Raw genomic sequence first — 132,183 nt, forward strand, 5'->3', positions numbered from 1 at the left:
CTCCCGCCCCCTGCATGACACACACACTTAGTTAGATGTTGATCAAATGGCCAGGAGATGTGAAAATCTGCAGTATATGAACCCTCGGGGAAGGTTCGAGACCTTTCATGAATAATAAAGACACACCCACAGAGTTTTATTGGTGAAGATTAAAAGTTACACTCAAAATCGAAGAAGAAATATGGGATTGGTTGAAAATTAATTACAGAAATTCTTGATTGGCTAAATTCAAAACTGGTGGAAAGAAAAGATAAATATTGCCAACCTAAAGATGAATGAACGAAATTTAGTAAAGATAAAACTTATGAATACAAAGTTTCTTCAAAAAGGTTCCTTCACTTCGCACCAGGGTGCATGATCAAAGTTTGTTAGTAGTGACATCTATGAGAGAATGTTCAAACTTCTTGATGAAAAGAAAACAAAAACAAGTAGAAATTCACACTGTTCACAATAACAAATTTTAGTGGTGCCATCTTCAGAGAAAATTTGTAAGTTGGTCCAGTTTCAAGTTCACGGTTTCTCCTGTAGTGGAGTTCTTTAAGGTGCACGATTTAAATGTGCGGCGTAGAGGTGTACCTTCCGGTACAATATTAATAAATAATAATAATAATAATAATAATAATAATAATAATAATAATAATAATAATAATAATAATAATAATAATAATAATAATAATAATAATAATCTGTCTGCACATTTAGTGTAATAAAACTAATTCAGTATATAACAAGTGCTGATTTGGTGGAACATCTTTTTAAGCTAATTTTGAAGCAAGTTAACATCAACATGGAAGGGAGAGTTGGCATGGAAAGTGTCATAAGTACTGTAGATGAATAAGCTTGAGCGGAGCTTCCACAAGTAGGAAAGATCATAATATAAAGATAAAATTGGAATTCTCTGGGACAGACTGGGGCAAATTTCATTTATAGGATGAGGAATAAGGGATTTGAATAAATTATCAAGGGAAATGTCGATAACTTTCCAAGTTCTTTGAAAAAGTTTAAGAAAAAGCTACGTAAACAACTGGTAGGGAGTCTGCCACCTGGGTGACTGCCCTAAGTGCAGATGTCTCATTGATTGAAATACAGATTTTAGAAACATGGCTCCAGTTAATATAACTTGAGGATGAGAGACCAACAGGAGGGACCAGATTGAGGTATAGAGACATGGTGAGGTCTGACATCAAGATGAGAGGTGGAAACTGATACACCATGGAAACTGAAGAGAGATCGATCGATCGATCAATCAATCAATCAATCAATCAATCAATCAATCAATCAATCAATCAATCAATCAATCAATCAATCAATCAATCAAACTATCAATCAATCAATCAATAAATCAATCATTCAATCAATCAATCAATATTCTAAAGGCTAATGCCTTGTCGATGCAACCACTCTTTTCTTTCATTGGCTGTTTGCTTCATTTCCATGTAATTGTCACAACTGGCAGAGGGGCTTCACATGCTGACCCATCAAAGATGGAATGATGCTGAATATGATATGGTCCTATTGAAAAATTAAATGTACTGTCCTATTTATTTACCAATACCATCATTCTTAAAGTGGATAGAACTCCTCTGTCTCCTTTTCCAGTTGATATTGTGATAATTTTATTATTTTGCCCTTAAACCAATCTCAGATACCTACCTTAACACACAAGTATACAGCCTCAATCTGTAGTTGGCACCTTTGTGATGATAGACTGTGTCAACTGTTATTTGCGCACATGTGGTAACTCACAAACATATCATCATCACAGTATATTTATTACCCCTATAATACACGACCTTCTCAAGGTATTTCATAATTATCTCCCAATTAGTGGATTCCATCAGAGAGATGCATCATAAAAGTTAGTCCTTAAAAGCATTTTATATCCTTTTTTTGTGATCTGAAGAGCAGTTAATTTTGTTCAAGAGAGTGAAGTGTTAATTAGTGGAGTAATCAATCAATAGCAGTATAAAAGACTTTACCTGGTTTCTTGTTGGAATGGTCAGAATACTGACCTTTAATTCAGAGGGTTCCTGGTTTGATTCCAGTCAGGGCCAGGGATTTTAATTGTGAATGGTCAATTCCTTTGGCTCGCGGACAGGAATTTTTTTTTTTTTTTGCTATTTGCTTTACGTCGCACCGACACAGATAGGTCTTATGGCGACGATGGGTCAGGAAAGGCCTAGGAATGGGAAGGAAGCAGCCGTGGCCTTAACTAAGGTACAGCCCCGGCATTTGCCTGGTGTGAAAATGGGAAACCATGGAAAACCATCATCAGGGCTGCCGATAGTGGGGTTCAAATCCACCATCTCCCGAATGCGAGCTCACAGCTGCACACTTCTAACCGCACGGCCAACTCACCCGGTGAGGAAGTTTGTATTAGTCTTAATACACTTCTCTTCATCTACGTACAATACACCATTCTACCAACTGCCACAGAAACACAATAACACTCAAGCAGGTTGAGTGGAGAGAAAAGAAGACTTCATTGAGATAAGTTCCAGATATCAAGTTTCTAAAAATTTAAACATAAATGTTTATACATTTCTAAAAATTTGAGTGTGATTTGATAGAACCTGATGATGTTCTTTCAAGAACGAAACATCTTCAGAGGGGAAAATATTGCAAATGAATCCCAACTACCATGTGCAACTTGGTCCAGACTGAACAGGATCAGGACAGGTCATGGAAGGTGCAGGGATTCTCTCTACAAGTGGAACTTTGTACCATCTGCAGAATGTGACTGTGGAGCCCCTCGCCAGACTATTCCCCACATTGTAAGCGAGTGTCAGCTGTGGGCTTATCCAGGTAGTTTGGAAGACTTCCTATCTCCAACAGCGGAAGCACTACAGTGGATTGAAAAGTTGGACATTCAGATATAAGAAATAACACTAATGCCTGAAGTGAATCAATGCTTGTTTCCTTTTCAAGAATAATACTGTCACCATGTCCGGTTCCATGGTTAAATGGTTAGCATGCTGGCATTTGGTCACAGGGGTCCTGGGAATTTTAACAATGTTAGGTTAATTGTGCTGGCATGGTGGCTGGTGTATGTGTCGTCTTCATCGTCATTTCATCCTCATTATGGCGTGCAGGTCACCTACAAGCGTCAAATTAAAAGACCTGCATCTGGTGAGCTAAACTTGTTCTCAGACACTCCCGGCACTAAAAGTCATAAGCCATTTCAATCCGCTGTTATCATATGTTTTCTTTTTCAGGTAGGTTATTCATTTATTTCTCAAAATTAGATTTGGCAGACTGAAGAACCTAAGAGTACATATATATTTTTTAAAAAACCAGGAAAAACAATCAGTGTAAAAGATTTCAAACATACAGCAATCCAGAGAATTTCCTAGTTTCTTAAGCAAAGATCCCAAGAAGGGCATTTTCTTAAACAATAAAGATTTGAGAGACCGAACGAGTTGGCCAAGCTGTTAGGGCCACGTATCTATGAGCTTGCATTCGGGAGATGGCAGATTTGAATCCCACTGTCGGCAGCCCTGAAGATGGTTTTTCATCATTTCCCATTTTGATAGCAAGCAAATTCTGGGACTGTACCTTAATTAAGGCCACAGCCACTATATTCTTAATCCTAGCCCTTTCCCATCATTGCATCACCAAAAACTTTGAAATGTTAGTGCGATGTGCAAAAAAAGAAGAGAGAGAGGGAATGTAATGATCAGCAGGTTTTAATATGACATTCTGTTAATACAAACCATTTGACAGTGCTACGTTTAAAAGTACCTAATTTGAAGGAATATACATAAACCAAAAATATACCTTCTGACTGAGATAGCTAAATAAAATTTAGGAAACTGAATTGTCAAAAATATTACCAGTGTTTCGCCCCAGTGCAGCATGGGCTCATCAGTTGGATACCGCACCTTTCCAAGACACTGGCCAGCTAGCACGCCGGTAGTGACATGACTACTACTGTTACTAAACGTTTTCATTCATCCCCTGAAGGGGGAGGCGGGCCTCTTAGACAGTGACGCCGTCTCTCAGGCCGGGAGATTTATTACGATGAAGACGATTTGCGGAGAAGGTGAGTGGGTAGGCAGCCATGGCCTATACTAGGAACTGTCCCGGCATTCGCCTTAGTGCAGGAGAATGGAAAACCACGGAAAATAATATTGAACATTAGTGTAGGGTTTTCCATTTGCATGTAGATTTATAAACAACTAACATTTATAAACATTTTAAGCTAATCTCCCCACTGATAAGTTAAAAATTGAGGCTTCTACAATTTTTTTACATACGAAAAAACTCAGCACTGAGGTATCAAACAGTCAACTGGTAACTCAGCACTTAAAAGGTTAATAAACCTAACATATATTCTAAAATATGGTAAAATCAATCATCTGTGGCCATTCCATGTACTGATGCTTTGCTATGGACCAATAAACGCTGCTGGCTTCAAATCAAACTCAGAGGGTTCGCTTTCCTGCAGCAACTCCCAAGTGGTAAGCCTAAGCCTATACGTAGTATCAGGTAGCACACTCGGTAGCATTGGTCCTTGGGTGTAGCGCAGGACCAGCAAACTCCCTATCACGTAACAACTCCAAAAGTCCTCATTAGATTGCAACACTCTGCAGAGATGACTTCATGACTGCTTTCTCTCCTCTCGCAACTGTAATTTCTTTTCCACGCTTCTAGGGTACCCATACTGGTCCACCCACAATATTACCAAAATTTTGCATCAATGAAAAACAGGAAGGCAAGAGAGGTAAGAATAATTGTAGTTATATTGTATAATTAGCCTCTTATTTCCTATGTTTTAATTGCTGGATGTATTTCAGTTTTAATAGAAAAGTATTTCATTACTTTAACAATTACAGAGTTTGTTATTTCTGTAAGCTTCTCATATAAAAATATGAGATTGAAAAATTTGGTGCAACACCCGGCTTAAGACACCACCAGCCGCTACTGGTCTCCCAAGAATTTCACTTGTGAATTGGTGTTGGTCAGAGTTTTTTGATGATGGAATGAGTCTTGTTATCCTCGCCCATCTCTTTGAGGATATCCAGAAGACTGACTTGACCGACTGAGTCATATTCCTTCTTGACATCAACAAAAGTTAAGTAGAATTTTGTAAACAATATAAATTTATTAAGGATGAGCTGTGTGTTTAATAGGGGCTGCCTGGCTGAGGCGGTAAAGGCGTGCTCGGTTCGCCCGGAAGGAGGTGGGTTCGAATCCCCGTTAGGAAGTCGTAAAATTTAAGAAATGAGATTTCCACTTCCGGAGGTGCATATGGCCCTGAGGTTCACTCAGCCTACACCGAAAATGAGTACCAGGTTAATTCCTGGGGGCAAAGGCAGCCGGGCGTAGAGCTAACCACTCCACCCCATCAGTGCCGAGGTTAACAATGGTGGAAGCCTTTACCTTCCACTCCTTCAAGGGCCTTCATGGCCTGTACGGAGGTGACTGCTTTTTTTGTGTGTTTAATAGAAAAAATTGTTAGTGTAAATTGTATAATATTGTATTCTAGGAAAATTTTCTTCTTCTCTTGTTAATTTAAAATTTAGTGCTTGACAATAATGTATTTTAGTGTACCATTTGCCACCGAGGTAGACACCTCATTTGCAAATAAAGAGATTTTGGTTTTTGATTTGATTTGAAAGTTAATACAAGTTGTTTGGTGCAAAGATAGCCGATTTTTATGATACTCTTTAGTAAGAAAGTTCTGTTTGTCTTACAGAAGCTGGCTTGATATTCACCAGTCTGTGGATCAACCATAGGTTCAGTGTGACTTTGAAGTATTTTTATTGGATTTTACAGGCAACAGCATAAAGGATATGCTTCTATAGATATTCACATGTATTTTATTGCCTTTTTTTATCAGCTCCTATACATTCTCTCCATCCACTTCTTAGGAACAGTTTCTGATTCCTATATATTATGAAAGAGTTCTTCTATTTTGGCAATAAAATTGGGACAGCCAGTTTTAGAAGTTTGGCAACTTTGGAATCCTTGCCTGATGTCTTGTAGTTTGGAAGGGATGCAATGATTTGGGTGATTTTTTCTCAATCAGGAGGAAGAGAATCAGGTGAAATGAAGGATGAACCAGAAATAATCTTTGATGGGAGGAGTGCAGTTGAATACGATTCTAACTATTGAGCTAATCGTTCAAAATTGTCATGACTATTCAGAATAAGATTGCTGTTCTAGTCCTGAAAACATAGCGAAGGAAGTTGGTAGCCAGCAAGTTCAAATTTGAAAGTGTGGTAAAAATTACGAGTGTTGTTCCTCCTGAAAGTTCCTTCAATGGTCTCATGCTGAGCACTTTCATAAGCACATTTTACTTTATGGATCACTTTAGCAGTCAATTTATATTGGATGAGGAATTATTTAATTTTTCCTATCTCATTCCCGCAATTGGCTTGAGACCATTATTTTAAGAGCTTCAACACACTGTTCAGTCCACCGTGGGTGTTTCTTTTTCCCCTCTAAATTGATTATTAGAGAAGCAGCATCATGAACCTCCTTGTGCATTTGGGTACATACTGCACTCTAAACTTGGTTAGATAATGGTCTTAATCAATATTAGCTTTATCTGATGTTCACCAATCATTTCATTTAAGTGGTCATAATTTCAAGGTTCATGTGCTTGCAGGTGTCATTGAAGCATTCCCTTGCTGGGCTGAATGGCTCAGACGCTTGAGGCGCTGGCCTTTTGACCCCAACTAGGCAGGTTCAATCCTGGCTCAGTCCATTGGTATTTGAAGGTGCTCAAATACGCCAGCCTTGTGTTGGTAAATTTACTGGCACGTAAAAGAACTGCTGTGGGACTAAATTCCGGCACCTTGGTGTCTCCAAAAACTGTAAGAGTAGTTAGTGGGATGTAAAACCAATAACGTTATTATTATTAAACATTCCCATTACGGTTGATTCAGGCGTGAACTAAATGTTCACCTATCGTGTATCTAAATTTTTGCTCCTTATCTAACTGAAAGTTGAAATCACCTAAAAGAATGATTGGAGTCTTACTTCCAGACAGTATATTATGAAGTTGAGTCCAGAAGGTGTCAACTTTCCCAAGATTGTTGGAGTTTTATTGATTGATAGGAGCATGAGCATTGATTAAGGTTTAAGCCTTGTTTGTGCACTTCATAGTAAGTTGATAGGCAGGAAGAAATCGATTTTGTTATTATTTAAACTGGCAGAAAAAAATATTCAAATACCATGAAATAAGGAATGTAGAATATGGAAATTTTGGCAATATATTTATTGAGGTAACATATTTAATTGATTTTTTTTTTTTAAATTTTGTGTGGCTATTTCTAGCCGAGTGCAGCTCTTGTAAGGCAGACCCTCCGATGAGGGTGGGCAGCATCTGCCATGTATAGGTAACTGCGTGATGTTGAGGTGGAGGAAAGTGTTATGTGTGGTGTATGAGTTGCAGGGATGTTGGGAACAGCAAAAACACCCAGCCCCCGGCCCATTGGAATTAACCAATGAAGGTTAAAATCCCCGACTTGGTTGGGAATCGATCCCGGGACCCTCTGAACTGAAGGCCAGTACGCTGACCATTCAGCCAATGAGTCGGATATTTAATTGATTAAAGGTACAAGACTACAGGTTAATATCCACATGAGAAAAGCCATCGCAAATGTGCCATGCTGGTCCGTTAATAACCAGTGTAATCGTCTGACTGTTGAATGCAGGCATGCAAATGTGCATGTATTGTGTCGTGCAGATGCCGGATGTCAGCTTGTGGGATGGAGTTCCATGCCTGTTGAACTTGGTCGGTCAATACAGAGACGGTTAATGCCGCTTGTGGATGGCACTGGAGTTGTCGTCCAATGATGTCCAGCTCGATTGGGGACAGATCAGGGATCGAGAAGGCCAAGGCAACATGTCGACATTCTGTAGAGCATCTTGGGTTACAAGAGAGGCATGGGGGCATGGATTATCCTGTTGGAAAACAGCCCAGGGAATGCTGTACATGAATGGCAACACAACAGGTCGAATCACCAAACGGACGTACACATCTGCAGTCAGGCTGCGTGGCATAACCACGAGAGTGCTCCTGCTGTCATAGAAAATTGCTCCCCAGACCAGAACTCCCAGTGTAGGTCCAGTGTGTTGACACCACAGACAGCTGGAATGCAGGTGCTTGCCTGGCCTCCTTCTAACCAACACACGGCCATCACTGGCCCTAAGGCAGAACCGGCTTTCATCAGAAAACACAATGGACCTCTACTCCACCCTTCAATGAGCTCTCAATTGACACCACTCAAGTCGCAGACGGTGGTGGTTTGGGGTAAGTGGAATGCATGCCGCAGGAAGCCTGGCTCATGGCTGTCCTTCAAGTAACCAATTTTGAACAGTTCATTGCGTCACTGTAGTGCCAACTGCTGCTTGAATTGCTGATGCAGACAGTCCGCTGCACCACAGCCATACGCCGAATATGGCGGTCCTCCCTCTCGGTGGTGCCACGTGGATGTCCGGAGCCCAGTCTTCTTGCGAGAGTACCTCCTCGTGACCACTGCTGCCAGCACGCATGCACAGTGGAGACATTCCTGTCAAGTCGTTCTGCAATAGCGCGGAAGGAAAATCCACCTTCACGTAGCCCTATTACGCAGCCTCGTTCAACCACACTGAGCTGTTGATACCGGCCTCTTCGTCATCGTAAAAGCATTCTTGACCCACTCACAGTTATTCCATCCAATCTCACAGGTAACTAACACTCTCACACAGTACAGCCCGTATTTAAAACTAACCTGATGTGAAATGTCATGGGGCCGCTACTAGCACCACGCTAATGTGATTTGCAGGAAATTTGAATCAACATCATCTTTCAGATGTATAAACAGCCTACCAATGTTAGTTAAACCTAACACAACCCCTTCGTGGTGTTTGGATATTTTTTTCCGCCAGTGTACTTTACTTTTTTGCTAGTGGTCTAACGATGCACTTATAGAGGAAATGTTTTCAGCAATGCAGGGATGAGAAAGGGCTAGAACTGAGAAGGTAGCAGCTGCGGTCTTAAGTAAGGTACAGTCCCAGCATTTACATGGTGTGAAAAACGGGAAAACCAACTTGAAACTGCCAGTGGTGTGATTTAAACCCATCATCTCATAAATGCAAACTCACAGTTAGCTTGCTTGGTATATTATTAAAATTATAAATATAACTCTACTAAATCAGTTTGCGTGTTCCCAGAGTCCGAGTATGAATGGACTATGTTTCATTATTAATACAGAAGGCATCACAGTTATTAAATGCAAGATGTTCTTGTGCAATAAAGAGCTGTAGTATGTTGTACATATGGACTCATTTGGCATAAGGATTATTGCCCTATTTGCAAATAATCCAATTTGATTTGAACTCTTCACATAACAGTCAATTAGTCAAGTAGTATTCTGATAAAACCAAATTCGCACTCCACTAATGATGTTCTGAAGTTCATTTTCGTTATTGAGGGCTACATGGTACATTATCATGTCATTCTTTGATAAAGTAGGCATCAGCGTAAAGGTTGCAGCTCAGATAGCTCTTAAAGGTTATTACAAAGGTTTGATAACCATGTTATTGCTTTCTATAACACTTAAAAGGCAACCATCAAAATATTAATGAGCATGTTATTGACCATTAATTTCTTGTATATGGTCACCCATCCTTGTCCAATGAATCAAACTTTGCTCATAAAATATGTCAATCAACGACTGTTATTAAAGTGGTGCCATTGAATCTGAACTCATTGAAGGACAAACAGCAACCTGTCCCTTAATAAGAAATATTTCCTTGGGTCACATAATTTAGATAAAACTGATGATGATGATGATGATTATGATGCTTGTTTTTAAAGGAGCCTAACATCTACGTCATTGGCCCCTAATGGAACGAAATATAATGACAATTTACAAGTTCAATGTAATTATTATTATGATGAATGAATGGATGGATATGAATTTAAAACAGTCAGTGGATCCAACCCAGAAACTATCATAAACAATAGTATTACTGACCAAGGGACTGCTTCTAAAGCACAATCCTGAATCGAGGATGCTTATTGTGTATAGGGATCCAAAATCCAGGTCAATGGCCCCCTCATAATGGTACTTATCGCTAGTAAAGTAGAACCATGGTGTTTGTCATGTTGCGGTACCTACTAATCAAAAGTAGTGTAGACTCACAGTGTTCCACACATTATGGTACTACTCATAAGTATTGTACGTCGCACAGGTAACGCAGACCTATGGTGTTTCATACATAATGGCGTCACTCATAGGCAAGCAAACCCATGGTGTTCCTCACCTAGTTCAATCAATCAATCAATCAATCAATCAATCAATCAATCAATCAATACTGATCTGCATTCAGGGCAGTCGCCCAGGTGGTAGATTCCCTATCTGTTGTTTTCCTAGCCTTTTCTTAAATGATTTAAAAGAAATTGGAAATTTATTGAACATCTCCCTTGGTAAGTTATTCCAATCCCTAACTCCCCTTCCTATAAATTAATATTTGCCCCAATCTGTCCTCTTGAATTCCAACTTTATCTTCATATTGTGATCTTTCCTATTTATTAAAGACGCCCTTTTTTAATTTTTTTATGATGGTCAGGTCTTGTTCTATGTTGGTAAATTTATGACCTGTGGCAGTCATGTGTGATCCCATTGCTGAGAATCTTCTATGTTTTTCAGCAGCTTAATGAACACATATGAAGACTTGTACATTCATCTAGACCAACTTGTACAGAAAAATGATAACCTTAATGAGGCTGTAGAATATAAGAATCCATTATATTATCAAATTCTAGTATATTTGAAAATGCTTGAGAAGGATCAAGAAAAAAGAATTGGAATTTCTCCACCTACAGATAGCCCTACAACTTATTCCTCCTCAGTTGAAGCTATAGGTAACAGCAAGGAAGTTCTTGACACACCTATATCCCCCGCTCCTCCACCTCCTCAGGTGCAAGAGCAAGGAAGAATGCATCATCAATATTACACCCAGCACAAAACTGTGAAAGAATGACAGGAGTTACTGTTCCAAAGGAAAGCAAGCTTAATAAGATTTGACAACTAGGAATTAGTTATATTTTCATCTACATTAATAATAAGAGCCACACTGTGATATCAGGATTTCTTCATTTCGATAATTACTTATAAATTGTATAATTTTTAATTTATAAATTGATCTTTTTTCATGAATTATTAAGAAAAGAATATTTATTAGGACAATTTCTCTATGGAATATTGTACAAGTGTTTCCTTGACGACTGCTTTCTATTGTAGAAATAATTTATATATTTTCTCTTGAGTTATTGTTTATTTTAATCTTGTCAATCTTATGTTAATTTTAAGGACACTTCCTCTAAAGCATTACTTTGTCAATTTTATATATTTTTCATCTAAACAGTGTTATGTGGCTGAAGATGTTGATAATATACGAAACATGTACCACTTTTGACCATTAAAAATTGCCTTAAGCAATCATTGTATCGACTAGGTGGAAAATAAATAAATACTTAATTGTGAATCTATTGAAGTGCGATACGGACCATGAAGCTGATTTTATGTAATAGTTGTACTACTCGCAAGTAAAGGTGACTCATGGTGATCCCTGCATGGTGGTACTAATCATAAGTAGTTTCATGGTTCTAATACAATCATCACTTGATCACCCCTGTTAGTCGCCTCTTATGACAGGCAGGGGATACCGTGGGTGTATTCTTCATCTGTGTTTCCCACCCACAGGGGATATTTTGTCGTTTTAGAGTTATATTTTTGTGTTTAATTAAGAGTTTTAGTTTCAGATTATTTTGTTTGCTTCACGTGGAAGTTTGTCCTTGTTGAAGCTCATACTGTCTGGGAAGTAGCCAGTTCTTTCATACAATTAATAAAAACTTAATAAAAATAAGTGATAATTGTATGTATTTACACATTTTGCTATAGATATGATTTGCACTATTCCAACTGTCACTGGGACTGTCGCCAATTAACCTAGTGCACCCTACGGGTCAGGGTGACCACAGTATTTTCCCAACTAGTCAGTTACATGTCTCAGGGTATTCATGCCTCCAGAAAAATGGTTAATTTTTCTATGTTTTGGTTTAACGTGTGTTCAAAGAGAAAGTAACGGTATCATACGCGGTTCAGAATTACGTAATTCAACGCTCAGTAGTGGATTTTGCGAACATAAACATCAGTCAACCTTTCGAAAAACACATCCGCATAGCGAGAACCTTACTCACTAAGTACAACTACTGACTAACATTATAAATGAAAACTCATTCCATTCTATAAAAATTAATCAAGAAACATATTTATTAAACTATCACGATTCGTGAAAGAAATGGTTAATGTCAAATATTGCTCATAATCTTCCAATTATCAACCTAATAAATAAATATTTTAATTACTGAATCAAATATTCTAGGTCAGCGCTGCCTTACTCCTAAACTAAGTTTACATAGGCTATCTTAACATTCTGGGTCGCGTATTCCTGAAATGAATTGTTGCTTTGTTTCATCTTCCTATTAAAATTTACATCTGGTCACTTAAGTATATTTTACATCAAAGTCTTCAGAGCACGGTCAAAATTCGGTATACCAATAAGTTATTCCATCACTCACGGTGTTAATTATACACCCTCATTAAAAATACAACCATAACATTGTTCAAGTTATCGCGGAAATGAACTGAATTTGAATAAAGTGTCCTGAATACAAATATCAGTGACCTAAGTTACATTGAAAATTATCTGAGTTCGTTGGTGCAGACTACAGTGAAGAAAATGAAATATTGAATGACGCACTAAGTTTCTCGGTCCGATTGCCACTTAAATTACGGCTCCTAACTAAATATTCGCTCTAATAATATTTCAGATTAACAAAACATCGATGATATCCTACGTAAATCTCAAAATAATTTCCCTACTCTAGCTAGATAATTTCTTATGTAACGTATTCCAGTTCAATATACATATAGCCAATAAGCATTTTTCATATATATATATGTGCAAATGCCTACACAAAGATATTTCAACACTACATTATCATACTAGTTGCATACAAGTTTGATCTTCCACGCAATTACCATACATTCAGAATATGATACAATCATGTATTCATTTACCCATCACCGGTTGTTATTATTGTCAAACCACTTTCACACTTCATTAAAATATGCGTAATTTTATTGTCCATACCTTGCTATAGTTCCTTCCTGGGGCATACTTATATTCCGTAGTCGCTTTACATGTGCTCCTACATCGCACATTATATATATCATATACGTTTTACTCCCTGTTAATCTGCGCAATATATCATTTAAAATACCTTATATACTTCCATTATTTCATTATTAACCTTCAATTCAACCCATATTTAATTCATTTAACATCTATAATTACCGCGTTTAACCTCCAATATTAATTAAATACAACGATACGTATCACTCCAATAGCGCAGAATTCGTTCTTCAAAACGCATTTTGTCATACAATTCAACATATAACCCCAAATTCAGTATCTATTCTTTCAATATATTCACACAGCAAAGAGTATGGTAATTTAACTTAACCAATTCAAACATGCATCCCTCTGTGACGTAACTGGGTTTGACTGGTATTACATCACTCATGGATCTTTCTAACTAACCGGGATTCTTTGAAAACTGCTGTTACACTATGTCGCATTTTAAAATCGTATTCCTTCATCCTTGGATAAAATAATGTAGTAAACACGTTACCATTCTGTCACGAGATATCGTCTTAAATATTTCACACTGCACTTTCTTATATTCACTGCACACTTAATTATCTCACGCTTAGGCTATTCAGATCTATTGCATATACTGGTAATACTCTACATAAGAAATTATACTACTTAATACTATTACTTAGCTCGCCATTCAATATCTCGGGCCTTAGTTGCTCTTCGGTCTGGTCGCAGGCCTTGGATTGGGAACTGGGCAGGATCTCCACCACTGGTATCTCAGGTAGAGTGACCTCCTCCACACGGGTCGGGTGGTTTTAACAGCCAGGATGACATCTCCCTCCAGGTTGGTCTATGCCGATTTAGCAAGCCGTCATCTGTTCAGGAACACAGTAGACAATATGCGTCGATTCTGGAAAATATGAATTCATCGTGGTTCTGCGTAGTATATATATTTTTTATAGTGATTGCTTCTTTATTTAGGCTGTCCTTGCTATTATTTCCACTAAATATAGCTCAATCTCGAGCTCTCACGTCTCAATCAACTTCTTGTTTCCAAACGACTTTGCGTCTAAGTATTTGGACGGACTTTTCAAAACTTCTGGATTTTATTCCCTCTTTACGGTATTTCAACGTTTATCTCTTCGTTTCGTTCAATATTTCCGTCCTCTCGGCTTAAAATTTCACGTTAGGTATTGCAAATCTTGCTTATTTTTGAGAGCGATGTTCGGGATATCTTGTCCTTACCACGTCAATTTTTTAAGTCAGTTTTTATAATAATCTGTTTGATCCTTCTTATTTTTTAAAAAACCATTCTATCGATTCTACACCATTGTACACCGCCTTCATAGTGGTAGGTTTAAGTTAGTCATGGCCTTCTAGCATACATCAATATCGATACCCTATTACACATTTCTTTGCCTTGGCTGGCCTCTACCTTCCGTAGGCGCCATTTTTAATACGTCCAGTAAATGCATCGGGTACATTTTATTCCCCCAGTACAGATTAAATATATTGCTTGCGATATATTTATTCTCTTGAACTATGATCGACAAATGTGACGATGCATTTCTGCTATTACTCCATGGTTCTTTGATCGATTAATGGATTTTATTTCTCTATGGAATCGTATCGATTATTCTGTTATTATAACTGATGTTGTTTAGCTTCTACAAGCCTATCTCTTTGCATATCAGCTGATTCACGAATATATTTATTCTGAACTTGATTCGTACTTCTGTGGGACTTATATCATCGTTTCTCCAGCTTTGTTTTCTGGGAAATATAGCTTCATGTTACATGCATTGTGAACGTTTTTGTATTTTCCGTCCATGCTTATAATAAGATAAGCGTTATTTCCATAAGCTTGCTCAATTCTGTACGGTCCTTCATATAAATGATTGAACTTAGCGCATATTTTGGCTGGTGCGTTCGTTACTGGTGCCTTTTTAATCAAAACGAGATTGTTTTTCTTAAATGGTGCGCGAAATCTTGTCTTTCGTAATCTTCTTAGTCTCTTCTCAGACTGTTGTTTTAGCCTCTCTTGGACCATTTTATTGATCTGCTGGATGTCTGGTTTCTCTTCAAGTGACATGTTTATTATATTGTCCCATGTTCTTCGTGATTCTCTATTGTGATGTACCAGGTTTGGGACCTGAGCAATTGATTCATTTATGGTGTTATTTAGGCATTCCTCTATTATCTCTATTACATCAATCCATTTCCAGTGACAATGATTGCAGTATATCCTACAGAATTTTGCTATTTCCTTCATGTATCGCTCCATTGGATTTGCCGACGGATGCCGAACTGAACATAATGTGTGTTTTATGCCCATACTTTTCATCTTTTCTCGGAACAGCATAGATGTGAATTGTGTTCCCCTGTCCGACAATATTCTTTCGGGCTTGCCCATTTTAGGAAATACCTTCTCCACTAGTCTGTGTAGAACTTGCTTTGTATTTGCCCGTTGTATTGGCTGTAGCGATATATACTTTGAAAAGATGTCAATTACTACCAATATGTATTTGTTTCCCTTTTTGGCTGTCGGTAACTTTCCAAAAATATCAATTGCATATATTTCTCTTACTTTAGAAGGCAATATGGCGATAGGTTGGTTACTAGTGATAAAATTGTTATGTTTAACCCGCTGACAAATATCACAGGTTTTAATTGTGCTTCTGACTGATTTCCTCAGCCCTGTCCATGTGAATTTTTCTGATAGCGTTCCAATGACTTTATCGATTCCTGCATGTCCTGTTACTTTATGTACGTGCCAAATTAATTCACATTGCAGTGCTCGTGGTACTATTATTCTTTTCTTGTGCGTGGTCTTATCCACGACCTTCGTTAATAAGCCGCTCAACATCTCATATTTATTTTCTATCAATGGTTCCCTATCATCAGCCATTAACTTGTCAATGATGATCTTTAACTTTTCATCCGTTTTCTGATATTCAGCAAGGTCTTCCAGTTTTGATAGCAACTCCTCGTCTTGACTATCCAACGTTAACTGTAAAATATTCTCTTCATGGTCTGCTGGATTCCTGCTTAATGCATCGGCTAATACATTTTCTTTCCCGCTGCAGTGTTCAATTTTGAAGTTAAATTGCTGTGTGTAAAGCATCCACCTAACTACTCTTTCGCTGGTCATCATTGCTTTTAACCCAAAGGTTAATGCCTTATGATCCGTTCTGATGATCACGGGGTATCCATAAATAATTCGTCTCCATTGCTTCGCTTTAGAAGGACGTGGGAAATCACAAATTGCTTTGATCTTTACCGGGTTTGGCTTCACTCCTTCGCCGTCTATTATATTATATATGATTTTGGCAGAATTTTGATTTCGCTAGGTTAATTTTAAATCCGGTTTTCTGCAGGTTATGGCAAGGAGTTCGAGCTCCGTCCTTGTATAATGTAGCTCGTGTTTTCGCAGTTTTCTGCTCGTAAAGGCTAAGTACGTTCGTTTCTTATTCTCCTCTGCCTCTTGGTATAAACATGCTCCAACACCAATATTTGACGCGTCTGCCTGGACAATAAAATCTTTTTCGAAATCAGGGTACCCTAGTTTGATGCTTTGCCTAAGCAATTCTTTCATTCTTATGAATGCGTTTTCGGCTTCCTTGTTCCATTTCCAGCGGTTATTTGCCTTTAAGAGTTCCTGGAGCGGTGCAGCTATCTCTGTATAACCTCTACAGTGGTCTGAAAAGAATCCAGTCATACCTAGGAATTGTCTTATGTGCTTCGCTTTAGAAGGACGTGGGAAATCACAAATTGCTTTGATCTTTACCGGGTTTGGCTTAACTCCTTCGCCGTCTATTATATTATATATGATTTTGGCAGAATTTTGATTTCGCTAGGTTAATTTTAAATCCGGTTTTCTGCAGGTTACTCAACAATTTTTCTAATTTTTCACAGTGTTCTTCGAAAGTTGTACTGCCAAATACTAGATCATCGACATAACAGTTGACAAATCCTTTTACTTCATCTGTTAGGTTCTTATCTAAGGCCCTTATCAAAACAGCAGAACTATTCTTCAAACCAAAGGGTAATCTGCAGTAGGCGTACGTTTGGTTATCAAACATAAACCCTGTTAGTATCCTTGACTTTTCTTCCAGTACGATGTGATAGAAGGACGATGTACAATCTAAGCTTGAGAAGTACTGCAGACCTCTAAATTTTTTTATTATATCCTTAATCCTTGGGACCTTATTGTACTCTGGGATAAGGCTTTCATTGAGGACCCTGGCGTCCACACACGGCCTGAGTTTTCCGTTGTTTTTCTTAACTATTACCAGCGGATTTAAGTAAGGTGTGGTTGTCTTTACTATTATTCCGTCAGCCATCATTTCCTGAATAATTTTTCTTACTTCTGTTAAATACCTTTCTGGTACATCGTATACCTTTTCCCTATATGGCGTCCAGTCGTTGACTAATATTTTGTATTTAAAGTTGGGTATTTGACCCGGTTTATTGTCGAAAACTTCGATATGTCTTTTCAAAATTTCATAGATCTTCCACTTTTCTGTGGATGATATTGTTGTTTCGGCCATAGTTTTCCAAATTTCAGTTTTCTCTTCCTCCTCCTCTTCGATAGCCATTATCTCTTCGAGCTTTTCAATTAGTTCTAAATCTATCTCTTGTTCATATACGTCTTTATTTTGACCTTGGCCTTCCATGATTTCAGGATCAATTTTCTCCACCATAATCTTCAAGTGTTCCCTTTCGTCCGTAAGGTTATTAAGTTGTATGGTTTCTATAGATTGCGTTCCACCACTTTCTGTTACTGGGAACCGGACTTCTCGTCTTTCCATATCAATGGTCATTCGTGTCGTTAACATGAAATCTATACCAAACATGATATTATATTTTATCCTCTTCATAATCATGAATGGATGTTCAAATCTGTGCCTTCCTATCATGACTGTAACATATGCTTGCAGCTTGCAGTCAACAGATTTATCTGGGATTATTCCTCTTATTTTAATTCCTGATACAGGGATTGTCGGTATGTAGATTCTTTTAGTAAGCTCTTGGAAAAATGCTAATGCCATTACACTAATACTTGCTCCAGAGTCCACCGAGCAATGCAACTTTATGTCGGCCACTGTTACTACAATTACGGGTAAACTAAATTTTGTTCTTTCTTTGCCACGATCATTTTCGTCAAGCAGGTCATCAGGTCGAATATCCCAGTGTTCTACTCGCGCAATTATCCAACTACGAATTTTGTCGAATTTACCACTTCTTTCGCTACTTGATATCTCCTCACTTCTCAGTTGGAAATCGGAGTTTTTTTTCTCAGGTGGCTCCGAATTTCCTACGAATTCAGGAGTATTTGGATTGAGTCTCCCCTCTTCTGCTTTCCTTCGTTTATATGATTGCAATTCGAGGCTCTCCGCTCCCTCGATGTCTCCATTTATATCTTTATCTTTTATTGCTTTTTCCCATCTGTTTTTATTTCGTCTTTCCTCTCGTAGTTGTTGTATATACCTTCGGTTTTCTTCGTTCCTACGATAATTATTCTGTCCTTTTCGATTATTAAACCATGTTCTGTTTCTAAAATGCTGTTGGTTCCTACTGCCTCGAAACCTTGGATTATTTGTATAATATGGGTTATGTCTACTATTACTCTGTCCATATTCCCCATTAGAATTTCCATTGCATTGGCAACAACATCTCTTTCTGCCCTTCTCTCTTTGTTCGTCATGGTCCTCTGGCCTATTTTTTGACTTGTGATTTTCCCTATGGTTTGTTTCCTCGGGACTAATGGTATTTATTATTTCTTCTTGGGCCGTACTCCGTATATTTCTATTCAGTGGATATGAGGATGTCATATCGATCTGCCTTAGCTTCCTCTTCATATCGACTGCGGTTTCAACATCTGAGGCTGCTAATAACCTCTGCACCTCCGGTGGGAATTGTCTTTGAATAGTTTTTATGGCCTCTAGCTCGCTTGGAGCTGAGTCTAAGTCCTGAAATCGGTGAAACTGAAAAGAGAAGTAGTCGCTATATCGGGTTTGACCCGTTGACGAAAACTTTCTTGCGTAAAGTTCGATTCTTAGTTGTTGTTGAATTTCTGGACTCCAAAACTTTCTTAGGAACGCTGCCTTAAATTCCTCATAGCTGTGGAAAGTATATTTAAAAGCTTGGAACCAGATGTTCGGGTTTCCGTCTAGATGTTTTTCTATCACGCGCAGCTTCTTATCCTCTTGAATTCTACCTTCGCGAAAATGTTCCTCAATATCTCTGAGAAATTGCTTAGGTGAGATTTTTGATGTGTTGTCAAAATGCTTTGGGCGATCGTCGTAAGTTTTTATGACGATTATTATGGTTGGACTTTCATTTTGACTGCTTCCATTTACCAAATCTATGCTCTGCCTACTTGGATCCAGTGTTCTTGACGGTGTAGTCTCCCTCTCATTAATCTGAATCTCTATCGCTTTTTGCCGTTCACTATAATTTGAAATAACGGATTTCGTTGTCTGGTTTTCTATCTTAATTTCTTGCATCTCCTTCCTAATATGCCTTAACTCCTCTTCCGTCTTCTCCATCTTCTGGTCCGCCTCATTCTTATCGCTCTCGATCTTCTCTTTTAACTCATTAATTTTACCGGCCACCGTGCCAGCAGCCTGGTCGAATTTCTCCTCCAATTCTTGATGTCTGACCTTCAATCCTTCCATGCCGCTTGTTATTTCACTCAATTCGTCCCATTTCTTCTCATTACTGAATTTTAGTTCTCGGAGATCGCTGGTCAGTTCGCTAATCTCCTCATCCTTCAACTTCTTGATGATTTCCTGGCTTTCTGTAACCTGTCCTTTAATTCTGTCCATTTCTTCGTGTATCTGCTTGTTTCTATTCTCCATACTCTGAGTCATTTCGGCTAGCCTATTCTGTATTTCCAATCGAGTTCTTGTGTTGTCTTCCTTTATTTCCTCCTGTTTCTTTCTGATTTCTTCTGTTAACTCTCTCTGTTTATCCTCTTGCTTTCTATTCAGCTCTTGCAACAATCCTTGCTGTTCCTTTCTTCTTTCTTCACGTTGTTTTTGTTGCCACTCCTCCAGTTTCTCTTCTTGTTCTCTCCGGAACTCCTTTAAGAGTTCTTGTTGTTCCTTTTTCCTCTCTTCACGTTGTTTTTGTTGCCATTCTTCCTGTTCTTTCCTCCTTTCTTCACGTTGCTTTTGTTCTTTCTCTGCCCGTCTCCTATCCTTCTCTTCTTCCTGTTTCTTTTCTTTCTCATCACGTTCTTGTTTTTCTTTCCTCTTTTCGTCCTCTCGTTCTTGTTTTTCTTTCCTCTTTTCGTCCTCTCGTTCTTGTTTTTCTTTCCTCTTTTCGTCCTCTCGTTCTTGTTTTTCTTTCTGTCCCTCTTCTTCTTGTTTCTTTATATATTCTAGGAACCACCACGGCATTCCTTCATGCTTTTCCTGTGCTCTTTTCATTTCTTCTTCTTGTTCCCTTCTGGTTTGCACTCTTCCCTGAGTAGCCATTATCTCGTCAATTTCAGTAATATTTCGAATAATTCGCTAATTTCCTAACCAACTCTAATTTTCCAAGTTCTCTAATATCACACTGTGTCAATAAATATATGAAATATTTTTCAATTTCTAAATCTAAAATACCCTTAAAGCTAGCAATCAAGTCTTATATACTAAATATTCACTTAGTTTCTCAAATTATTTAAAATATAGACCTTCCTGAAGATCAATATCATCCTACCAGTTAAAGTATGAGCAACTTCCCTACGAAATCAGATCATTTTCCTTTGAATTCATTTCAGAAATAGTTTCCCAAAAAGAGAAAAATAATTACCCACCATGTGGTATTCGTCATTTGCTTACATACTAACTATTAATCCAAATATCAAGAATAAACTCAATCATATTTTAAAATAAAAAATGAAATGTGAAGACCTACAATTATTTCAATAAAAAGGATAAAATATCCTCCTATCACTCCATCTAACAATCTACTTCTGGAAAATATTCATACTTACACATCATTTTCTCAATACTTAATTATCAGTTTCTCATCCGAGCCTATTTTCTTGACAAATCTCCAAGTATCTCCTTCACCAACCGCATGTTGGGCTCTTTTGCTTCCCACAACGTTCCGCAATATCATTCTCTTTTGACCTCAGCTCAGAGTGTCAAAAATAACTGGCTTATTTTTGGATGCCCATTACATTGCAGTCTTCGGTGCCTTTCTCCATCTATCTCTTTATCAACTACTACCTTTCTCTTCAGACCCCCATGTTGGTTCAGCAGTAAGTTATCGGGCTATTTTCTCGGGTCTAACTCTCAATTAAATAATCGTTCCCGCGGTGTCTTTCTCTTCAATTGCCTCACTGTTGGGCGACAATTTATTACTGCACCCTACGGGTCAGGGTGACCACAGTATTTTCCCAACTAGTCAGTTACATATCTCAGGGTATTCATGCCTCCAGAAAAATGGTTAATTTTTCTGTTTTGGTTTAACGTGTGTTCAAAGAGAAAGTAACGGTATCATACGCGGTTCAGAATTACGTAATTCAACGCTCAGTAGTGGATTTTGCGAACATAAACATCAGTCAACCTTTCGAAAAACACATCCGCATAGCGAGAACCTTACTCACTAAGTACAACTACTGACTACCATTATAAATGAAAACTCATTCCATTCTATAAAAATTAATCAAGAAACATATTTATTAAACTATCAAGATTCGTGAAAGAAATGGTTAATGTCAAATATTGCTCATAATCTTCCAATTATCAACCTAATAAATAAATATTTTAATTACTGAATCAAATATTCTAGGTCAGCGCTGCCTTACTCCTAAACTAAGTTTACATAGGCTATCTTAACATTCTGGGTCGCGTATTCCTGAAATGAATTGTTGCTTTGTTTCATCTTCCTATTAAAATTTACATCTGGTCACTTAAGTATATTTTACATCAAAGTCTTCAGAGCACGGTCAAAATTCGGTATACCAATAAGTTATTCCATCACTCACGGTGTTAATTATACACCCTCATTAAAAATACAACCATAACATTGTTCAAGTTATCGCGGAAATGAACTGAATTTGAATAAAGTGTCCTGAATACAAATATCAGTGACCTAAGTTACATTGAAAATTATCTGAGTTCGTTGGTGCAGACTACAGTGAAGAAAATGAAATATTGAATGACGCACTAAGTTTCTCGGTCCGATTGCCACTTAAATTACGGCTCCTAACTAAATATTCGCTCTAATAATATTTCAGATTAACAAAACATCGATGATATCCTACGTAAATCTCAAAATAATTTCCCTACTCTAGCTAGATAATTTCTTATGTAACGTATTCCAGCTCAATATACATATAGCCAATAAGCATTTTTCATATATATACGTGCAAATGCCTACACAAAGATATTTCTACACTACATTATCATACTAGTTGCATACAAGTTTGATCTTCCACGCAATTACCATTCATTCAGAATATGATACAATCATGTATTCATTTACCCATCACCGGTTGTTATTATTGTCAAACCACTTTCACACTTCATTAAAATATGCGTAATTTTATTGTCCATATTTTGCTATAGTTCCTTCCTGGGGCATACTTATATTCCGTAGTCGCTTTACATGTGCTCCTACATCGCACATTATATATATCATATACGTTTTACTCCCTGTTAATCTGCGCAATATATCATTTAAAATACCGTATATACTTCCATTATTTCATTATTAACCTTCAATTCAACCCATATTTAATTCATTTAACATCTATAATTACCGCGTTTAACCTCCAATATTAATTAAATACAACGATACGTATCACTCCAATAGCGCAGAATTCGTTCCTCAAAACGCATTTTGTCATACAATTCAACATATAACCCCAAATTCAGTATCTATTCTTTCAATATATTCACACAGCAAAGAGTATGGTAATTTAACTTAACCAATTCAAACATGCATCCCTCTGTGACGTAACTGGGTTTGACTGGTATTACATCACTCATGGATCTTTCTAACTAACCGGGATTCTTTGAAAACTGCTGTTACACTATGTCGCATTTTAAAATCGTATTCCTTCATCCTTGGATAAAATAATGTAGTAAACACGTTACCATTCTGTCACGAGATCTCGTCTTAAATATTTCACACTGCACTTTCTTATATTCACTGCACACTTAATTATCTCACGCTTAGGCTATTCAGATCTATTGCATATACTGATAATACTCTACATAAGAAATTATACTACTTAATACTATTACTTAGCTCGCCATTCAATATCTCGGGCCTTAGTTGCTCTTCGGTCTGGTCGCAGGCCTTGGATTGGGAACTGGGCAGGATCTCCACCACTGGTATCTCAGGTAGAGTGACCTCCTCCACACGGGTCGGGTGGTTTTAACAGCCAGGATGACATCTCCCTCCAGGTTGGTCTATGCCGATTTAGCAAGCCGTCATCTGTTCAGGAACACAGTAGACAATATGCGTCGATTCTGGAAAATATGAATTCATCGTGGTTCTGCGTAGTATATATATTTTTTATAGTGATTGCTTCTTTATTTAGGCTGTCCTTGCTATTATTTCCACTAAATATAGCTCAATCTCGAGCTCTCACGTCTCAATCAACTTCTTGTTTCCAAACGACTTTGCGTCTAAGTATTTGGACGGACTTTTCAAAACTTCTGGATTTTATTCCCTCTTTACGGTATTTCAACGTTTATCTCTTCGTTTCGTTCAATATTTCCGTCCTCTCGGCTTAAAATTTCACGTTAGGTATTGCAAATCTTGCTTATTTTTGAGAGCGATGTTCGGGATATCTTGTCCTTACCACGTCAATTTTTTAAGTCAGTTTTTATAATAATCTGTTTGATCCTTCTTATTTTTTTAAAAACCATTCTATCGATTCTACACCATTGTACACCGCCTTCATAGTGGTAGGTTTAAGTTAGTCATGGCCTTCTAGCATACATCAATATCGATACCCTATTACACATTTCTTTGCCTTGGCTGGCCTCTACCTTCCGTAGGCGCCATTTTTAATACGTCCAGTAAATGCATCGGGTACACTAGCGAACCCGTGAACTGCGGACTCAACACAAATCTTGGTCATTTTGGATATTTTATTTTTCAACCCTTCCGACTCCCATGCTAACAAGGCTGAACATGAATTTAAATGGCATCCAGTGTATCACAATTCATCTCAGCAATCCCAAAAAGTATGGATTAGACACTAATATTTTTCAATGATTTTTACATGTCACTCCTTCCCAACCCCAAACCGTAGGGATGCTGGGGGTGTTTTACCCCCACAGAATTTTTCCCTGGGTAATAAGTTATATGTGCACCAAGTTTGGTTAAGAGCTATGCTGGAAAAATCTATATATAAAAACCACACTCTCTCTCTCTCTCTCATTTTGGACATTTTCTTCTTCACCCCTTTTTACCCCCAATGCCGATGGAGACTTAAACAGCATCCAGAGTGTCACTGTTCATCTTAGCTGTCCCAAAAAGTATGGATTTGACACTTTTTTTTTTGCTAGGGGCTTTACGTCGCACTGACACAGATAGGTCTTATGGCGACGATGGGATAGGAAAGGCCTAGGAGTTGGAAGGAAGCGGCCGTGGCCTTAATTAAGGTACAGCCCCAGCATTTGCCTGGTGTGAAAATGGGAAACCACAGAAAACCATCTTCAGGATTTGACACTACTATTGGCCATTTTTTAATGATTATTTCCATGTCACTCTTTCCCACGCTCCAACTGTATGGGTGCTAAGGGTGTCTTACCCCCACAGTATTTTTCTCCAGGTAGTAAGTCATGTGTATCAAATTTGGTTGAAATTGCACATTTGCCTACAGATGCCTGTCATTTCCTCCCAGCCTGTTATACTTCACATGACAGAATTTGTTACCTTCAACTGATGAAGCTGTTCACCCCTATACCTTCCTTCTCATTCATTTGGAACTGCCCTGTGTGGAATTCGTCATCACGGCTTATCAGCTGCGGCAGGAAAGGGACATTTCAGACCATTGTCTGAGCCCATAAACTTCTTCCGCGCGTGACTAATAAGCATGGTTCTATATTTTCTGCATCATCATCATCATCATCATCATCATGATCGGTTTGCCCTTCCAGCGAGCCGGGTTGGGTATTTGAAAACAAGCATCTTCCAAAGTTGCCTATTCAAAAAGATTTTGTTGTCCATGACAGATTCCCAATTCTATCCTCTTCTCTCCACGTCTTCCCTCAGCACATGGTAACATTGTGCTATTCATTTGTTTAACATGCCCAAACTATTTAAGTCTAGATAATCTACATCTTTCCTCCATCGGTTCATTTAGACCGGGGTAGATCAGATCCCATCATTTTTCACGTGATCCAAGTCGTGTCTTTTGGAGGGCAATTCTCAGAAATTTCATTTCACAGGCTGAATCCTAATACAATCCTTTGATGTTAGTGCGCAGGTTTCCAGAGAGTATGTAAGGATGGGAAATAAATATTTTTATTTATTTATTTATTTATTCATTCATTCATTAGTGCTTTTTTTTCTCTTTTACAGTGGCGAAGTTAGGGCTCAAGGCCGTCTCTTACACTTAACCACATTCTACTCAAAATTTTAAATAAAGTACTAAGATACTTAATGTAGGCCTAGTTTTAAAACTACAAAAATTAATAGAATGAAAACGAATTAAATTAATATTAAAAACTCTTCAAAATGACTAATCCTCAGGCATACACACATTCATACTTCAGCCATTCAGTCAGCTGTCCTCAGCAGGTAGTCTCGGCAGGTGACCTTAAATGTTGACAAAAAGCTAGTTTGTCTGACCTGAGCTGGCAGGGAATTCCATAGTCTGGCACCAGTCAACACAAATGATCTATTAATTTTATTTGTGCGGTGCACTGGAATAGAAAGAAAGGATCTCGAACGTGTATTTAAGTTGTGAAATGATGACAGATAGGTGAATTTAGAAGAGATATACAGTGGCTGATTTTCAGCTAATACTCTAAACACCATTGTTAACATGTGTAGCTGCTGACATTTATCAGACTTCAGCATTGAGAGAGCCTGATAGAATGGGGTGATATGAACACTGTACCCAATATTGTAAATAAATCACAGGCACGAATTCAGTGCTCGTTGAAGTTTAAGCGCTTCTTCTCTCGTTATGTCAACTGTCAACTAATACGTCACAATAATCAAGAATAGGGAGAACCAGTGTCTGTATTAGTTTGGCTTTAGCTCAAATGGAAATACATCCCTCTGCCGTTTAAAAGGGTGAAGCACTCCAAAAATCTTTTTACGTATTTCTTTCATGCGATCAGACCAATCAAGTGTTTCATTCATAATTATTCCAAGATTTTTAACCATTTTACTGTAGGGAATAATGTTACCATTCAGTAGGATAGGCGGGATTGCGCATTGTTTGAGCAGCTCAGTAATTTTTGTGATCCAATTATGATTCCCTGAGATTTTGTGGAGTTTAGTATAAGAGAATTTCGTTGTGCATTTCTACTGAGTCGTTGGAGGTCACTGTTGATATCTTGTATTGTTTCATCTAAGTCTGAAGTCTTGCAGTGTCGATAAATTTGTAGATCGTCAGCATAGAGGTGGTGTGTGTTATTTCCTATCACTGATGGTATGTCATCGATATAAATACAGAAAAGTAAAGGCCCTAGAATACTGGCTGGAGGAGAGGGTGGTGAGTCTGTACAGTTAATTTGGGTAGGTTGAATATTTATTCTACTGAAGTAATCATTCAGTTTGTCAAGTGGAATGTCAGGATTTGTCTGTCTCAGTTGATGTTTTCCTATCCCCAGAGCTCTAAGTTGGTCCCATTCACGATTAGAATTTAAGTTGTTAGCTAAATTTCGGAAATATATTTATTTTTCATTTCTGATCAACTGCTTTGTGCGATTTCTTAACATGTGGTAAGATTCGAAGTCTGTGTCATTTAGGGTTTGTTTATGATGTCAAAATAACGAGTCATGATGGGCCATCATTCTCTTGGTTTCATCATCTAGCCATGGACAAGAAGGGCGAGAGACCCTTATTCAACGTTCAGTTACTTGTCTCTCATATAAGTTCTTTACCATCGTATTAAACAAGTTAACTTTAGCATCAGTGTCATTTAGACTCAGTGTATCGTCCCACGGTAGTTGATAAGCGTCATAATTCAAGTAACCCATGTTTATGTCCTTCATATTTCTGACAGTTATGTACTTAGGTTTGTATTTAGGTATTTTGGGGGAATAGGATAAATATATAAGGTCGTGGGTCGAAATGGATGGTACAAGGACTTGCCCATGGGTTATTACTTTACCTGGGTTGTTCGTTACAATGAGATTGATGAGTGTGTGTGATGAACCGGTTAGCTGCATACATGTGATTCGTGGGTTGTAGCGGGAGAATAGTCATGTTACAAGTAGTAAACAAATCCACTAATTAATTATTGTCATGGGTCGTATTAAGTAGGTTAGAATTAAAATCCCCTATAATGATTATGTGTTCATAAATAGCCTGGAGGTCTAGTAAATACGTTTCGAATTCGGTCATATCTGTTACACCAGGCGGTTTGTATATGACAGAAATCATCACCTTTTGTCTGTTAATATTTACTTCAACGAACATGAATTCCGACCTTGTTCGTACACCCTGGGAAGATGTACAGATCACTCGGCTCATTAGGTCATCTCTACAGTAAATCTTCAAATTGTGATCTTTCCTACTTTTAAAAACTCCACTCAAACTTATTTGTCTACTAATGTCATTCCACACCATCTCTCTACATATTGATTGGGTGGGCCAACACCTAACATTGTTTCTAAGTTTTAACTGTATCAATATGGATCAATATGGTTCGTAAATTGTACATACCACTTAGTCGAGCAGCTCGTCTTTCTCCTAATTTCTTCATCCTAGAGATTCTCTACCCTTACTTCATATGCAGACAGATTTGACTTTCTCTATCCTAGGCCTAAAGGTACTTAGTTTTACTACAGTACAAAAATAAAAAGTCCTACAGAATAGTGGCCTCACACCTTGTAAATAGAAGATGGTGAAGATTTATAATAACAAAACCAACTGACAAGAGGGTCTACTTCAAAATCACTGGATAATTAATAAAAATAAATATAAAACAGGAATGCCTTGAGACAGCTAATTCTCACATTCACTAGCCCCTAATTGGAGTTTGCTATTTTATCAGTCTGTAGAGGAGAGTTTTCACACATTCTTTCTTTTCCAAAACCTCTTACGGGAAGCATAGAATACCTTAAACGTCTTAATCCCCACACACAGGTAGATGAAACATGTGGCTTGACAGACAAAATAAATTGGAAATCTGCTCATTGAACAGTTAGTAATCTCATGACAAGTTGCTTTGTGACTAATATTTTCTCAATGTAGGAAAAAATGTTTTCACCCCTTTTGAAAATTGTGCCACATGACTAGGTTTTCTCAGTTTAGTCCTTATACTAACACGCTCTTGAAACAAACATTTCCCACCTAAGTACTGTAATAAACAAGGTGAACATGTGATCGGCAATTTCATGGATATTTCACTCTCACTCCAGTGGTATTTCTCGTTAGATATGGATGGCGACTGCAGTTTTATGGGGCTTCAATCACTTAGGTTATTAAGCATAGGTCAAAAATAATTTCAATATTAACAACAATCGTAATTCATTTTTACTGTACAAATAAATACAATTTATGCCTTGATATTTCTAAAAATTAATGCAATCAACAGTATGGCATATTTTACAAGTCCATGGATACATTATCACAGTTACGGGTTGATAATACTAAAACAAGTAAAACTTAAGCAGCGGCCATATAAAACACCTATAAACGTCCACTTTGCTTGCTAGACATACAAAAGTATCTCAAGATAAGAGCAACTTTTATTATCACTGCGACCTAAAAATTTATGATTGTATTAGTAAGTACTTTGATTCTGATATAAAATCAATGTAGAACACATCTGCCAAAGGTCATCATTACCAACTTGATTTATTGCAGATTGTTATTATTTTTTTGGCTTTTCATAGCCTGTTCGCATTGTGATTCACAGCACAATAAAAAGAAATAGAATCTTAAGGAATGTTAAATAAATTCAAAACCTTCAAACTTAATATTACCGATTGATGTTTCAGGCATTAAAATTAAACCAGTAACAGTGAATGCCATGATAAAAGTAGCTATCTTTTCTTTGGTTTCCATTGTCCTCAATGCAATTATCACTTGATCGTCAGTATCTGGCAGGAACTTAAAACTTGAGAACCCATGTGTCGGTATCACCTCACCAACGTAGGTAACCTGGAACAATCAACAAGGACAAGAAAATATGAAATCTTTGTGTAACTCTGCAGTTCATTACATAGTTAAATTTCTATTTTGGTAGGGTTCAACGCTGCAGTAACTTAAACAAAGTTTGGGCAGTGATGGGTCAGGAAAGAGTTAGGACTAGCGAGGAAGCGGCCATGGCCGTAATGAAGGTATTGTCCCAGCATCTGCCTGGTGTGAAAATGGGAAACCATGGAAAACCATCTTCATGGTTGCCAAAAGTGGAGTTCAAATCCACCATCTCCTGAACGCAAGCTTACAACCATCCGGCCCGTACGATACAACCAACTTGCTCACTATCAAACTTTTTATGTGAATAGTAAATTGCATTTCATTACCTTCATTTCAAAACCTTGAAAACTGCTCATTTTCTAATTTTCACTTTTTGAATGTTTCTAAAAGTCTATTCACAGATTTATCAAGTGACAAAGGTTTGAACGAACACTAACAGTGAGCTATTATGAGACCAAGATGATGCTCTTGGAAAGTAGGTAGCTCCTGTATAGTTTCTCCCAATCAACGGTGATGACAATGACGAGGATGATGATGGCAGTAGAAACGGAGACAAATGTTTGAAAAGGTATGTAAGTATCAATGACATTAACATGCTATTTCACTGTTTAAAGTGACAAAAAACATTTCACTGTTAAAGTGAAAAAAATCAAGTTATTAATTATATACTAGTAGCAGCAGCAGTTCGTGCTGTGCCCGGTAGTCCCATGGACAGAGACCGTTGTAGGCGAAGCCTCAACAAAATTAAAACACCACACCTGTTGGTTTGTCAGCACAGCGAAACTCTGCACATCGCTAAGCATCATCAAATATGAACCACCATCACCCAGGCCCTCAGAAAAACTAGATTTACCATCCATGAACAAATCTATGGTTTGGGAGAGAATGGAAGCACTTGAAAGATCGATATAATTGCCTACAAAGACAACAACATAGGATATATAATGGATCTAACTGACCACTTCAAAACCTCTGCGAGTCCACCTGACGGTGTTGATCGTGAAAAGAAGGTAATATACGAGCTCACAGATCCATTCTACAAGGAAGCACACAACCTGAAAAGGATCAAAGTCATAGGCTTGTTAATCGGCAGTAGAGGCACTTACCTCAAAAATTCATTGAGTTCTGCAAGACAGTCCATTTGCCAAAATCTTTGATTATTGGCATTGCACTTTCTGCCTTGAAATCGGCAATAAGATTTTAAGAAACCATCTTTGGTGATTTTCTTTAAAATTAAATAGACTTTTATTTACTTTTCCATTTCACAATATCAGTTGGTACCAAGTATACTTTGCCTTTTAGGCAACCTCTATATCGAAGAATTCTTACTATATAATAAATAAATGAATAAATGTTGCAGAAAGCGAGAAAGTTTCTACATTCCAATTCTGTGGAGTTGCTTGCAAGTATGGTAGAATTTTAATCCTTGCAATGATAAACTTAGTAAAATTATTTGAACAAAATACTTGAGATTTTAACTTTTTTCTCTGTTCTCCCTTGGAAATTGGATTGCACAGATTATTCAAGTATCTACAGTACAGAGTTGTCAACATAAAAATGCAGTCAAATTTTGGGTACACAGGATAATCCATGACAAGGTCATTCAATAATGACTCAACAAACAATCAACAAATTACAAAGAGTATTTGTTAAGACATGAGCGAAAAGCAGGACCAGAGGGTGGTTATACTTATGGCAGAAAATCACTTTTGGATATAATCACATGGTTTGACTCTTAACAAGACAAATATTTACAACCTAGCCAAGAAGTTCTGGGAGTCGGAAAACCAGGAGGACGTAACTCCTGACAGAACAAACTCACGCAGGCATTATGATCGCAAAGGTAGTGGGGCATTAATGCTGAATTGAAGATTATATGGTATGGTGAGTGTAGGGTTGCAATATGTCCAGGAAAATTGGGATTGTCAATCAAACAATCAATCAATCAATCAATCAATCAATCAATCAATCAATCAATCAATCAATCAATCAATCAATCAATCAATCATACAATCAATACTGATCTGCATTTAGGGCAGTCGCCCAGGTGGCAGATTCCGTATCTGTTGTTTCCCTAGCCTTTTCTTAAATGATTTCAAAGAATTTAGAAATTTATTGTCCTGGGTTCAAGGGTAATAAAACAAACTGTTCTGGCCAATTCAGTAGGATTCCATTGCGTGCAGTTCAGAAATATATTTCTACAGAATAGATTAACTCAGTCTTCTATTCGGGCCATCCTTTCAGTATAATATGTCACAAGTATATCTCACTAAATTTGATAAACTCGTCATCATCATCCATTCTCCCCATCCAGCACCTGCCGGGTTGGGATGTTTATGGCACCTTTCCATCTTCCTCTATTCAACCACCATTGTTCCTCCTTAACTGTGTTCCAATTCAGGTTTATTCTAATTATACTATTCTTGAGATCATTTTCAAACACCTTAGTCTGGCTCTCCCTCCTATCTGGGTTTCCATCATCCGCTTCGGTATCCTTCCCTCCTCCATGCTCTTCACGTGTCCAAATCATCTAAGTTCATCCCTCTCCATTCTGTTGAAAAGCTTTTCTGCTCCGATTTCTTTTCTGACGTCCTCGGTTTTTACTCTGTCCTTTCTCATCTTTGCTATCATACTTCTTAAAACTTTCATTTCACTGGCCTAGATTTTATCTTCCTGTCTTTTTGTCAGTGCCCAGGTCTCCGCTGCATATCACATCACCTCCTCGACACCAGGTTTCTCACACTCTGGAAGAATGTATTTCCCTGTTGAATCCTTCTACTGATCTCTGTGTACAGCCTTGCATCCTGCATCAGTTTGCTTCCCAAGAACTTGACGTTCTACACAATTTCAAGGTTTTGTCCCTTTTCCTTCCCTTCCTCCTCTAGTGAACACCATTGTCTTACTCTTTTCCACACTGATTTTCATTCCTTAATTTCACTCAATATGTAAAGCTGCCCTTGTACTTCCTTTTATGTACTTAAGTACTCTGAAGAAAAATCAAAAGTTCCTTGAAAATGTAAAGTTTTCTGAAATATTATGACTGGTATAATAAGAAACTTTGACTGCCTTAAATTTAACTACCACAGTATGATCAAAAGAATTCTTTTTACCATTGTCATCATATTATGTTTGCTTTTAATAAAACTCTTCTGTTGATAATCTGCCAATATTTGTCACACGGGCCTTTAATTTTGCCCTGGTTTTGTGGTAGAGAACTACAGCAACCCTAGGTGGGTGGAGAATGAGTGATCTGTCAACACCGAGCGAGTTAGCTATGTAGTTTGGGTCACATAGCTGTAAACTTGCATTTGGGAGATGGTGGGTTTGAGCCCCACTATTAACAGTCTTAAAGATGGTTTTCCATGGTTTCCCATTTTCATACAAGGCAAATGCCGGGGAAGTACCTTAATGAAGGTCACGGTTGCTTCCTTCCCAGTCCTACCCCATTGTTATCATACGATCTGTCTGTGTCGATATTCAATCTATCATGCACAAGACGTCATTATAACTATTTTGTCTGCAAGAATTGCCAATTCTTGACTGAGAAAACCAAGATAGATAGGAAATTAACAGCCTGAATGACACCAAGCTTGACAGCAAAGGTTTTCTGTTCTTTTCAGAGAACAACTTCAATTCAGGACAGGATGGTAAAATGTCAAAATGACTGTTGAATCTGCCAGAATGTCTCTGGTGTGGTTACCATCAAGGACACCAAATATACCATCTCTGTGAAGGTGATTTCATGGCACCCCACTTCTTCAAGAAAGGCACGAGACTAAACGCCAACATACAAGTCAATCTGCTAGAAGACATTGTGGAGCCCTAGGGACAAAATAACCCCAGGGAGGCACTTTTAAATTCTCTTCCCTCTCTACTTTATCCTTCCCCTGTTACCTTTCTCAACTTGGGTGGAGTACAAGAGTAATTTTTACTTCACAGATAATTCTAGGTTGTTTCATAAATCTCTCTATTTTTAGAACTTAAGTGTTTATGTTTATCCTCAAAACTGGACTAATTTTCTGTAATATTGTGCTCTTTCCCCTTGATTTTTATAACTTTTAATGCACTTTAATGGAGGAGGATAATAATAATAATAATAATAATAATAATAATAATAATAATAATAATAATAATAATATTTGTTTTAAAACTCGCTAAATATTTTTTGCAATTTTCAGAGACAACGTAGTGCCCAAATTTTGTCCTGTTAATAAACTTAACCATGATAGGTTCAACCAAAATTGTATGTATTGATCATTTTTATAATATTTCATAAGTTCTCTTTACTCTTTGATATGATGTATTGGGACACAATACTCCTTCAAATTGTAAAACAAAAGATTGTGTCATATTGTGTTATTCTTTGATCTAACCACTGATGAAGGGAATGGTTGAGATATCCTGAAACATGTATGGTTTAATAAATAGTGTTTTTTTCATTTAATGAGTGTACTGATCAAGGCGGATTTAAATAAACTATTATAAATAGTTATATTATAAATTCAAATTTTGTCCTGTGAGAGTTCCATTACGTGCCAGTAAATCTACCAAAATGAGGCCAGTATATATATATATACATACAGGCTGAACTCAGCACTCTACCATCTGTGCTACTCACTTAGCCTGATGAAAAGAGAGCACTATGTCGCCGAACGTAAGAGACATGAACCAGTTACCCCTGCCGATTAACCAAATGGTTCAGAAAAAAATGTCCGTAAATTTTCAAGAAATTATTTTCAGACATTCTCTATAAAACAGAAAAGGAGCATAAAATAGGACAAATATAAGGCTAGGTTCCTCCTACCTATTATATATATGACTTTAATTGACACTTGTTCCTCTCCAATACTGCATTTACTTGCGTAATTTTCCCTCCCTGATTTTTTAATGAAAATTTGGAAAAAATTCGCACATTTTTTCGCTCCTGTTTCATCTACGGTTTTCACTAGTTGCAAACCACGGACTTATCTCGTCTTCGAGATTCATGCTGATGTACGGAAATCGGGACTAGTTTGGAAATTCCCCTTCATGTTTCCCATGCATGAAGAAGAGGAAGCGACGTGATGAGAACAAAAAACAGTAGTTATGACGCACAATTTAAACTGCCTGTAATAGAATCAGCAGAAAATAATGGCAATCGTGCAGTATCTCGTGAATTTTCTGTAGCACCATCACACGTGCATTACTGGTGGAAGCAGAAAGAAGAATTACAGTGTACCAAGAAAACAACTTTATCATTTCAGGGACAAAAATCCAGGAAGCACCCAGAAATTGAAAAGGAAGGTGTTGAGAAATGATGGCTTTTCAGTTTCCCACGAGATACTCCAGTTAAAGGCTGTAGAAGTAGCAAAAAACCTTGAAAATTCCCAATTTTAAAGCAAGCAGAGGGTGGCTTTGTCAGTTCATGAAAAGGAATAATCTCTCTCTTTCTCTTCAAAGAAGGACATCTCTATGCCAGTGTCTTCGGAAGAAAGCGACGATGAATGATATGGCAAGTCTATTTCTTTGAAGTAATACATATTAGCGCAGGCTATTTTACAGATTTTTCCCTAATACAGCATTCTAATTTATTTCAGGTATCTGGCTCCTATCTTCAATGAATTCTCGCATGATATTAAAAGATGACTGTTTCCGTATAATTATTGCTAGGGCACGTATTATTGTCTTCGATTTTTATTAAAATTAATTCTGTTATATGTATTTTTTATTATTTTAGGCCCAAATAAATTTCATTAACTTGGGCAAGGTAATTATGTTCTATTTTTCATTTCCACTTTTAATTTAGATTCGCATATTTTTCCCTCCTTGTTTTTGAGGTTGAAAAAAGTTTTTTAAAAAAGGGAGGGGGGATTATGTGAGTAAATACGGTACTATCAATGGCTCACCAGTGTAGTTTTCATGACAGCCTCCTCCTCAATCGTCTACCCTTGACAGGGCATGGTTGCATTCATGATTTTATTGACCTAATTTTCTTTCTCCAAGTCTGGCGATCTGTGGCTATAAGTGTTGCCTCATGGAAACATTTCCCCACCAGAGACTGCAGCTGGTCCACCCATCTGACTGGATGTCTTCCTCATGATCTCTTGCCGTTAATCTTTCCCGCCACCACATGCTTCTTCACAGTACCTGGTCTTCTGGCAATTTGTCCAAAGTACCGGAGGTAAGCCTGGCTGATCCGCTCTTGAAGCCTGGTCTCGATGCCTAGTTCTTCCAGCACGGATGAATTACTTCGGAGTTCAGTCCAAGAAATTTGGAGAATGCATCAGTAACCCTACATCTCGAAGCCCTCCATTTTCCTGTTATCTGCCTGTTTCATTGTCCAGGTCTCAGTTGCATAGGTGGCAATGGGGAATATAAGGGAGAGTTAGTTGCAGTTTTATGTTCTTTGTAACAGTACGGTCCTTTCATATCCTACTAAGCTTTGTGGTGGCTGCACTGGCCATGGCTATTCTTCTCTTTATTACATCGAAACACCCTCCTGTATTGGAAATCATGGAGCCCAAGTAGACAAATTTCTGGACGACCTCAAAACCAGCTATCTCCCTCACATTTGGTTGGTTGGCTTTCTCTCTGTTGACAATCATTACCTTTGTCTTTCGTCTATTAATTTCCAGGCCATATTCCCTATTAATCGACATCATGACTGCAGTACTGTACTTGAAATAAACTTCTAGTTTATTAGGTCATTTTGAATACAAATAGTAAGTACACATCGAAAAGATGTTGAGTATAGAAAAAAAAAAAAATGGTCAGTTGGACATCAGTAGGAACCAAACTCAGCAGTGCTATACCTGTAGTTCAGATCCTTCCCAATAGAACAAACATGGACCTAGCCCACCATAGCTCAATCGGTAGAGCATCAGACATGAAATCAGAACGTTGTAAGTTCGGTTCCCAATGGTGTCTGAATGACCACTTTTGTTCTGTACTTTGGCATGTACTACGAAAGAGTACCAAGCCTCTGTGGCTCAGATGGCAGCGCGTCGGCCTCTCACCGTTGGGTTCCGTGGTTCAAATACTGGTCACTCCATGTGAGATTTGTGCTGGACAAAGTGGAGGCGGGGAAGGTTGTTCTCAGGGTAGTCTGGTTTTCCCTGTTGTCTTTCATTCCAGCAACACTCTCCACTATAATTTCATTTCCTCTGTCAGTCATTAATCATTGCCCCAGAGGAGTGCGACAGGCTTCGGCAGCCAGCACAATTCCTATCCTCGCTGCAAGATGGGGGCTTCATTCATTCCATCCTTCACCCGTCAATGACTTGAAAACAGGTTGTAGGTTTCCATTCGTTCATACGAGGGAGTACTAAAAAATATCCAGACATAATCCGCTGTGTGCGTCGCTCTTGTAGTTCGGGCTTTCCCTCTAGGTGGGTATTAAGTAACCCCTCCTGTGTTAGTATACCAACCAGCATGGCTTGAGATGGTTGTAGCGAGCCCCTGTGACAGTTTTTGAGTAACGTGTTTTTCAACCTCTTCAAATTTTGTGATTTTGTGAACGGTGACCCAAGTCTTTTATGTGAGTGTTTTGAGACAGTTGCATGACAGTGTTTGGTTGAAATGGCCTGATTTTTGGTAGAGTGGGAACTGGTTCCTCCACCATGGTTCACACAGCCATTTCTATGAGTAATATTTGGCAAAAAACCGCTTGACACCCACCCTACTAACCAGATCTCTCACCTTGCGATTTCTTTTTGTTTCCCCAGCAGAAAAGGGAGCGGAGAGGAAAACATTTTACACACATTCCTGAGGTGAAAAGAGAATCGAAGGCAGTGCTGCAAGACATCCGAAAGGAATGAGTATGAAAAGTTTCACACAGTGGAAAAAAATGTTTGAACAAAGGTATAAGTGTTAATCAAGAGTACTTCGAAGATGACTAACATTTGTAACTCGAAAAAATAAATTGTGTATCGTCTAAAAATGGTGTCCGGTTATTTTTGGGTTCCCCTTCATATATGTACTCAACACAACCTCATGAGATGAACATTTATTTCAAGATTTTACCTGATCTACAATCAACCAGATGGTAAAAAAAAAAAAGTTACATAATTCAACTCCAAAATAACAAAGATTTTAAGGAAATGACACAGGAGGGATATCAGTTTAGAACTTTTAAGATCTTATCAGGATTTGGTAGGTTTAAAAATGACTACTGCACAAGGTTTTCTCTCTATTTTTTAAATGTAATGCCAGATAAATTACAAAGGCTGAGGATGCTTGAAACCACGCGAAACATGTCCCTTTTAATGTAGTGTTGTAGCAATGTGAACTTCTAACAACACAAAATCAATTGTATTGAAAAGGTTGAATAGAAAAATAAAAATATACAAATTTGTATGCAAATCATACTGGATACTGACCACACTTAAGCGACTGCAACTATTGAGCTTGGAATGACTAGTTTTGCTATTGGTTTTAAGAGACGCCACAAAGCCAAAATATGAGCGTGAAATGGGGTTCTTTAATGAGCCAATAAACCTACCAATACTCTTGAATGTCAACCGTGTCAGGATGATGATACTGTTTCTACACCTAACTACTTTTTGCGGTTTACGGAGAAGTCGAGGTGCCCAAATTTTTCCCGCAGGGGTTCTTCTATGTGCCAGTAAATCTACCGACATGAGGCTGACATATTTGAGCATCTTCAAATACCACCGGACTGTGCCAGGATCGAACCTGCCAAGTTGGGGCCAGACGGCCAGTGTCTCAACCAGCTGCGCCACTCAGCCCGGTCAACACGTCAGGATTTGATCCTGCATCTTTCAGGCAAGTCATTCTGTTCAAACGTCCCATGAATTGTCCCTATTAACATGGGCTACACCATCTGAAAAGGAAGGCAGGATCCAGGAAGTGGAAATTAAATTCCTTAGAAGCATATTTTTGGAAGGATGAAGAACACCCATATAAGGAACACAAAGATACAGAAAAGGCTGGGGTTAGAGCGGTTACAAAACACACTAGGGACCAGTAGACTGACATGGTTTGGTCACAGAATGGAAATAATAAGAACCTCTGGAGCACTGATGGCATGAAGGTGATTGGAATAAGATTGAGTAGGAAATCAAGGAAGCTGTGGATATCCAAAGTAGAGGAAGCAGTGAAGAGTCAAGGTGTGAACAGTTGGTGAATGGTGGAAGAACAGGCAGAGGTAATGGTCACTGGTCCATTACCCCACCCAGCAAAGAGTCTGATAGAGAATGTGGAAGATGAAGAAAGAAAGAAAGAAAGAAAGAAAGAAAGAAAGAAAGAAAGAAAGGAAGAAAGAAAGAAAGAAAGAAAGATTAATAATATTATACTGCTGTTTTTTTTTCATTCAAGTAGTGATCAAAATATGCTCTTCAATAACAAAAGGAAAATGCATGAAAAGGCTTGCAACATTCTTCTCTGCCTTTCATGTTTAGGTGCAAATTGAAATTATTACCACAGCATTTAATTACCAATTACATTAATGTGGGATGGAATGCATACTTAATGATCCATATGGCAATGATCAATGCTACAATGAAACAGTAGTCATAAAATCTTATCAAGAATACTCCATTCGAGTATTAACTCTGTTAACCTGAAGAAATTCAACAAACATCTCAGCAATCTTGTAAACACAGTACTTAAACTGATAACCCATAAACACAATATCCTCATATGGGGTTTAAACAAGTTGATATCTTCTTGAACTAATTTGAGGGATTGAAATAGTGTGTTATAGCACAGTTGTTCTCATATAATTTTAGCGGCTATGGCTAGAGCCCTGCGCCGATATGCAAAATATTATCCGCATCTACTCTGCATTTCCTTCATCCGCGAATGGTTATCCATGGATATTGCAATTATTTAACCAGATTACACCCAAGGTATCGAAAAAGATAGATTTGTTAACATAATGCAATGGGACTTATGCCTGCAGTATCTGCTGGGTGGATTGAGTAGCACAGCAGTTGCTGTTGCCAGTCCCAAGCCTGGAAAAAAGAGGAGGATTGGCTTAAAGCTGTAAAATTACAGTCAGAAAATAAACATCTTGAGGCAATAAAGGGCACGACGGTTCCACATGTTAGTGGTGGTACCCCAACAGCGTCTGTTTCACATGTTAGTGGCGGCTGAATAAATATCCTCTGTGGCTAACAACTGTAGTTGTAAATCGGAGCTTACTCCACTTAAGGTCAAGAACCTTTGATAGTCAGATATGGAAAACTTTTTTAGTAAAACAATTCCACCGTCCAACCCCTTAAGGATGGAGAAGACTACATCGGATTCGGTGGGCAGTCGCCTAAAAGACAAGAATGAATATGAACACTCAAAAATACATACATATAACCAAACATACAAACAAAGACTCAAACATAAGCATATTAACTACATTGCGACGCACAATATAAACTCCTTACTGAAAACCGGAAAGCTCAAGAACTTCACAGATGAATTAGATAGGCAAAATATTCTTGTGGTAGGGCTCCAAGAAATGAGAAATTTAACAGAAGATCTGTTTGAATCTCAAGGTTATGGAGTGTACAATGGGAAGCCAGGCCAAAGGGTCATGAAACATTGCCCCCAGTTTAGTACAGGATTTATAGTAAATTTGAAAATAATAGATTCCGTAATTGATTTTAAAGCCATCTCACCAAGAATTGCAATTCTAACTTTACAAATTACAAACAAACTTTACAACATCATAAAAGCTCATGCCCCTACCAATGAAAAACATTTCTTAACAAAAACTCTGCAAGAAGTCTATAATTTCTGGGATCTCCTTGATCAGACAATGAGTAAAATAAATATGAATAACATCAAGATCCTTATAGGGGACTTTAACGTTCAACTGGGTAAGGAAAAGAAGTATCAAGATCTAGTAGGAAAGTGGGTTCCTCATAAATATACTAACAGAAATGGCCAAAGACTCATAGAAATTTGCAGAACCCATGGACTAATCTCCAAATCTACATATTTTAAAAGAAAACCACACAAACTTAAAACTTGTGAAACATCCTGATTGGACAAAAGGAGAATGCCAGCTAGACCATGTAAGTATGGACAAATTCTTTTACAAGGAAATCCACAATGTCAAAGTTCTATGGGGAACAGACACTGGTTCAGATCATTACTTAATTAAAATCAAGATTAAATTTACTCCATTAAGAAGAAAAAGACAAAACAGAGTTCGAGAGAAAAGGACATACGATCCTCATCACTTAATCCAGAATGCCCAGTATCGGCAAAGAACAGGAATTACAAGACTAACAGACAATTTAGATGACCTAATGGCCAATGCGAGTTGGCCATGCGGTTAGAGGCGCGCGGCTGTGAGCTTGCATCCGGTAGATAGTGGGTTCGAATCCCACTGTCGGCAGCCCCGAAGATGGTTTTCTGTGGTTTCCCATTTTCACACCAGGCAAATGCTGGGGCTGTACCCTAATTAAGGCCACAGCCCGCTTCCTTCCAACTCCTAGGCCTTTCCTATACCATCGTCGCCATAAGACCTATCTGTGTCGGTGCGACGTAAAGCCGCTAGAAAAAAAAGCAACAGAATGCAAAAGATCTAGCTCCATTAAATCCATGGAAAAGACATGCATGGTGAACCTCTGATTGTGAGAGAATGCATGAAAAAAGACATCAAGCTTGGTTGAAATTTCAAGCCCACAAAACAGATGAAAATGCCACAAACCTCAAGAATGTCAGAAAAGAATTCACCCAAACTATTAGAAAATTAAGAGAAAATATCAAAAAGATTTAATAAACTCTATTGATGGAAATTATTACAAAACCAATTCTAGAGATTATTGCAAAGCCTTTGGTAAAAATTGCAAAAATACAACCCACCCACATTATTGTTGAAAAATAAGGATGGAAAAATAGCGCATAACAATAAGGAAAACACAGAAATCATGGCAGAAGCATTCAACAAGCTCTTGAGCAGCGAGGTACCTGAAAAGCTCTTATCAATTGATACACATACCGTGATAAAAACAAAACCAGAAAATATAAACCCACCTACAGCAAAAGAAGTTGAAGCAGTGCTTAAAGAAATGAACTACAAAGCGTGTGGAGAAGACCAGGTTTTTACAGAGATGTGGAAATATGCCAGCAGTGCAACTCAAGACATCCCTCCATATGATATTACAGAAAATTTGGATAAGAGAAAAATTCCCAGAACAATGGACAACAGCTATAATTATTCCAATTCGTAAGAAAGGTGAAAGAAGTATCGTATTTACGCAAACAATACCTGCGTATTAATTTTTTTAATTTGAGGCACTAATTGGGGTGCCGGTTTTATTTGCGTCAATGTTGGCAATTTTTTTTTTTCTAAATCAGCCTTACTGAAGTTAGGGTGCAGGGATTATTCGCGTAAATACGGTAATCCAGACAACTACAGAGGTATTTCCATCCTTGACTGCACGTTAAGATTTTCTCTAAGATACTATATAATCGGATTAAAGAACAACTTGATCAAGAGTTAGGTGAATACCAGGGAGGCTTCAGACCTTGGAGAAGCTGCTCTGATCAAATAATAACTTTGAAGCTAGTCATGGCATATTACAGAAAACAAGCCTCTTTCAATAACATTTATAGATTTCAAGAAAGCTTATGACTCCATCCACAGACCACATTATTAAAAATTTTAAGACATTTTGGACTTCACCCAAAGCTAATCAAATTTATTGAACTTACTCTAACTAATACCATTTCTAAAATTAAGTCCAGAGGAGAACTTTCTGAACCATTCTTGATAACAACTGGTTTAAGACAGGGTGATGAACTGTCACCTCTTCTTTTTAACTGTGCACTAGAGTACGTTATGAGGGAATGGTACAAGACAACTCGAAAAGTATAAAAATTGGTACCCAGAAGGATAACTTACATTTGAACTGTCTAGGATTTGCTGATGATCTAGCTCTTCTGGCCAATGATATTAGGAAACAAAACAACAAATAAAATTTATCAGGAAATAGCTCAAAATATTGGTTTGAAAATTTCATTTGAAAAAACAGAAATTATGCTAATTCAACTTCTGCTTGCAAACAAAATTAAGCTAGGAGACCAAGAAATAAAAATTGTAGAAAAATTTAAATATTTAGGTGAAATAATCACATATAACCTGAATGAGAAACCAGCATGAAAAACAGAATATATAAACTCGTTACAGCACAGCATGTTACCAAGAAAAATTTTATAATAAAAAGTGTGTCTCAATAGCAACCAAATTGAAACACTACAAAACAGTCACCCAGCCACAAATTACATATGCGAGTTAAACATTATTCAAAACAACAAACACAGTTGCAATAGATAGAGTACTCAAGTTAGAAAGGAAAATAGTGAGGACCTCTTTAAATAAAAATTATCAAGTAAACGGAGTCTGAAGACTAGCTTCCAATGAGACAGTTTATAAAGAAATAGAACCTGTGACTAGCACAATGAAAAAGAAACAAATATCATTCTTAGGCCATCTAATACGGTCACCAGAAAATAGAATCAGTAGAAAAATAATAGAAAAATTATGGAACAGTAAGAGTAAAATATAATATTAGATGGATCACAGAACTTAAAGAAGGCATGAGAGAGTTACATATTACGATAGAAGATTTAAAATACAAAACCAATACACTCAAAATATTGAAAGATAAACACACTAGACTACATAAAAAAATCAACAAGCAGAGAATAGGAAGAGTGATTCCATAAGCTTTTTCTTTTTTTTGCTTTACGTCGCACCGACACAGATAGGTCTTATGGTGATGATGGGATAGGAAAGGCCTAGGAATTGGAAGGAAGTGGCCGTGGCCTTAATTAAGGTACAGCCCTGGCATTTGTCTGATGTGAAAATGGAAAACCATGGAAAACCATCTTCAGGGCTGCCGACAGTGGGGCATTCCAGAAGCAGAAAGAAAATTACATTCAGAAAGGACGAAACAGTACTGGGCTGACAAAAAGAAGAAAAACCTCCATAAACCTGACCAAGTAGTCCTATGTTAGCTGAAAATTTAAAATAAAAATAAATGCAATGGGACTGATACCTGGCACCATACCCTCTACAGTGACAGGTTTATGATGGATTTCCTCCCGTGACAACTACCAACATATTAAGTGGTGCTCTTTCAGAACATTTGTTCCTTCCTTTCACTAATTGCAGGCAGGAGCCAGTTAGGCTTTGGTCAGAATAAACATAATTATTTTGAAATGATCAGCAAAATAATTCACACTGCCATACAGTTTGCATCCGCCAAGATATTAACTTCGCGGATGTCCACATCCATGCAGGGCTCTAGCTATGGCAACACATTCATTAGCCTCATAGTGGAAAAGACAGAGTAAGAGCTCTCCTACAAGGATACACAAGGGGAATTTTTTTTTGTCCAGAAGGCGGGTGCGTTATGCCAACCTGGAGAGAGATGTGCATACAGGTGGACAAAACATTACATTTTTATTCCACTTTAGCTGCCTAAATCTAGGAAGTTTTTCCTTAAATGTACAAAATCTGTTGTCTTATCAGCAAATTCTTTCCTTTAATTTCTTTTATCATCAAGAAAATTAGTTAGCGAAAATGAGCACAAAATGTTGTTCTTTGCAACTAACCGATTTGAAGAATTGAGACTCGCGCAGCATGTGCTGTGAGGAAGCGTTGCAGGGGTATATATTTTGGACACTGAGGTATGATTCACCCGCTTGCCGCGCGTATTCATCAGTAGGCCAATCTCACTTAGTCAATGTGTCTATAATTCTATCTAGTGTTTGTTCAGTGTGTTGTCAAACACCAAACAATTTTTAATTGTATAATCACAGTGCACTTCTACTTAATTGAATTACAGTTGTAATTATTGTTCTTTTGGTGAAAGTTTTATTGTATGTTGTATATATAAATCTCAAAACAAACTATTATTACGGCAGCTAAGTTGGTACCATGAACCTTTACCTCTCTGTGGAAATCTGCTCAGAGAGCATCAATTTGGTGTATCCTCCACTATATCCCTCTAACCCAGGTAATTTTTGTTGTCTGTAAATTTTTTACCCCCTTCCACTTCAATTTTAATACTGATACAGTAATTGGATTGAAAATCTGAAACTATTCATTTGAAGTACCGTATCATTTTCTAAAATAGTTTTCTTTTATGCATTCATTAAAATAAAGTGAAGAGAAGAATTTATAGCTAGGCATAGTAAGATAAATAAAGATATGGCACATAAGTAACAGTGTACTACAGTAAAAATATACATAACTAGCAAGATACCCGTGCTTCGCTACGGTATTATACCGAAATTTATAATTGAATGCTTAACGTTTTATATATAATCCTCCGAAATTCGCAATCTGACTCGTTTTCTGAGAGATTACGGCATAGTTCCTCACATTTTTCAATCTTTCTTTCCAGCAATCGATTTCGTACTTCCCGGGCTTGATCCAGGTATTCCACGCGGTCAGTTAGGTCACTAAATCTTTGCCATCTTTTCCTATAAGCATTTTTAGTATGGATCAAATCCTGAAGGAGAACCGGCGTGGTGTCATCTTGGGTGCCTTGGCGGTACTGAACCTGCTGCCGGACTGTATTCGTAGACATTACCAGGCCAGGACCCGTTTCCAGTGCGGTCCACACAATTTGACGACGGTCCACAACATTATTATTATTATTATTATTATTATTATTATTAGATGTTCTGGACCCCACAGCAAGATGCAAGACTGTTACTTGGCAGTAAATTACATCTGCTGCCATTGTCATTGTTGACAATGTGGCCAGCACCATTGTCGCGCGTAGGCAAGTGTGCGGGATTTCCGGCGATACGAATAACATACTTCCGTGCATTATTGACCTTATTCTAGAGGTGAACAACTTGACGGTCAATCTCATTCCTATCACTTATTTCAAATGTGTTTAAATTTTCATTTATATGCCAGGAGAGTCTACTGTAATCTAAGAACGTTATCCGAAGGAAAATATGGCTGTTGAAATCGAACCCAAGAAAGATAAAAAATGATCGGTTTATGATCAAAATAAGTGCATTGAAAGTCTACAGCCTGTTTCCAGTCATTCGACAGGGTCAGGAATGGAATGAATAAAGCCCCATCTAGCGGCGACAATAGGAATTGTGCCGACTGCCGAAGCACTCCTCTGGGGCAATGATCGATGAATGACAAATGAAATGAAACATTGGACAGTGTTGCTGGAATTAATGATGACAGGGAAAACCGGAGTATCCGGAGAAAAAAATGTCCCTCCTCCGTTTTGTCCAGCACGAATGTCACATGGAGTGACCGGGATTTGAACCACGGAACCCAGCTGTGAGAGGCCGGCGCGCTGCCGCCTGAGCAACGGAGGCTCCTTATAAGTACATTATGAACAGTAAAACCAATTGGTCACACCTCCTTTTACACCCCACCACCGTTAAGTTTATTTACCCCCCCCCCTCCAAAAAAAAATTAAATGAAGGCGTGTTTCGTTATGTTTAAAGGAGATTCCAAACACAAATGTTCACGCCTATTACCTTCGGTGTTGAGATATAAGTATCTCCATAAAAATAATTCACTTTTTTTCATTTCCTTTCACACTCCTCCCCCACCCCCCCACCCCCAACCCTAAGTGAATTTTCCGGCAAAAATATTACTTGTTTCTTTAATAGTAAAGGATCTTCTAAATACCAATTATCACGACTCTAACTTCTTCAGTTTTTGATTTATGTGTCCTTGTGAAAGGAATTCAAATCCTTTCCACTCCCGCCTCGCAAGATGGTCCCCCCCCACAAAAACGCGTTTTTCTTTGTTTTTAAAGGAAATCCAAATACCAATTTTCACGTCTGTAACAACTTTATTTTTATTAGATGTATTTATTCTCATACAATTAAGTCAATTAATTTTTCAATTCTTTCACCACCACCCCCTTCATTGGATTTTCCGAAAATACGTGTTTCTTTACTTTTAAAGCAGGTTCCAAATATCAAATTTCATGTCTGTAACATCTTCATTTTTGAGTAATCAGTCGCCTAAAAGAAAACAACACCATTTTCAGTCACTTTTACCCCCCCCTCCACCCAAGAGGTATTTCCGAAAATTAAAAATACACGTTTCTTTATTTTTAATAGAGGTAAAAAAATACAATTTTTCACTTTTGTAACATGTTAAGTTTTTTGAGATATACTGTAGAAATTCTCATTTTAAAATTTCACCCCTTTTTATTTCCCCTTAAGGGGAGTTTCCAAAAACAAATCACCTATGTTTCTTTACATTTACAGGAAATTCCAAATACCCACTTTTTACGTCTGTAACATTTTACGTTTCTCAGATATTCTGTATATAGTCTTTCGAAAGATTCACCGCACTTTGTCACTCCTGTTTAACCGCCATTAATGGATTTTCCAAAAACAAAAAATAAGTGTTTCTTTATTTTTAAAGAATATCCCATATACAAATTTTCAGTTCTGTAATATCTTCAGTTTCTGAGATATATGTATCCTCATTAAAGGCATTCAACCCATTATTCACCCTTTTACACCCCTCCTATTGGGATTTACAGAAAACAAATATGTGTTCCTTTATTTTTAAAGGAGATTCTAAATACCACTTTTTACATCTGCAAACTTTTGAAGTTTTAAGATGTAGACACACTCGTTTTAAAAATTCACCCCTCCCCCCCTTTTTTCACTCCCCATTATTTGGATTTTCCAAAAAACCAAAAAATACCTGCTTCTTTATTTTTTAAAGTAGATCCCAAATACCAATTTTCAGGTCTTTAATATCTTCATGTTCTGAAATATAAGTAGCCTCATTAAAGGCATTCAACCCCTTTATCCACCCTTCCCATTGGGATTTTCCGGAAACAAAAAATACCTGTTTCTTTATTTTTAAAGTAGATCCCAAACACCAATTTTCAGGTCTGTAATATCTTCAGGTTCTGAAGTATAAGTAGCCTCATTAAAGGCATGCAACCCCTTTTTCAACCTTTTCCACCCTTCCTATTGGGATTTTCCAAAAACAAAAAATACGTGTTTCTTTATTTTTAAAGGAGATTCTAAATACCAATTTTTACATCTATAAACTAAGTTTTAGGATATAGATACACTCATTTTAAAAATTCACCCCTTTTCACTTTTCGCCACCCATTAATTGAATTTTCCAAAAACAAAAAAATACGTGTTTCTTTATTTATAAAGGAGATCCCAACCACCAATTTTCAGGTCTGTAATATCTTCAGTTTCTGAGATATACGTATCCTGATTAAAGGCTTTCAACCCATTTTTCACCTCTTTTCATCCCTCCTATTGGGATTTTTCGAAAACAAAAAATATGTGTTTCTTTATTTTTAATGAAGATTCTAAATACCAATTTTTACATCTGTAAACTTTCCAAGTTTTGAGATACAGATGCACTCATTTTAAAAATTCACCCCTACCCTTTTCACCCTCCCATTAATTGGATTTTCCAAAAACAAAAAATACGTGTTTCTTTATTTTTAAAAGAGATCAAAAGTACCAATGTTCGGGTCTGTAATATCTTCAGTTTCTGAGAAATAGGTACCGGTATACTGATTAAAGGCATTCAACCCCTTTTTCACCACTTTTCACCCCTCCTAATGGGATTTTCTGAAAACAAAAAAATACGTGTTTCCTTATTTTTAAAGAAGATTCTAAATACCAATTTTTACATCCGTAAACTTTTAAAGTTTTGAGATATTGATACACTCATTTTAAAATTTCAACCCCCTTTTCACCCCCTTAGCGAAGGAATATCCAAAAATCCTCTCTTAGCAAGCACCTACATCTTAATGTGAATCTATATCCAAAATTTCACTCCTTTATGTCCAGTAGTTTTGGCTCGGCGATGATGAATCAGTCAGTCAGTCAGTCAGTCAGTCAGTCAGTCAGTCAGTCAGTCAGTCAGTCAGGACAAGTTATTTTATATATATAGATTATTACATTATGTACAATAGCAGGGACAACAATGAGAAGAGAAGAAAGGAATATGAAGGTAATGAGCTACGTTAAGATAAGGAAGAATCTATTAAAGGAGGCATACAAAGAAAAAACACCCAAGTTCCTGTCAGCAGACAAATAAATTGTTTTTGCTATTTTGCTTTATGTCGCACTGACACAGATAGGTCTTATGGCGACGATGGGGACGGGAAAGGCCTAGGAATGGAAAGGAAGCAGCCGTGGCCTTAATTAAGGTACAGCCCCAGCATTTGCCTGGTGTGAAAATGGGAAACCACGGAAAACCATCTTCAGGGCTGCCGACAGTGGGATTCGAACCCACTATCTCCTGGATGCGAGCTCACAGCTGCGCACTCCTAACTGCACGGCCAACTCGCCCGGTGATAAAGAGTTAAGGAGGGTTCGAATGCAGATAAATGAAGTTCTCTGAACTACAGACAGGTGGGAAAATGGAATATGAAGGGGTGAATTCATCCTGGTTTTGCGAGTTGGGACATGTAGGGAAAAGAAGAATGCAGGTTTAGGAGAATGAAATAAACTGTTAACCCTTTCACTCTCTAAACCCTACATTTTTCCCTATTAAACTCACTTTGGCAGGAATTTCAACATTGGGGTTACCGTTTAGCTCTGCCATCTACACCATGCTTTAAGATTTTAAGTTAAATAAACTAATAGCCTTCAAAGCTATAAATAAAGACAAAAAGTTTTAAGCCTTAGTAGTTAATTTCTACTCCTAATGTCATTATTGACTATAAAGTCTGGTAGGGTAGAAAGTTCTTCTAAATAAATTTACAGCTACTGTACCGCAACAATGACTTTTTTCAACTAACCATAAGGATAGTGGAAGATTATAATTCTTGGTGCTTGGGCAGGAATAGTGGGAACTTCCCTCAGCTTCCTAGGACAACCAGGCTACCTAATTGGTGATGACCAAATTTATAACGTAATTGTCACGGCTTACGAATTTGTAATAATTTTCTTTATAGTAGCGAGTATGGTGGCGTGACCCTCTGGATGCAAGCAGCGTGTGGTTCACCGAGCCCACTGTAAGGGTTACTTGTCTCGCTCCGCTCTCCAGTCCACAGTTGGCTCGTGACGTGAGGAGAGGACAGGCAGAGTTTAAAGATATTTTATATTATTTGTAATGCATATTCCGTGAAATTCTGTATTTTTATCAATGTTCATTCCCGTCGCACAGAAGAATTATGATACTTGCATTAAAAACAGCTGAAAGAAACTTAACATGCTAGCACTGTCACTAAACTTTTCAATCCGGAATTAGCTGCGTTGATTATTAAAATTCTTTTATTAACAACCACCTACTCAATACAATATAATACACTCATTGAATTATAAAATAATCATGAGGTGTCTTAAATAATGGCTTAAATAATGGAACATGTTTCGTTCGGCATAGTGAACATCATCAGCCGTTAATGTACAAAGACTAAGTCAGGGCCCTGAACTTAAGTGATCAAAATAGTTAAAAGAATAACAAAGTCGTAATAAAAAGTAATATGATAACATTAGACTTAATTTGTAACAGTATGTACAGATCAACAGTGAGAATTTATGGTGAAATACATTGAACGATGGCAGTCTGTGAAGTTAAAAACAATCATGGGGTTGTTAAAGTGAAAAAAAAAAACAACAAATATTGTAGACATTTAAAATATACGTCAATGCGTGAAGCGTGGATTAATTATTGACGATGGAGTTCTTTCAATTGTGCAAAAACAAAAGTTGAAATAGAGTTAACTGAATAGTACGAGTCAAATAGAACCAGTCAAAAGGCGCAAGGTTGATATGACATGATCTCTGGTAGTTGCGAATTCTGTAGGAGAGACAATCACAATGCCAGAAGGAAATACAAGTTGAACTAGTCCACATTCACGCGCTAGCAATAAAATTAAAAATGTATACAATGTAGAACATCAATGATGAACTCATTAAAGAGTAACTGCGATCTTGGATATAGGGAGAGTTCAGGCAATCCGTAGATGAATGAAGCAGATTATGGCACAATTGGAGTTTGAAATCCTTGGGACTAGTGTGAGGTGTCCGCTAGCGTTGGCTGCGTGAAGAAAAAAAAAGGAATAGATATCTTAATCTCAAAGTCAAGGTCAGCAAAATATCTAGAGATATCCAGTTTTTAAAAGAATGTATGAAGCATGGACTAATTCCCAAATTTCTAAAACACCTTCAAAGAAAAACCTTTTCGACTCCTGATTCATGTAGAACTCAAAAGAAATTCAATGAATTTTGGTTAAAAAACAAAATCAAGGTGCATTACAAAAAGAAATTGTTCCTAAACCTACAACTTAAAAAAAAAAAAAAGTTTGCTTCACGCAGCCAACGCTAGCGGACACCTCACACTAGTCCCAAGGATTTCAAACTCCAATTGTGCCATAATCTGCTTCATTCATCTACGGATTGCCTGAACTCTCCCTATATTCAAGATCGCAGTTACTCTTTAATGAGTTCATCATTGATGTTCTACGTTGTATACGTTTTTAATTTTATTGCTAGTGCGTGACTGTGGACTAGTTCAACTTGTATTTCCTTCTGGCATTGTGATTGTCTCTCCTACAGAATTCGCAACTACCGGAGATCACATCATATCAACCTTGGTTACGTCGTCATGTGCCTTTTGACTGGTTCTATTTGACTCGTACTATTCAATTAACTTATTTCAACTTTTGTTTTTGCACAATTGAAAGAACTCCATCGTCAATAAATAATCCACGCTTCACGCATTGACGTATATTTTAAATGTCTACAATATCTGTTTTTTTACTTTAAGAACCCCACGATTGTTTTTAACTTCACAGACTGCCATCGTTCAATGTATTTCACCATAAATTCTCGCTGTTGATCTGTACATACTGTTACATATTAAGTCTAATGTTATCATATTACTTTTTATTACGACTTTGTTATTCTTTTAACACAATTTTGATCACTTAAGTTCAGGGCCCTGACCTAGTATTTGTACATTAAGGGCTGATGATGTTCGCTATGCCGAACGAAACATGTTCCGTTATTTAAGCCATTATTTAAGACACCTCATGATTATTTTATAATTCAATGAGTGTATTATATTGTATTGAATAGGTGGTTGTTAATAAAAGAATTTTATAATTTTAATATATTATCCTCAATACGGTTCTATTATGAGATTAATTACATGTAAATTAGCTGCGTTGTACTTATGTTCCTTCGGATTTAGGTTCTACTTTTTCCAATTTAGTTTTCTGCTTGGTAGTTCAGGCACCTGATCTTCATTCTCAATATCTTCAGCTTCAGTGAATCATCAAAGTAGTTCAAAAACTATAAAGGTGTTTTTTTAATCCACCTATTCAATACTTTTATTTTTACTTGTAGTGGTTACATAAACAGACTATCAGTTAAATGGGACATGTTTTGCCCTCAATTTAGGGCATCTTCAGCCTAAAATCAATCCTCAAGAGTACATCTAATATTGAATTATTGTAGAAGTGGCCCTTAGCACCGGTAGGCAATATTATTGTCTGAAACCTTGTCAGGAAATGTCAGTAGATACTGGAAAATGTTCTGTGTTAGTTGAAAGTTGTTATTTATTATCTACTGTTCTGTTGGTAGCTGCCCTTCTATTGGCTCTGAGTCTCATATTATAACTGTGTTGCAGAGGCAGTAGTACACTTCTACAGCAATCGACCGGCTATGAGGTACGGCTCCAGCACAACTCCTACAGCAGTCGACCGGGTGTGCGGCACAACTCCCTCCAGACTGCTACAGCAGTCAACTGGAGTGAAATGGTTAAATGATGCTTCTGTTTCACCTTATGCTCACGAATTCATCAGCGGCCTTGAATATCTTGTATTTATGACATTCATGTTTGTGCTTGTGTTCACGCTCTCATGTCGTTGGCATTATCCCTTTGATATTCCACCTACATTTTTAAATGAACTATTTTAATTAGAATTTTAATGGAAGAAGTTTTAGTCTCCGACAAGATTATAGTTTAATCATTGACAGTGTTTCCATTAACATGTTTGTATAATGTATCATTTTTCACATTTTTATGTCCCGAATTTTAGTAACTAGTTAAACTTTTAGCTTCCAAGGATCACAGCATGAGTCCAGTCATAACACAGGTCCACTGCTTCTTGGACGCCACTCACTTGCAGCAAGTGCCACAGTAGAAGAGAGAGGGTGTGATTGACACCCTGCCAATCAACCTTTTGCCACATGGGTACACAGTTCCTGGTAAAGAGTCAATGACATTGCAGGAGGCAGGGAGGGGCAATAGAGAAAGTTGCCTCTACAGACTTGTGGTTCGACTTAAAAATATTTCGCCCCACAGAATTACATGAACATTCAGTGGAGCAGAGCAAGCAGTCAAGAAGACTATCCGTACAGGTGTTCTCAAGGATGTACTGTTGCAGGCCTAGGCCCGTGACATAATGGTCGAGATACCACTTGTCGAGGCTATTAGAAGGGACAGCTTCTGCAGGGGAATTCCAAGATATAGAGAGGATTCATTAGGATTTAGATTAATAGCTTTCATTACACAAGAAAGAAAAATTTCAGAATAACTGAGGGTTGATCGAGGTGGTCTGTGAAAACAAACAAATAGATATTTGGTATGGTAAAATTCTAGTTCTACCTAGTAGTACGACAATCTGCTTTACATCGCATCGACACAGATAGATGACAATTTGCTATATGTCGCATCGACACAGATAGGTCTTATGGTGACGATGGGATAGGAAAGGCCTAGGAGTGGGAATGGAAGCGGCCGCAGCCTTAATTAAGGTACAGCCCCAGCATTTGCCTGGTATAAAAATGGGAAACTATGGGAAACCATCTTCAGGGCTGCCAACAGTGGAGTTTGCAGGGTTGCTTGTCACTTGGATTTAATGGCCAGGTGACCCCCCCCCCCCGTGGTTACGTCACAGGCCGTGAAGGTTGTGCAAAGTTTGCCCAGTCACTCTCTATCACTGCGGCAATGACCGAGCTCGAAATAGAGACAGAAAATAATGAAAGAAGTGAACTGTAATATGGAGTTAAGGTGTATAAGTTGCGGCTTGTGGTTGCTTGGGTTTAAATTATCTGACGAACTCATCCAATCATGCTCACTGGGAATCACATCAGTGAGGTTATTTATTTGAGGGCATACTGTACATCTGTTTGGAAGATACATTTATAGTGTTGTTATACTTTACTCTTCTATACTAAACATCTATGTCCTCACTCGTGACAAAATTCTCTCGCAATTTAGAGGCTAGCCATTATCATCAGATGAATGATAAGTTTTAAATACTATTTTGAGAAATTCAATGAACAGGGAAAGTCACACACACTACAACACTGTGCAAAATCAAGCAGCAATCATGTTGAACAATGTAAATGTATTACTTTTTGCTGAATAACAGGAAATTTACTTTTTGTTTAAATGGAATTAATTACTGTCATTCTTGTCCATGGAATTGTGAATCATAGCTTGTATGCTTAAGCCCTGTACCTTAACCCCCCGGTCGGTGCACTTTGAGAAATTACATGGACGGGCGCGCGCCGAATGGAGTGCGGCCCCTAAAAAATATCACTTAAATGCACATTTCTGGGGAAAATATGAGACCATTTTCATGAAGATACATTGCCAACTTATAAATGGAGTACTAGTTGTCGGTGGTAACGGTTCGGTTCAAATTTTTTGTGGTCTGAGGGTGTACCAGGAGTGTAAATTCAGAGAAAACTTTCAGCAGAATACAGGGCAATGTTTTGCCACAGTGTTTACTAGTAGATTGAAGAGGTCAAAAGGGTCACACAAGCGTGAAGGATGAGGAAAGATCTGGGCATCAATCTGCAATGGTCTAGCCATACATCATGGTGGGTGTGCTATTTACCAACTGATGAGCCTAACTTACCACAATGGGGCGAAACGCTGGCAACCAGGAATGAGTTACCTGGACAATTTATAATGTCCAATAACGGACCATTTATATTGGTTTTATAAATTTACTCATTCGGGCCAAATATTTCAGGTTCCCTATGGGAATCAACATCTATATCATCTGATGACCAGGCAGGCATCAATATTTGGTAATGAGACTATGACTCTCATAGTGCACTGGCACTGCCAGTGGCTCCAAGTAGCCTACGCAGTGGGCTCCATGGTATGCACTAGCCATGCGTATTGGTGGGTATGCTATTTAACAACTGATGATCCCAACTTAGCACACTGGGGTGAAACACTAGCAACCAGCAATGAGTTAGCTCGAAAATTGATAATGTCCAATAACGGACCATTTATATTGGTATTATATACCCTTTAGTTGAGCAGTTCGTCTCCTAAAGTCTTCCCAGCCAAACTTTGCAACATTTTTGTCACGCTACTCTTTTGTAGGAAATCACCCAGAACAAATCGAGCTGCTTTTCTTTGGATTTTTTCCAGTTCTTGATCAAGTAATCATGGTGACTGTCCCATACACCAGAACCATACTCTAGTTGGGGTCTTAGCAGACAATTAAATGCCCTCTCCTTTACAACCTTGCTACAACTCCTAAATATGCTTATAACCATGTGCAGAGATCTGTACCCTTTATTTACAATCATATTTATATTTATATTAACACATAGGTACTTACAATGATCCCCAAAAGGAACTGTCACCCCATCAATGCAGTAATTAAAACTGAGAGGACTTTTCCTATTTGCTAAACTCACAACCTGACTTTTAACCCTGTTTATCATCATACCATTGCCTACTGTCCATCACACAACATTATCAAGGTCATTTTGCAGTTGTTCACAATCTTGTAACCTATTTATTACTCTGTACAGAATAACAAAAAGCCATATCTCTGATTCCACTTCTTTACACATATCATTGCTATATATAAGAAAACATGAAGGTCCAATAATACTGCCTTGAGGAATTGCCCTCTTACTTAATACAGGGACAGATAAAGCTTTGCCTACTCTAATTCTCTGATTTCTATTTTCTAGAAACATAGCCACCCATTCAGTCATTCTTTTGTCAAGTCTAACTGCACTCATTTTTACCAGTAGTCTCACATGATCTACCCTATCAAATGCCTTAGATAGGTCAATCGCGATACAGCCATTTGACCTCCTGAATCCAGGATATCTGCTATATCTTGCTGAGATTCTACAAGTTGAGCTTCAGTGGAATAACCTTTCCTAAACCCAATCTGCCCTCTAGCAAACAAGTTATTAATTTTGCAAACATGTCTAATATAATCAGAAAGAATGCTTTCCCAAAGCTTACAGGCAATGCATGTAAAACTGATTGGCCTGTAATTTTCAGCTTATGTCTATCACCCTTTCCTTTATACACAGGGGCTACAATAGCAACTCTCCATTCATTTGGTGTAGCTCCTTCATGCAAACAATAATCAAATAAGTACTACAGATATGGTACTACTGTATATCCCAACTCATTGTCTTTAATATATCCCCTGAAACCTGATCAATTCCAGCTGCTTTTCTAGTTTTCAACTTTTGTATCTTACTGTAAATGTCATTGTTGTCATAGGTAAATTTTAATACTTCTTTAGTACTAGTCACCTCCCCTATCTGGAAATCATCCTTGTATCCAACAATCTATACATACTGCTGACTGAATACTTCTGCCTTTTGAAGATCCTTGCATACACACTCCCCTTGTTCATTAATGATTCCTGGACTATCCTTCTTGGAACCTGTTTCTACTTTAAAGTACCTATACATAGTCTTCCATTTTTCACTAAAATTTGTATGACTGCCAATTATCCTTGCCATCATGTTATCCTTAGCTCACTTCTTTGCTAGATTCAATTTCCTAGTAAGTTCCTTCAATTTTTTCCTTACTTCCACAGCCATTTCTAACTATTTCTTTCCAACCTGCACCTCCTTTTTAGTCTCTTTACTTCTCTGTTATAATATAGTGGATCTTTACCATTCCTTACCACCTTTAAAGGTACAAACCTATTTTCACATTCCTCAACAATTGCTTTAAACCCATTCCAGAGTATGTTTACGTTTTTATTTACCGTTTTCCACCGATCATAGTTTTTTTTTTTAAATCTCCCTCATGTCTGTTTTTTCATCATTTGGTACTGCATAATAGTCCTAACTTTAATACCTTCCTTTCTTTCACATTTATTTTTAACTACCACAAAAACAGCTTCGTGATCACCAATACCACCTATTACTTCGGTTTCTCTATAGAACTCGCCTGGTTTTACCAGCACCACATCCAGAATATTTTTTCCTCTAGTTACATCACTTTCTGAATCAGATGCCCTTCCCATATTAACTTATTTGCCATTTGTTGGTCATGCTTCCTGTCGTTCGCATTACCTTCCCAGTTGACATTTGGTAAATTGCAACAGTAGCTCCTTCTGTGCCACCTCCTTACACTATATCCCCGCCGCCAGCTACTAATGCTCTCAAGGTACGCCTAGCCCTCCTCTCCCGACTCGCTCTCCGCCTTTGCAAGCACACCCCTACAATACACTTGGCAGTAAGCTAACGACTGCCGAACCTTCACGAGCAGCCAAGGTGAACAGTCACCTCTCTGTTAACATACAGGGTAAGCATTCATAAGCTTTTCCTTTTAATTGAGTATTTTTCACTCTTCAGCTACTGACACACATCTTTTCTCCCTACATTTTTCAGACTTCAACATGCAACATTATTGCGATTTGTTCTACATCTATGGCTAAGTTGATCTCCTTATATGGAACTCAAGTATGACAGTCTATGGCTTTAGCTCACCACCTGGAAGAAAGTTGGACAAATTTTTACACATTCATGCTCTTTCAGATGGAATTCAACTCAACTTATAAACTTTTGTTTTTCAACCAACTATTCTGTAAATTCCTTTTACCTGACTCTCGTTTTTCGACATTTTGAAATGAGATTTTTAACCAGTGGTTTTATTTATCTATATTTCATTTAACCTGAAGTTTTTAGAAGGATTGAAGAACACAGCTATGAACTAATTATATTATTGAGATTCTAATGACTCAGATTACTCCACACATGGTCAAATTATAATTATGATGTCATATTTCATATTATTCTCCTTTTATATGATATAAGCAATTCTAATCATTCACTTATAACAATTTAACTTAGTGCAATTTTACTAGTTTTTATGGTTGATTCAGAATTTACCATTCTGAACTATTAGACCTTAATGAACGATTCTGCTTTACAAAATCAGGTTAAGGGCCCTGAAATAACTTTGGGGGGGTACGATGCGCATTGGTATCACCCAAATATCACTGTAAAATTTGTCACAAATGGAACATAATAATTGCTTTTACACATATCAAGTGAAAAATCCCTGGCAAATTAAGAAATACCGTCGTTATTTGAGAAATATGAAGACATACTTAAGGCTTGTAGACAGGACTAGTTTATGACGTACTGCGCTGCTGGTGCCGTCTTTTGTTACTTTCTTCAGGTCCAGGGCTAGCACCGTGGAATGGGAGTGCTATGTCTGTAGATTCTCATTATCTTTGTTCATTCGCTGCTGGTGTCGTCTTTTGTTACTTTCTTCAGGTCCAGGGCTAGCACCGTGGAATGTGAGTGCTATGTCTGTAGATTCTCATTATCTTTGTCCATATGACTAGAGCGGCCAGTTTAAACAGCAAAATGGAGGTCAACAGAAAAATAGCATGATCCCTGGACCAATAAATATTTTTATTTCTGTTCGAACGAAAGTAGCTCGATCCCTGGACCAATAAATCACTAGTCCACTGAATTTTTCTTATGTACATTGGCCATACCATTTTGTCGCCTATTAAATATTGCATATCGCGATAGAATTCATGAAATGATGATGTTTGACAAGTGAAGCAATGAAACGAAAGCAAAGAACTTCAGTGAATACAGATATCACACACGAAATCGTTGAAAGTGTAAGACAAAAGACATACGTGTGTCACTGTGAGCGCAACACCAAATGTACTTGTAAAGTGGTAAAGTACGAATATATATATGATATTCTCCAAAAATCAAATATTTCTTAATTTGCCAGGGATTTTTCACTTGATATGTGTAAAAGCAATTATTATGTTCCATTTGTGACAAATTTTATAGTGATATTTGGGTGATACCAATGCGCACTATACCCACTTTGGGGTTATGTTTTTCTGGCTCATGATGCTTACTATGTTTAAGGGAAACACGTCCCAAGTTTTAACATCTGTAAAATGTTTGTATCCTAAATAGAAGGATTGTGAAGTATTGGAAAAGTGGTATAATTCATTTGTTTGTAAACTTTAATATTCTGATCTCCAATAAGGTCTATAATGAGGTTTATAACTTGTAAAATTGAGATCACCCGCTACAATCACGTTCCTTTCCTTATCGCTTCCCACACAGCTGATTATCTTATCAAATAATTCTGAATCAGCATCAGCGCTATCCTTTCCCGATCTGTACACTCCAAAGACATCAAGTTGTCTATTATCTTTAGAGAGAGCCTTACACCTAGAATTTCACGTTTGTCATCTTTAACTATTTCGTAGCTTACAAATTCTTCTTTCACCAGAATGAATACTCCCCCTCCTACCATTCCTATCCTATCTCTACGATACACACTACAGTTCCGTGAGAAAATTTCTGCATCCATTATATCATTTCTCAGCCATGATTCAACTCCTATTACAATATCTGGTAAGTATATATCTATTGAATTAATTATATTCCTTTCTTTACAATACTTCTACAGTTCAGCACTAACATTTTTATGTCATCACTACTTGACTTCCAGTTCCCTGTTCCCTTATCACCGCTCCCTAGGCCACCCCGTTTCCCAGAATGTACCTCCCTATAACCATTCTATACAAATTTCCTAACTTATATGTACCACTGTGGTTTAGTGAAGGCCATCTAAATGCAGATCCCTATCTCCTACCCACCCATTAGGATCTAGGATCTAGTTTCCCACATACCCAGTCCATAGTCTCATTTAAATCCCCAATCACCTTCCACTCAGTATCCCTCTTACACAGTATTCCACTGATAATTTTGATGATGATCCATTCTCACTAATAGGTTGTATTATGGCAGTTAACCACAGTCAGCACTCTCAGTGCTAAGACAATGGGCTCTATACAGATGGATTAGCATACTGAGAATTTTGAGAAAAATACTGGGACCTATAAGAAACAACGATGCTGAATTTAGACTATGATCAAACAGAGAGCTATATTTAAAAGTTGAAAAACTGACAATTGTAATGAGGAAAAGAAGACTCCAGTTTTTTGAACACATTTATAGAGTGAATAACAATAGATTAACTAAACAAATCTTCAACTTATTGAACAGGTACAAATCCAAGCCAATGTGGTTCTTTGAAATTGAAAAGGATATGAAGAATGCTGGAATTAAAATAGATATGATAGAAAACAGAACACGTTTCACAGAAGTAACAAGATAGGCAGGATTTCAGGAGAGAAAGAAATTAACAACTGGAAGAAAATAGACTCAAGAGGAAAAGGAACAACATTCTCAGAAAATGAAGAAAGTTAAATGCAAAGAAAAGTAACCAAAGTTGATTTATCGTACCCTCAAAAGGGTTATTCGAAGAATAATAGTATAATAAACAAGCAAACAATCTTGTAGTCTTATGCAATATTTGATGTTGTGACATTAGCCACAGGACCTCCAGTTTTACATAGAACTAAACTTTTCATTTCAAAGACTGTACATTCATAAACTGGGATTTGAAACACAGCGTTGTTGGTGGGAGGCCAGTGACAAAATCACTCAGATATCAACCCCTTATCATCACTGATAGGTCAAGTGGAGAAAAGGTGCATGATGTAAAAGTGATACCTAGTGAGAGCCTTGATAGTGACCATAGACTCCTCATTGCAGAACTGAAAGTCACCAAACCTATTACTAAAGTAAACAAGAAGAAAAAACCACGAATTAAAGACTGGAAATTCAAAGATGTGGAAGTCAAACAGCAGTTTCAAGAGGAAATCAGAGCTAAAATACCAGTAACAGACACAAAGAAAGGTAATGAAGAATGGAATGATTTTAAGGCAAGTCTGGTTGGTAGTGCAGATAAAATATGTGGAAGAACAAGCAGAAGAGTGAGAGAAAAAAGAACATCTTGGTGGAATGATAAAGTGAAAGAAGCCATAATGAAAAGGAATAAAGCCAAAAAACTTCTGGATGTGGCTAAGTCTGACAGACGAATCAACAGTGACCAAATAGACAACAATAAATTGGAAGAGATGGTAAAGGAATACAGATACAGAAAGTTGGAAGTCAAGAGAATTGTATGGGAAGAAAAAGAGAAAAGTTGGAAAGAATTTACAATTAAACTGGAAGAAGACAGTAAAGGGAATATGAAAATGATTTATGGAATAGTAAAAAATAAAAGATCAGATAAAGAAGTAATTACAGCTCTGGAGACAGCAGATGGGGATATAGTTCGCAATATGAAAGATATCATGAATACAATGGGGCAGTATTTTGACAAGCTCCTAAATGGCCCTAAAGAGATCTCTGTTGAGGATGTAGGACAGAAAATAATAGAGGAAGATATCCCAATTACATGGACAGAAGTAGAGCAAGCTCTCCATAGGATGAGAAGTGGTAAGTCAGCAGGAGCTGATGAAATTACAGCTGACATGATTAAAGCTGCTGGTCTGCCAGGAATACAGTGGCTGTATAGAGTTCTCAGAACAATATGGAAGGATAACGAAATACCTGACGATTGGACAAAAGGGGTCATAGTTCCTATCTTTAAGAAAGGGAGTAGAAGGAAAAGTGAAAATTACAGAGGCATTACCCTCTTATCACACGGCCTTAAAATTATGGAGAAGATCACTGAAGCCAGGGTAAGGGATATACTAGAGCCTATCTTAGAAGAGGAACAACATGGATTTAGGACTGGAAGAAGCACAACAGATCTGATATTTGCTTTGAGGATGTTGGCAGAGAAACACTGGGAAAGAGGAAAAGACCTACTTATTGTGTTTATGGACCTTGAAAAGGCATATGATAATGTTCCTAGATCAACTATTTGGAAAAGTCTTACAAAACTTGGTGTACCGGAGTACCTTATTAGGAAGATCCAAATGCTATATACTAATTGTAAAAGCTGTGTCAGAATTGGAGATGGTCACTCTGAATGGTTCAATACAAACAAAGGAGTACAACAGGGAAGTGCCTTATCACCTCTTCTATTCATAGCAGTTATCGATACCATTTTAAAGGAACTAAAAGGAAAAGGTAATAAAGATCTTCAGGCTCTGGTGTTTGCAGACGATGTGGCAATATGGGATAAAACAGAGGAGGGAGTGCAAAATAATCTGAATGCATGGTGTAAGAAGTTTGATGATTATGGAATGAAACTGAACCCATCAAAAACAGTAGCATTAAAAATCAGCAGATATAATACAGAATGCAACATAAAAATACAGGACCACCAAGTTGAAGTAGTACACCAGTTCAGTTATTTAGGAAGCGTAATCGCTAGTAATAACAAAGCTGAGACAGAAATAACAAACAGAGTAACCAAAGGCTCTAAATTTTACAGTATCGTTAGACACCTACTATGGGATGAGAAGGTCCCACAAAGAACAAAAATGACCCTGTACAAGTCATATTTCATTCCCATCCTTACATATTCTCTGGAAACCTGCACACTAACATCAAAGGATTGTAGTAGGATTCAAGCCTGTGAAATGAAATTTCTTAGAACTGCCCTCCAAAAGACCCGACTTGATCATGTGAAAAATGATGAGATCCGATCTAACCTAGGTCTAAATGAATCGATGGAGGAAAGACTTAGGTCATCTAGACTTAAATGGTTTGGGCATGTTAAACGAATGAATAGCACAAGGTTACCATGTGCTTATTTGGAAAAGAGAATAACAGGTACAAGACCAGCTGGAAGACCAAGAAGATGGATGGACCAACTGAGGGAAGACGTGGAGAGAAGAGGATGGAATTGGGAATCTGTCCTGGACAACGAAATGTTTTTGAATAGGCAACTTTGGAAGGCGCTCGTTTTCAAACACCCTACCTGGCTCGCTGGAAGGGCAAACCGATGATGATGATCAACCCCACAAAAAATGAATATCTATACGTCATTCCATGTAAAGAAAACAGTATTGCTCTTATGACAACAGTGTTTCCACATCGAACAGCTCTGCTCAACAGCAACATGGGAATACTGTGGCATATCTATTGGTGAAACTCAGTACTTAAGTTTGAAATAAAAGAAGGAGTAAAGCTGCAAATTATTTTTTCAGAATCTACGGTACAGGGGTTGTAGGATGGGGGAGGGGGGGCACTTATTTAGGTTTTTATAGCAACAAGGGTAAACTACTGCACATACAAAACCTCAGTACTGAAGTTCAAGGTAAACTGGGAGAAAATAGACAACAGGTAATTGGTATAGGCTCGAGGTGGGGGATGCAGTTAATTGCATTTATAAATTTGCCTAGGCAAAGCCGGGTACTACTGTGCCGTCATATCGCCAATTGAAAGCGGTTTTGAAAAAGGGGTAAAAATGTGGAAAAAATAAAATGTGCTTAAGAAACAAAAGCTAAATGCCTAAATAACAAAACCAAGCACAGATAATTTTTTTTGCAAGTTGCTTTACATCGCACCGACACAGATAGGTCTTATGGCGACGATGAGACAGGAAAGGGCTAGGAGTGGGAAGGAAGCGCCCATGGTCTTAATTAAGGTACCAACCCCAGCATTTACTTCATGTGAAAAATGGGAAACCATGGAAAACCATCTTCAGGGCTGCCGACAGTGGGGTTTGAACCCACTATTTCCCGAATACTGGATACTGGCCGCACTTAAGCGACTGCAGCTATTGAGCTCGGTCAGATAAAAATCACAGCAAATTTCTGTATAAGTCATGCTGTGATGTATCACTGCACACCACAGCATCAAAATCTTCAGTAACAACTGCTGTACAGTACAAGAATATTAGAACGCACATACAAATAAATAGTGAAAAGCTGCCGGCGATTCACAGCGTAGCAGATTACGTGTAACGTATACCAGAGCAACTCGGAAATAAATGAAGGAAGGCAACAAAGCGATGGCTGTTCTCTCCATTGTGCTTCCACCCTGCGAATGTATTTATGAAACGGAGAATGTTAAGTAGTTATTTGAATAACTCACGGGCAAAAACATGCCTCATCCTTTTTCTTTCTTTCATAATACGATATAAAGTACATTATAATATTTCTTAATCACGAGGAATTATAGGTGCTTAATAGGGGGTATGTTCACTCCTTGTAGGTCCATAAGGGCAGTACTCTTTTTCTTAACATGGAATGAGCTATGATATGTTTAACAACATTTCTGCATGTGCTGCCATGAACAACAGGTGTGATTCAGAAACATTTTTTCATTTTCAAAACTCCACCAATCTTATTCAAGAATGAACTCTCAAAGTTGGGCACAGAAATCCATCGTGCTAATAGCAGAATTAGGTAGTGGTACATCATAATCTCTACAGAAATAACTTTTTATGTATGATATTAAAAATTTATGCCTTAGAATTTCAGGAATTTTACAATTCAAGTCAGAAGTTTTCTTATGCTGCTGTAATCTGTGAGTGAATACGATGCAATAAAAATATTGAAATATTGTGTTAAATCTTAATGATTTACCTTTTGTGTCACAAGGCTGACAGCTCTGTATTTAATTTTATTGAAGTCTGCTAGTAATACTGCTAATAAATGGCACAGATCTGAAGAAAATATCTTGTATTTCATTTTAATTTGCTCTGAAAGAACATATGAGCCTATCTCCCATTTAATCAATAGAAAAATGTCATTATCATTATTTATGAGCTTCATCTCCATATTGACAGATTACACATATATGGAAAAGAAAGGATTCCACCTGATCACTACAATTTATTATACTTGTAGTCCTTCCCGTACTGGTTTCGGCCTATTTGGCCATCATCAGCTGGCTAATGTTGATGTTTTACATGGATTACATTACAATATCTGAAGGAAGTTCCCATTTTCGATTGGCATATCCGGATACGTCTAATGGGGCATATAAGTTATGATTTACCATTTAAATTGTGGTTACGTAAGTATGAATGACCTTGAGGTTTAAGTTGTGACTGTAAAAATCTTAACCTAAACTTATGAGCTGTACAAACACACAGAACACATTCAAATGTACTAAAACATATGTAAAGCACTGATTAATGTTTATGACTTGCGTGTATCTTCTTCTTTCTTGGTAAAATCTTGTGACTATGAAGTATATCAGTTGATGCTAGTGTTCGTGAATGATGATATGATATAATGGAGTCTAAAACTTGGTGAGTTTAATTGTACATATCTTGTGTGTGCATGTGCAATGTTAGAACTGTTAACAACAACAACAAATACAACCAATCAGGAGTTTACCGCATCAAGGGCAATGATTGCGAAACAAGTTACATTGGACGTACAGGCAGAAATTTTATAATCCGGTATAACGAACATCTAAACGCAATAAAGCATAACCACTTCTCAGCAATAGGTCAACACAATGAAGAATATAACCACAGTTTTACGAACATCGAAAACAATATGAAAATATTAAACATAAATTCCAAAGGGCCCCTGCTCAATATAACAGAAGAGTTTTACATTTCTTTAGACCAGTATGTTAATCCCAATTTCCATATAAATGATATTAGAGAAAAGACCAATATTATCTTCAACAAAGTCATAAGCAGAGCACAACAAGTGCCACAAAACTACCAAGTGACACGCCCAACCCCGCCTCTGCCCCCACAACAACCAATCCCCCTACCCCTCTGTCCACAGCCCTCCTCACAGCCGGCATAAGCCCAAGACGAACCCGCAGCAGTACGCAGCGAGGTCCGAAACAAAGCACTACCTAACCACAACAACAGCAGTAAGTACACTTTCTAATTCACACACGTCTTCAGGCATTCCTTCAGTCCACAACCCATCACTCATATATATTTATCTTTTACAGATAACCATAATACCAGACACAATATAGACAAGAAAGGCACCACCACTGCTGTCAGAATTTTAACCAAACGAGACTACGTCTTCATCTTATGCTCCTAACTCAAACGAACAAGATTTTACCTACCATGAAGCTAAAGTGGACCTTTTAACAACAAGTGTTCTATTACAATACACCTAGCTATTAACCAACTAAATACAGTCATAAACAACCCATCATTGCTTATAAACATAGTATCAACCGATGCAAATCTATGATTAACACAGCACGACAACTACAAGAAGAAAGCACACACACACATACACAAGATATGTACAATAAAACTCACCAAGTTTTAGACTCCATTATATCATCATTCACGAACACTAGCATCAACTGATGTACTTCATAGTCACAAGATTTTACCAAGATAGAAGAAGATATATGCAAGTCATAAACATTAATCAGTGCTTTACATATGTTTTAGTACATTTGAATGTGTTTTGTGTGTTTGTAGAGTTCTTAAGTTTAGGTTAAGATTTTTTACAATCACAGCTTAAACCTCAAGGTCATTCATACTTACGTAACCGTAATTTAAACGATAAATTGTAACTTATATGCCCCATTAAACATATCCAGATATGCCAATCAAAAATGGGAACTTCCTTCAGATATTGTAATGTAATCCCTGTAAAACATCAACATTAGCCAGCTGATGGCCAAATAGGCCAAAACTGGTACTGTAAGGACTACAAGTATAATAAACTATATTGATAGGTGGAATCCTTTCTTTTCCTTGTATGACATAGAAAAATGTATAAGAATCACTTTTTATTTATCATATGGATACTTACAACAGTATCACAAAGAAGGAACATGAATACAGTACATGTGAACAGGATCAAATTAAGACATCGAGTGACTTCACCCAGTCTATAATGTTTTTGAAACAGCAGTCATTTTTTGTTCCGGCAGCCATTATATTGTCTCTTGGAGCACTTCTCAACGATGTGTGTTATGGTCTTGATCTGGTTTTACAACCACATAGCGGGAAGTCTGATATTCTCCATTTATACTTATTCCAGCCAAATAGCCATGCAGAAAGAGAGAAAAAATAATACATTTACACACACTGCACTCGCGTGCCTGTGCCTTGGTTTGCATATTCTTTAAATGTTTTTGTTCTTTTGATGCAGAGTTCTATGTGGTAACGTTCACACATGTATCCACATAGTTTGCACTTACATGTCTGTCGGTTCATGGTATGAGGTGTTGGTACAAATTAGATGGTGGAAACCATGTACTGCCAGTCTTGTGAAAACGTGCCTCATCTCGAAGCTGGATGTTGTCTATGTCCGATCTATCATGGCCCCAGTTCCAAAGAATTCTTCTCTTTTTTTTGTTGAGTGTTGCTAGGAGATTTTCTGATGCTCTGGGGTTGGCTAGGGTCAGGTGTGTTCTGAAGTCTTCAATGAAGGATTCTCGTGCTAGAAGGTAGACTAGTCTTGATCTTGTTGTCTTGGATATTCCGATCGCTCTTTTCATGTATAGAGGTTTTACTCTTTCTAGAGAGGATAGGTTCTTTTCTGTGAGGTACGGCCATATGATTTCTATCCCATGTGTTAGTATAGGCATGATTATTGATCTAAATAGTGCCATCGCCGTCTCTAGGCTGAGTGTTCTGATGTAGTTGATTTTGTGCATCACCCATACTGCCTGTGTTGCTTTCTTTGTTACATGCTTTATAAAGCATTTGGCACTTGTTTGCAGAGTAATGCTAAGGTACTTGAAGTCGTTTACTATGGCTACTTTCTGTCTCTTTATGAATATTTCTGCCATTGCTTGGATTCTTTCCTCCTTGCCTATATACCATCATTTTTGTTTTTGATGTATTAATTTCAAACTTGTGTTAGTAGCACCATTCCTCCATATCTTTTATAGCATTTTGTAGTTTTGTGATGTCCTTTTATCTGATCACTATATCAACGGCGTAGGCGTACGATACTCGGTCTTCCTTATGGGTTATTCTCATTATTTTTTCTGCTGCCAGGATGAAAAGTAACGGGCTAACTGGGTCACCCCGTAATATGCCGTTCGTTTGAAGTATCGGTTCTGAGAGTGATACATTGTCAAGAGATTATTATTTTGTTCCATTGTAGTATCGTTTTTATGGTTTCAGTCCACAGATTGTTTCTGTTTAGGGTTTCTTCCAGCTTCTGTGTCACAAGTTTGCGATTTATGAGGTCGAATACTTTTGTGAAGTCTATAAACACTACTTAAAACTTATCTCTTCTTTCAAGGGCTTCCCATATGTTATCGAGTAGTAACTGTATGGCATTAATAGCTGATCTTCCTTTCCTGAATCCAAATTGATTTTCTGGTAGATACTCATCTATTTCTCCTCTGACTCTCACCACGATTGTATTGGTGAATATCTTGAACGGTATGTTCTCCAGAGCGATGCCTGTGTATGTTTGTGTCATATGGTTTGCCATTGCCTTTATAGAGTACTTTAATAGTTGAATGTCTCAATCTCGCCGGTATTGAGGCTGTCTCAATGCATTTATTGTATAAGTTTGTCCATGTAGGCAGTAGGAGATGAGCAGTGTCTTATGTACTCACTGTATATGTTGTCTGAGCCTGCGGCTTTGTTTTTCTTTGTGCTTGAGATGATGTTTTGGACTTCATTTGTTGTCAGCGGAGTCCATTCTGTTGTCGCTAGTGTATTGGTACCTTGATTATTTTCTGGGATGTTTGTTATTCCTTCCTTGTTGAGTATATTGCTAAAGTGTGTTATCCATTCTCCCATGTTTATATAATGTGTCTGCGCTTGCTTCCTGGGACGTCGAGTGATATATGGGTCTTTCATTGCCTCTTCTATGATTCTTTTACCTTCTTTCTCCCAGTATATCTTCTTTACCTGCATGAGCATTTTATAGATACTTCTTTTTCTGTTGTATACCTGATAGAGTGTAAGATTCTTCTTGTTTGTTTTTAGTTCATGCAGGGCCTTCAGTACTTATTTTCTTAGCAGGTAGCATTCCTGGTCGAACCATTGTTTCGCCTTTTGGTCCTTTCTTGGGGTTGTGGCTTGTATTAGCAATTCCTCAAGTGTTTGTGCCACTACTTCTAGTCTTTATTCTTCAGTTGGAATTTCTATTTTTCCCCATTTATGCAGCTTAGAATTGGTTCTTCTATGACCAAATTTAATTCTGTTCAGCAGACAACAGGTTCTCCATGGCAACTGAAGACCCGGTATATGCGTGAGGTCGTTAATATTGTGGTGATTTAGACTTGAAATATTTCTTCATTTCTCCTGTCACGCATCTTCAGTCTTGAATATCTGTGTTTGACAGGCAGCCCAGAAAGGCCTCCTGGATTTCAAACGTGTGATGGATGGCTTAATCATGAATTCTTGGATCATAATTTTATGCATTTTGCATTACAAGTTAGTTTATTTTTAAGTCAGAATGGCAGAAAGTCAACACCAATGGAAGCCAAACTAGGTTTTGTAGCTCCACTGGCCACAAAGATTAGCACAGTTCTGTAAGGCAACACCAAATTCCTACACACCTCACAAAGACCTACATGACACTGTGATGCTGTTCGGCCACGGGCACATTCAAATTTTAATCCAGCTGCGCTGTTTCTGTTTTGAGAAACCTTGTACACTAAGCATTCGATCGGATTCTCACAGACATTATTCTTTGCAGCACAGCGCATGTGTCGAGAGTCGGATGGATGACTCCATGAACTGTGAGGGAGGTGGCATAACCCTAACATATATGTAAGCAAGAAACACTGATTCTGTTTCCTGATGTACATACAACACAATGTTGTCACTACTAAATAAACAGCCCTTGCATTTGGCTAGGTTACCTAACCAAGTAGTTACATTCTAGAACAATGGCCTTATGCCATTTAACATGATTTTCGGTTTGTCATCTTCCTTCTGCTCCTTCACCACCACACCCACTACCACCACCTTCACCTTATCCTTGCTAGTATTTAAATCACATATATAAAACAATTATATAACAGAGAGAGTGCCTCAACAACATGAATTACACTCACCTGAATATCTTCAAAATTATCATCTGCAGACAGGATTATGTTTGTTCCCATCTTCTCGTCAAGTTCTTCATTGTACTTGTTCTTTGAGGCTCTTCTTGGAAGAAAGAACCACCTTTTATGAACTGCACTCCACCCCACAGCCTCATGAATCATATAACCTATAAAACATATCAAATGTTGGTTTTAGGAATACTTTTAACTGTATTTTATTTTGATATGGAACCACTCACTCCTTCAAAAGTTACATCAATTGCAAAAAGAGAGGCAGGAAGCAAAGATATGAAATGGAAGAAAATACGGAAGAGCAATGACCAGCATTCAATGTATACAGTTATAAAGAAACCATAGGACTTTCTGGTAATGAGAAAAATGTAGAATAAAAATTAATACTGATATCATAACACATTTTGATAAAACATTACTCAAATCAAAAATATATCTAATATAATCACACATGACATAGTACAAAAGGTAGTAACTGGAGACTGAACGCATGGCGTTTGCACTCTGGGCTACGGCAGCTGCAGTATGGTAGGCACAAGCATAGTTCTTGACCTTGCAAGCATGAGTCACCAGTCTGAATCTCAGCTGTTACCATGGTGAGACAATTATCATTACAACACAGTATTTTCTTATGTAAAAGTTCTGAATTCATTTTAATGGTCATGTGAACAGTCATAACTCTCGTTATTGGTGTGCAGAAAATGGTGTTTATGAAGTCCCTCATTATGATAGGAAGATTGACATTTGGTGTGCTGTTAGTGCAAGACAAATAACGAATAACGAATAATTGGGCCTATTTTTTTCAAGACGACAGTAAAGAGGTACCAAGATGACATTTTGATGCCGTTCTTCCATCAGTTAATGGAAGAAGAAAAAACGGAAGTGTTTGCAGACAGAGTGATCAGTGCTGGTCTATTTGCCTCTCGTTCTCCAGATCTAACAGTGTGCGATTTTTACTTGTGGGGTAAACTGAAAGAAAACGTGTATCGAACAAATCCTCACACTTTAGAGGAACTGAAAGAAAACATTACGAATGAAATCAGAAACATTACACTGACAGAACTCACTTGCATCAGCCAGAACGTGGTTATCAGATACAATGCCTGTATAACCCATGAAGTCATAACTTATAACCCAGGAAGGATGACATTTCTAGCATCTTTTACAAGGTAAGATTTCATACAAGATTGTATACATGCTTAAAGCAGGGCGGCCGCGTGCGACATAATTTCGGCTGATGCAGCTGCCGTAGTGCAGAGTACAAACACCGTGTGTTCGGTCTGGGTTTAGACCTTGTATGTACTTAATGTGCAGATGAATGAAAACCTACAACCTGTTTCCCAGTCAGTGACCGGGTCAGGCACGGAATGAATGAAGACCCCATCTGGCGGTGAGGATAGGAATTGTGTCGGCTGCCGAAGCCTGTCGCACTCCTCTGGGGCAATGATTAATGATTGACAGATGAAAAGAAATGACATTGGAGAGTGTTGCAGGAATGAAAGATGACAGGAAAAACCGGAATACCTGGAGAAAAACCTGCCCTACCTCCGCTTTGGAGTGACCAGGATTTGAGCCACGAAACCCAGTGGTGAGAGGCAGCCTGAACCACAGAGGCTCTAACATGCAGATGGCATGGTTATATTGAGTAACAGCAAGAGCTCATTACAGGAAGTGCTTAATGGACTACTGGAAGTCTCAAAAGAATGACATGCATATAAACCAGAGTAAGATGAACACCATGAAGTTCCAGAAAGGAGGGAAACTGTCATCAACGGATACATTTACCTGTGGAAACCAAGCAACTTAAATAGTCAAGTCTTTCAAATATTTACGGGTGACTCTACAAGTCACTGGATTCACTTTCACAAGGCACACTATTAGATATTATTAAAATATCTCATTAAAAAAAGCACAAATGAAATGCACTCGTGATAAAATTTGAAGGATTTTGATTTGAGTCTAGAGAACAACTTTTTAACTCTACCACCTTCATGAGAAGTTTTTCTTTATAGTCCTGAGAATAATGACCTTTCTTTTAATAAAAGGAAATAATGCCTTCATGTACATTTGACAATTTCATTGGTTTTATGTTCCACTAACTACTTTTGTTATGGCTTTCAGAGATGTTGTGGTGCCGGAATTTGCACTGCAAGAGTTCTTTTACTTGTTGGAAAATCAATCAACACGAGGCTGGCATATTTTTACACTACTGGACTGAGCCAGGATCAAGTACGTCAACTTGGGTTCAGAAGGCCAGTAGCTTCACCATCAATGGGCTCACAACATCATAAAATCGGCGAATATCCGTATAACATCTACTGAATCATCCTCATAAATGCTTTCTTTCAAATTAAACAAACAGTTGTTTCTTCATACAATGAATAGGCTTCGGATACTGTACTGCACTTTAACACACACAGTAGAACCCAGGGCAAACACAGGAGAACACAAACCCAATGAGCTTGTAAGCAATGAACTTCATTTTTAGGCCCATATTAACGGATGTGACTTACTCCTCTTACTAAAAGCCTTTATTTAACCATCTAATCAATACACACTAATAGCACTAACAGCTACATAAGGTGCACCACTGGAACCTTGAGGGGTATCCCCCCACTATCGCCCTTACGGACGGAAGTGACTTGATTTTCTTAAACATTGGGATATCCCTCAGCCAATATAACAGCATTTATAACTTACAGAAAATCAATCCACCTTTTCATTCATATATAATGGATAACATATTTTTATGTGTTTCAACAGTCAGAATAGTAATCTATTCAAGTTCAACATTGTGACCTTTTAACAAAAACATTTTAATGTTCATGAGAAATGTATTTAAAAAGAGCAGTGTAGTTCCTAATATGCATGTTCTCACAACTCACTCTTTTTAGAGTACCAACAGACATTAGTATTAACCCATTTATGCCCAGGTGGGTCGTTTTCGACCCATCAAATTATGCTATCTTTCTTTAAGCTCTTACATTCTTGACACTTGTAAGATTGATTAAGTTAACCATTATATATTTTGTCATATGTTTGGGCGGGAATTTGATTCATTGTTGACGTTATCCTTGATCTGGAGTCAATAGAAGAAAGATGGATCGTCAGCCCTCTGCACACGGGTGAAGAATGTAAGTAGAATTGACAAATATTGCCATTGGCAGGTTATTCATTGCAGTATTTACTATTTAAAACTTCAATAATATACATACATAATTTGATATCCGCATAACTAGCTTAGAATTTCCAGTATTTTCAATAGAACCTAGTGTGGGTCGTTAACGACCCGCTGGGCAGTTACCCGAGAACTAACACTGACTTTCACATTTGCTCAATAATGACCGTATATTTAGCTTAAACCTTATGTAATTAGTCTTAGTATTCCTAATTGCTCTGTAATTTATTGCAGAGTACAGCAACTAACAGTTGCAGAAATTCTGGATGAGCTTGAAGCGGCCGATCCTTCAGATATCCCCGAATCAGGTGTTGGGCTGCCGGAAGGAGGAGGAGGAGAAGAAATGGATGCTGACTCTGGTGATGAAGATTGTTCAGATCCTGACAGACTAAATCATGCTCAGCTTCAAGCTCCAGCAGAGTTAGTGGTGCAGGTACTAATAAAGAGTAACTTCAATTCATAACTTCCTCCCGAATTCAGGGATGAACCTGAACCACTTCGGGAAAATGAACAAGTTCACAGTAGTGGCTTGGACACAAATTGTACTAATGGGACAGCCAAATCTTACTCTTTCAATTGGGAAATAGGTGATATGATATTCCCACCCTATTCTTCATCCAATGTTCATCATCCACATAAAAGAAATTTTACGATCCGATCATACCCAATAGATTTTTGGATGCATTTCTCAAAGCAGATACAGTTCTTCAAAATATTGAAATATACCGTTGGTTATGCCTCTTTCCTTGGCATACTTTTCTGAGTAGATATGTACCCCTACCATGAAGGAGGATGTTTTGGGAGAACTCAGATGATGTTAGAAACGAACTTGTCCAGAACAGCATGCGTAGGAATAGGTTTGAAGAAGTATTCCGATTTCTTGGTGTTTGTGACAATTTGGCTCTCCCGGCAGGTAAGAAAATGGGTAAAGTGAGAAACAAGTCATTTCTTATAAATGCTCCCAATAAAGACAAAGTACCTATTGACGAGTCTATGATCCCGTATTTCGGGGGCCACGGGTGTAAGCAATTCGTCCGAATTTCAATTCGTGGCAAAAAAAGTACATTCCTATTTTGTTTTGGTTGCTCAGTTTATGCATGAACAATGCCTGGATTCTTAGGATAAGCTATGTCTCTTGATGCCCTAACTCCCGTCAGGAAGCAACCAAGGCAATGCTCTACAAATATGGGGCAGCTCCTAAGGGAAGAGGTTGACTTACATCGCTTGACATTATCAAGGAATACCAGAGGAAGGACCATTGAGGGCACCTGCTGATAAGTCAACAACCTAGACGCCAATGCAAGATTTGTCGTAATAAAACACTGAAGGCCTGTGCGAGGTATAATGTTCCCCTTCATGACAAGTGTTTTGTAAATTACCATGAGCGAGTCTCAGTTCCACTGTCAGTTATGGAATCTGAAGTTACGTGTTTTGGGTACTAAATATTATTATAATATAACAGAACAATGACAATTATTGCTTTTTGTGTTATTATAATACTCATTTCTAAAGGTATGTGAACTGTAAGTCTGTAGAAATAAATTGTTGCTAAGGTTGATATTCAGAACATCATCTCTCCCTGTTTCCCGAGCAAGTGCTTAGCGGGTCGTTAACGACCCATGTGTTTATACAGGTTCTAAACAACTAAATATGGTTTTGTTCATTTCTACATGAATAATGGGTCATACTAAGTGTTTATATGTACAAGTTATCAATATTGTAAGAAAAAAATAATTTGGGCACAAATGGGTTAATGTCACATTTTATCTGATTAATTGTTAAGTTTTGGATAGAGATTACACAGAATATTTTTTTTTTAAACTGTTTATGTGTGTGTGTTTTTATGATCATTTATAGTCCCTAATTTATTGGGATCCAACTCCATTAGACTATAATTTTATCTGATCAAGTGTTAAGTATTAGATACAGACTGTAATGAACATTTTGAATGTGCATACATTGTGTGTTTTTGTGATCATCTATGGTCTTAGCTCCTGTTGTGGATAGCTCAGAATGGCCATCATATTGGCCAAAACTAGTACTATTCAATGAAAAATTGTGTATTGATTAGGTGGTTAAATAAAGGCTTTTAGTAAGAAAAGTAACCCAATGAGCTTAAGTAATGAAACTGGAACAAACAGAGTATCAATATAAATCACTACAGATAGGAAGCAGAACAGGAACATTCATAAGAACAAACACAGTGAAAGATTAGCGTGACGGAAGACGAAACAAAGCAGACATTTAAGCAGATGAAATGTAACTCATATCTAACTACTAAATATGTAAAGTCCCTGATAAGTGTCTGTGTAGGCTAACATTGAGAACCACCAGACTGATTTTAAAGTAGCTTTCACCACTGTATAGTACATTTATTGTGAAAGGTTTAGATGTGTGAAACATTAACCTATTACAAAAGGGAGCCGAGCAGTGGCCATTTTAGGGAAGGAAGTCAAAGGAAAAAAGGCCATCTGAGTACTTTCTTGGTTTACACTATCTAAACCATCAATTATAGACTCCAAATACACTGCCTGACCAAAAGACTGAAGCACCCAGAAAGAGAGGAGGAAACAAAATGAAACTCCATGGTTTGAGAGGATATATGATATCATTTCAGTGATTACAAAATCGAGTCAAACGTATAACGAACTTGGCAGTACGAGCCCACTTATCAGTATGACGTTGCATCACCTCTGGCTTGGATTGGTGCATTGATTAGGTTATGAAGGATGTCAAAGCTGTTTTATCCTCTCCTGAGGCAAGCTGGGCCACAACTGTTATAATGGGTCCTTGATATCCTGGATACTGGCATTAGGACAGAGTTGACATCTGAGCTGGTCCCACACATGTTCTATCAGGCACAGATCTGGGGATCTTGTTGGCCACGGGAGTACCTCAACATCATGCAGATAGTTCACAGAGACATATGCCGTGTGTGGATGAGCATCGTCCTGTTGAAAAATGGCACCATGATACTGTCGCATAAGAGGTAAAACATGAGGACACAGGATGTTTGTGACGTACCATTGTGCCATCAGAGTTCCCACCATCACTACCAGCTGTTACCTAAAGTCATACCCAGTGGCTCCCCATATCATGATGCCAGAAGTATCACTGCTGTGCCTCTCCAAATCACTGGAAGAATGCACCTCTCCCCAGGTTGCTGCCATACTCTCAGACGATGGTCATCTGGGGTAGTGCAGAAATGAGATTCATCGCTGAACACAATGCAACGCCATTCATCAGCAGTCCCCTGCTTCCTGGTCACGGCATCACTCCAAACGTAGCTGTTTATGTTGTGGTGTTAACGGCAGCCTATGCATGAGACAGTAACTCACTAGTCCGGCTCCCGCTAGTTTCCAACCAATGGTGTGGGATGACAAAATGTTGCAGGAAGTCCACTGCTTGTTCTTGGATGGCAGGCGCAGATGTGAAGGGGTTACGATGCGTTTGGTGCACAATATGGAGATCCTCACTTGTGGTGGTCAGACATGGTTGACCAGAACTTTGACAACGAGTATGCCTGCTCTCAAGTTCCCATGCAGTCCAACACTGGGCCACTGTTACATCCAAATGCACCACAAATCTGAATATTGCACTATTCGACCAGCTGGCCAAATGGAGACTCACAATGAGGCTCCTTTCTAACTCTGACACGTGCTGATAACACAGTCTCACATGAGTACGCAGCATCTCTGTGCCTTTCGCAGTGATCACTGAACATCTGACGTTGGTCAAGTCCCTTATATACCCTGCCAGGCCTGGTAGCAGCACTAAACACGAACAACACTAATGCACTCTGGTGGTCGTTCTACCTGCCACAGGGAACTGCAACTCTAATCATTTACATACCCGCCAATGATGTGTATGTGTACGAAGTTACACTGACATCCAACCATTTCTTCTAGGTGCTTCAATATTTTTGGCAGGCAGTGTATGCATGAAAGTACTGATGAGCATGGGAGTCGTTACAAAAAAAAGTCTGCAACAAGCATTTATTGTGTTACAGTTTGCAGTAAAAATTCAACTTCAATAATAAAAAAAAACCTATTTTGAAATTAACCAATCTGTATCAAAATAAATTTTTTATTCATCTCAATAATCTTATTAAGATAAAAATATTCTTTGTAATACATAATTTGCCTGTATGATTTACAAAACCTTGTCATTTCAGTAAAAATGCAATGGTGCACGGCTTTAGTGCCGGTAGTGTTCGAGGACAAATTCAGCTTGTAAGACGCAGGTCTTTTGATTTGACTCCTGTAGGCGACCTGCGTGTTATGATGAGGATGAAATGATGATGAAGACGACACATGCATCCAGCCCCCGTGCCAGCGGAATTAATCAATTATGTTTAAAATTCCCGACCCTACCGGGAATTGAACCTGGGACCCCTGTGAGCAAAGCCCAGCACGCTAACCAGTTAGCCATAGAGCCAGATGTCATTCCAGTGACAACTTGGGAATTAAATATCGCACAAGGAGAATGGAACAAGCCAACAGGCAGGTGACCAGGAGGGCCTAGCAAACACGTCACACTGGGCTACGTAAATGTATACATACTTCAAGAGAAAATAAATTTTACCCTTAGCCTTTGAATAAAGTTGTCTGGTTACACAACTTTACTCGTATTTATTTTCCTGGAAAATATGAGTGTAGTGCCCACTATCTTTACAGCTAAAGCTGACCAGAAACGGATATGAAATTCTTTACATGATCACGTAAATCTGGAAATGAAGAATTCATTGTTTACTTTTACCCTTTGTATAGCATGTATCGAAACAAACACCTTGATGAAAGCTTACTTTCATTGCAAAGATTCTGAAGAAGTGGGTTTCTCTTTGCTTTTCTTTGTAACGTCTGTTACTACACTGAACACAGTCCTTTGTAGTATTCTGAGTGTGTGCCTAGATGAAATGTGGCTTTCTGATCAGTGGCATCTCGTCTACAAAACAACGCATTCCACAGACTGTAAACTGTGATACTGTCGAAGAGTTGCTAAATGCTTAAATGATGCTGTTAACACGCGCTGTTCTTGGAATAAACGTATTTCAGAACACATCTGACATACAAGTGCAAGTCACCTACAAGGTAATCTCATGAGGCTTATCATAAATTCAAAACTGCTCCTGTGCCAAGCTCGGGCAAGTCACTAGTTTTATGTGTTGCATGAAGTTTTAGTGTTGAGTTTAATAATAACAATATTTTAATTTAAGAAGAAAATTTTCCAACAAGATGAAAGCAGGCAAAAAAAAAAGTATTTCTGGCTGATTACATGCATTTCAGACAGTGCAGTAAGTCTACTCGCCAAACAATCTGAGTCGCAATTGCAATAAGGATAAATACTGTTTAAAAAGCAATCACTGTACCTGATTAAGAAGTCAATCTCCTTGCATGTGGTGGTGACCACATTGGTACAGCAATAGAGATGTCTTCGTCTAAAACAGGATCTCTCAGTTATGAAAAATATCAATGAACCCTACAATTGATGTTTGATGGCAACTTTAGGAAACAATTTGATGATACAATGCCTGACAAAAAAAAATCGAAGAAACCTGAAGATGGTGAGATGTCAGTGCAACTTCGTATACGTACACAAAATTGGCAGTATGTAAATGATTAGAGTTGCAATTCTCTGTGATTGGTAGAATGGCTGCCAGAGTGCATTAGTGTTTTTCATGGTTAGTGTTGTTACAAGGCCTAGCAGTGTGGTATATGTGGCGTGAACAGTATCAAATGTTATGTGATCACTGTGAAGGACACTGAGATGCCGCGTACTCGTGTGAGACAGCGTTATTAGCACCTGACAAAGTTTGAAAGGGGCCTCATTGTGGGTTTCCATTTGGCCGGCTGGTCAAATTGTGCAATATCCAGATTTGTGGGACATTTGGAGGTAACAGTGGCCAAATGTTGGACTGCATGGGAATGTGAGGGCAGGTATACTCATCGTCAAGGTTCCGGTCGACCACATCTGACCACCACAAAGGAGGATTGCCATATTGTGCACCAAGCACATCGTAGCCCCTTCACATCTGCGCCTGCCATCCGAGAATAAGTAATGGATTCCCTGCAACATTCTGTGTCATACCAGACCATTGGTCAGAGACTAGCAGCAGCTGGACTAGGGAATTACCATCCCATGCGTAGGCTGCCGTTAATACCACAACACAAACATCTGCGTTTAGAGCGGTGTCATGACGGGAAGCAAGGACTGCTAATGAATGGCTTCGCATTGTGTTCGGCAATGAATCACGGTTCTGCTCTGCCCTGGATGACCATCGTCTGAGTATGGTGGGAACCTGGGCTGGGGAGAGGTCCCATTCTTCCAATGTTTTGGAGAGGCACAGCGGTGTTACTCTTGGCGTCATGATGTGGGGAGCCATCGGGTGTGACTTCAGGTCATGGCTGGTAGTGACTGAGGGAACTCTTGACGGCACAACCACACGTCACAAACATCCTACGTCCTCACATGTTACCCCTCATGCGACAGTATTGTGGTGTCATTTTTCAATAGAACAATGCTTGTCCGCAGACGGCACGCATCTTTATGAACTGTCTGCACGGTGTTGAGGTACTACCGAGGCCAGCAAGATCCCCAGATCTGTCCTCGATACAACATGTGCGACCAGCTTAAACGTCTACTCCAACCCAGTGCCAGTATCCAGGATGTCACGGACCAGTTACAACAGTTGTAGCTCAGCTGGCCTCCGGAGGGGATACAACGGCTATATGACAGCCTTTCCAACTGAATCAGTGCATGCATCCAGGCCAGAGGAGGTGCAACGTCATACTGATAAGTGGGCTCATACTGTCAAGTTCTTCATAAATTTGACTATTTTGTAATCACTGAAATAACATCACACACCCTGTTAACATGTGAAGTTTCATTTCGTTTCCTCTTCTTCTTCTGGGTGCTTCAATTTTTCTGTCAGGCAGTGTAGAATTAAGCTGTTTGAATCTGTATGCAATTTAATCAATAAATGTGACCATACGAAATTCAGAATTTCCAATACAATGCAGAGTGAATGCAACTGACAGCCAAAACTAGAGAAGACTGTTCGGAAAGAGACAGCTTGGCTTAGTTATAAACTTCTTGCACTCAAGAGTACTTCTTGCTACAAGATTACTTCCTGGACTATAACAATGACAAAATAAAATTTAAAACAATAAAAAAAAATTCAAGTGAAAATAGCACTTTTCTCAATTTTAGAAACAAGGGTGTTACTAGCCCATCTACTTTCTAGAGGCTAGCTATGTACATTAGGGTTATGAATATTTGTAAGAAAACTGATTTCCCCTGTCATGAAGCAATGAACTTTTGCTCAAAAGTAATGAAAGAGGCCCTAATTCTCTTTAGCTTTTTGAAATCGTATTCAGTCATACATACAAGATACATCCCTCTTACTTTCTTGAGTCTTGTCAAACTTTCTTCAAACACCTCAAATATTTTGTTACTTTATAACGTATTCTGAATGTTTTGTAAAAAAACTCTGGAGCCTTCTCGGACAGTACTGAACTTTCTATAATTTAACAGAAGTGTCCAGAAATTTCTACAACAATTACTAATTTAAAATGATGTAACTACATAAGATTGTGCTTTTCTGAATAATTGTGTAATGTAGTAAATCCCTTGAATAACTGAAGAAGTAATTTTATTACCTAACTTACATAATGCCAGATGGAATTTCCAAGCAATACCAACTCTTTTTATCATTTATGCTTTACCAGAAAGAACCACCTCAATACTCAAAATTTGTAGATTTATCTCTTACAGTACGGCAGACCATTGGTCTACCGACCAAATGTACAATGCAGATGATTATCAGAAACTATGCAGCACCCTGCACGGTCAAGAAGTGTAAAAAGGTATTGAAATCAAGAACCTTCAAGACTGGAAATTTCTAGATCAAATCAGTATGCAAAACAGGCAGTCAAGTGTGTTCAAGATCATTATAACATCTGTAAAAAAAAAGATAAGCTACAGTTTGGATTCATTTTGTCTAACGAAAAATAATGACTTTACATTAAGCTATTATTATGCAAAATACTCATTTTCAGCTCTTACAGCTCAATACAACTATTGGTACTTGTAGAATCAATATGTAAGTTTGTGGTTTTGTGATTCTTTCTAATTCTGTATGTTATTCTATAATAATAAATTGTCAATTGCTTCAAAAACTGCATGTTATACAATTATATCATTATAATTTAAATACATCACTGCTAAAAAAAGAAATTTGATTTTGTTACCTTATGCCTGTATTTATATAAGGTAAAACCAATTTTTGGTTTGGAGGTGAACTCTTTCAAAAATTAATTAGAAATAATGTCTTTTTCTTTACTTTTGAGCAAAAGTTCATCGATCTATGGCACTGGAACATGGGGTCACAAAGAAGTCATACCCTAACGTACAAAAGTATCAGTACTAATTGAACTTGCAGTAAAGTGGCTAAATGTTCCTGCATCTTCCTCATATTTTGAAAGTTTTTTCAGCAATTGTCCTCACCACTCACTAAACAGGTTAAGAAATGAAAGATCAAAGAAGTAGCTAACGGCTGTTTTGACATTCCAGTGTTAGTTTTCTACAGTAGCTGATAAGTACAGCTACATTAGTCATAGCAAAGCAACCTATGTTATCACAATGCTAACTGTTCTTTTCTACTCAGTTTCACGATCACAATACAAGTGTGCACTGCTTTATTTTGTGTCCCCTACTTGTGTTGCAGCTTCTATGTATAATTGTTGTCATTCCCATCAGTTTGTGTGTTATTAGTTTTATCTCAGCATTTCAATATGTTCAGTTTTATATTTAATAGGAATTAGTATTTATGTGATTTAGCAATCTATCAGCCAATCAATCATTTACTGACTGAATTTGTATTAGGCCTAGGTTTATAATTTCAAGCTGAGTATTGTATGTTTTGTGTTTGTTATATCAGTGTTTTGTTATTTTCACATGTTTGAATTATGATTCTAAGACATCTTCGCAAACCCTGATGAGCAGAACTGGCCATGGTATTACTTTAGGTATAATTCTGTTACCATATGTTTTCTTTTTGGATAGTTTATATATTTAATTATTTAAAATTAGTTTCAGTAGACTGAAGAATCTCATCATCATCATCTTTGCATTTTCCCACTTATGTGGTGTCTGCCTTCTTGCAATGTTTCCTCCACTTCAATCGATCCATAGCGTCCCGAGGGGTGAGTTTGGTGAGCTGCATGTCATCTCTCACCCCATCCAGCCAGCGTGTTTGAATTTGCCCTCGAGGTTGGTGACCCTCCACGTTCAGTTGAAGGGCAGTCTTTGCAACTGAGGTTTCACTGCTACGGAGTACATGACCATACCATCGCAGATGTGATTCACGCATTTTCTCTGTGACTGAGGCAATCTTGAATTTCTTCCCCACGGCATCATTCCTGATAGGGTCTACAGTTAAAATTGAAATAATAAATACAGAGGTTCAACCTATTCAATACAAAAGAATAAGAAATGCAGTGATTACATTCTTATTTAATAATAAGTAGAAGTGGTACCGGTTTCGACCCTAGTCCAGGTCATCATCAGCCAATTAAAACATGAAAAACAATGCATACGAAAAAGAAAATAAGCGATCAAGTTCACTCCGGATCAGTAGAAGAGGCGATATAAAAATGACGGGGGTAGGCACTGTAAAATTCAGAAGAAGTAAAATGTAAGTCGCTTAAAAGAAACAGTGCGTAATTTTCTGAACAGCAGTAAGGCACACGCAGTGTTAGGCAAAGTCTTATAATGTTAAGGAAAAGCGGAGAACGGTTAAATGAGCTAGCTTGTATACACTGTCAGGCACAAAGTCATAACACAATCGAACACATATGAAGATCCATAATCGTGCTGAAGCTGAAGATGAGTAGATCAATTGAAGTAACTTGCCAGCTCCCGGTGATCAGCGCGATATATTCAACATCAGGCACTGTGGTTTCAAACGCCAACATAAAATGAAGAATAGCTTAATGATCCAGTATTTGCTTCGGTCATGGGAATGTAAGTATATATAGATACATATATTATAATTCAATATAATTGAATAAGTAATTATGATCCTGTAAAATTTTTGGAACAGTTGACGTGAAAAAAACAATTGTGAAGAGAAAAAATATAGTAAAAAACGCAATACCGGAAACAAATGAAAACATATATGCACAGTGCGCTATTTTTTAAAATGTAAAAAATTCAGGTCGTGATTGAAGTAGTCGAAGTCGGCGCAAGGCAAGAGTTAAATTTGAATGAGAAGAACCAAAATGAAGGTGGCATTGTAGGTTTTTTTTTTTTGAGGTGAAAAGAAAAGATAGGATAAATTAATAGAAGAAGAGGAATAGTGGAATAAGAGAAGAATAAAAGAGATTGAAGTTAAACGGTGTTGAGAAAGGATAAGATAAGATAGGGAGATGAAGGACGGTTAGTTTAGGGTGGGTTAGGAGGATGGGTTATTGGAGGTAGAAAATGCCTTATTCTTTTGTATTGAATAGATTGAACCTCTTTATTTATTATTTCAATTTTAACTGTGATACTTTTCAATACGGAACAATGAAATTTTTATCTTTAAATGATAGGGACTAGTCGAGTCAAGCCACTGGATGACCGCAGCATCTTCATTTCCACTGCATGAAGTGCCTGTTCGTGCTTCGATGTTCTAGGCCAGCATTCAGATCCATAAAGGGCCACTGGTCAAATCACTGTGCGGTAGACTTTCGATTTTAGATACAAGGTTATCCCATGCGGTGCTGACACTTGTCTTGACATCAGGAATCATACTACAGTCTGAGGTGATGCATGACCCAAGGTATTTGAAGTGGGTCTGGCCAGGTTTTGTCCTGCCACAGTAATAGCGTAGACCGTGCAGCCAGCATCTCTACGGCGAGTGTTGGGCTGTGGGAAATAACCTAACATCCAATAGCTTTGGGCGAAGGAGCTCCTTTGGGAAGGTGGTGGTGGTCTCTCAGTTGAAGGAAATACCACTAAATATCACCGTGAAGCATCTGTACTCCACTTTAGAAGCGGCTGCAAAAGGCGTCTGTTCTCCATGTTAGGGGTGGCCTCAAGAAACCCTGGCAGTAGATATAAAATACCTTTGATGACAGGTGGAGCGACACATCGGTTGAGGTATTTTTTGTCGTATCAACAAGCAGTTCACTCCTCTTAAGACTGAAGAATCTAACATTTTTAAATTAACTGAGTCAAATCTTAAAGGAGATGACTTCAGATATCAAGAACAATAACTTTTCTAAGTCATACAAAGGAACAGGCTTGCTACAATATGGGGGAAGTGGAATTTATTTTGAAACAGATTCCTCTTCTATTTCTTGCATCAGAATATTTGATTGTACTGCTGCAGCAGCTTGCTTTAGGAAAAAAAAAAAAAATGTTTGGAGAATATCTAAGAAGAAATTCAGTTAACTGCTTTAGTTGGGAACACTTTCTATAAACTGCTGCAGTACAAGTCTTGGGTGGTAGGTGACAGTTCAACCCTGTCTTAAATGCGCACGCGCGCTCTCTCTCTCTCTCTCTCTCTCTCTCTCTCTCTGTGTGTGTGTGTGTGTTTGTGTGTGTGTATATATATATCAGTTTACCACCAGTGGTCTGTGTATAGTAATATGCCAAACAAAATGAGGCATAAGATGTTAGATTTCATTCCGATGTGTCAGTACATCAAAATTTCAACAATGATTAAGATCAATAGCTTTGAGTTCATGGCAGTGGTAACCACCAACCATCCTACAATTTATAAATATTGCAAGAGGATGAAAAACAAGTGATCTATTCATAGGAAGTACATCATCACATTATACTGTATGACATAAAATGGGATTCAAATATAAAAGAATTAACAAGGCTTTCACTTGGAGGGGGAGATAACTTGTCCTAACAGCATGAACTTTTTTTTGGCTAGTGGCTTTACGTCGCACCGACACAGATAGGTTTTATGGCGATGATGGAATAGGAAAGGCCTAGGAGTTGGAAGGAAGTGGCTATGGCCTTAATTAAGGTACAGCCCCAGCATTTGCCTGGTGTGAAAATGGGGAACCACGGAAAACCATCTTCAGGGCTGCCGACAGTGGGATTCAAACCCACTATCTCCCGGATGCAAACTCACAGCCGTGCACCACTAACTGTATGGCCAACTCGCCTGGTGCATGAATTCTTAATACGTTACAGTCTGGACTTACATATCTCTACCAATAATTCTGGACTGAGGGTTTTTGAGGCTTTTCAAATAAATTTTCCTCTCCAAGCATGACAATTATTTGTAACCTAAGTGTGTTTTTGTAACAGATTGGGCGACCTGCAAATGTTATTTTTTGCATTTAAAAAAATAATGAGTATGCTCTACATGTTATACATATTTTTGTTATGGAAGTAGAAAAATGTACAGGTTAAATGGGGCAGATCATGTCTGTTTTTTAAATGACAAATACTATGTATAAACAACATAACAATTGTAGATATGATAATAAGCTTTCGCTGTGTCAAGAAACCCAAAGGAGAAATTCTTTAGGTTTCGCAGAGAACTTTACTCCGCGTCTTCAGAAGAAAATCTCGACTGTTCGCGAGGAAGACTCCTCCACTAATGAAGGTTTGAATTTAAGAATGCTCTACCATTGGTCTGTAGTAACTGATGCTCTCATTCAGGAACAGTCAAGATTTTCTTCTGGAGATACGGAACAAAGTTCTCTGTGAAATGTAAAGAATTTTGCCTTGTTTTTTTGACACGCGAAAGCTTATTATCATGTCTACAATCATGGGCTGTGAAAGCATTAATCTAAACAACATAGCAATTATTTACTGGGCTGTAAGGAATTTTATGAGAGCAGAGGCTTGCTTTCAAACATCTTTCCATTATGTGGTCATGTTTAGAGAGCAATGTCAAAGACGATCTTCTGAGAGTGAAACGCCTGGAAAATTTCACAATTTTTTTTTTATTTTATTTTTTTATTTTTTTACAAGTTGCTTTACGTCGCACCGACACAGATAGGTCTTTTAATACCAACATAAATGGTCTGTTATTGGACATTATAAATTTTCCAGATAACTCATTCCTGGTTGCCAGCGTTTCACCCCAGTGTGCCAAGTTGGGCTCATCAGTTGGTAAACTGGCACCGCCGGTGGCTGCAAATAGCCTACGCAGTGGCCTCCACGGTACGTACTAGCCATGCGTCTTGGTGGGTGTGCTATTTACCAACTGATGAGCCCCACTTAGCACACTGGGGCGAAACTCTGGCAACTAGGAACGAGTTAGCTGGAAAATGTATGATGTCCAATAACAGACCATTTATGTTGGTATTATAAATTTACTTATTCGGGACAAATATTTTGGTTTCCCTATGGGAATCAACGTCTATATCAATATTCTTATGGCAACGATGGGACAGGAAAGGGAAGGAATTGTCCATGGCCTGAATTAAGGTTCAGCCCCAGCATTTGCCTGGTGTGAAAATGGGAAACCACGGAAAACCACCTTCAGGGCTGCCGACAGTGGGGTTCGAACCCACTGTCTCCCGAATACGGGATAGTTGCCACACTTAAGCAACTGCAGCTATCGAGCTTGGTAAGTAAATAAATAAGTAAATAAATAAATAAATAAATAAATAAATAAATAAATAAATAAATAAATAAATAAATAAATGGGAGAACTGAAGGACAACCTGTACAATAGCTGCAGCTCTTCAATTCTAATAATCTTTTTTTTTTTTGTTCAGTTCCTCTCAGTTTAACACAGTGACAGTACTCTTCTAAGCTAATATGGTAAAACAGATGTCATTTACCAGGAAATTCAATTCCAAAGGAGCGCCTGAGTTTACTGTATTTATCACGCCAATTATGATGAGAGACCTCTCCTGTTGGGGATACAGTTTTAATCCACTGTGGATTATAGTTAAGTAATTCTCCCGTGCCTGATGTCCACTCCTTCCCCAGCCCACCAAGGTACAGGAATTGGTCTTTCACAGCTGCCCACTCCATTTTGAAGCCTGCAACAATAATGTCATGGAATTAAGAAAAATCTCCAGCAAACATACAAGACATTGCAGAAAATAGGAAAAACATGCACTTGGTTTCCTCAAAAAAATATGGCATATTCAATTTAAGCTAAGCTATATAGGCAATAAAGGCCTTTTGAGGTATGGAAGGCAAAAGGCCTCCACTACCCGTAGCTCGACATTAAATGACATAAAGCAGTTAACTTTATGTCCAGCCCACTCTGGCCTCAGGGATTAACCTGGCACTCAATTTTTGGTTCAGGGCCATATGCTTCTCCAGAAGTGGGAAATCCTGTCTGACGTACTGTATATTTTACTCTGGATATTTACTTCATTGCCTGAGATCCTAACTCAACTTAAAGACAGCATCATATTTACTTGATATTGTATTGAAAATACAATATCTTGTCAATATTTTTCTTATAATATCCCACAGAGAATCAAACCCACCTCATTTTGTATGAATTGAGCACAACTTACTATTCAGCTAGTCTTTCCCTATAATCAATTTACCTTTCTGAATAAAGTGAAGGAGGATCAGAACACAATATCATTATTGAATAAGGAATGACAGAATTGTCTGGCTGGGATTAACTGCTATGAGATGGAGTAGATTGTACAGCTAGCGACTCAATGTCAAGGAACTTGCTAGAAAATTGAATTTGGCAAAAAAAAGTCAGCTAAAGATAACATGATGGCAAATATAATTGGCAGCCATATGAATTTTAGGGAACAATAAAAAGGATATGAATAGGTACTTTAAGACGGAAACAGGTTCCAAGGAAGGACATTCCAGGGATCATTAATAAACGAGGTGAGTGTATATGTGAGAACTTACAGAAGGCAGAAGTATTCAGTCAGTAGTAAGTAAAGGTGGTTGGATATAAGGATAATGTTCAGTTAGAGGAGGCACCTGATATTGACAAATCACTGAAATTTACCTATTATAAAAAAGACATTTAATATATATATATATATACAAAAGTTGAAAGCTAGAAGAGCAGCTTGGATTGATAAGATTATTGGGGATACACTAAAGGCAATGGGATGGATATAGTGCCATATCTGAAATACTTATTTGATTACTGCTTGCATGAAGAAGCAATACCAAATGAATGGAGAATTGCAGTAGTAGCCTCAGTGTGCAAGGGAAAGGGTGATAATACAGGCCAGTAGACTTGACATGTGTTGTTCGTAAGCTCTGCCAAAGCATTATTTCTGGTTATATTAGACATGTTTGCAAAGAAGGCAATTTGGGTTTAGGATTCCAATGAGGCTCAACTTATAGGATTCCAGCAAGATATAGTAGAAATTTATTTTATAATCAGGAGGTCAAATGGACTACATTGCTACTGTCCTGTATCCCTTTTGACAGGAAGACTACTGACAAAAATGAAGGCTATTTAGACTACACAAAATAGAGGCTGAATGGATGGTTTAATATTGAAGTTCTACCTAATATATAAATAAAATGAGGTTTCCTATTCAGGTGGTTCAGAGATCTGTACACTGAACACATTATAGGCTATCACCAGTATGTCTAGGCAATTGCGGTGCAGTGCAGAGTGTGCAGTGAACGGGTGAAGTGTTATTTTAGGTGCCTAAAACATGCTCCCAAATATGAAAAAAATAGGCTCTAAAATGTACTTTAGGCAGCTCCAATTTTACATATTTTAATAAGCATTTATCAATTAAAATACCATTTTTCATTTTCCTAAATTTACAATAACTCTTTAGGGGGAAATATAAAAATTCCACTCACCTCTTTGCTACAAATGTCACAGAAAATAATTTTACCATAATGTGAAATGGGGGAAACTCCTGCAACCAGTTTAATTAAAGATGACTTTGGAGTAGACACCTCCAGCATAATGCACAGACTGAACAAACGGATACAATGAAATGTTCTCACAGAATTAAATGAAGAGTTTTGTTTCCAGAAGGTCAATGGACACCGTCTCCTAACTCACGACACACAGACTACGGACATGTTTACTGCAGGAGGTTCTTAAGGATTTCTGGGAAGTGTAGTTTACACCTTCTCGCTTTTAAAATTTTGTTTGAAAAGTATTTCAAGAATATACTCTTCAAGATATTAAAAAATGAGTCGGCAAATATTTTAGTTTCTCAGAAGGAAGGCCTTTCTTAAGAAAAGAAATTTGCTCACTTCGAACCTTATATAGGAATTAGAAAGATATTTTTGAAGACTCTCATCTGGAGTGTAGCACTGTATAGAACTGAAACATGAACGATGACTAGCTCAGAAAGAAAATAGAAGCTTTTGAAATGTGGTGTTACAGAAAAACGCTGAAAGTAAGATGGATGGATCAAATCACGAATGAAGAGATACTGAATTGAACTGGTGAGAGGAGATCGTTGTGACTATATTTGACGAGAAGAAGAGATAGAATGATAGGACACATATTAAGACACCCAAGACTTGTTCAATTGGTTTTTGAGGGAAGTGTGTAGGGAGATAAGAATAGTAGGGGTAGACCAAGGTATGAATGTGATAAGCACATTAGAGCAGTTATGTAGAAATGAAAAGGTTAGCACAGGGTAGGGTGCCATGGAGCGCTGTATCAAACCAGTCTATGGACAAAAAGAACAACAGGCAAATATAGGTCTCCATTGAGGCATTCTTAGGCACTATGCAACCACCGTTTTTAACCTTATAAATACATGAAACGTGTAAATACACCTTCATTTTCAGTTACCGCTTCAAGAACAAAACAGGTTTTTGTCTCAAATCAGAAGTCTAGTTATTTGTTTTCCAAATAAATGCTCAGTTAAGAAATTCAACAAGAGCAAACTATTTATGCATATAGAAACAAACAAAGCAGTAACTTACCAGGTAAGCACTCATAGATACAGTACACACAAACGTCTAGAATTGTCAATTTCCTTCATCCTTTGTCAGTGGGAGTTACCGTAGCTGAAAAGTACATGCTGGTACTAGGTGAAGAAGGAAGTAGGGCAGGAGAGACAAGAGAATGCAAAAAGGGAGCAGTTACCTGATATTAAGGTTCGTTGCTTCCCTAGACATGAAAAAATAAAACCAAACTTCATCATACGACAGCCTTGAAAGGCCATAGCCTGCCAAGCAACAGATGCTCAGCCTGAAGGCCTGTGGATTACAAGGTATCGTGTGGTCCACATGACAAATCGTCTTGGCTGTTATTCTTGGTTTTCTAGGTCGGGGTCACTATCTCACCATCACATAGCTCCTCAATTGTAATCACAAACAACATAGGCTGAATGGACTGCAAACTAGCCCTCAGATGCATGTAAACATTCCTGACCTGGCCAGGGATCAAACCCTCTGGGTAAGAGGCAAGCACACTACCCCTAAACCATGGGGCCGGCCCTAGACATGAACACCAATTTCAAAATCTCAAAGGGAAAAGGGAGGCAAGATGACTAATTGCTGAAGGCATTTCCACTGTATGACTTACTTTAAAGAAGGATATGAGGATAAGATTGCAAGGGGAATGAACAAAATAGACTCATTTCCATGAAAGCATGCATTCCAATCTTGTTGAAAACAAGTTGTAGAGTTATTGGAATTTGTCAATTACCGGTAGGTCATATCTTGAATACAGTTAACTTATTTCTTTCCTGTGAAAAGATACCTGTCCGCCGGCTCCATGGCTGAATGGTTAACATGCTAGCCTTTGGTCCAAGAGGTCCCGGGTTTGATTCTAAGCTGGGTTGGGGATTTTGACTTCCATTAGTTCATTCCTATGGCTCGGGAGAAAGGTATTTGTGCCGTCCTCAGCATTACAATTCATCTTAGGTAGGGCCCCATCCTCACAGATGTGCAGGTTGCATAATTGGACTCTCTGGAGGCCACACACCATTATTAAGAGATGTCTGCTTTTGTTTTTCATTACTGACTGCATTAGTGACTATTTCAATTTCTTTATGCTAATGATTATTTTATCTATAACAAGATGCACAGCTGAGCTTTATTTGCTTCCCTTCTATTGGTTTATCTTCTTGCTATGGGTTTCAACTTCTTATCAATCTCAAAATGGACACAAAAACATGGAAATACTCATACACTTAAGTTTAATTTGACTGTATTAAAAAACGAGTGCATCAAAATTGAGATTGTGGCAAAATCAATCATAAAGAATGTGGTCATTACTTCTTCCTTTCAGTTCCTCTTCACTTAACATCTCAGGATTGAAGCATATCACCTATTACAATTGGCTGGTCTTCTTCTTCTTCTTCTTCTTCTTTGATGAATGCTTTTTGTGGCTATTGGTTTATTTGATCCTTGTATTTTAAAAAATAGAGCTGCATCTCATAACTTAATTATCCAAACTGGATTCCCATATTATTTTAATTTTGCAAGACAGGCAACTTCTAATTATACTGTCAACAATACTTAAATTTGCCTTCCATGGCTGAGTAGACCAAGAGAGGTCGGGCGAAAGTAGCCTGCCATAAATAAGTGGAAGCAACGCCAGACACTGCTCAGGGCTTGCCTTCCACATTTCACCTAATGGGGGAATCTCCATGTCACTACAAAGGATGAATGCAAGAGCTTACATAGGCCAACTGTGAATTTTTTCAAAATAACTTATTTTAATGCCCCCTCATAATGAAAGAAACTGTGACAAAATGTCTGAAAAACCATTGATGCTGTCGAATATAAATGTTACGTTACCAAAAATATCAGCAATTAAGTTGCTCAAAACATGTGTTTCTATGACCTGAAGATCATGATGAGATTCCAACAGCTCCTTTGCCTTATAATTACACTTTTAATTACCATCATATCAAACTGACTCATTTTTATTTCCATGCTGATGTAAGAAATTAACATTTCAGGTTTTCTGAATAAGAATTTGAAATCACTGAAGGTTTTCCATAAGAGATACATGACAACAAACTGTAACCTGCCACCCCCAATACTTCCCTATTCCTCCAACTGCAAGCTCGACAGCATGGAAATACTGAAACTGGCTTCTAAGGAGTGTCCAACATTTCCCATTCTGTGTGACCCCAGATATTTATTTATTTATTTATTTATTTGACCGTACACTAGACATTACTTTTTAATCACATTAAGTTGTTATTAAATTCTTAAATTGGAAGTATTACTACTACTACTACTACTTTTATTATTATTATTATTATTATTGTTACAGTATCATCATTATTATTGTGTTTGCAAAGTTTCTCATTAAATTCTTCCTTAATAATGTACAAGTGACTATTTCATTCCCAATATTTTCAAGCCCCTTACATGAAGCAAAAGCAACTTTCCAAGTGTCAGTTACTTTTTCCTTTTACTAAAAACCAAACCCCATGACTCAACAGCCCTGAAGGGCCATGGCCTACAAAGCGACGGCTGCTCAACCCGAAGGTCTGCAGATTACGAGGTGTCGTGTGGTCAGCACGACAAATCCTCTCGGATGTTATTCTTGGCATTCTAGACCGGGGCCGCTATCTCACCTGAGTGGATCTCGAACCAGCCCTCAGGTGCAGGTGAAAATCCCTGACCTGGCTGGGAATCGAACCCGAGGCCTCCAGGTAAGAGGCAGGCACGCTACGCCTACACCGCGGGGCTGGCACTTTTTTCTTTTACTATTTGTTTTAATGTTGCACTAATACAACTGACTATTTGGTGACCCTGTGATAGGAAGACAAGTGTCCATAGTCTTAATTAAGATACAGTCCTGGTGTTTACCAGGTCAGAAAACAGAAAAACACAGAAACCAGCAAAACCGACTGCAACACATAATGTAGCCAACTGGCACAGTCTATTCCAAAGGTTTCATGAATTTCTAAAGACTATATAGGCTACCACCTGCCGTATCTTTTACTACTGTTCTTCCACACCCTAATGTGGCGATGGGTGTGAACCATGTATCGGACCAGTAACCTTTCTACTAGGAAAAGAATGTGAGCTTACTGGACAAAAAATTAGTCACCCTAGTGCGCACACACAGAGGGATTGTTAAGCTTGTACAGGTGGCGCAGTGAACGAGTCCCGTGCTCAACCGCACGTGCACTACCTCTACATGAGCATAAGGCAGTAGTGATCAGTGAACATTGATTTTTCAAGCAGAGAGTGCACGTCAACATGGGTAGATGCCGTGCCCATGACCGTACAGTGTGTGAAGTTGCTGGATTTGTTGGTGTTTTGCAGCAGACTGTTCAACATGTGTACATGCAGTGGTGTACTACACGTGGCCATGAAACACGATGTCAGAATTGTGGTTGGAAAAAGATCCTGATTGAGAGGGACCGGAAACGCGTTTCATGGCTTGTGAATCAAAATCGCTTCCAAACCAGACAGGAGTTGCTGCAGTCAATGAATGAAGGTCCATCTCAACCCGTTTGCGAGAGAACATTTCGACGAGAACCGCATGTAATGAACATTTGGAGTCTGCCACCTCATAAGAGGCCATTGCTGACATAAGCACATAAAGCTGCGTATCTTCAATGGGCTAGAAATAATGAAATGTGGACAGTAGCTGACTGGCAGAATGTAATGTGTCTGATGAATCACATTTTTGCCTGTATTCCAACGATGCACGTTGTCGAGTGCACCGAAGGACAAATGAAGCATTTCATCCTAGATATGTGCAAGGTCAGCTTCAAGCCGGAGGTGGGTCTGTGATATTTTCGGGGTGTTTTTTGTATCATGGATTGGGTCCGCTCACTGAAGTGACCACTAACATGAACCAGCATGTTTATTTAAACATTAGGCCTATGGATGATCACGTGTTGCCTTTCAGTTAACATCTGCATGATGAGTATACTATTGATACCCCAAATTTTCAAGCTAACAACAGCAAAGCTTATCGATGCTGGACGCATATGTGACTGGTTTTATGAACACTTCCCCACTCTATTACATCTTAATTGGCCTACAAAATCACCTGACTTGAACCCCACTGAAAATCTGTGGGGCATGTTGGAACAGCGGGTAAAACTCCAACATCAGCATCCGCACAACTTGTGGAATTGCGTGATCAAATCCTCAGTAAGTGGCTTAACCTGGATGCGATGTACCTGCACAACCTTGCTGACTCACTTCCTAACCAAATCCAGGTGGTTATCAAGTCTAGAAGCAGAGTACATGGTATTAAATGATGCTTGTAATGATTTCTCAATAGGTGACTAATTTTTTGTCCAGTGGGCTTATGAGGCATGAAATATCAGAATTTACTACTCCTCCTCTCTTTTGCTACAAAGGATTTTTCAGTAAGATGAACCTTAATACCTGTACGACACAGGAAATAAATATAAATATTTCTATTATTGATTGTAGAATCACTTTACACCATGCATGAATTTTGTGGGTTACTGTAGTCACGTCCTAGTTCGTGAACCATGGGCAACGACTGAGTGGCCTAGTAAGTGGTCCTGAGAGTCGGGATACCAGTTGCTATGGAATGGGAGTGGGTATCTCGGACATATTCTGAGTCGTGGCCCTCCTTGTGTTCAGGCGGCTAGGACTATACAATTCACCGGTGGTCCATAACCCGTTAGAGGAGAGATCCTCACTTGGACTATGTGCAAGTAGGGCAGCATCCTGCTTCATAAATTTACCGAGCTCAGAACACTTTAAGCAAGCCTCGGCCCTATGTGAGTAATGGAGTCCCACTCCCATTTGACAGGCGAGGGACTCCTTGGAAACAACTTGGCGAACGAAATTGAATTCGATGGGGAGCTATCAATTTTAATGGGGCTTATGGAAGAAAGAAGGTAGAACTGGCTGAGTCAGCAAAGAGGATGCATCTGGATGTGCTAGGAGTAAGTGATATTCGGGTAAGGGGAGATAATGAGGAAGAGATAGGAGATTATAAAGTGTACTTGACGGGTGTTAGAAAGGGAAGGGCAGAGTCTGGAGTAGGGCTCTTTATCAGGAATACCATTGCACGCAACATAGTTTCTGTTAGACACGTCAATGAGCAAATGATGTGGGTAGATTTGTCAGTGGGAGGAATTAGGACAAGAATTGTGTCCGTGTATTCACCGTGTGAGGGTGCAGATGAGGATGAAGTTGACAAGTTTTATGAAGCATTGAGTGACATCGTGGTCAGAGTCAACAGCAAGGAGAGAATAGTGCTAATGGGCGATTTCAATGCGAGAGTTGGGAATAGAACTGAAGGATACGAAAGGGTGATTAGTAAATGTGGGGAAGATATGGAAGCTAATGGGAATGGGAAGCGTTTGCTGGACTTCTGTGCTAGTATGGGTTTAGCTGTTACGAATACATTCTTCAAGCATAAGGCTATTCACCGCTACACATGGGAGGCTAGGGCTACCAGATCCATAATAGACTATATCTTAACAGACTTTGAATTCAGGAAATCTGTTAGGACTGTACAAGTTTTTCACGAATTTTTCGATGATACAGACTACTATCTGATCTGTAGTGAACTAAGTATCTCTAGGCCTAGGGTAGAGAAAGTGAAATCTGTCTGCAAACGAATAAGGGTAGAAAACCTCCAGGACGAGGAAATTAGACAGAAGTACATGGATATGATTAGTGAGAAGTTTCGAACAGTAGACAGTAAGCAGGTTCAAGATATAGAAAGTGAATGGGTGGCATACAGGGATGCTGTAGTAGAAACAGCAAGGGAATGCCTGGGAACAACTTTGTGTAAAGATGGGAAAAGGCGAACATCTTGGTGGAATGATGAAGTGAGAGCAGCCTGTAAACGTAAAAAGAAGGCTTATCAGAAATGGCTCCAAACAAGGGCCAAGGCAGACAGAGATTCATACGCAGATGAAAGAAACAGAGCGAAACAAATAGTGGTTGAATCCAAAAAGAAGTTATGGGAAGATTTTGGTAATAACCTGGAAAGACTAGGTCAAGCAGCAGGGAAACCTTTCTGGACAGTAATAAAGAATCTTAGGAAGGGAGGGGAAAAAGGAAATGAACAGTGTTTTGAGTAATTCAGGTGAACTCATAATAGATCCCAGGGAATCACTGGACAGGTGGAGGGAATATTTTGAACATCTTCTCAATGTAAAAGGAAATCATCATGGTGGTGTTGCAAACAGTCAAGCTCATGGGGAGGACGAAAATGATGTTGGTGAAATTATGCTTGAGGAAGTGGAAAGGATAGTAAATAAACTCCATTGTCATAAGGCAGCAGGAATAGATGAAATTAGACCTGAAATGGTGAAGTATAGTGGGAAGGCAGGGATGAAATGGCTTCATAGAGTAGTAAAACTAGCGTGGAGTGTTGGTAAGGTACATTCAGATTGGACAAAAGCAGTAATTGCACCTATCTATAAGCAAGGGAACAGGAAGGATTGCAACAACTATCGAGGTATCTCATTGATTAGTATACCAGGCAAAGTATTCACTGGCATCTTGGAAGGGAGGTTGCGATCAGTCGTTGAGAGGGAGTTGGATGAAAACCAGTGTGGTTTCAGACCACAGTGAGGCTGTCAGGATCAGATTTTCAGTATGCGCCAGGTAATTGAAAAATGCTACGAGAGGAATAGGCAGTTGTGTTTATGTTTCGTATATCTAGAGAAAGCATATGACAGGGTACCGAGGGAAAAGATGATCGCCATACTGGGGGCTATGGAATTAAAGGTAGATTATTAAAATCAATCAAAAGCATTTATGTTGGCAATTGAGCTTCAGTGAGAATTGATGGTAGAATGAGTTCTTGGTTCAGAGTACTTACAGGAGTTAGACAAGGCTGTAATCTTTCACCTTTGCTGTTCGTAGTTTACAGGGATCATCTGCTGAAAGGTATAAAATGGAAGGGAGGGATTCAGTTAGGTGGAAATGTAGTAAGCAGTTTGGCCTATGCTGACGACTTGGTCTTAATGGCAGACTGCGCCGGAAGCCTGCAGTCTAATATCTTGGAACTTGAAAATAGGTGCAATGAGTATGGTATGAAAATTAGCCTCTCGAAGACTAAATTGATGTCAGTAGGTAAGAAATTCAACAGAATTGAATGTCAAATTGGTGATACAAAGCTAGAACAGGTCGATAATTTCAAGTATTTAGGTTGTGTGTTCTCCCAGAATGGTAATATAGTAAGTGAGATTGAATCAAGGTGTAGTAAAGCTAATGCAGTGAGCTCGCAGTTGCGATCAGCAGTATTCTGTAAGAAGGTAGTCAGCTCCCAGACGAAACTATCTTTACGTCGGTCTGTTTTCAGACCAACTTTGCTTTACGGGAGCGAAAGCTGGGTGGACTCAGGATATCTTATTCATAAATTAGAAGTAACAGACATGAAAGTAGCGAGAATGATTGCTGGTACAAACAGGTGGGAACAATGGCAGGAGGGTACTCGGAATGAGGAGATAAAGGCTAATTTAGGAATGAACTCGATGGATGAAGCTGTACGCATAAACCGGCTTCGGTGGTGGGGTCATGTGAGGCGAATGGAGGAGGATAGGTTCCCTAGGAGAATAATGGACTCTGTTATGGAGGGTAAGAGAAGTAGGAGACCAAGACGACGATGGTTAGACTCAGTTTCTAACGATTTAAAGATAAGAGGTATAGAACTAAATGAGGCCACAACACTAGTTGCAAATCGAGGATTGTGGTGACGTTTAGTAAATTCTCAGAGGCTTGCAGACTGAACGCTGAAAGGCATAACAGTCTATAATGATAATGTATGTATGTATGTATGAAAATGAAAACCTACAACCTGTTTTCCAGTCATTGACCGGGTCAGGAATGAAATGAATGAATCATATATAGGCTATTAGTACGATGGGGTCGCCACTCCCAAAGTGATTTTATTAATGGCTGATAGATGCTATGAAATGAGAATGGAGAGTGTTGCTGGAATAAAAGATGACAGGGAAAACCGGAGTACCCGGAGAAAAACCTGTCCCATCTCCGCTTTGTCCAGCACAAATCTCACATGGAGTGACCAGGATTTGAACCACTGTATCCAGCGGTGAGAGGCCGACGCACTGCCGTCTGAGCCACGGAGGCTCCCTTTATACCATGCATAATATCAGAAATTTATTTTTTGACAACATTTATTGATAATTGAAATTTAAATTTTTAGGTCTTCCCCATCTAGTGTGAATAAAATGAGTTTACTTATAGTCTGGATTGTACTGCCTTTCACCTGACCTTAAATATTGATTTTCATCAAATTCCATTCAATCATTTTCTCACAATTTGTGTACATACATATGGTTTTAAAATGGCATTTCCTTCATATTCTAGATGTGACCAACATGAATACATTTTTTTCTTTTAAATTCTGATGGAAGTACAGACAAAACTCTTTTTTGCAGATACTCATTCAATTGAAAACTTACAGTGCCTTAGGCTTAATTTAACCTACATTTTTACTTACACAACAAATATTACTAGTCTTAAAAGTGTATCTCTTCACAAGGTATTATAGTACCTAATATTGGCAGTACCTTCTTATCACACATATATAGGCTACAGTGCATCAACTCCAAAACAGCACAACCCTGTGTAGAAACCATTCGGTGGGAGGGCTGCGATTGTCATGGTGAAGGTGTACTTGATTTTGATTCAACTTGAGGATTACAAAATTGGAATAACCATGATATCTTTCTCTGAATTCCTTCCAAAAAGGCAATTTGAATTCAGTGTAGGCCTATATGGTGTTATAAAAGGAATCCATCCATTATGTTAAGCTACAAAAGTTTCTTTTTTTTACTAGGGGCTTTACGTCGCACCGACACAGATAGGTCTTATGGCGAGGATGGGATAGGAAAGACCTAGGAGTTGGAAGGAAGAAGCCGTGGCCTTAATTAAGGTACAGCCCCAGCATTTGCCTGGTGTGAAAATGGGAAACCACGGAAAACCATCTTCAGGGCTGCCGATAGTGGGATTTGAACCTACTATCTCCCGGATGCAAGCTCACAGCCGCGCGCCTCTACGAGCACGGCCAACTCGCCCGGTACAAAAGTTTTATGTTTGCAAGTTGTCCAAACTCATATAGGTTAATTCAATTTTTATTTTTTTAAGGAACTTTTTATATTTCAATGAAATAAATAATCAACTACTGAAGACCCTTTAATGATATATTAAACACTCATGTTTTATCCTTTTCCACAGTCCTTTTAAAACTACACATGAAATATTAAAGTTTCTGAGCGAGTGTAATGAAGTATGTTCTAGTTCCTTTTTTTATTTTGTTAGGATATCTGGTCTCACTGCTTATTTTAAAAGAAATGCTTAATACTGATAACTACCAAGTGCTGATGCATTAACATACATACAGACTGCATTTCTATTTAGTAAAGATACAACAGAAATGAAATAACAAACCTTTTGGTGTTCTTCCATCTCCATCAGTAAGCAGTACCCAAGGTATAACTTGGTCATTTTGCAGTTCATAAACCACTCCTGTTCTATCATCCACAGCAATTAATTTCCCATTGAAAGTGATCAACTCTGACAGTTCCATACCCCTTCCTCCTTCTCCTAGATTTGACTTTAATACCACTGGAGGGGCACTATCCCAAATTACAGATACTGCTCTTGTTTTAGGATTCCATGAAAGATAACCTTTCTGATAATAGCTTATCCATGTATTTTCTTCTTCACGAGACTTCGAACTTTTATCCATGTCACTGATAACCCCTATTCGATAGTTTACGCCCTTTGGAGTCTTCACTGGTGGTGTAAGTGGATAGGTAGCATTATAATAATCTTGTTGAACTGTCACAGGTGGACTTAAATTTCTTACACTAGGCTGTAAAATGTGTCCTACAGGGTCACCGTTATATGGCAGGTTAACTGTTCGATGTCTATACGGAGGGCTAAATGTATATAATACAAACAGTAGTATTAAACCTATAATAGCAATAATGCTTACAAATTGAGTTTGGATCCTGAGAGTGCTGTTCCCCACGCGATAGGCTGTAGGCGTTCTAATAGCCTGTCGCCAATCTCGCAGTGACATGATCATTTCGTTACCATCTGAATCTTGAGACATGTGGTGTACACAACCGGCTTTACACTACGTGCAGAAATAAATATTATAAACACTCTATGCTAAACGAATATAAACACTTTCGCCGCACAGGATACATTTTCGCACCCATTCCACTCGCCACACTGACACGGACACCACGGAACAGCTGTCCAGCAGGACACCAGCTGTACCACCCGTGTCTGTCAGAACTTCATCGTTGTCAAAATAAAAATGTCAAACTTAATATTTATTATCTTTAATAGTCCTAACGCTACGCCTAATGAGACTCGTCGTTCTAAAATCTAGATCTCTAAACCATCGTAAGAATAAAAATGAATAACGAGGCGATATTAATCATTAACCTTTTTCCTATGATGACACAGAAGAAAGTTATTTATTTGAGGAGTATTTTATCAGCTGATTTATGTTTCTATATCAATGTTGGCCATCCTTACAGCGATGCCGAATATGTCGATGACAAATGAATAGCCACTAACGTATACAATCGCATTGAAAATCACGCTTTCTCTTCCACGCTTGGAACGAACTATTTTATACGTGAATTGAATTCAACCCAAGATAAAACCGAATGACGAGAAAAAGAAAGTCAATTTAGCATGATTTTTTATTCCATAAAACATCAAAGAGACATGTTTCATGTGAACACGACAAAGAAGAAACTGAAGGTAAAACTAATCTAAAATCTGACCATCACCACCCGGTGGAAAGTAAGCCAGTTTTTCTTCTTTTTTTGTGTGTACAACTTGCTTTACGTCGCACCGGCACTGATAGGTCTTATGGCGACGATGGGATAGGAGAGGCATAGGAGTGGGAAGGAATCGGCCGTGGCCTTAAGGTACAGCCTCAGCATTTGCCTGGTGTGAAAATAGGAAACCACGGAAGACAGTGGCGGAGCGTGACTTTCGTCACTGGGGGTTCAACAGAAGGAAAAATCCCCCCTCATTATCTCCCCTCCCCCCTGTCACCTGTGCCATGACTGAGTTCAGAGAATGGGCATAACCGTGCACATAATGTGCATGCCTAAAATCTTCCCTGATGAGAACTTGCACCCTGAGTGGTGACCACTCATTACATTTGCTCCATCGTAACCTTGTGAAATCAACTTATCTCTATTATCCACAACTTTCCTCAAAGAAAATTTTAAACACTCTGCTATTGTCTTAGCATCATGACTAGAGGGTAGAGGAAACCCCAGAATCTTTCAACTGGCTTACCGTTGGGAAGAATGATAACAAATTGTGCTGTAGTTGATATATCGGTGGTCTCATCTGCGATTACCGAAATGAAGTGCGCTGTGCTGATTTCTTTTTTTCCTCACGACAGATTTCATACATGCACGAAAGCAAATCATTCTGAATGCCTTTAGAGATGCCTTTGAAAACAGTAGCTTTGGACAGATGGTCTCTCAATGCAACGTCAATTTCAGAACTAAAATATGCCAGGATTCGATGATTCACTTGTTTCGTCATGCCCACGCAATGCCATCTCAAACGCGCCACAGAACTTTACACAGCACATAACGAATTTTCCGTACTTAGTCGTTGTCTCTTTCCACAGACTGCCTGTAAGCACAGTCAAATTACTGACTGTTATCGTGTCTTCCCAGGAGATCGAATTGTAACTGGGCAAGCATATGAGATTTAGAACTTGTGTCTTTCTTTATTATTATTTTTTTGGGACAAATATCCTATATCTACCACTCCGACTTTGGTCCAAGTCCCTTCGCTTTCATCACTCATGAATCATAAAAAAAGGAAAACAAATCAACATGTTAGCAATTTCGCACCCACAGATCCACTCGATTCTTTTATACGGTATAAATCCATTCTGAATTTACGCACGATTTCATTACTTTTACTTTTAGGATGCCACGTTATATCAAGATCAGGCATTGGGCGTCTGGCATCCTTAATCTTAATCTTAAGTTTACGCTCAAGAGAGAGAGAGAGAGAGAGAGAGAGAGAGTGAAGAAAAGTTTGTCTTCTTAAGTATCATATCACTGTTCAAACTCATTATGTAGCTCCTTACCTTTCCCGGGAACAAAAATTATGGACGCAACTGCAGTGCACAAAAATACACACACGGAGAAAATATTGTAACTTCTTTATGTCCTAAAAATTAAGTTTCTGAACGGCACATCAGTGCAGAAAAACACTCACACGCTTGCACAGCGTACAATAATAATACGAATTATGATAACTATGAAAAACAGAGTAAACTTTAGGGATGTATGTTCGCAATGTTGGTAACTTAATTTTAAGAACTCTTGTGGCTAGGTAATTAGCGTTTTCTTTGGTATTACATTCCCGCTACTCTTTGCCTCAGTGATTTTTAAGTTAATTTTCTCTCAAAAAAGTAATTATTCCAAAGAAGGCAAATGAACAGATGTTTAGTAAATATTGATGTATTTGAGAAAAGACATCAATTGGAATTTGGCAGGGGACTGCTGGCAGTAATGATGATCTTCAACACTAGCACTAATTATGTGCACTATTTTCTGCTATGTAGTTGAATTCCTGTAAGGGCAACAGATGGCAGGGCACATACTTACCCCAACACAAGGTCAGTCTAGACAGACCTTGCCCAAACACCCCCCGACAACACGACTAGAGAGAGTGGCATATTGCGCATGCGTAAACCATGGATATCTGTTTCTGTGATATCCTGGCCTTGTCTACGTGCCGGCCGATGTCCCCCGCACCTCGCCACTCCCTTCGCCCAGGTACGGACGGAGAGATTTCCTTCCAAGGAGGTTCATTCCAGACAAGTATCCAGCCACAGAACGTGCGCAGTTCACATGAATTGAAAGCCAGTACGAGTAGATTACGGATAGATGGGCTAAGCAAGAGCTTCGAGATTGACAAGGGAGTTATGAATATTAACTAGTTGAATAAAATTTGATATAAACTGGAGGTTCATTGCTCCATTGCGCTATACCAGAAACCGCCACTGACGGAAGACCATCTTCAGGGCTGCCGACAATGGAACTCGAACCTACAATCTCCCGGATGCAAGCTCACAGCTGCGCGCCCCTAACCGCACGGTCAACTCGCCCGGTAACCAGTTTTTCAAAGCTAAATGAAAGGTGTATAAAAGGTTGCGATAGAATTACTAGGAAAAGCATGAAAGAACATCCTGATGAATGTTGAACAGGTCTGATTTGATAAATATGGACAATACGCGAAACTTTTAGTGATACTTGAGCTTCCCATTGCTGAATCGGTAGACCTCGGTTATCTTCAAGATTCGTCTTGGCAACTAGTGATGAGCAAACGATACCTGCATTCAAGCGGGATCGATCCGATACGCGCCGAGGTTCGAGCCTGTTCGAAGCAAGCTCGAGCAGTCACGTGACCGGAGGTTTTTTTGCTAGGTGCTTTACGTCACACTGACACAGGTCTTATGGCGACGATGGGACAGGAAAGGCCTAGGAATGGGAAGGAATCAGCTATGGCCTTAATTAAGGTACAGCCCCAGCATTTGCCTGGTGTGAAAATGGGAAACCACAGAAAACCATTTTCAGGGCTGCCTACAGTGGAGTTCGAACCCACTATCTCCCGGATGCGAACTCACAGCTGCGTGCTCCTAACTGCACGGCCAACTCACCCAGTGAAGGCGGAGTCTGACTTGGGCTACAGCGCGAATGTGCAGGTAAGCAAATAGCATATGAAGTGAAGCACCACTCACACAGGTGTGTGTATGATATTGATAACGAAGTTGCGCGCTGTCATATATTATTACATTCAGTCATTGACATTTACCTTATGGAGGATAAAGACTGCCCATAAAATTAGAAGGCTTAGATTATGATAATATGCTATGAAAAGGACAAAGCATGTATGTATCCGAAATATTCCCCGCGTATTACCGGAAGTGGTTGTGGCATCAAACACAACCATTAACTCAGCTCAAGGGAGAGTGGGTCACCTTCCCTGTTCTCCACTTGAGTAATTCTTGCATGGCGCATCCACGCTGTGGGGGTGGGCATCCTCCACATCAGTAGGTTGGTGTGAAAGGATGGCTAAGTTCAGGCAGGGACCCAGCCCCACGGGGTATAATGTGGAACCCATGCCCAGGGTTACGGGCGAAGACCTTAACAGCATCTTTGGCAGAGAAGGAGACCTTCGGAATGCCAGAGATGGCGGATGAGGCAACCCATCCTCCCTGGGGATAATTAGAAGGGGACACCACTGCCTTGTGGAGAAGAGGGATCTTCAAAGGCTAAGGGAGTAAACCCCGAAAGAAAATTCTCACCTGTGTTAGGCCGAGCAAGTCAACAGTTGGGTATGAATATACTGTTTTCAAACCTAAAACAAGCCTCGGATGGAAGAATAAATTAAATACCAGACGTGACTGTTTTTCTAGTACCGTCCAAGTTTATGATGGCCAAAAGCCTGATGCTCATCGGAGATACGAGAAGACACAAAACCCTCCCAAGAAGGAGCAACTGAAAATTGGTACACTCAACATCCTCACTCTCACCAGCAAATATGAAGAATTTGTTGATCTTATGGAGAGGCGTAAGCTCAAGATATTGGGGTTGAGTGAGACAAAATGGAAAGGATATGGGAAGAAGTCCTTGAGAAATGGATATGTGCTGTACTGGAGTGGGAACAATATTGAATCCAAAAATGGAGTTGGCCTCCTCCTTCATAAAGATATAGACACACAGACAGAGTCAAATATGTGAGTGGTAGAATCATCCAGATGAGACTAAGTGTTGGTAATCCACATCATACTCTTCTGCAAGTATATGCACTGCAGACAGGATGTACCACAGAAGAGAAAGAGCAATTCCTTATCTAACTTGAAGAACAAATAACCGAGGGAAACACAATCATTATGGCTGATCCGAATGACCAAGTTGGTAGAGAAAGACTAGGCTGTGGAAACATCGTTGGCCCCCATGGCTATGGTAATAGAAACTCTGAAGGAGAAAACCTGATTAATTTCTGTGTGCGAAACAACTTAACACATGGTATCAGAAGAGGGACAGCCATAAAATAATGAGATACAGCTGGGATGGAAAGCTCAAGACTATGATCGACTTCATCATCACTGATAGAAAAGCGGGTCAGTATGTTACAGATGTTAAAGTCATACTCAGCAAGTGCCTCGACCATTGGCTACTAATCGCTGACCTAAAAGATGTCCATGTGCCCAAAATGAAACAAAAGAAAATGCCAAAGATTAAGACATAGCTGTTGAAGGACACGGAGAAGAAAGGAAACTATGAAGCGAGGGTAACAGCCAAATTACCCAAAACTGAGTAAGGGGGAGTAGAAGAAGAATGGTCCTTTTTCAAAGAAACCCTTGTAAAAGAAGCCACAGAAATTTGTGGAAAAACAAGTACCACACCAAAAGAGAAGGAGACACCTTGTTGGAATGACCGAGTGAAGACAGCAGTAAAAGATAGAAATATATTGAAAAGAAAATTAGACCTTGAAAAACAGAAAACGGATGATAGACAAAATGAATTAGAAATTGAACATCTGGCACAGGAATACCGGAAAACGAAACTGGCTGTAAAAAGTGCTGGGTTGACTTTACTACAAGGATAGAGGAAGACTGTCAAGGAAGTAGGAAACTACTATACAAAATAGTAAACAGTAAAAGAAATGAATATATAAACATCCTTGCACTGGAAACAGATGATAGTAGCTTAATACGAACAGAGGAAGGGATCAGGGATGAAATGAAGAAGTACTTCAACATGCTGTTAAATCGAGATGGGGGCAACACCACCACCAATGACTGTAGGGTAGATAAAGCCAAAAACAACAAATGCCCATTAACATGGCTTGAGGTAGAAACAGCACTAAAGAGCATGCGAAATGGAAAATCCCCAGGCTCTGATGACCTCAGCTCAGACATGATAAAGGCAGCTGGAATACCGGGCTTGAATTGGCTATACAGAGTGTTATCAGTGATTTGGGAAAGAAACAAAATCCCAGAAGATTGGAGTAAAGGAGTAATCATCCCACTGTTCAAAAAGGGCAACCGACGGAAATGTGGAAATTACACAGGCATCACGCTGTTGTCACACATACTGAAACTGCTGGAAGAGATCATAGAAATGAGACTTAAGAAGATAGTGGAACTTTTGCTTGGGGAAGAACAACATGGGTTCAGGAAAGGACAAAGTAACATGGATCTTATCTTTGCAGTAAAAATGCTGACAGAAAAGTACTGGGAATATGGAAGAAATCTTGTGATTGCATTTGTGGACATTGAAAAAGCATATGATAGTGTTCCTTGAAACAAGAGATGGGAATGTCTGGAAGACCTAAAGGTGCCAAAGTACTTAATTGACAAAGTCAAGATGCTATACCAGAAGAGCTGCACCTGTGTCCAGATAGGCAACGGACGATCAAAATGGTTCGAAACAAAGAGAGGTGTCCAACAAGGAAGTGCCCTGTCACCACTCCTGTTTGTAATAGTAATGGGCAAGGTCATAAAATCTATCATGAAAATGGACAGTGAACCAAACGCCCTGGTATTTGCTGCTGATGTGCTTTTATAGGGAGAAGAAGCTGAAGTTCAGAAGAAACTTAACAAATGGAACAATACATTCAAAAATTTTGGACTGAAGATAAGCAAAACAAAGACAGTGGAAATGACCATCAACAGGGAAGGAACAAGCTCAAATATATTTCTGGAAGGAGCAAAAATTGAATGAGCTTCCCACTTCAAGTGCCTCTGAAGCACAATTTTGAAAGATAATACTGTTAGGCAGGAAATACTCAGCAGGACACAGAAAGCATCAAACTTCTACAGTCAAGTCAGAAATCTTCTCTGGGACTGCAAAATACCACAAAAAGCGAAAACAATCATGTACCACACTTACTTCGTACCAATCCCCACATACGGTTTAGAGACATTTACCTTACTAAACAAAGACCTCAGTAGAATCCAAGCAACTGAAATGAGATTCATTAGAACCATGAACCAAACTACCAGAAAAGATAAGATCAGAAATGAAGTGAATAGGGAAGTAGCTGGTATCGAGGTTCCTATTAGCAGTGTCATAAAGAAACGCAGACTTCAGTGGTATGGGCACATAATGAGAATGAACAGGGAAAGACCTGCCAGAAAATATTTTGACCTTTATCTCACAGGAAGAAGACCACAGGGAAGACCAAGAAAACGTTGGATAGAGACTGTAAGATCAGATGTGGAGGAGAGAGGACACAAATGGGAGGATGTACTGGAACAGAAGATGTATGAAGACGGAAGGAGATGGCGAGTGCTTGTACATCACACCCGGGAAACTGGAGTTGGGAAATGATGATGATGATGATGATGACGATTTCCTGCCAAGGCAGTACTTGTGTATCTTGTAACAACCGTGCGTTTGACGCAACATTATGAATACGGTAATATTATTTTTACGTTGTCATGCTTTGGGCGGCTAAGGAGCAGGCAAGGTGCTCCTTCTGTCCTCAATGGTGGGGAGTTTGAATTCCCTCCTTGGGAGAGAATGACCCTTTTTACTCATATAGAAGACTTTGAGTAAGAAAGGATTGACATCTCCTCAATTATGTACACAAATAAATTTATAAATATTATCATGCAGCAATGTTAACTGCACCAAGAATTGGCAGTGATATGGAAGTAAGGAAAGTGCGGGCTTTAAGACCGAAGGCTGAATACCAGTAACGAGCAAGGGAAGCGATAACACAGTCAGCGAAAACAGAGTCGTGTGCAATGTTGAACATTTATTACAGTAGTAAGTGCGAACAAGAATAAAGTTCGTATTTATTGGGGGACCTGCCCTCCGACAATTCAAGTACTACAATTATCGATTCTTAGCAATTACAGGGGCCTTAGGCCACATACCGATTCAACTATCATGAGGGCTACACTCATTTTACCTAGAAATCGAGGCTCGGCCTCGTGAACAATGTCCTTTAGTGACAACATACTGAATTACTTCTTTCTTGCTATGGGCTTTACGTCGCACCGACACAGATAGGTCTTATGGCGACGATGGGATAGGAAAGGCCTAGGAGTTGGAAGGAAGCGGCCGTGGCCTTAATTAAGGTACAGCCCCAGCATTTGCCTGGTGTGAAAATGGGAAACCACGGAAAACCATTTTCAGGGCTGCCGATAGTGGGATTCGAACCTACTATCTCCCGGATGCAAGCTCACAGCCGCGCGCCTCTACACGCACGGCACTGAATTACTTAAAAACCAAGTTAACACATTAACCTTTTCAGAAATAAGCCCTCTTACTATTTACCGAGGCCCTTAGCCTCTACTGACAAGAGAACAAATATGTTACATTCTGAATATTAAACAACTCCCTCCCTAAGCCTGAAGTTGGTTGACAAGCATTTCTCCTACCTCCACGCTTACAGCTAGGCGACTAAACAGCTTGCTCGCTCCAAGCGAACTGAACCAAGTTCTCTCCGAGCACCGTGCCATCCCTCTGCAGGGGAGAGCAGGGGCAAGGTGGGGGGACAACACAGGTGCGCAGGGCGGAGGAAGGCTTGCCAACATAATATGGAAGGTGCCACCAGGGCGGAAATAATTTTCGCTTTTCCCTGGGGCCATAAGGGGGACGGGACAACATGAATATTTTATTAAGATACAAGGAGAAAACATACTAACTACAAATATACAATATACGCAGATCGATCTGTATAAATTGAAGATTTAAGTGAATACGGCGAAGGAGAGTTCCTCGAGCAGCTCAAGCTGGATTCAAGCACATCACCATTGGCAAGGTTTGACACACAAACTATATGAATCGCTTATGCATTGCCATGAGACATCTGGCGTACAGTTTACGTACTAGTACTGTTGTTGATTACACAGCAAAGCCAAAGTATAGAATTCATGCTAGGAACAAGATTTGCATCGAGAAATGTTATATAATGTGTGTAAGATAATGTATAGGAAATTAATTTCAATCGATCATATTTTCGATTCAATTCAGATTTCACTTCCATTCAGTTGGCAGTATACCCGAAACCGGGAGAGTTCCCTCCTTCCTCCTCACCCCCGTAAAACTTAGTATTTTCCAAAAGTAAAACTACTATTTTTTTTTTCAAGGAAAACCAGGACACATTGGAAGAAAGTTCTTCCTCACACTTTCTAAAAAAAATTAAAAAATACATAAGCCATACAATAAATAATTAAATAAATAAATAAATAACTTCAAAACAAACATCAACTTTACTAAATGCTTTCTTTCCGTACCCTGATGGCGTACGACGCCATCCTAGAGGGTTATGCCCTCTCTCAGGCCAGCAGATGTGCTACCATGATTTGAAGTGTGCAGAAAGGTAAGAGAATGGAGAATGCTCGACTGGATGCTGAGATTAGTAAGAGGATTCAAGCTGGAAGTTGTTTCTATCACAGTATAAGAAACATGTTATGGGACAAAGATGTGCCAGTGGAAGCAAAGGAAACTATATTCAAGATGTATTACGTACCCATAACAACTTACGGAGCAGAAACTTGGACAATGACAAGGAAGGATGAGAGTCGAATACAGGCAGCCAAAATGAAGTTCTTGAGGAGTATAATACAGAAGAGTAGAAGAGACAAAATAAGGAATGAGAAAATCTGGGAAGAAATTGGAGTGGAAAAAATGAATGATAGAATAGAGAAGAGCTGACTAAGATGGTATGGGCACATAAAGCGAATGAGTGACGAAAGAATGCCACAAAAAGTGATGGAAATGCAAATGCAAGGTAGGAGAGGCCATAGACGACAACGATTGAGATGGAAGGACACAATCCAACGTGGTATTATGGAAAGAAACCTGGACTGGGACACGGTGTTGGAGGGGGAGTGGTGGAAGGACCGAAGAAAGTGGAGAGGAACCTTATTTGCCCCTACCTGGCTACAGCTGGATAAAGGGAAATGATGACTACTACTACTAGAAAGGTAAAAGACCAGCCCACCGCCCTCCGAATTGAGAGCTGTAAAGCCACGTTTGTTGAGCAGTGGCCCTGTCATCTGAAGCTACTCTACTTGGTCACAAAGAAGAAACTGAAGGTTAAACTCATAAAAAATTTGACCATCCCCACCCAGTGGAAAGTAAGACAGTTTTTTTTTACGTCACACTGGCAGTGATAGGTCTTATGGTCTTATTTTGTACCCTAAAGGGGTACGGTAGGCCTCTTAGAGGGTTATGTCCTCTCTCAGGCCAAATGAATGAATAGAATACTGTTTTCTCCCAGTTATAGATCCCCCTGTGGGTGGGGGCAGTAGAATAACATCCATGATAACCCCTGCCTGGCATAAGAGGTGACTAAAAGGGGCCCTAGGGGCTCTCAACTTGGGAACATGGGTTGGGGACTATGGGGCCCATAGCATTGCTTCCATTTACTTGTGCCAGGCTCCTCACTTTCATCTATCCTAGCCGACCTCTCTTGGTTAACTGTTGTTCTTTTCTGACCCCAATGGTATTAGGTATCAAGGCCTAGAGTCTTTCATTCTCATGCCCTTTATGGTCCTTGTCCTTCTTTGGCCAATTCCTTCATTTTTCAAAGTGTCTGACCCTTTCCACTTTTTCCATCTGATTAGTGTTTATAGAGGATGGTTGACCAGTTGTACTTTCTCTTAACCCTCCGTTAAACGCGCGCTCTGTTGTAACACCACTACACGCGCGCGGACTGACAGTCCGCGATTGTTTGTAAGCCTCCATTCCTTTCATTTCAATTCTTTTTCCAAGAATTCCTTATTTCTCTCTTTTGTCAATCTGTCTTACATCATAATTACTTTATTTTGATTTTATTTACATTGATAAATGTATATATAGTCTACATTTACAAGAACATTTCAGTCCTTTAGGATAAATTAGAAGGTATCAACTGCAAATCACAGGACTTAGCAGAACGAATTGTAAATTAACAGTAATTGGTTATTAATTTACTCCTTGGAATAAAATTGTAATCGTTACATTATTTTAATTGAAGTATATCGCACGGAAGAAGTCACGACGTCGTGATGTTCTTGCCTTGGAGTAAGTGCATTTCATTTCATCCACCTTATCAACGCCCGATTTCGTGTCATTATAGAAGGTAATCAATCATTGAGGGTTTTTTGATCCATCTCAATCGCCATCAATAGAATGGTCTTCACGGAAAGTAGGTGGAACTAATACAACTTTGCCTTTTCTTGACCTGTATGACACAAGGGTATATATAGCGATTTGTGCAAGTTACGATTTCTTGAAGCACTCCGTCGGTAAAGATCAATTGCAGAGCTTCAACTGGCGTCACAGTATTCATGGAAACTCCTACTACTCCTGCCAAGTGTTTTATAATATTATGTTCAGGTTGCCTGACCCTTCTATTACGAATCAATTGTAGGCCGATGATTCCACTGCGTCTAATCCTTTCAACATACATTTCATGCTGCTGACTTTCAGTCACGTCCTCTTCACCCGTGGACTGTTTTCTCTTAGAATTATGATCACTATCATCTAGACGTCCCGATCACTATCATCACTTGCACCAACTTCATCGTCGTCCAGCCACTGCTCGATTTGATACATAACTCTCGGAATAAATCGAACCAACAAACTTGAAAGAGGACGCAAAATAATTATTCATAGCTCATTTTGTAATACTGTGTTTATCCCACTGTAAATAATCACAAGTAGAAAATATATCAAAATAAGCCCACTACTACACTTGTAAGTAATAAAAGTATATAATTTTATAATAAATAGTAATGGAAGAATGAATGACTTACCAAAAGAGTAAGATTAACAAGCCACCAATACACGCTTGTGGACTCGGACTCCGCAAGTCTGCAGTTGACAATATAAACTTCTGTAATCAACAGCTCGGCTATTACTCAGACATTCTCACACCGTCACGGCCTTTGTATTGTTGCAGAAGGAAGCTACAAGAAGGCAGCCCGTTCTACCTTGTATTTTTGGCCTATGATACCAAATAATAATAAAGTGCGGACTCTCACTCCGTGGCGCGTGTAACGGAGGGTTAAAACTATAATTACCATTAACAGGGGAGAAAGTATTCGTACTGAGCAAGTTGGCTCTGCTGTTAGGGTCATGCAGCTGGGAGCTTGCATTCAGGAGGTAGTGGGTTTAAACCCCACTGTCAGCAGTCCTGAAAATGGTTTTCCAGGGTTTTCCATTTTCACTCCAGGAAAATGCTGGGGCTGTACTTTAATTAAGGCCACAGCCACTTCAGTCCCACTCCTAGCCCCTTTCCTATACCATCGCCGCCATAAGACCTATCTATGTCGGCATGACGTAAAACAAATTGTAAAAAATTCAAAGTAGGCCTATTCATTTATTGTAATGATAACAGTCACACACAGTAAGTTTTGTGAGTGTTAGAAATACCAAACATATTCCAATTAACAAAATGTCACAAGAAATAATTAAAATATAATTTACAAATACAGTATGGATCCCATGTACATTATTTGGATATATCTTTAAAAGTTGGACAATGTTAGCCTTCTCAGGTATTTCCTGGACTTGAACTAAGTTATACCTAGTCAAGGAAACCTCTTCATTAACTTCATGTATTTTCTCTCTTTTCACCCTCTTTAGATTTCTTTTCTCACATTCCTCTGATAATTACCATACCTAATTTTGCTGTTCTTCTTGGTTTCTTCCATTCTCTATTTAATAGCTTAGCAAGTGTGTAAAGTTTAGGTTCATTTTCAGTTTTACCTTTCTCTTTCCCATCTGTATATTCTCTCTGATTTTTCTCATTTCTTAAAAATCTTTTAGCAAATGTGCCACTTCCATATATATATTGCAGAAAATGCATTGATTTTTGTTAGTTATTCCTTTGAAAGCTTTATTCATGTATACTCCCATCAACCACCAAATTATCCCCCTCATTTCCCTGCTAGTGAACAGTTGAGTCCTTAGTGACATATTTTCTCTTATTTTACAAAATTCTTCTAGTGTCTTCTTGCTATTAAATTGTATTGTATTATATTTCATCCAACTGATCATACAGTGATATGGGACATGTCAATAATCATATTTACCGTAACAAAGGATAAAACAGTAATATACATGCCATGAGAAATAAAGAGAAATACCTATACAATGTTCTGTGTCTTTCACTCTTTGGACTGCCTTCTTCCACAATATCCTATCATCTCTTGATACATTTGTTTCCCATTAGTTCCCCATTTCTCTACTGTCACATATTAGTTTCTTCACCCCATCCACTGAGTTGCCCTCATTTTGATGTTTCATTTGGTGGTGATATGCTATGCCCAGAATTTTATCTACTGCCCCATGGTTTTTTGTCTCAACCAATACTTACCTGACCAAAAAATATGGCTTCCGATTAAGATAGCTAAATAAAATTCAGGATACTCAATCATCAAAAATTACTAGTGTTTTGCCCCAGTGCGGTATGGGCTCATCAGTTGGATACTGCACCTTTCCAAGACACTGGCTGGCTATCACGCCTTTAGCGACACCACTGCGAGCTATAAATGTGTAAAGCACAATGCACTGCCAACGTACTAGGAGAGTTTCCTGAATTTTATCTACACTTACCCGTTCGTTTCACGATATCTCGTTCTTTCACACATTGTTCTCATTCCACTATTTGCAGTATAGCTTGGCAATCCCATATTATTATTTTGGCAGATCTACTCCCCACATTTCTGCTCCATGCAATAACTTTGCTTTAACTACTGAATTAAATACATTTTTCTGCACTGTATATTCAACTTTTTGTATCTTTCTATCTAGTGTTTTTATATTATCCAAAGTACTTACTCCTTTCATTTTTTCTCTTTCTATTTGTTCTGTCCATCTGCTATTGCTGCTTATAATCATCCCTAGGTATTAAATTTTTTACCAACTTCTAGCTTTGTGTTGTCATCCACCATTGTTTACTCTTCAAGCTTCACTGTTCAAGTTTGTCACCCCTTTAACAAACCATGACTGTAGTTTTCTGTAGATTAACTTTTTTTTTTTTTTGCTAGTTGCTTTACGTCGCACCAACACAGATAGGTCTTATGGCGACGAGATTAACTTTTAGATTCCATTCTTTAACAATAGTTTTCTATCTCATTAATACTATTTTACATCTTGAAAGGAGGTAATGTGTGTAAACGGATATCATTAGCAAAGATCAGGCCTGGAAGTATCTTGGTTTTTAAGACATGGAGAAGCTGCCATCACAAAACCTTCCAATTGGAAGATATCATTAATAAACAATAAATCAATGTAGATGCCAGTTTACAACCCTGTTTGAGACCTAATTTTGAAAATGGTATTTTGCCCTCTACTATGCCACTTTTCACTTTGATAGAACATTTGAATTCTGAATATGTATTTTTATTTTCAACTGCTCTTATCATTTTACCTGGTATATTCCAGTCTGCCTCAATATGGATGACAGCACATCTACTCACTGAATCAAAAGCTTTCTCTAAATCTATTGCTGTAATGTACAACTTACCTCTTTTTTCTTCATGCATTTATGCATTATTGTTCTTAATTCCATTAATTACCACTTGTTCTAATTCCCTTTCTGAATCCTGATTGGAATCTCTACAGGATCGAGCACGCCTCTGCCAATTCATTAGCCAGTTTGCCAATATCCCTGTATATATCTTGCTTAGTGAATCTAACAATGTTATCCCTCTGTAGTTACTTGGATTTGAACTTTCACCATGTTTCTTATGTATGGGGCAGATGATTGCTTCTTGTCATGTTTTTGAGAATGTCGTTCCATTGAAAATCTTGCTGAAAATTTTTACTATGATTTTGAGGAGAAAATTATTCTTACCTACTTCTTTCCATAATTCATTGTTGATGCCTGAAATTGCTTCTGATTTTCCCTTCCACCCTGTCTCTAATAATTACTTAATCAACTAAAATTTTCATATCTAAATTAGGCAGGGTACACTCAAGTCCCCTTGAAACTCCTATATTTTCTGCATACAGTTTCCATTTTAATATCCTCACCACTTAACAGTTTTGTAAAGCATTCTATGCATTCAACTGCATTATACTTCCTCTTTCTCAACAGATATCACACTTCCTTAATGTTACTATTCTTAGAATCTCTATTTAGGTTATCAGCTTGTTTCTTCTGCCACAAGTTTTTGTGTTTACCAATAATTCTCTATACTCTTTTATTTTAATGTATTTATGTCCAGCCCTTATCCTAGTCCTCAACAAGTTTGGGTAGGAAGCGAGATGAATCTTCGTAGCGAGTTTTTACAACCAGATGTCCTTCCTGATGTCAGTCTGCTCAGAGGAGTTAACAAGATTAAATTAATGATGTGATGCTATAGATGATAGTAGGAAGGAGAGAGGGTGAAACCTGGTATTGGCACATAGCATCCTCCTGTCAAATAGCACAACAGGGTCTGCTGAAGGCTTAATATCTCCATTTGATGGATGAATCACCATTAACAGTGTCTCCGTGTTCTCCCTAGGACCATTTTAGTGGGTGCACCACCCTGCCGTTTTTACACACCACTGGGCTAACATAAACCAGATACATGCTACCTACATAATATACATAACCAAGTCATTGTGTGCTCCAAATTAAAATGTAAATACTGTAAAACTGTTCATTTAAGTGATACATCATTATTGTTAGCATATCACATTAATTATATGAAAGTTTAAATGTTCAGCTTGACTATAACATAGTGTTGTGCATGAGCAGTGTCTGGATTAGCGTGGAATTGCACGAGAGTACTCGATTCCTCATGACGTCACAAACCCGTATGGCTGTCTACAACAACCGAGTGGTAAGCCCCGGTGTTCGATTATGAACAAGCAGTAGAACACTAGAACATCTTGTTTGTGATAATAACACTAAATTAGTTAATGTTTACCTGTCTGATATTACTGTTAATGCCCTTCATGGATCAGTGGTAAAGATAGTGGGTTCAAACCCGGCAGAGGTAATCGGATTTTTGAAGGGCAACATTTTATGTTGTATGATGTCAGCATGTATAAGATCTCTTGGTGACATACTGTATTTGGTGTTTACTCAACAAAATTCACTAAAACTCAGCCTTAGACGCCCAAGAGAGATTCAGTTTACTCTGTCTGCCATCTAGTAGGCCTAGAGTAAAATGGAACGTCAAAATTGATGAACAAGCAGCCAGATGGCGTCAAATTAAAATGTTTACATACAGTAGCTGAGGTCATATTATTATTATTATTATTATTATTATTATTATTATTATTATTATTATTATTATTATTATTATTATTATTATTATTGCCCTGAGGGGAATAAATTCAAATGTTATCATATTCATTTTCTTTTTACGTAGTATTCCCCACCCGGCTACTCATTCTTGCCACCCAGCTGATGAAAATTTGTGGGGAGAAAACTGGTATCATATGCTCTCACTCCATAGAACACTGCAAAGATGTTTGGAATTGAATCTAGTCTTTTGACACACGATCTAGTGATTAGGAATTGTGTACCACCACCTCTCCTACCCTGCTGGCCAACATTGATTGATATGGTGAAACTTTTCTTGACCAACAGGACTTGAATCGGCTAACAACATTGTAATATCATATAGACTTAGTGCCTTAATGATCACGGCCACCAGGTGGGCTATACTCTTTTCTTTTACTACATAATGCATTTCTTGATTCGATCCCTCCAGCCTTCCTATATGCTTTTAATGCTCTCATTACTTCAGTCTTTATCTTTCTGTAATCATCATTGTACTACCCACTATTTCTTTGAATTTTTATCCCCACATGCATCTTCTGTCCTGATATCAATACGAGTTTTATTGCTTCATCTACTTGGTTATTTTCAATCGCTGGTCCTTTTCCTATCTTAATAATTTTAAAAAGTTCTCTCTAATCTCCATATCTTTGCACTAATCTCTCTCTAATATTCCTGTGGTAATAAGTCCCACTATTTTCCTCCTTACCAAACAAATTTATAATTAGGAGTAAGTGATGAGATTCTCCCCATCCTTTTACTGTTATCCACTTGATAAGTAATAATGCCTCCCTTGAACATAATGCTAGATCTATAACACTTCCTCCCATTCCTGTTATATATATACATTAAATTGCCACTTTCATCTCCTGGCCACCACATTTCAAAATATACAGTTCTTCAGTACCACACAGCTCTAGTAATTTTTCACCAGAATTATTATAACCTTTATCTTGGCATGTTCCGTTTTAATTACTATTTCCTCTACCTCTTTACAGTATACTGATTTCTGGTTTGCAACCTTTGCATTGAAGTCTCCCATCAGTTAATAACTATGTCCTCATACGTATTCCATATTCCATTTACAATATTGCTATTGCTAACTCAGTGACAAAATCTTTATTTGCAAATGTTGAACCCTTGGGAGGGTTGTAGAAAAAACCAAAGCATAAGTTTATATCTCCCTCCTGGTTTGTCTTTTTTTTTACTGAAATTATTTCTTATATTTTTCTTTCTGTTAGTTCAAATTTTTCCTCTATTTGTTCACTTACTAAGGACCAGGATATCTCCCAGTATAAGCAATCCTATTCTTTGTCATGCTAAATGTTTTAACACCTTCAATATGTACGTCATATCCTGGTGAAATCCAACTCTCAACAATGGTAATAATGTGCATTTTGGCCATAAATAATTTCCCCTGCTCCTTATGTATGTCCAACCCTTATCCTGTTTCTCTATGGGGTCAGTTATGAATTGAGATGAATCTTCATAGTGAATTTTTACAACTGGATGCTCTTCCTGATGTCAACCTCATAAGAGGAGTTAGTGAGATGAAATGAATGATGTGATATATGATAGGTAGTAGGAAGGGAGAGGGTGAAACCTAGTTGTGGCACATAGCCTACTCCTGACACACAGCACTAAGGGGCTGCTCAAAGCTTTACATGCCCATCCATCAGACAAATTACCATCAACAGCATCATATGCCCTCACTGCATGGAGCTTTGGAATTTAATGCAGACTTTTGGCATGCAATCTAGTGGTAATAAATTGTATACTACCGCCTCACCTACCCTACCGGTCAACGTTCTGATGGTGAATTTATTTTTTGACCAACAGGGTTCGAACCGGCTAACCACCCTGTCAGACCATATAGCCTTAACGGTCATTGCCACCAGGCGGGCTAATTTCACCTGTTTCCTATCTTGTTCAAAATACCCTCTATATCCTATTCTCCAGTTTAGTTATTTTTTAGTTTTACCCTCTGTCAAGTCTTACTTATCGGTACTCTAGCTTTCTTCACTTCTGAAGTACTGCCTTCTGGTGAACTAATAGTTTCCTTGTTCATATTGTCCTTCTGTGCCTTACTCTCTTTAGAGCAAAAGTCCTTTAAACTCCCTTAGACACGCTAATGGCGTGCTAGCCGGCCAGTGTCTTGGAAAAGGTGCGGTATCCAACTGATGAGCCCATGTCACACTCTGGGCGAAACACTGGTAACTTTTGATGATTGAGTTTCCTGAATTTTATTTCTAGCTATCTCAATCAGAAGCCATATTTTGGTCATGCTAGCCCGGGAGGGCAATATAGCAAGTGGAGATGCAATTCTCCCCTAGTACGTCGGCACTGCATTGTGCTTATCACATGTATGGCTTGCAGTGGTGTCGCTACCGGTGTGCTAGCCGGCCAGTGTCTTGGAAAAGGTGCGGTATCCAACTGATGAGCCCATGCCGCACTCTGGGCGAAACACTGGTAACTTTTGACGATTGAGTTTCCTGAATTTTATTTCTAGCTATCTCAATCGGAAGCCATATTTTGGTCAAACTTTTATCTCTAACCACCAATGCCTTTCTTCTGTCCTCTCCTCTTTCACTGGATTCTGGACTCGGTTCGAACCGATGGTCAGTTGTTGGGACGTTCACCTCTTCTGCCAGTTCATCTGTCTGTTCTCTTCCATTTGCTGGCTCTGAAGTGCAATGGTCCCTCTTGTCAGGCTTTGCAAGCAGAATTCTCACTCACAGCTACCTTGCACAATCCTTGTTCATTGCGAATATCCACTTCTGAAGTTGGTGAACTCAGCTGCTTGTCCATTTCTTTCAGCTGAACTAGAGTTCAAGATTGCAACCAATTTCCTTCACCTACTATGAGGCATTTACCTCTCAAGTAGGTCTTTAATCCAGAATGTCTGACCAAGCTTGATAGCTGCAGTCGCTTAAGCGCGGCCAGTATCCAGTAATCGGGAGATAGTGGGTTCGAGCCCCACTGTCGCCAGCCCTGAAGATGGTTTTCCGTGGTTTTCCATTTTCACACCAGGCAAATGCCAGGGCTGTACCTTAATTAAGGCCACGGCCACTTCCTTCCAATTCCTAGGCCTTTCCTATCCCATCGTCGCCGTAAGACGTATCTGTGTCGGTGCGACGTAAAGCAAATAGCAGAATGACTGGCTTTTCCTAAATGGAATCATAGGATTCTCTGTTCTGTGATGATCTCTTTATTTCCAAATGCTTTTCCCTTTCAAAATCTTTGCGTTATTGAGCATGACTTTGTTTGTCATTGGAGCCGTGACCAACTTGATCAGTAATTTCCTCTTTACTCTCCTCAGTCTGTGCACATCATCAGTGTCCATTTCCCTGCAGTTTATCTTCTTGTGGTTATTTGTAACATCCAACACTTTACTCACTAAATCATTTAAATCTTCATTTTCATTCTCTGCTATAATGTAAATGTTTTTTATCCTTTCTTCCTGGCTGATCATTTTCTGTTGCCACTTGACTTGTCTCAATTCTTCCTCTAACCCCTTCACTTCACCAGAATTCTCCACAACCTTTTCTGTTATGATTCTTAGCTCTTCTTTTACACACTCTTTCATCTCCTTCATTTCATTGTTCTGCTCACGGATTAGCTTTCATGTTTGTTCATCCTGAGAAGCCTCTGCGACTATAAATTAAGAAATGTTAATGGAATTAAACCATTAAAATAAAAAGTTAGCAGCTTTAATTTGATCAACACATTTCTTTAATTGGAAATACATTTCAATAATATTATTAACAGTAATAGTCTTTGATCTTTTTCATTTATTCCCAGCCTATTACTCCCACTGGTCCAGGATTCATTTCTACACTTCCTATCACAAATAGTACTACCATTACTCCTGCCTCCATCAGAGTTACCTGCAGTCCAGTTGGTTGGAGGTAAATCTTCCCATATGCCGTACATTCACATTTCACTCACCTGTGCCATCGACCTATGGCTGTCCGATACTGTTGAACACCAATCCCCATGTTCCTTACTCAGCACTCTTAATACAATACAACTTTCTCAGTTTGGTAACTTGATTACAACTCTCGCAGGTCAGATGTGGTACAGTGATTTGTGATTCGGAGAAGGGTGAGGTGGGTATGGCCATGGCCTATATAAGGATCTGTCCCAGTGTTCACCTTAGTGCAGGATAATGTAAAACCACAGAAAACCATTCTCAGGATAGCCGACGGTGGGACCAGCCCCTCCACTTTCTGAATGTAGGGCTGCAACATTAGTAAAACTAGCTGCTGTTAAGCCAAAGCTTACTCAGTTACAAACATCAAGGCAGGGGACAGCATTAATACAACATGCTGCTGCAAACTACTTAATGCCACCAGACGCTACTATCATAGCTGACTAGACATATGATTGTAACACTTCACTCTCTATATCGATAAATCAAGTGGACTGTGGTCAGTATCGTACTATTGTACTTATATATACTATAGTTATTTAAACCATGAGACATACAATGTTAGGCAGATGTCAATGCAAGCTGTTTATTTTTAAAGTAAGAACATTTGTGTCCCTAATGGTTCAGAGAAGTAACATTAACACTGTCTTGCTCTTTTGAATTATCCAGAAACCAGAACAACTTCGCATCCTGAAGGGTTTTCTTAAGGACATCCTGACTGCAGGGTCTGACCTGAGACAGTTGTAATCAAGTTAGTGAAGTGAGAAGTTGTATTGTATCATGAGTGCTGAGTGAGGAATATGGGGATTGCTGTTCAACAGTATTGGACAGCCATAGGTCAATGACACAGCCAAGTGGAATGTGAGTGTACATCTCTTGCCACTTGTAAAAGTGCCCTGGGAACTGGATCTCTCCACAGTCAGGTCTTGCGTCTGCAGCATAGCCCTGTTTCACTAGATTGCTTCAGCACTTTGACACCACGTCTTCATTCACTTCAAGGTCCTCCATGAGTCGTATGGTAATTGATGGCCTCTATTTAGTTCTTCTTTAGAAACAAAGCCTTCCTTAATTGGTCCCGTTTCCTTCCAGAGTGACATGCTGGATCTCTGGTTTGATCTACTCTGAATAAAGCTCCTCCTGGATCTAAGATGGATAGGGAGGGAGGGGGACGGTATCCCTGTGGGTGGAGGCGGTAGAATGACACTCACGGTATCCCCTGCCTGTTGTAAGGGGTGACTAATAGGGATCCAGGGGCTCTCAGCTAGGGAGCGTGGGTTGGTGACCACAGGGCCCTGAGCTGAGTCCTGGCATTGCTTCCACTTGCTTTTGCCAGGCTCCCAACTTTCATCTAATCTATCCGACCTCCCTTGGTCAACTCTTGTTCTTTTCTGACCCCCACAGTATTAGTTTCTGAGGCCTAGGGAGTCTTTCATTTTCACGCCCTACCTGGTCCTTGTCTTCCTTTGGCCGATACCTTCATTTTTTGAAGTGTTGCATCCCTTCCATATTTCCCTCTGATTTGTGTTACATAGTATGTAGTTGTCTAGTTGTACTTCCTCTTGAAACAATAATCACCACCACCACCGGAGGGTAGATCTAAGGTGGAGATTGGGCAGGGAGCGGGGGAGGGGAGCTACTTGGTGATGTTCACCATATGGTTGAACATTGGGTTCTTGGGGTTCTTCTCAAGTTTTGCCTTTCTACTTCCTCATCCACAACATGATGATACTGGGAAGAGATAGATCTTCTGCACTGCAGTAGGAGGTCTCAAGCAACTGGTGACCATGTGAGTGGCCTCATTTAGGGCTATGTCCACTAGCTTGGTGTGATCAGGTGTTTCTCAAACTCTCCTGCCATGAAGCAGAGTTTCAAAGCTGATAATGGTAGGACCTGAGGCTTTGTTTCCCATGTCGACCCCGTCAGCTTCTGCAGATATCGTTCCTCGAACTGCTCTTTCCCTTAGTTCTTGGCGCTACTCCCTGGAGGTCAGGGTGTGATCCAGTTTTAGGCTCAGGTACCAGGGCATATCACAGTGGGAAAGGGTGAGCTGACTCCAGACAATGTTCAGCTTACATTGGACCTCCCTGTTGCAAAGATAGTACATACACTACGTGATCAAAAGTATCCGGACACCCCCAAAAACATACATTTTTCATCTTAGGTGCATTGTGCTGCCACCTACTGCCAGGTACTCCATATCAGCGACCTCAGTAGTCATTAGACATCATGAGAGAGCAGAATGGGGCACTCCGCGGAACTCATGGACTTCGAACGTGGTCAGGTGATTGGGTGTCACTTGTGTCAGAAGTCTGTACGCAAGATTTCCACACTCCTAAACATCCCTAGGTCCACTGTTTCTGATGTGATAGTGAAGTGGAAACGTGAAGAGACACGTACAACACGAAAGCGTACAGGCCGATCTCGTCTGTTGACTGACAGAGACCGCCGACAGTTGAAGAGGGTTGTCAAGTGTACTAGGGAGGCATCTATCCAGACCGTCACACAGGAATTCCAAACTGCATCAGGATCCACTCCAAGTACTATGACAGTTCGGCGGGAGGTGAGAAAACTTGGATTTCATGTTCGAGCGGCTGCCCATAAGCTACACATCACGCAGGTCAATGCCAAACGATGCCTCGCTTGGTGTAAGGAGTGTAAACATTGGACGATTGACCAGTAGAAAAACATTGTGTGGAGTGACGAATCACGGTACACAATGTGGCGATCAGATGGCGGGGTGTGGGTGTGGCGAATGCCCGGTGAACGTCATCTGCCAGCGTGTGTAGTGCCAACAGTAAAATTCTGAGGCGGTGGTGTTATGGTGTGGTTGTGCTTTTCATGGAGGGAGCTTGCACCCCTTGTTGTTTTGTATGGCACTATCACAGCACAGGCCTACATTGATGTTTTAAGCACCTTCTTGCTTCCCACTGTTGAAGAGCACTTCAGGGATGGCGATTACACCTTTCAACACGATCGAGCACCTGTTCATAATGCACGGCCTGTGGCGGAGTGGTTACATGACAATAACAGATACAAACTCGTAAACATTGGACAAGAACAAATTGGACAGGGGTAAGTTTAAATAAGTTTTTCACAGAATAAATAATTCCTTTAGAAAATACTTCTCCGGGCATTCTCAATTAACAAACGCGTTTTCTCTACCGATTACAGGTCGCACACCAAATTTTCCAACTTAATGATTCCGAATTAAATTCGTACTACGAATAATTGGACAGGGGTAAGTTTTAATCCTTACAGTCTCATTTTTTTAAACGCAAACAATTTCTTTAGGCAATAAACCCTCAAACAATTTTTTAATTAATAGTCACAATTTCCTGCCGGTTACAGGTTGTACTCCAAACTATCCAATTAAATGAAAACTGAACAACTCGACAACAATCTGCATAATCTTCTCCACCGGACAGTAAGAAAGGTCTAGAAAAAGAAGGAACCCTATACAATCAAGACAAGTGTGCAAGAGCTTAAGCAGAAAACTGTCGAACTTAATAAAGAACCAGTGAAGTGACAAAGAATGAAATCAAGGATGTTTTAGTTTAGAAATAGTTTTTAATTTGTATAATTTTAATCTTAACTAACAAACACCCCCCCCCCTCCCTCATCAATTAAGTGTCCCTTACTAACACATTTTAATTTTAATTATGAAATGTTTTATGCTTTTTCACCAAAGCTTTAAGTAAAACAGCTGATGATGATTGCTAAGCAATCAAAACATGTACTGTAAGTTTTTTGTGACATAAAAATTTAGCCAAAGGCTAAATAATAAAAAGTATCGATCAGGTGGAACCTTTTACTTAATTGTTATTTTGAATAACATCCCTGTAATGGACTGGCCTGCACAGAGTCCTGACCTCAATCCTTTAAAACACCTTTGGGATGTTTTGGAACGCCGACTTCGTGCCAGGCCTCACCAACCGACATCGCTACCTCTCCTCAGTGCAGCACTCCATGAAGAATGGGCTGCTATTCCCCAAGCAACCTTTCAGCACCTGATTGAACGTATGCCTGCAAGAGTGGAAGCTGTCATCAAGGTTAAGGGTGGGCCAACACCATATTGAATTCCAGCATTACCGAAGCGCCACGAACTTGTACGTTATGTTCAGCCAGGTGTCCGGATACTTTTGATCTTCTGTGTGTTAAGCTTCAGACTGTTCCAGTTGTAACAACACATGGTGTCTATTCCCTGGTTCAACTCCAGAGACAGTCCAATAATTCTCACAGTCACATGCAGTGAACACCTCTATCCTCTATCTGGACATTATCTTTGTAACCAACAATCTTTACATACTGCTGACTGAATACTTCTGCCTTCTGAAATTCCTTGCACACACATTCCCCTTGTTCATTAATGATTCCTGGAATGTTCTTCTTGGAACCTGTTTCTGCCTTAACATACCTATATACACCATTCCATTTTTCACTGAAATTTGTATGACTGCCAATTATGCTTGCCATCATGTTATCCTTAGCTGACTTCTTTGCTAGATCCAATTTCCTAGTAAGTTCGTTCAACTTTTCCTTACTTCCACAGCCATTTCTAACTCTATTTCTTTCCAACTTGCACCATCTCCTTCTTAGTCTTGTTACTTCTCTGTTATAATATAGTAGGTCTTTACCATTCCTCTTACATCAGACAAGAGGATATTGTGGATGTTATTCTACTGCCCTCACTCGGGAGGGGGAGGGGGAGATGGATAAGTGATTCCCCCCCATGGAATGTGCTGTAGGCCTATCTGCATGGATGGACAACACTTGACTGCAATACTGCAATTGCACTCGCTCATCCATTTTCTGCTGAATGCTGTGCTACTTGAATATGATATACAAATCCACGCAGATGTTTAGGACATCTTCTGAACAGATTTATCGCTCAAACCATGGTTCAGCGATATTTGGAGACTGCTGGAGAAAGCATCCCTGATTCTCATTTGTGGTGATGGTTCTTGAGCGCCCTGGTGTTTCCTTTCTTTGACCATAAGACTGATCCCATATGATGACACTTGTCAACAACAGCTAACCTTGTTTTTTTATTTGATGTATCATTATATCACTCATCACAGGGGTGCTGGGTTTTGAAAATTATTGAGGGTGCTCTAACTCAGTCCAGAAAGGGTGAAAGACTTCAGAAAATGTCAGAATTTAACTTTTTGGAAAATGCAAGTTTTAGGCATTTTTTAATGAGCAATACTTGATGAAAAACACGAACTATTGCTTTTATAAGGTGCTCTTTCAACAATAATGTATGTGTACAAACAAGTCCACATAAGTCCACATACAATCAACATAAAATCCACATAAAAGGTAAAGGTGTGTTTTAATCATGAAAAAGCAAGAGATTTTACATTTTAAACATACACTGAGTGGCCAAAAGTCATGAGAAGGGGTTTCCCAGGAGAAAATGTGCCATGGATCACCCCTGAGTATTGCGGCTAGCTGCAACATATCTGAGCAGTCTGTCACAGACACCAGCATAGGCTTCACCAGCCGATGACATCTCGTGTCCCTTTGCTGACACCTCGACATAGAGCTCAAAGACGTGCATGGTCCTGCAAACATCGGCAGTGGTCCATAGAACAGTGGTGGCGTGTAGTATGGTCCAATGAATCCAGTTCCAGTTGTATCAAACTGATGGGCATGTGAGAGTGTGGTGAATGCCCCATGAAGCTATAGATCCTGCGTGTCAACAAGGTTGTGTCTAGGCGGGAGGTGGCTCAGTTCTGGTCTGAGGGGCATTCTCACGGTTGCAGTTAGACCCCATTGTCCGGCTGCAGGGAGTGCTGACAGGTGCTCATCATGTGGACATTCTTTCAGACCACCTGCATCCCTTTCTGGCCCTAGAGTACCCTGATGGAGATGCCATGTTTCAACAGGACAATGCACAATATCGCTGCTCTATGGTGGCATACAGGTGGTTGGAGGAGCACTCCATTGAAGTTATGACCATGGATTGGCCCTCCAGATCCCCCGACCTTAATCCGATCAAGCATTTATGGGATGCTGTCAATGCTGGTGTACGCTCCATGAACCCCGCACCAACTACACAAGACCAATTGTTGGTAGAAGTGCAAGATGGATGGGTCCAGATCCATCCAGATGATTCCAACTCCTTGTAGAATTGATGCCTCGCTGTATTGCTGCTGTTTTGAGGGCTCGTGGAGGAGCAACTCGTTATTAACATCACATTCAGTGTCTTCTCATGACTTTTGGCCACTTAGTGTATTTGAATTAAAAGTATGGAAACTGTCTCTAAAATCTTAAACTTTAGTCTAGTTTTCTTGTAGAATGATACCAAACTGAGTTTTTAAAAGCAGAATAACTCAGATTTGTCCCTTATTATTAATATAATAAAAGAAAAACTGAAAGTTATAAGTCTTTAGTAAACAATTTAAAATATTTGCAAAATTTATAATTATCACTCATAAAGAGAGTACTCCTACGAACAGTCGATCGTTTGATGAAAATGTTCGCCACAGTTTGTGGTTCAATTTATTTTTGTTTTTTACTTTGTGCAAGCATGAATGCATTCCCGTTCAGTTTTCCTTGCGTCATGATACTGCGCAGGTAAGTTTTTAAATTTCTCTGGGCTGAAAAAGAACATTCTGATGTACATGTAAAAACAGGTATATAGCCTACCTCACTTGTGATTGAGAATAAAGTAAACAAAAATATCATAGTGGGCTCCTCAGTTCCCTGCTCTGTTGGTAATACATGGGCCAAAAAATAGGTACCTTGGTATTGATAGGGTTAAGAACTACGACAAAAATTAAGTTAATTAAGATCCCTTTTTTTCTGTTATTACCTTTCCATTTCACTGTTGTTGGTGGTGGTGTGCTTGAGCACCATTTCACCTGCGAATTCGGCGCCCCTGGCTCCTCGTATGATACTATTATTTAACATGAAGCAAATTTGGTCCATTCTGACACCCCTCTTCTTATGATCGGAAATAACATTCCTTGATAAAGACCATGTGAGGACCATGACTGCAGAAATCAATACAACACTGAATTCACAGTATGCCAACTGTTATAAAAATAGTTTTTTGCTTGGGAAACGTGGACAACAGATGAGCAATAATCTGTGTTGTTTGTTGTGTCGCATACCGTAGTTTGAACTTCAAGCTTTTCTGTAATTTGAATAAGGATTTTTATGACTTTTAAAACTACTATTTAAAACTGCTGCTTGGTAACAAGGTAAGTGGAATAATTTTGAAATCGTTCTGTTGCTTACAGTTTACTTGCCCTGCCGATGAGGTTCTTACTGCTTTTCCCATTGCGCCCTTACACACAGATTTTTTCCTGTCGGCGTTGTTGACTACAAAAATACGCTTCTTTGTCGCTGACCCGACCCCTTTTCTAGTTCGGTGTAACCATATTTTGTGCCTAGGCCAGCATCAAAATATGGTCCAGCCAGCTTCACCACGAATGGAGTAATTTCATTCGTTAATTGACACTTTGGTCATTCACAGTATGGATTTTTTAGAGGAGGCTGGACTACTTCTGATCATGGGATGACGCAGAAAAAGGAGAAAAATGCGGAGAGTGTGGTCACATACAATAGAAGTCCGGCTACAGTTTTAGGCAGTTTCATTCTTTACACCGGGTGGTCCACCAGCCCCTTGCGATCCACTTTTATGCATCCCTTCACATGTACTACAGTTCTGAAAGACATCAGTCCCTCTCCCTAAACCTGGGTAATATAACGAGATGTGTGTTTACAGGCTAGAAGACGGCAGGTTTCATGAGCACCACCATTAATTCATTATGGGTATCTCGAATGGACCCTTAAAACGAGTACAGATACGTAGAATACGTACTTTAGAATAGGAGGTGGATGCACAGACCAGGAGCACGGTTCTGTAGGCTGGGAAGTGGGCGCCGTAGGTCAAGTGTCGCAGTAGCTCACATGGCAAGTGGGTGGGGAGATTTGTGATAGTGGACAGTGCTCAAGGTAGGAGGTTCGAATCCCACATAAGAATTTTTTAACAGCCAGTTGTCTGGGATGTGGTAAGGTTGCACACTTGATAGCTTCCAAGGACTGATTTGTTTATTTGACCCTGTAAACAACCGTATGTATCGTTGCATTGGGTATGGTGCTGGATTGGACGAGGATGAGGAGATGATGGTCTGTGGCCAGTTAGCTATGTCACATGTTCCAAGCTTCATAGACCACAGGTAGGGAAAAGTAAGCCCCATTGGAACAATAACAACATGTGATGACATGTAAGTAAGTAGCTGCGTGAACTCCCCTCCTTCGAAGCAATTCACCACACAAAGTTTATTAACTGCCTCGAGATGTATTCCAGCGACAAGTATGTGGATATGGTACTTATCTATGGAGAAGCTAGGCAGAATGCAGACCAGGCACAACACCTGTACCATGAACACTATCTATATAGACGACAACCATTGGGCATGACATTTCGGAGTGTGGAAAGACGCCTGCAGGATACTGCATCCCTGGGAAGGACACGGCCTGTTCGAGATCATCCCATGATGTATGCTGACAATGAAGAGGTTGTGTTTGATGCTATCCAGCGTAACCCTCATACTAGCACACGGGCCATTGTACAGGAGACGAACATCAGCTGAGAGTCTGTTATGCAGATATTGCATACCCACCGGTTGCACCCGTAAAATCTGCACGTACACCAGAAGATCCATGGTCATGATTTCAATGTCCAGGTGGCATTCTGTCAATGGATCCTACAGCATATGGACACTGATCCTGCTTTTCTAGTGACTCTCTTATTTACGGACGAAGCATGATTGCACAACAATGCAACCCTTAATTGCCGTAATATGCATTACTGGAGTGTGGATAATCCCCATTGGGTGCAACAGACAGCTTTTCAGGTACAGTGGGGTGTGAATGTATGGTGTGGAATTATGGGTGATCACCTCATCGGTCCCCATTTCTTTGGAGGCCATCTGACCAGCCAACGCTATCTGCGGTTTCTCCAAGATGAACTACCACCGTTTTTGGAACATGTACCACTCCTTGGCCGCTGCAGGATGTGGTTTCAACATGATGGAACTCCACTGCATGCTACAGTGGTCGACCGGAACCACCTCCATGTGACGTATCCTGATAAATGGATAGGAAGGGGAGGACCTGTCCCCTGGCCTGCCAGAGTGCCCAATTTTACGCTCCTGGATTTTTTCTGTGGGGGCATGTAAAACAACTGGTGTATGCACAGGAGCCAGCCAGTCCTTGTCACCTTAGACAGCTCATCACTGAGGCATGCCGATCCGTTTAGCCAGAGGTGTTACAACGGGCCAGATGGTCCTTACAACGTTGCGCGCAGCTCTCTATCAACCATGGAGGTCATCAGTTCGAGCAGGTGCTACGTTAAACAACGTGTATAACTGAAATCTTGTCACATGTTTCCTAGCCTCTATCAACCCAGCTCTATACCAACGACCCTTTTCAGGGCCAAATAAACAAATCAGTTGGTGAAAAATACCAGTATTAAGTATACAACCTTGCCACATCCCAGGCAATTGGCTTGAAAAAATTACTTGCATGGGACTTGAACCTTCTAACTTTTGAGCACTGTCAACTATCACACATCCTACCGCGCGCTAGCCATATGAGCTATTGCGACACTTGATCTGCAGCGCCCACTTCCCAGCCTACACTGGCCACAGACTATCATCTCCACATCCTCACCCAACCCAGCACCCTACCCCATGCAACGATACATACAGTCTTTTACAGGGTCAAATCAACAAATCCGTCCTTGTAAGCTATCAAGTATGCAACCTTACCATATCCCAGGCAATTGGCAGCTAAAAATGTTTATTGTGTCGGATTCGAACCTCCCACCTTAAGCATTTTCCATTACCACATATCTCCCCGCCCACTTACCATGTGAGCTACTGCGACACTTGGCCTATAGCGCCCACTTCCCAGCCTGTACAGAACCGTGCTCCCGGTCTGTGCATCCATCTCCTGTTTTAAAGTACTTGTTCTGCATATCTGTACTCGTTTTGCGGGTTCATTTGAGGTAGCCATAATGAATTAATAGTGGTGCTCATGATTCCCGCTGTCTTTAGCCCGCAAACACGCATCTCGTTATATTACCCCGGTTTAGGGAGAGGGACCGATGTCTTTCAGGATTTTAGTAAATGCGAAGGATGCATAAAACTGGATTGCAAGGGGTTGGTGGATCACTTGGTATAAAGAACTTTGCAATTATCCAGGTAAGGTTTTCTAGTTCTTCAGAATGTCTAAAAATTCTTTCAATGAACTCAAGATTGGATGAATTGGAACACCATATCGACATTATGATAACTACCAGGGGGAACTAATCGTCACGATATGGCTGACATATCACCCGTGTGAAAAGGGAAGCACTGCAGTCGGGCTGTGGTCGGTAGACGGGATCTGCTAAAGCTGGCGACAGTGATTGACGTGTGGTCGAGACTACTACTACTAAAAATGTTTTCATTTCATCCCTGAAGGGAACAGCGGGCCTCCTAACCGTAACGCCACCTCTCAAGCCAGGGAGATGTTCGGAGAAGGTAAGGGTGTTGCCGGCCGTTGCCTATACTAGGAACCTTCCCGGCATTTGCCTTAGTGCAGGAGAAGGGTAAACCTTTCTCAAGACAGGTGATGGTAGGGATCAGTCCCTCTCCGTCTCCCGAATTCAGAGGCATAGAACCATGGCAGAGCCGCGGTCAGCTCTTCTCTATGGAAATTCTAAGTTCCCATGGAGGGAATTAGATATTTTTCCACCAATAGAGCATATAAAAAATCAGATCAAAAATTAGATGGCTTTTCAGGTGTTTGCTCTATTAACCAGCATTTAATTTTTGATCTGATTTTTTATATGCTCTATTGGTGGAAAAATATCTAATTCCCTCCATGGGAACTTAGAATTTCCATTCGGAATTGCTAGGCGGGCATTAATTCCATTGTGGAGTTTTATCTTCCGTATGCAGTTATCAGACTGTGCCTCTGGGCTTCTGATAAGTTCACCTGCATACACCCCAGCGTCAGTGGGTAGGGTCTGACACATCCCACTCTGATGAGTCTAGTGTCAGACCTAAGACGAAACGCTGGTTAATGGAGCAAACGCCTGAAAAGCCATACATATAATTTTTGATCTGATTTTTTCAGCCCTTCTCTGTCGATTGGTTGGTCGGTCGAAGTGCAGAGCCATCGAACCACGGACCAACCGTGGTCACCTATAGCCCAAAACCCACTTTGGAAAAGGGGAAGTACTGGTATTCTTCCCATTGCATTATATGGTGACGGCAAAGCGGCGACAAGCGGCCACACATAAACCAGCAGTCGACAACGACGACAGAAAAATGCTCGTGTGTAACGACCCTATGTGGCTATGTCAATAGTCAACAAATGAAGTAACCTTGTTCCAGGTAGATTGATCATTAATACAAAGAGGCCTTCGGAAACTAATTCACAAAGTTGTTAACTACACTCACAAAACTAAGTAGCCGCTTACTCGTCAACGATGGGTACCAAGAGAAGTCAATGACATTGTCAACTATTGACCTGTCAACGAGAGGAACATTCTGCTGGAGTTCTTGCGCTGGTTCCGAAGTCGAACTACCGGAGCTCGAATTGGTTCCTGGCAATTCATTACTCGATATGGTTCCCGTAAAGTTTAGGCCCTTAATTATAGTTATATCGACAGACATCCTCAGAAAATTCAGTGCGTCACTTAGACCTACCTCAATCCAAGCAGCAAAGATAAAATGAGGCCTAAAAGAACAGTTGTAAACGGAGAATATCTGCAGAAATGGACTGAGAGGTTAAAAGAAGGTACCGTAGTGATGTATAACTAGAGTAGACATTCATTCTTGCAACACATCTGTTTAAAACTGTTACCATCCACGACTTTAAATATAATTTTAGACTTAAGTTCATTTTAATGTTTTATTTATTTATTTATTTATTTATTTATTTATTTATTTATTTATTTATTTATTTATTTATTTATTTAACTTCATATTGCCATCTTTCCTACTTTTAAAAACACCACTTCAAACTTATTCGTCTACTGAAATGAAATGGCGTATGGCTTTTAGTGCCGGGAGTGCCCGAGGACATGTTCGGCTCGCCAGGTGCAGGTCTTTCGATTTGACTCCCGTTGGTGACCTGCGTGTCGTGATGAGGATTAAATGATGATGACCGTATACCCAGTGCCTGTGCCAGAAAATATAACCAATCACCAATGATGGTTAAATTCCCGACCCTGCCGGGAATCGAACCCGGGACTCATTTGACCAAAGGCCAGCACGCTAACCATTTAGCTATGGAGCCGGACTATTTGTCTACTAATCTCATTCCATACTATATTCAACACATGTTTTGAAGGTATCCCTCCCATTAGTTCAACTACTTCCTACAACTTACAATTCTCCACAAGCATTAATAAAACATGTCCACCTCTGTGGTGTAGTGGTTAGTGTGATTAGCTGTCACCCCCGGA

General features: G+C 39.0%; 1 protein-coding gene across 1 annotated transcript; it reads right to left on the minus strand.

The window, feature by feature from the left end:
- Nucleotides 1-28,829: 28,829 nt before the first annotated feature.
- Nucleotides 28,830-99,880, minus strand: LOC136876503 (soluble calcium-activated nucleotidase 1). Its single transcript, XM_067150515.2, has 4 exons — nt 98,927-99,880; nt 86,449-86,652; nt 69,466-69,623; nt 28,830-29,472 (listed from the first exon to the last, which is right to left on the minus strand). The coding sequence occupies exons 1-4, from the start codon at nt 99,594-99,596 to the stop codon at nt 29,260-29,262; spliced, it is 1,245 nt and encodes a 414-aa protein (XP_067006616.2). The 5' UTR covers nt 99,597-99,880; the 3' UTR covers nt 28,830-29,259.
- Between the last annotated feature and the right edge of the window lie 32,303 nt (nt 99,881-132,183).

This window comes from Anabrus simplex, chromosome 6 (assembly GCF_040414725.1).
Source record: "Anabrus simplex isolate iqAnaSimp1 chromosome 6, ASM4041472v1, whole genome shotgun sequence".
Lineage (NCBI taxonomy): Eukaryota > Metazoa > Arthropoda > Insecta > Orthoptera > Tettigoniidae > Anabrus > Anabrus simplex.

What these genes read in the sequence shown, in the direction of transcription:
- LOC136876503 (XM_067150515.2), bottom strand. Translation starts at nt 99,596, where the DNA reads ATGTCTCAAGATTCAGATGGTAACGAAATGATCATGTCACTGCGAGAT. An exon ending in AGATGGAAGAACACCAAAAG is followed by an intron (nt 86,653 to 98,926) that starts GTTTGTTATTTC and finishes TTATTGTTGCAG; the next exon opens with GCTTCAAAATGGAGTGGGCA. An exon ending in CTTTGGAATTGAATTTCCTG is followed by an intron (nt 69,624 to 86,448) that starts GTAAATGACATC and finishes TATGTTTTATAG; the next exon opens with GTTATATGATTCATGAGGCT.